At 42.9% G+C, this 144,179-nt stretch overlaps 1 protein-coding gene and 1 long non-coding RNA gene across 2 annotated transcripts; both read right to left on the bottom strand.

Annotated features, from left to right (window-relative positions):
* Nucleotides 1-33,062: 33,062 nt before the first annotated feature.
* Nucleotides 33,063-73,636, bottom strand: LOC138648847 (uncharacterized). The gene is made up of 2 exons (XR_011315199.1): nucleotides 73,573-73,636; nucleotides 33,063-38,763 (listed from the first exon to the last, which is right to left on the bottom strand). It is a non-coding gene; the product is annotated as an uncharacterized lncRNA (long non-coding RNA).
* Nucleotides 73,637-91,689: 18,053 nt separating this feature from the next.
* On the bottom strand, nucleotides 91,690-95,933 carry MAF (MAF bZIP transcription factor). The gene is made up of 2 exons (XM_069738798.1): nucleotides 94,404-95,933; nucleotides 91,690-92,029 (listed from the first exon to the last, which is right to left on the bottom strand). The coding sequence occupies exons 1-2, from the start codon at nucleotides 95,480-95,482 to the stop codon at nucleotides 92,020-92,022; spliced, it is 1,089 nt and encodes a 362-aa protein (XP_069594899.1). The 5' UTR covers nucleotides 95,483-95,933; the 3' UTR covers nucleotides 91,690-92,019.
* Between the last annotated feature and the right edge of the window lie 48,246 nt (nucleotides 95,934-144,179).

Here is a 144,179-nt window from a genome sequence, read left to right as displayed (position 1 = left end):
TGCTCATCATTAATTTCTAAATGTCGACCCTATTGTTCTAAGGCAAAAAAGCTGCTGCCACAGGAGTCTGACAGCGGCTCTTTCATAGAGAACTCAGGAGCGCTGATAACACCTTATCCGAGCACATTCATTCACCACTATTAGGAATCCACCGCGCCAGATCGTTTACTTCCACAAAATCAGCCATCGGGGAAGAATCTAGACGCTCCCATACACATTGAAAGCTCCTGCACGACTTTAGTCCAAGGTGTATAAGAGGCCTTAGGTGATGGCATACTGCTATGGATAGAAAACTGATTAATTAAGATATGGCATTACCAAAGTCTAAAATTAACCCCTATCCATAGGATGGCAACAACTTACTGATGGAAGGGGGTCTGACCACTGGGACCTCTTGTGATCCTAAGAACGGAGCTATGTAAAGTCCTATCTTAACGGAGGGAGATGAACAGAGTAGACCTCTGCCCCATTAATTAACAATGAAATGTCAGAACCCCGGCGACCAGTAAGTTATTCCGTATCCTATGGAAAGGAGATACCTTTGAGAAGAATCCCATTTAATGATCCCTTGGGTGGTCCGACCTCTAGGACCTCATCATATTGGAAGCCACAGTGCTAATACAGCTCTGCTTCCACTTCACACCTTTTTTTGTTTTGCAATGTCAACTCTTAGCCACTGCCGAAAGAACACTAATTTTGGGGAAAACACTAATTTTGCCTCTTTTTTAGTGCAACATGGCTGAAAGAGCGGGATACCTTCATTTCACATAGTTCATTGCAGATCACTATGGGAGGACCAGGAGCGGGCACGCTGATGAGGATCTTGGCATACGGATTATTAAGAGATATAAAGTAGGTTGTGAGACAGAACTTATTAATATGTGTTATTACAGTTCTGGCCAGGAAGGAAAATGGAGAATGTCAGGAGAAAAGAATGCTAGTAAGTGAATAGAAAGCTCAAGCTCCTATAGTGCTGGCAGAATGCTAATAATAAGTAGAAACAGTCCCCTCAAAATTAGTATGAAAATGAGGATGGTTCCTGTACATGTTAGACTGGCAAGTTCACCAAAAACAGTTTTAACTTGTTGTTGGGGGAGGGGCGAGTATCAAGATAATGGTTTTTTTTTACAGGTTTTTGTGTTAACGGGCAGCATACAAAATGACTATAAACCATTCACTGCTGTTCTGCTATTTGTCTTTGCATTCTTTTATGTTGCTCAAAGGTCAAGATGAAGAAAAACATCATCTTCAGACTATTCTCTAAAAGACACACAATCAGGACCAGAATAGCAAACACTCCTATTTAGAATCCTCTGTTGATAAAAGTTCTGTTGTTACTAGTTATGTTCGCAAAACAGGGCCAATTAACAGCTAATTCTGGCTCATACAAGGTCATGAGGAGCAGATAAGGCAGCTGGAAGACCAGACAGCTGACTCATACGGAATAAAATATTTCAGAAAAAAACAATTTTTTCTCCTTCCCCTCCCGAATGTGACTCGGCAAAAAGTTACAGTTTAAAGTTCTGCGAGATATTTTTTTCTGTTCTGTTTTGCAAAATCACTTTGAGTCCTTCAACTGCCAGGAAAATGATTTTTTTTTTTTTTTGGTCCTGTGTCAAGAAAGTTTAGTCACTCGGTTAACCATGATTGTGATAAATGGTGAAAACAAAAAGGATTGCGGAATAACAAGAGAACCGTAACATTGTAGCAAACCAATATTTTTGGCATTACCAATATTTTTGGTATACCTAACAAAGAGGTGGGAACCAACGTTCTCGTAAGCGGGGCTGAATCCTGGATGCGAACCCCTTGAGTCACAATATTACCCCATGAGGGGCTTGCTTGTGGCTCCTTCCAAGGGGTTCAAAAACCCTCCATCCAAAAATTCAAAAATCATAACATCCTGATACCCCAACATCCAGGACATTTGTGGTGGTTGCTAATTTCTGGGGCAAAATCAAAGCATTGAGACCTTGTTTTTTCAGCGTTACTCTGCATGTCTCTGCTTTAACCCTTGCTCCTCTCCCCCTAATGTGCAGGGATACTGTTGTCTGTTACCTGTATGGATGCTGCTCAGTTCCCTGCCACCGCTGCGTAGCTGTACATGTGCTGTGATGTCTTTGCTCTGCTGCATGGCCACTTGCATGTGCGGTTCCTGGCTGCCGCTGTGGAAGCTAGCCACAGCTTGTGAGGTCCTCTGCAGCTGGTGCATGACTTTCCACGTGTGTCCAGGCTGGCAGTCTCTGCCAGGTGCCCTAAGCCACAGTTCCTGTGCTATCTGTGCTGTAATGGTTTCTGTTTGTGCTTAGGGTGCGCGCGGCCACACCTACCCTGCTTTTATTAGGGTTTGAGTGTGCACCTGTGTTGCTTCCTCAGCCTATTGCTGAGGGGCAGCTCCTATATAAACTCCCTCTTTCCTGTTAGGCGGGGCCAGAGCATTGCATTTTGTTTCTGTGTCTTGCCTAGTGAGTTAGGTATGCAGCTCCCGTTCTGTCTGCAGTCTGTTCTGGGAGAGCTGATACCTGTCTACCGCCTGTTCTGGGGGCAGAATACCCAGATCCATTTGTATCTTGTTTTTTCCGCCTGTTCTGGGGGCAGAGTACCCAGATCCGTTTGTATCTTGTTTTTTTCCGCCTGTTCTGGGGGCAGAGTACCCAGATCCACCTGTCCTGGAGGCTGCATGTACAGTACCTGATCCTGTCTGAACTGTGTCCTTTGTGTTATGTTCCTGATGTCCTGCCTATGACCTGATGTCCTGCTTTTGTCGTAATGTCCTTCCTGTGTCCGATGTCCTGATGCCCTGGGCTGCCACGCCAGTGTCCAGCCGATGACCTGAGCTGCCACGCCGGTGTCCCAGATGTCTATCCTGTGTCCTATGACCTAATGTCCTGCTTTTGTCCTGATGTCCTTCCTGTGTCAGATGTCCTGATGCCCAGGGCTTCCATGCCAGTGTCCCAGCCGATGACCTGGGCTGCCACGCCAGTGTCCCAGATGTCTATCCAGTGTCCGATGTCCTGCCTGTATCTAGATTTCCTGCCTGTGGCCTGAGGTCCACCCTGTGATGACTTCCTTCTGGGATCGGTGTCTGATGTTCTCCTGCTGAGCCTGTGCTACACCTGAGGCCTGAGAGTGAGGCCGTTCTAGTAAGCCCGTGCCAGATGACCCTGGACTGCATCAACCCGTCCTAGTATGCCCGTGCCAGATGATCCTGGACTGTATCAACCCGTGATAACTCCTGCCATCGTCTGACGTCTGAGACGTGTACCCTTCCTAGACGTGTGGAATCGGGATCCTGACATCATTATGTTTTGTTTGTACTGTGCTTTCATTTAAGTAAACTTTGTTTCTCATACCTGAAGTTGTGCGGTGTAGTCTAGTTCTGCATATCGACATCTTGTTCACATGCTCAGCTGCCACATACCCTGCTCGCTGCCCTTCCCTAGTCTGGGTAGGTCCAGGTTACAATATGTGGTCCAGTGGGTCCACATTGCGTTCCTTTTTGGGACGCTCGCCCACATCGTCATGGTCAGGCGACGTGGAGGCGTCGGCTCGGCCACGTCTGCGGTCGCAGCTGTAACATCCAGTCATGCCAAAAAAAGGTTTAATCTTCTCCCACTTGCTAATTATTCTTTGTGCCCCTGTCAACTTTTTTATGCCAAATTGTATCCAAGGTCACATATTGAGACAATACTTTGGAAACCATCTTCAATGATTCAAATTCTGCATCTGACCCTTCCGATCCTTGACTTTGAGAAGAGTTTGAGTATGCTCCCATCAGTCAAGCCTAATGAGTAGAGAAGAGCGAACCCGAACTTAAAAATTCAGGGTTCGTACAGGAGCTAAGCCCCGAACATGGACTTCTCCAGGAAGTTGGTATTAATGTTCAGAGTTCCGGGGGAAGTCTGGGAGGAGAGCGAGAGAGTGGGGAATTTTCCAGCTCTAAGATTCAGGTCCCCCTTGTTTCCAATGGGGTTTGTTGAAATTCAGGTTCAGTTCTGGCACCTGAACCAAACTTTGGTCAGGTTTCAGAACCCGAACTACTACGGGAGCGCTCAGCCCTACCAACGAGTCTCTGTTTGACCATGGTATAATGCTATCCCTGATATTTCCTCCACTTCTCCAAAGTACCTCCCCAAATTCAAGAGGTAGCTATGTTCTTCATGTTGCCTTGAACACATGATGGCTATGAAATGTTCTAAAACTATTAGATAAATCTACAAGGAGAGTATTGTAGAGTGCAGAGTAGATGTCATAGATGAGAAGCCAGAATGGAGAGCAGCTCTGGTGCCACCATGTAATACCCCATTTTGCAAATAGTGGCCACTGTTTAATGAAATCGGGTCTGGTGACGATCAGTTGATTTCAGCTGATACTTTGACCTATCTATTTGTCTATAGGCTGGGAAGCCACAAATGGGGTGAAGAATTTTCCATCAGATTTCCATCTACCACACACATGTAATCCATTAAATATTGCATATTTTCAATGTAACCATCATTGTGGTATGCAGATTTGTGTTCTGATCTTGCTAAATCTTTCCTTGTACAGAGAACGTCATTTTCTCAATCTAACCACAGCTTGGAGGAGGATACATGATAAAAAGAAGTCGCGCTAAAAGAGGCGGATAGTGTGCCACCAGGAAACGGAAGGAAGTATTATCTTACCAATCGGAGGTATATTTGTGGAATGTCCTCCAGTAGAGGTGAAACCAGTGCATGGATTCAGTCAATCAGGACTTCTGTACATTCAGTTTCTGCATGTATATAATGAACAGTTTCATTCTCTTTGGAAATGATTTTACGAGGCCAAAACCAAACTAAAAAAATCATATTTTTTTGGTCCATAAAGTGGAAAATCTAAATATATTGATTATTTTTGTTAGGTTATTCCTTTTTAACTGGCAATAATTTACAGAAAATGAGCCAATGGAGAACCTCTCCATTTTAGGTTGAGGTTTAATTTTTTTTCAGGGGTTTTTGGAGCAGAAACTCCAAAAACAACTAGAAGTCGTGAATTCGATTGTAGATTTGGATAGTTTTTGCTCCAAAATCTCCTGAAAAAAAAACCAGTGTGAACACTTCCTTAGGGGGTGTGAACGCAACGTTTTTTTTTAAAGATTTTTGTTCAGATTCTGCTGCAAAGGCGCTTTCTAAAATGAACATAGTCCACAGGAATGTCAATGCGACAAGCAGTTAAAAGAAGCAACCGGGGAAGCAGCCCACACTATATACTGGGATTGTAGAGGAAAAGACACCTGGGGAAAATTCAGCGGTTGTCTAACTGACGCCATGTGCACATGGCCTAAGACAGTTTTAGGTGGTTTCATAATTTTTGACAAAAACGCCAAAAAGTGCCAATATAATAATCACATATACGGAAAACCATGTGACAGGTACTGAAACTCCTTACCACCAATGATCAGAGCATTCAGTCGCCTTGATATAAGTCATTGACCACTAGTAAAGTATTTATCCATTTTTTTATTTTACTATGGGTCTAAAAATTGTCTAACTTGCTAACTACTTTCTTGTGCCCTTCATGTGCACAGAGCAGTCACTAACTGCTCCTGTCGGCGATTCAGCTGCTCCTCATCAACAGAGCAGCTCTTCTTCTTCCAGGCTGCTCTGTTGACGGGGCATAACTGCTGGCATCATGTTGGCTGATAGCCAGCCCCCTGAAGTTAGGCAGCCGGATGTCAATCAGCATTACGTCGGCAGTCACACCCCATCAACAGCAGAGCAGAAGGGAAGCAGCTGGTCTGTCGATGTGACATCAACGGAAGCACCCATCGCCCATGGCATGATTTCAGGGTGCCGATGATTTGCAATGGCAGCTGAGGAGCTGTTGAAGGTCATACACTGGGCAAATTGATTTTCCCAGGTACAATTACAACATTTTTAACCGTGCCCCCAACCTACCAAGTGCGATCTATAGTTCTCGCAATGGCAGACAGACTTTTCATACCTTGAATTCTCCTGTGGGCCCTTTGCAGCCCCAAAATCCATCAAAATGCACAATTCCACCTGCTTTCAAAAAGTGGCCCCATTACATCTTGGAACCCTGTGCAGCTCCACAGATTGCCCCAGTGCTATGTCCGCCCTTGGGTCAATCAGTATAAATGGACCTAATGATTATCATCTTTCAGTAGATAGATTCCCTATGCCAGCACATCAAAATTATCGAAATATCTAACCACGTATGTATAGCGCTACATCGCAGACAACTGATTTCAAATTATATTGTATCCAAGAACATTTCAGTAGAGGTTCATCTCTGAATTAAAGATTTTATTAAACGTTAGTGTCTCTCGACTGACATAGTTGTAGTTTTAGAAAGATAAGAGGAGCTAAGTTTTGGGAATGCAAAGGGGGCTTCAAAGGGGAACTGTAAGTGATGACTGCTCTCCACAAAGGAGTCCATTTGGCACCTGTCTAGAGCCGGTGTAACAGCAGACAAGACCTCCTGACTTCATGTGTCAATCAACTCAAAGTCTATGCAGACCGTAGACCAGAGGTAGACAACCTGCAGCTCTCCAGCTGTTGTTTAAAACCCAGTCCCAACATGTTCCACAAGTCTAGAACGACTCGTTTCTGAAATTTTACAAATGACAGCGGCCTGGGATGATGGTGCTTGTCCATGTGGAAGGCAGAGATAAAAAAAATATAACATGTAAATGGCTGATGTGATAACACTCCTGAGTGGGAACATACAAAGTTCACCACTATCTGGAAGAGCGACTAGCACTGCACCATCATGAAGAAGGGACGATCTTCTGAAGTAATCAGAGAAGATAGCGAGGTCTTCAAAAGGAACTCATAGCTTGATAAGAGGTGGCCTGTTACTTCCCGGGAAGAGATGATCAGCATTGCAGATTTTCGCAGCTGTCTATCAGCACACATGGCTTGTAAGATCATCTTTGCTGAAAATTATCACTGGTCGACACTGGAGACCGAAGATATGATAATTTCATTTTCTGTGGATAGCAGATATCTGGCTAATTAATGTGAAGGACATGGACTGAAATTGTAGGAGCTGAATTGTTAATAATAAATAATAATAAAAATGCCATACCAAGATCCGTAATGATTGTAAGATATTACCTTACAATAATAATACCATTAGACCATACTGATTTTGCCATAAAATGATTGGAAATAATAGTAATAATAATAATAGTGCAATTATATAATAATGATACACATGATGTAATAATCGGAGCACCATACCACAATCTCATTACTGTGCCATAACATACCATTACATAATAATGATCTTACCATAATTAATAATATAATACTATGGTGTCATAACAATAATACCATATCATAAAATAATACTCTGATATAATAATCATAGCGCCATAATGAAAAAAAGTCATACCAAGATCCATAATGAGATAGTACCATATCTGATGCGCTGGCCACTCAAACGCCTTCTAAGTGCCACCTTTTTCACTGTGTGTTTCGCTCAGCTCCACCCGGTGTCTGACCATCGCTCTGTGAGATGCCTTGTTCTGTTTATGAGCTAAACTATACAGGAATTTGTACCTACTCTATCCTGCAGAGATTTGCCTCTCCAGCCTATCACCTGCTAGCAGATAATATATCAGCTGATTCCACCCTCCATTCCTAACCAGAATTTTGGTTCCTAGTCTAGTAGAGCCCATTTATGCATTTCAGAGTATTCTATCTCCCGTTATCGACCCGGCCTGTTTACTCACTCAGTTTAACTTTTCCATCCCCGACTCCAACTTTGTTGTGTGAACCCATGCTGCCTGTCCTGACCTTTGACCGCCTGACTATGCTTTTGACTTGCCCTCCTGTACACCATACCCATGTCTTTGACCCTCCAGTCAGCTGCTACAGTCCCTGGAGAAGCACCTGGTGTCTACCGACGGCTCAGCCTATCCTCATCATCAGAGGCCCTAGGGAAGACACAATAGACACTAATGCCTCTCCAGGGTAAGCAGGGCCCATGGTGCAGTGGGTTCACATCCACCAGCATTACAATATCAAGTTACCCTGCACTAATGATTGTGCCGCACCATGATATAATATAATAACTAGGGATACACGAACCCGTACTTAAAAGTTCAGGATCCATACCTGACAGATAGTGCCTGGTGCTAAACGCTGAACACAGACTTCTCCAGGAAGTCTGTTGTAATCTTTGAAGAGAGAGAGAAATTTCCGGTTCAAAGTTTGTATCCTCAATGTTTTCCATGGGGTTCAGGTTCTGTTAGGGCTAGCGGAACGCACCAAATAATTAAATAGATATAATAAGGTGCGTTCGCAGCCCGGGGTCCACCGTGCAGAGATGGAACCTGCTGCTAAGTAATGACGGACTATATGGCGGTACAATGAGGATACACACACGTGTTAACTTCACCCTGTATGAAGAAAGCGATCCCTGTTAAGTCACAGGGTCGCGGTACCGCACAGAGAGCGCAAGCAAGGAACCACAGAACTCTATCCCAGGACACAGGATTAGAGTTAGTGTAGACCTCTTGCGATCAACACCACAATTGGGGTATCAGAGGTAACTATTATGCACAGAAGTGCATGCTGTGCCACACTAGCGGACGCCACTAACCACCCAGACTTGGGTAAGGTAAGAGCTCTAATAGCGCACGGCGCTTCACTGGCGGTCACAGCAGTTAGACGCTGTTTCATGCGTTAAAGCTGTGAGTTCAGCCAGGCGCTAGATTGCAGCCATACACCTTACGCGAACAGTCATACACAAGGGATGGGTTTTTTAAGGAACGACTTGCACTCATCAATACACACACGATAACAATTGTATACTAGCGCATGGCCATGCGGTCATGCGAAGCTTATATAGCTGCAGCACGTTCAGGACCCTTCAAAGAAGGACCAATGGGAGTCTGCCACAGAAGAAAACACCTTTAGGACCTTCCTAGAGGACCAATGGGATTAGCTGCAGTATCTAAGCATGTGACCCCCGACCTCCAATGGGAGGTCATCCCGTGGGCATGCTCAGAAAGGGAAAATCTGGACATAGTCCCAGAAAGACCTGCTCGCTGCTGAACATTGCTGGCTACAAGAACAGAGCCTGGAAAGGCAGTAGTAACCAGTCGTCCAGTATTAGCCTGAGCTAGACGCTGGGACCGACGTCTCCACTGAGCAGACTCCACTGCGGCTGGAGAAGAATGGGAGACCGCAGCTGAGATGGTTCGAGATTCCCCCTGTGCAGAGGCAGGAACTCGACACCTGGTTCTGGCTGAAGTTCGGGCAAAGTTCTGGTACGAGAACCGAACTTTGTAATCATGTTTGGGTTGGGTACCTGAACCTGAACTTCCATGGTTCAGCTCATCCCTAATAATAACACTACCATGATGCCACCATGGCAGCACCGTATCTGATACAGATTCAATAATTCTGCTTTGATAAATCTAATCCCTAATGTTCTCTTATACACAGATGCATTTCTTTGCCAGATGACTGTTAATTCCAACCTCAAAATATAAAGCCTACATTGTGCCCGCGTTTCCTCTGCATTCATGAGCTACTTAACTATTCCCGAATAGAGTTTTTAGCGAGAGTCAAAAATACTCTATAAATATTATATCCCAGCAGTTAACACTTCTCCAGAGCCTGAAACGAGTAGATCCTGGATTCCATTATTTATCTCAATCCTCTCCCTCTCCTAACTTCCTGTTGTCATGAATTTTTAATCAGGCATTTAAAATAAATAAGTATGCAGAGTCACTGTGCCTCTCTCAGCGCACGCGATGGATGTTTTGGGTAAAGTGATAGTGCAGAGAACTTGAGAGCATTTAATCCCATTCTTACTTGGCAAAGCAACAGAAGAAGAAAACACTAGTGCTGCCCTGGTATAAACTCTGAAGACGTCCGGAGAGACAGTGAGGTCCCAAACGAGCAATGCTGACCCAATATCAGAGGAATCCCATTTAATAGAGGTGGCCATAATCATGGGATAACTCCAGCAGTGGTGCTTGGCTCAGGAGATAAGGAGCCTACCTCAAGTAGAAGATTTGAGCATTTTCTTTCCTTAAAGGGCACCTGTCACCCCGAAAATCGCGGGTGAGGTAAGCCCACCGGCATCAGGGGCTTATCTACAGCATTCTGTAATGCTGTAGATAAGCCCCCGATGTTACCTGAAAAAGGAGAAAAAGACCTTAGATAATACTCACCCAGGGGCGGTCCCGCTGCTGGTCAGGTCAGATGGGCGTCTCCGGTCTGCTGCGGCGCCTCCTATCTTCTTTCCATGACGTCCTCTTCTGATCTTCAGCCACGGCTCCGGCGCAGGCGTACTTTGCTCTGCCCTGTTGAGGGCAGACAAAGTACTGCAGTGCGCAGGCGCCGGGCCTCTGACCTTTCCGGCGCCTGCGCACTGCAGTACTTTGTCTGCCCTCAACAGGGCAGAGCAAAGTACGCCTGCGCTGGAGCCGTGGCTGAAGATCAGAAGAGGACGTCATGGAAAGAAGATAGGAGGCGCCGCAGCGGACCGGAGACGCCCATCTGACCTGACCAGCAGCGGGACCGCCCCTGGGTAAGTATAATCTAACGTCTTTTTCTCCTTTTTCAGGTAACATCGGGGGCTTATCTACAGCATTACAGAATGCTATAGATAAGCCCCTGATGCCGGTGGGCTTACCTCACCCGCGAATTTCGGGGTGACAGGTTCCCTTTAAGGAGACCAGCTGCATATGGAGTCTTATTGGCAATGCACCATGCAATAAATGTGCAAATTAGAGAGAATTGTCTCCCTAACATCACCATTTGGAGGTAGCTACATAATCTACAAGTCAATGAGGGGCAAGTACCCGAAAACAGTCTGAGCATAATCGCCAAGTCATGTTGAAAGACTCTTTGGACACTGACTTGTAGAGTAGGTACTTCCAAAGGCTCCCATCCATATTAGATAAAAGTTAGCCCTCCAATTTCGATGGGGTCAGCCAACATGCATGGGGGCTTCCGGATTGTCGCCCACAGATGAGGTAGAGGGAGAAAAGGACTCAGGTATTGGAATTTAAGTGGTTGATCATTTTGTTCAATTGAGAGCTATGCCACTGACGGATGATTCTGACATCCACTTTCTCCCTTAGAGAACACCGGAACTGCTGGCCAAGTTGGTGCATGGAGGGAGTTAGAAAAATAGCTGTTGACTGAATAATCTAATGCATATGGGGGCCTTAAAACGGTTGTCCAGTGATAACTTTTTGATCTGTGGGGGGGGGGGGGAGGGGTCCAATCACTAGGATCTGCATCAATCAACAGAACTGGGAGCTTATCTCAAATGAATTGGAGCAACACTGTGCATGTCCTGCCAGCGCTCCATTCCCAATGTGGCTGCCTAGTGCTGTACTTGGCTTTTTCCACCAATCCAATAGAGAATTAATAAAGCACTGGTCAGGCATTTTGCAACATGAATAAAAGTGACCCGTTTGGAATAAAAGTATTCTGTTCTGCCTATTGGTGCAAGTCCCCGTAGTTGGTCGCACAAGCACCCATCAATAAGTTATCAATAGGTGATGATTACTTGTTTTCACTGGACAACACCTGTAAGAGAGAGCTTTTTGTATAACTCAACAAGAAAGGGTAGGACAGCAAAAAATCTAATCTTGGCGAATATAAGTTTATCAACTGAAAGTTTTGACCAAGGATCTGCTTTGCACCAAATACATATGTTTTGGGGAAGATCCTTTCAAAATCAGCTTCTGCTGTCACGGGTTTAATGTGACAGAGAGGAGCCAGAAGACTGCAGCATCTGATTTCTCCTACTCCTGCAACAATCATTAGAAGCACTTGCCCTTCATATTAAACAGTGTAAATTTCTTTGAGCAGTTCAGGGGTTAATCTGCTCTTTTGAGAGTTCCTCTAGCCACTCTCATTTCCTATATAATCTGGGCCCTGGCTAGCACTCATTGTCAGAGATACCTTATGCTGCATGGCTGGAGGTTGTTGGTGGTTATTATTGGAGAAGGCATTTGGTGGATTTATCTGTGACGGTTTCTTCTCCTACTTTGGTTTAAACCCATCATTACCTCCCCGGTGCATTCCTCTGTTATATGTAAGAGTATATTTGTATGTTTAGTATTTTCTGTTATCCCTGTTCGTATTACCTTTTTAGTCTGGTTGGTGTATTAAGGTACACTACTACTCCGCTCTTCGCTTGGTGGGCGAAGGGTACCTAATGAGGACCGATTCAGAAGCTAAGGGAAGGTACGTGGCTCCAGCATCTTCACCATCAGAAGTAATCCAGTGAGCAGGGCGAGCTAGGGCGCCCCTAGCGGTAGGGACAGGGAAGGAGCCCCTTGTTCCCGGGACACCCAACAACAGAGTCATGACATCCGATCTCAGTGAATAATCATTCCGGTCTTAATAAATAAACGTTAGTGTTTTGTACTGCAAAAAAAATTTCAATATATTTTCTGTATTAAATATCCATATCAGCCTTTCATGGATGACATGGGAAAAGCTCTATCCAGTTCCAACCACTAGACGAGAACAGCAGTGCCACACTATAGAAAGGAATCCGTGTAACTCTTCACTGTTTTTATCCAAGTTGTAGGAGCCTGGAGTCAATATTCCCATCTGATCCATGAAAAACAGAGATGGGATAACCTTAGCCACAAAAAAAATCTGGGATGGACACAAAGGTTAACAGCTTGTTGCACTTTCAATACAGTTAGCAGAAATATGTATTTGAAGGAGAAGACACTTCTTGGCTACATGACCAGGATCCATGCCACTAGGACCAAGAGTAAATGAACCCAGAATGTAGGCTCAGGACAAGTTTTCCAGGAGCCCAAACAGTGATTTAAGAATTAGCCATTACATCTGACCAATATAAGAAAACCTTTGTGGTTTTTAGCAACCTCTGCTGCAAGCCTAGATGAGTGCAGCAGTAGTTGTGATTGACACTGAAGCCATGACTATGTCATTTCTGCCCAGAACCTTCCAAAAAAAAAAAAAATAATAAATACCTGAGCTGGGAGGCAAAAAGTTCAAAATGGAGTCACATTATAAAATATTAATAGTTGCTGATATTTCATTATAATGGAAAAATAATCATAAAAAACAGACCCAGTTGCATTGTGGTAGCCCAACCTCCTTGTTCCCTGTGTTCAGCATGAATATCTTTTTCATTAAGCGGCCATTGTAGCCATCACTTTTGTGTATAATGGCTTATAGCTAATTAGGTTATTATTAAGTTGGATAAATGGAGGTTCTGTACAGAAGGGTCCTGATCCAACATCACAATATTCCACGTGCAAAGTAATTTTCTCCTCTGACCCATGACTAAGGGCTGCATTGTTTATCTACGAGTCTGTTCCTGGGCTGGAATTCATTAACAGCTGCTTTAATTGGACGCCTACAGATACTGCTTATGTTTTTTTTTGTGCGAAGGGGCTAATAGGGATCATTCGCCTGCCATTATCTGGATGTGGTCTTCTAACCTCAAGCAAAGGTAGCCGGGCTGGTGGCAGCATGTGGAAGGAATCTCAAAACCTAATATCCTGGAAAATCTCAAATAACGACAGATTACTAAGGCCAGTTGCAGAGATGGGCAAATTTATTCGAGTGTAATTGAATTGTACTCGAATTTTACAAAAATCTGCATTCTTCAGATTAAGGATTATTTTGTAATTCTCTCCACGCTGCCCACTATTTTGCTGAAGGTCTGATGTGAAATGTATTATGACGCAGAGGCCCGCTGGCTCCCTGCGCTGCCATACATGTCGCTGACCAATCAAAGGTCTGCAGTGACATGATTTACTGCCCGTGGCTGGCATGGCAAAATCAGCTGCCAGCTTCTTCTCTGGCAATAGAATGAGTTGCCGCATGTCATGAAAGTGGAGGAAGGTAAGAAAAATTGTTTGTTTAAAATATGTTGGAAAGAGAATCAAAAGTGAGGCAGGATGGGGACATTATACCAGGAAGGGGCCCAGAAGTGGGACATTATTACTGGAAGGGTCCAAGGATGAAGACATTATTACAAGAAGGGACACAGGATGGGGAACATTATTAAATAGGGGGGTGAATACGTATGTCCTTATAGGATCTAGAATGATATAAGGGTCCATACATCTGATTAACATGCAAAATGGGGACCCAGGTCCAAATTTTGCAAAAAGGGCCCAATGGACACCACTGCTTCACCGCTCTGTTCTCAGGAAGCCTCCGCAGCTCACTGTTCCCTGTCTGGTCCGCGATACCTTTTATTACTCCCACCGCACACTGAAAACCCGGGATTCTTCACACTAAACCAAAAGTTCTGGCTGCATCCAGTCTTGGGACATCTCTGTGCATGCACGTGATAAGATTGCAATGTCTTGATGACCTTGGCCTGGTTGTGGCTGGAAGTCCTAGCTTACTGTAAAGAGGCCCAGGGTTTCAGAGCGCGGCAGTGGTAAGAAGAGACACCAAGGACCGGGCGAGGTTTAGTGAGCAGTGGAGGTGGCTAGAAAGGTGAGCGATTAAGTATTATTTTGTTTCTGCATCTGACATTTGTTATGCTCTGGAGTCTAGAGAGACGCCGGAATATAATAAAGGAAATAAAACTGGTGGAAAATAACTTTGAATCATATCTCCCAGCATGATTTGACAAATTCAAAAATCGTCAAATCGACTTATCTCCAGCCGGTTGGGGTTCTAGGCAGGGTGAAGGTTCCAGTCTTTAGCTTTGATGCCTTCTAATGCCAACAATCTATGGTTTAGAAAAACTAGACAAGTTCTTTGTCTCTGTGAATGAAAGAACTTTCGGAATCGCTTGGCCAGGGTCATTGGGACCAGAGAGCTTTGATGACTCTTCCGGGCGCCTATTAGATGCTCCGAGAAAGTTGGCGACTATGTGCTAAATTAAGTGCTTCAATATCTTAATTGTCCCTGAGATCAGACCCCAACTAATCATCTTTAAATCATGGGAATACCTCTTTGTTACTCTTTATCAATACTCGTTAATCATTCCTCCACGAGTCTATTTTGGATGAGCCCCTGGAGCTCCGTCCTCGCGAGCCCCGATACTTGTCCATTTCCAGGTCAGACTGAGGAAGAAAGCTATTGATTTGGAACTGCACTGGATTTCCCTGCGGGCCAGGACCAATGCCAAAGACATTTTGCCAAATTTCGATTTTATTAGCAAATGAATTGCGGGTCACGGATGCCAAAATGTGAAATTGATATTCATTAGCAAATTATCTCCAGGTTTCTAATCTCTCTATTCATTGCTACAATGGCCCGGGAACGCTCAATGCTTAAGATGTGTTCATGTGGATTCGGCTGAGATATTTGAGCCCGGCTAAATGGGAATGCTTAGTTTACACAGTCAGATGCATATTCCTTCTAAGCACCACTGCGTTCTATCAGCAGAGAGCATCTGAAAAGACAGCAAGTCTGCCGATTGCTGGCAGGAGTACATTTCTTGTGTGCGCCGAACACATTTCTTCTAAGGAGTTGCAGACAAGCTTTTAACTCCTCAGGTTTTAAATTAATATCACCCCGCAGCAATGGGTTTTAGACAGTGAGTCTAAAATATATGTATGGATGTCTGGGGAGAGTAATGAGGAGAAATTACAGAGGTTGATGGGAACGGCTGAACGTTGGGAACATAGAGATCTTTTCTTCCGCCATTAGTGTAAACAAACAACAAGATGGGTGACCCACGTTACGGAGAGGAGAACCGAGAGAAGAGATTACTCAGCTTCGTGTTTGCGAAACGCGTTAAATATGAATTTGGTAAAAACATAGGAAAGGCTGAAAAGGCATCTAAATTGGTGGGGTGATTTGTATACATTTCCCATAATGGGGGATAATATTTGTATAGTCAGGAACATCGCCCATTTATGAGTAAAGATGGTGGACAATATCAGGGACGATTGGGACTGGGCTGCCAACCGTACAGAAATGATTGGACGCTCTTTAAAAATAGGGCACTTTTTCACCTGTCCATTCTAAAAAATGTTGATTTTTAACCTGTTCAGATTAATATATCTGTAATTTCCACCATTTTATCATTCAGAGTGATGACTTTATATCAGAATTATGGACCGTAGTCATGGTTGGGTTTCCATGATTTTTTGATTACCAGTCCCCAAAATTTAAAGTTGGCAAAATTAGATAGGAATCGGATAGTTTGTTTTAAGCCGACCTATCCCTTGGTTCTTGGGGAGACAAATTTAGCATGTGGGGAGACAGCTGTTGGAAATCATATGGAAATCATTACAACACACTTTATCATCAGATAAAGCTTGACAAAATTTATTCCATTTTTCTAAAACAAAATGTCCTTTTTTATATTTCTTTTCGAAAATATATTTATTTTTTGAACAAATTTAAATTTCTTTTTTTTTCCGGTACTTAGTCTATTAAGGTAAAATTCTGACTGAATTCTGTGAAGGCGGCTATTATGTTTTTGCTCCCTAATTATGCTGAAATGTTCACTTTTATAAATTGCGCGCCATACCTGTATTGAGTCCGGGGGGTAGGTTTTCTCCCCCTGACTCAACCGCCTTGTAGCCGTCCATCATCCCACCAGGCACCGCCTCTTCTCTGTCTTGTGCAGTCACCGGTGCCTGCGCTCTGCAATTATTTCCCGGGCATGCGCCGTGCACGCTGCCCTGGAACTTACATCAATTGATGTAAGTAGATCGTTCCTGTGCACAGCGCCAGATTCCCAGCCCCGCAGTGTGAATAAATCATAACACACTGCGGGGCGGGATCTCTGGCCTCTGTTACATGCAGGCGCGATATCAGTACATCAGCTGATGTAAGTTCCAGGGCAGTGCACGCGGCGCATGCCCGAAAAATGAGAGCACAGCGCAGGCGCCAGTGACGTGAGGAAACACAGAGGCGGCAGCGCCAGGTTCACTGAGGGGATGATGGATGGCTGTGAGGCGGTTGAGTAAGGGAGAGAAAATGTACCCCCCCCCCCCGACTTAATACAGGTATGAGTTTGTAAAAGTGAAAATTTCAGTGTTATTAGGGATCAAAAACATAAGAGCCACCTTCACCTTTATTTCAAAATAAATATCCTCAGAAAATCAACCATGTACCTACTCCTCCTTCTCATTGAAATAGAATGGTCTTAACAGGGAGAAATGCAGAATTCTAAAGCTGAGCAAGAAAAATGAAAGTCAAATCTATAGAATGGGGGGGGGAGAAAGAACTAAGAAACAGCACGTGTGAAAAAGATGGGTATACCAAAAAATCACAGACTGCACATGAGTCAACAGTGTGATGCAGCAGCAAAAAAGGCAAACACAGTTCTAGGATATATTAAGTGAAGCATACAGTATAGATCATGTGAAGCCATTATTCCCCACTACTCCTCCTTGGTCGGACCTCATCTGGAACACTGTGTGCAGTTCTGGGCAACACATCGAAAAACTGGAGCAAGTTCAGAGAAGAGCTACCAGGATGGTAAACGTACTGTGAAGTATGTCCTACAAGGAACGGTTAAAGGATCTGGAATGTTTAGTTGCCAAAAGAAAGGCTAAGAGGAGACTTAATAGCTGTCTACAAATATCTGAAGGGCTGTCACAGTGTAGAGGGATCATCCTTAATCTCATTTGCGCATGGAAACACGAGAAGCTAAGGAATGAAACTGAAAGGGAGAAGATACAGATTAGATATTAGAAAAAACTTGTTGACAGTGAGGGTGATCAGTGAGTGGAACAGGCGGCCATGAGAGGTGGTGAGTTCTCCTTCAATGGAAATCTTCAAAGAGAGGCTGGACAGACATCTGTCTGAGATGGTTCAGTAAGTCCTGCATTGAGCAGGGGGTTGAACGTGATGACCCTTGAGGTTCCATCCAACTCTAACATTCTATGATTATACTGTGTGTGGCTGTAAGATAACTGGCTGCAGCAGAAGCCTCTCCCCCATGCCCTGTTTGTAATTGGACAATGATCCTCAAGCCACACCCCATGTCTAAGGCTGGACATTCATTGTCTACCAGCCTAAGATGGAGCTGATCAGGAGGAAACTAACCTGTGTTCTGTGCACGATATCTACAAGACTGATTGCTTCACGTTCATGCAGAGAATGCTGAAGCCTATCACCCAGTGATGATGACCACATTACAAGTTTGATTTCAATATTTATTCCTAGGTTCACTATTCCTTTAAGTGGTCATATACTTTACAGGTAAGACCCAATGCTTTTTCTTGCCTCCCACCTTACAGCCATATTGCACACACCAGTACTCCATTAAGTCAGCAGCGTGTAAGGTCGCCCCTCATTTGCATGTTTATAGGGTCTTGCGCAGAACACTTTAGCTTCCAGGCAGCTGGATGAAATGCAAACCTGTCAGGTAGATCTATTTCTGTCCCTGCTGCTTGTTTCTGTAGGGAGGCAAAACCCTTGGTAAAATGCCAAACCCATTCCAGCTATTCCTCTCGCATTCCCCTCATCCATATCTGGAGTTTCTATGAAATTGCACAGATGTACTTCCCTTCACTGTCCCAGGACCCCGGCACCATTAGCTGATGTTTACCATGGAAGTGCTGTCAGGTGAAGTACTTTGTAGAAAGTGTAATGCAATTTGCTCAGCTAATTGTTTTTTGCTTTCAGATCACCCATTATTGTCTCTACCGAAAGAACATTAAAACATTAAATGTAAGCCCGATGTATATGTTGTGTGTAGCTCGCTATTAACTGGTATACTGCTGAAAATGACTGTGAAGGAGAACTAAGACTTAAGTGTCCTTCAAGTCCCACGGCTACCAAGACATTTGCATATATTGCACTACATCACTAATATGTTTGGTTACCTGTGGTTGTACCCCAGCTCTTGCCACTGGTCAAGGCTCCAAAGGGAGGAGAACAGATTTGGTTGACCCATTTACATGGACAGAATGAACCAAGAACAGGGTTGGATCCAGGTGTAGGTGGGTTCGTTGCCAACGGAGTTACAGTAGTCCCCAGTTGATGCCATCCTTAGGTTGATTAGCCCAGAGTGTATTTACCATAACGTCCAACTTTTGGTGATGGCCATCCAGGTGAATTTTAAGAAAAGAAAAATATTAAAGATTTTTCATCATTCTAGACCACCATCTTCCCTTCTCCGTCATGCCCTTTTACCTGCCCCTGAAGATGAGTTTTGAGTACAATTGCTCTGCTTTTCAGGTATCCAGTGCCCAAAAGATTGGTCAACTGTCGCGGGAGTCCAGGAGGTCTCCTCTTTTGACAATAATTTCACTGATGTTTCAGTAGAGTTGGCAAATACGGAATTTACCCAGATAACTATGGATCGCTATCCAAATCCAGTGGATGCTTGAAGCTACTGTGACGCTAGTCATTTCGTACGGCCAAGCCGTGAGTCAGAGTGGTCAAGGAGTCCAAGGTCAGAAGCCAGGAGGGTACGTCATAAACAGAAGGAAGGGACAAAAGCATTGTCAGGTAGCATTCCGAGATCAGACTACTGGGAGGATAATGGATCAGAGCTGAAGGGGTTAAACAGGTGGGTAGTCAGAACAAAGTCCAAGGTCAGGCAACAGATCAAACATATAGAACTCAAGGCACAGAGAGCACAGCACAAACCTCACAACATGAATGTATGTCTGGCAGTGTTCTGGGAAACTCAGCTCAGTTAAGAAGCATGGACATTAAGTGGAATAATGAACACCTGAGACAGCCGACGCCTCAGAGTCTCAGATTGGACAGTCGAGCTGTCAATCAACACACTGACAGCTCAGCACGCCCCTGTACCAGATTGGATGGCCAAGCTGTCAATCACAGTACTGGCAGCTTCAGCACACCCCTATACCAGATTGGACGGCCAAGCTGTCAGTAACTTCATCCCAGACACCCTGAGGGGTGGAACCATGACAGCTACCCAGTTTGCCGGCACAGACCAGGGCTTCTTCTGTGTTCACGGCCATCATAATCACATTAGGGAAATTCGTCCAAGGATCAAAACTGATGGGAATGAAAAAAATGGTTGTTACCAAAATATTAGCCCTCTAATGTTATGATATGTGGTTGAAGTAAGATAAACTAGCACTGGAATTGATTTTAGTTATGAGGAGGTACACTTTAAATCTACTATATGGCAACAATGAAGTATATGTACCAGCCCCCTAGGGCAAGGCGGGCAAGGAATAATTTATACTACTAGAAAGAAACCCAAAAAAACCTGACAAGTGTCTCTTAACAGAATGCAGTGTGAACAGATGCAAGCTGCTGTTCACCCAATGGATACATTTGTATCATTTGACACCAACAGAGTTCACATTCGCACTGATCTAGAAGTTCGGGAGATATGCACTGCCACCTGTTCTTCAGCGGCAGCAACATCGCTGCTACTCTTTTGTATACATGCCTCTCAGAATTTTTTGCTCAGGACAACCCCCATGTTATCCTACTGCGGTAACGTCTCCATTTCTAACTGTAAGTGTATTGAAGAATAGTGTACTTCACCTAATAATAAGTGTGCAATAAAATCTTCCCCTGTACATTAATACCTGTCAGGCTCACAAGGTGGATCCTCAAAGCCCAAGGTCCGGATGGGCACACGGGCCACTGACACCAGTACAGTAGGCAGCTGAAGCACGTGGGAAACAGGTATCAGAGTTCCAGGAGACCGCAGAAACGTAGCAGAGGTCGTGGAAGCTGGAGGCGGATAGGACACATCCTGGAAGTAACAGGAGAACAGGAGACTGAGAACAAGTAGTAGAGGTCCTAGAAGAACGAGAACAGGCAGCAGATGTCCTTGAAGACTGAGAAGAGTTCCTGGAAGACCTGGAACAGTGAGCAGAGGTCCTGGAAGCTGCAGGCAGACAGGACACGTTCTGGAAGCCACTGAAAGACACGAGACCGAGAACAGGGAGTAGAGGTCCTGGAAGACCGGGAACAGGTAGCAGATGTCCTGGAGGACTGGGAACCGGTAGAAGAGATCCTGGAAGACTTGGAACAGGTATTAGAGGTTCTGAAAGAATGGGGACAATTATCAGACAAAACACCAGAGCAACTAGAAAGTCTTAATACCAAGACATAGGGGTGAGTCTTTATATAGACCTAGGTAGATGATCTACATGGAAGCATGCTGGGCCATCGGCAAAGCCCAACATGGAGATTTCAGCAGAAAAGAGTGAGGGGAACATAGCCTGGATCTGGAACATGTGGGTAACAACACCATTACTAAATAATTACCATAGTGATATAAATCAGTACACACAGTATGTAAAAAATGTAAAAAAAATGAGACCACCAAGATTTTGGTCTCGATGTGAGAAGTAGAACTGAGCCTACAGCACAAACCTGGACGCGCTCCCATCTACACTACAGCAGGATCCACTAACCAGCTTATAGAGGAACATAATGTATTCAGTGTGAACTAGAAAACCCTGGCGCTGCCTCTCTGCTTCCTAATTTGATTGTAATTGTGTGTTTTCTGATACTTTGTACATCTACCCACATTAATATCCAGACTCATGCATAATAAAATGCCCTATCCAGCCTGGAAAATGTTCTCCTACAGTGAGAGGAAAACAAAGAAGTCATCCGGATATTAGATAAAAATAATAATACTGATTTGATTCCGCACTCCGTACGCTTCATTCCAGCGTATGCACAGAATCTTTATGTAGAGGAGACAGAGCAGGAAGGTGTTTGCTGGCTCTCTGCCCCTTATCTGAAAACTCAGCAAGCTTAAAGGGAACTCGTCACCAGGTCTCATTATTTTATAGATTGGCGTATCTACAATTAGTTTGCACTGGATGCTCCTCCATTGTATCATCCGAAGGCAGAAGACATGAGACCAGTTTCTGGAACAAAGAAGATCTGCATATGATAAGGACCAACGATGCACATAGGAAGTCCCATTGCAAAGATGAAATTCGGACATTATTACTATTTCTAAGGGCATTATTACTTTTTGAAAGACACTCAGGTGGCATTATTACTTTTCTAGTGGGAACAAAGCACAATTTTTTGGTCGTGATTATGTTAATGGCATGAATATTTATGAATACAGTATTTCAGGAAAATGTGCCAAAGCACAGGTGCACTAATAGGGACAAATTATGAAGCAATGGGAACAGAATTAGGGTTGAGAACAGGTGGGAATGGTGCTGGAAATGTGAAAAGTTAAATGTGTCAGTGCGGCAATCTCCATAGATGAGTAATGGCTGGAAGAAGTCATCATAGTGGTCTGGGTCAGGTGGAAAAGTAAAGAAGAGTGAGTGACTCCATCCGAAAGGACATCACTTGTGAGTCACAATATTTAGCTGTACTGTAATTCACTCTACCCTGATCCCCTAGTGACCTCTATGACAATGTGAAAATTTGTCCCATATTTGGAGGTGGTCTTCTCAAAGAGGTGGTCCTTTTGGTTTTCAGGATGCTTGGATGGTTCTGGGCGGGAGGTCACAGTGTCATGATGTCACAACGTGTTCATGATATTCTCGAGCGTATGCGAGAACCCTCCTAGCCCCAAGAAAATCATAAGTCCTGACACAGCTTGAGATGCCCAAAGATTCCAAGTCAAGCGGAATCTTTGAAGATGAGACGAGGACTGGATGGGTGACGGTGAGGAGCCGAGGGGCTGAAGAGGTGAGCAGTAAGGTGAGTGTAAGGATTTTTGTTTTTTCAATTTTTAATTGTCCTCTAGGGTTCAGAAAAATGAAAACCAGCAGCTGCCACTGTGCAGAACCCGCGAATAAGGGAAGAACGAAAAAAATCTAAAATTTTGCAAATGCGGATTTTTAAAAAATTAAGGCAGAATTGAATTGAATTCCACTCGAATGTATTTGCTCACCTCTAATATATACAAATATATATCTATAGCATATATATATATATATATATATATATATATACACACACATAGTTTACAACCCAGAACTCAGGAAGTATTAAGGAAATTCCTCAGGTCCACTCCCCGCGGCCGGCGAGTGGGGCTCTTGTTTTGGTAATGTTCTGAAGATTGAGGGAGTATAATTTAGTCATGCACATGTATTCATCCTCCTTTAAAATTAGGAAACTGATCTATTCTTCACCGAGTGTTGGCTCTGCTGCCAGCCACAGACTGACAGGTTTAACTCAAGAAAAACAAGGCTTAGATTTTTTAATAGCATGTCAACTCCATTATCCATTATCTCAACATTTACTCAGCATTTCGGGGAGTATTTTGACCTTCAGGAGACCCGACATGTGACTAATACTGTTGTAATGAGTCCAAGCCCTAGAATAGAACTCCAATATAATTCAGTATTAACCCTCCAATATCCTCAGTATTGTAACGTGAAATTCCTTTAGTCTGATGTTTATACAATCTAGAAAATGTGATTCTCCCGCACTAGTTTCCAGCACAGATCAGTGGTGCAATATGTGAAATTTCTAAAAGATCGAGCAGATAGAATAGACAAAGAAATTAATCTGACTAAATACTTATAATACAGTATTATTTATTTTGACTTTTTCTTTCTAAATATTCTCTAATCTCCTAACGTGGACTAATCTCAACAATTTTGGCAGAAGCAATCAGCCATATATAGACGATGTCAATGGAGAGAAGGATCATCCAGTGGAAATTTTAGAGCCTGATTCTTTTCTTCTTCCTGGAGATAAAACACAGTTAGGAGAGTCTGATGGCGGTTTACTTTCCTCTCCCCACACAGAACACATGTTCACTTGGTAGAGAGTGTGCATGCATGGCAAATTTTTCTTATAGAGACACTTGTCTTCTATAAAATCTCCATGCATTGGCCAATTTGATATTTTCTTCTCTCCTGCATGAAACAAAAGGGCAATGTGAATTCTTATTTCAATAGGTCGGCGGGGTTGGAAAAGTTTCGGTGAAGGTTAGGTGGCAACGAGGTTATTGCAGGCTGTAGACTTTCCAGAGTTTTCAGGTTCCATCTGAAGATTCCAAAAATGTAAAACAATCAGGCACTGAAGTCCAGAGAACGGGGGAAGCTCGGAATAAATCTTGGAGGTGATTGGGTGAAGAAACGTACGAGAGCAGAGAGAAGTCGGTCTTGTGAGGATCGGAAATTACGTGTGGGTAAGCGTTGAGAGACTAGTTAGGAGATGTATGGTGGAGAAAGATTATGGACGGCTTTGTAGGTCAATGTTAGGTTAAACTGGAAGCGCTGGAGGATCGGAAACCAGTGAAGGAATTGGTAGTGGGTAGAGGGAAGAGGAGGATTAGCGGGGCAGCAGAGTTAAGGACAGATTGGAGAGGTGCACGAGTGAATCAACTCTACACTCTATAAGTCATGTTTGATGTAGTGTTGTGGTGGCAAGACCTGTACGAAGAGTAGAGAAGTCCTTTTTCTTCTCATCAGAACGCTATTGCTTCTAAATATACCAGGAAAGGGAAGGTCAACCGACGGTATACTCTTTGGATATGTTCAAAGTCATGAATGACTCCTCCAATATTTTAACTTGTGCCCCATTTCTTCTCCATACACCATGAAAAACGGAGGTGAACCCGCTCCATACTTTCTGAATTTCTTCGTCTTGGAGGTGGCACTAGCAAACTCTGAAGAGCAGGTCTGTGCTTTGTTTTTTTTGTTATGGGGCTCCATATTTTTTTTACATACGCCAGTAAAGGAAAAGTAAACTTTCACAAAACGCTTTGGATTTGTTCAATATCATGAGCGAAAAAATTGCTTGCTAGCTTGGACAAGTTTCAGCTGGGAAGTCGTATGATTTTTTTTTTCTTACTCTTGCCCCAATTCTTCAACATTTTTTCTTGTGTCCCATTTTTTCTACATATACCAAGTAAGGGAAGATAAATAAGGTCTGCACACCCTTGGATGAGCTCTGCGAGGAATGGAGGTCCCATAGATCCCATCGATGCTTTCTCTGCTCTCCGGCAAGAGACATTAAAGGGAAGTTGAACGAGCTTTACACCTTTTTTTCTTTTTTCTTAAGGGCATGAACCAACCAAAACCTTTTAGGCTCACCTGTTGTTCCACATATACCCCTTCATAGACCACATTGAAGTTTTCCTTCTGCATTAAATTTATATATGAAGTGAAGTTTCCAAAGCTTGTTAAAAGGGAACAATTTTTAATTTATGCACCCTAAATGCATGTATTTGTAGCTAAAAATCATTTTAGCAATTGGGTTTTATTAAACATTTTGCACCATTTGGCTTTTACAAGCTATTTCTTTCCTTCGCACATTCAACCATAATGTAGACTGTGGGCATTAATCAGCTGAGAGGCGCTCAGAAAAAGACAGATGAAAGAGTTAAAAACTCTCCCGTAAGACTTTAAGAGTGTCAGAACAATCTCACTGATGGGTTCTTAGTTAAATCATTCTGCAACCGGCAAAAGAGAGATCAACACAGTGGCTACAGAAGGCAAACGATGATACAGAAGGCAAACGATGATACAGAAGGCAAACGATGCAAATTTTTTAATGAAACCCAACTGCAAAAATTATTTTTAGCTTTAGTTTTTTAACATGAACTTAAGGAGAAAAAAAAAGAGTCCTGAAAAGTGGAAACACATTAAATGCTTGCATGTTCGCGCTGTGATGGCAAGGGCAATCTCTCTGTGTGACTATAACTCGATTAATAAAAGTATCTAATATGACACATTGCCGTCTCCATTTTTTTAAAGATTTGATTTGCCTGTCACTTTTATTTTCATCTTTGATTCATTGGCTCATTCCTATTCAAGATATGATTTATAGATCAATTTGTTTGCAGATATGATTGAAACACAGCGAAAGCAATTTTTAAATACCGTGTTTTCGCTGCGAAGGTGTAAAACCGTTAACAAATGTGCAAAATCAATGATAACAGCAATCTTCGGATGTGTGCTGGTCTAATTCAAAGGAAATATTCATTACATTAAAAAAGAAAAATGTAACACGTAGAGAAACAGAGGTAACTAATAAATGGCTGCAAGACTGAACCCAAAGGAGATTTTAGGACCCTACCATTTCCCATTGTGTCCATTGATTGTATGTGGAAGAATACAGAGGTTTTCAGGAGAGGTGTAATTTTAGAGATAATATGGGATCCCTAAAGCCTAGTACTTAGCTACAGGGATTCCAGGACTGCCATGTGCATTTTTTTCCCTTAGGGTCATAAATGTTCATGTATCTAACTGTAGTTAATTGGGTCATCCAGGAACTACTTTACTTTAAGTACTCAGCAAATAAATTCCTCACATATTAAGTGCTACCAAACTGTAGCCAGCCCTGCAGTGATGACATCACCTAGATCGTTCATGTGACCACTGCAGCCAATCACTTGCCTCGACATGACCAGAATAACACTAAAACCTGTGACTGGCTGCAGCTGTCGTGTGAACAATGTAAATGAGTTAAGTAAATAGGGCAGCACACTGTAGCGCTAAAACATGCAAACTTGAAAACACGAAATTTGAACTGCATTACTGCACTAGAAATATGAAAAATGAGAGCTTTTAGCGCATAAAAATGGCCAATTTTATGTGTACCTGGTAGCCACTTTACGGCATCTCTCTTATACCAGGTCCTACGCTTGCCTTCCTCGCTGAGAATAAACGTCTCCATCTGAAAGGGTACATGTGAAACCTCTTCTTAGACTAAAAATTCTCTCTCTCTGTGGAGGGGTATTGGACCTGCTGTAATTAAAACACCTGAAGCTAGGGGGCGGAGTGCACGATCAGAAGGCTAGAGAATACATTTCAAAAACCTGACCAGCACATCCAAACATAGACTAAGTGTGAACAGGTGCTGAACCTAGAGTCGCCAACTCGTATATAGTTAAGTAAATAAGGCAGCACACTGCAGCGCTAAAACATGCAAACTTGAAAACATGAAATTTGAACTGCATTACTGCACTAGAAATATGAAAAATGAGAGCTTTTAGCGCATAAAAATGGCCAATTTTATGTGTACCTGGTAGCCTCTTTACGGCATCTCTCTTATACCAGGTCCTACGCTTGCCTTCCTCGCTGAGAATAAACGTCTCCATCTGAATGGGTACATGTGAGACCTCTTCTTAGACTAAAATTCTCTCTCTCTGTGGAGGGGCATTGGACCTGCTGTAATTAAAACACCTGAAGCTAGGAGGCGGAGTGCACGATCAGAAGGCTAGAGAATACATTTCAAAAACCTGACCAGCACATCCAAACACAGACTCAGTGTGAACAGGTGCTGAACCCAGAGTCGCCAACTCGCACATAGTTAAGTAAATAAGGCAGCACACTGTAGCGCTAAAACATGCAAACTTGAAAACACGAAATTTGAACTGCATTACTGCACTAGAAATATGAAAAATGAGAGCTTTTAGCGCATAAAAATGGCCAATTTTATGTGTACCTGGTAGCCCCTTTACGGCATCTCTCTTATACCAGGTCCTAAACTTGCCTTACCTCGCTGAGAATAAACGTCTCCATCTGAATGGGTACATGTGAAACCTCTTCTTAGACTAAAATTCTCTCTCTCTGTGGAGGGGTATTGGACCTGCTGTAATTAAAACACCTGAAGCTAGGAGGCAGAGTGCACGATCAGAAGGCTAGCCCCTTCGCGCCATGCGCCATACTAGTACTGCGCAGCCGGCACTGCATTTGTGCCAGCAGCAGTACTAGTACGGCGCACCGATCACCGCGGTCTCGCGCTGAGTGCCGCGGTGATCGGGTGTGGGTGTCAGCTGTATATGACAGCTGACACCCCGCAGCAATGCCCACGATCGGCGCTATCGCCGATCGTGGGCATTTAACCCCTCTGATGCCGCTGTCAGTAGTGACAGCGGCATAGAGGGGGATCGCGCAGGGACGGGGGCTCCCTGCGCTCTCCCACCAGAGCAACGCAATGAGATCGCGTTGCTCCGGTAACCCGGAAGGAGTCCCCGGATCCAAGATGGCCGCCGGACTCCTTCCGGGTCATGAAGTGACCTGGCTAGCCGGCGCCTGCTGAGAGCAGGCGCTGGAAAGCCAGCTAAGCTGCATGTCAGATCGTTGATCTGACAGTGTGCTATGCACAGTGTCAGATCAATGATCTGATCTAATACAGAGATGTCCCACCCTGGGACAATGTTAGAAAGTTAAAAAAAAAAAAAAAATCCCCAAATAAAAAAAAAAAAACATTTCCCAATAAATCCATTTATTTATGTAAAAAAAAAAAAAAACAATAATTGTACACATATTTGGTATCGCCGCGTCCGTAACGACCCGCTCTATAAAACTATCCTACTAGTTAACCCCTTCAGTGAACACCGCAAAAAATAAAAATAAAAAAAAAGGCAAAAAACAACGCTTTATTATCATACAGGCGAACAAAAAGTGGAATAACACGCGATCAAAACGACGGATATAAATAACCATGGTACCGCTGAAAACGGCAGAAAAATAAAAAAGTTATAGCTCTCAGAATAAAGCGATGCAAAAACAATTATTTTTTTATATAAAATAGTTTTTATTGTGTAAAAGCGCCAAAACATAAAAAAAATTACATAAATGAGGTATCGCTGTAATCGTACTGACCTGAAGAATAAAACTGCTTTATCCATTTTACCACACGTGGAACGGTATAAACGCCCCCCCTAAAAGAAATTCAGGAATTGCTGGTTTTTGTTCATTCCGCCTCCCAAAAATCGGAATAAAAAGCGATCAAAAAATGTCATCTGCCCGAAAATGTTACCAATAAAAACGTCAACTCGTCCCGCAAAAAACAAGACCTCATATGACTCTGTGGGCCAAAATATGGATAAATTATAGCTCTCAAAATGTGGTGATGCAAAAACTATTTTTTGCAATAAAAAGCGTCTTTTAGTGTGTGACGGCTGCCAATCATAAAAATCCGCCAAAAAAACACTATAAAAGTAAATCAAACCCCCCTTCATCACCCCCTTAGTTAGGGAAAAATAATAAAATGTAAAAAAATGTATTTATTTCCATTTTCCCATTAGGGCTAGGGTTAGGGCTAGGGTTAGGGTTAGGGCTAGGGTTGGGATTAGGGTTAGGGCTAGGGTTAGGGGTAGGGTTAGGGCTAGGGTTAGGGTTGGGGTTAGGGTTTCAGTTATAATTGGGGGGTTTCCACTGTTTAGGCACATCAGGGGCTCTCCAAACACGACATGGCGTTCGATCTCAATTCCAGCCAATTCTGCTTTGAAAAAGTAAAACAGTGCTCCTTCCCTTCCGAGTTCTCCTGTGTGTCCAAACAGTGGTTCCCCCCAACATATGGGGTATCAGCGTTCTCAGGACAAGTTGGACATCAACTTTTGGGGTCCAATTTGTCCTGTTACCCTTGGGAAAATAAAAACATAGGGGATAAAATATCATTTTCGTGGAAAAAAAAATATTTTTTATTTTCACGGCTCTGCGTTATAAACTGTAGTGAAACACTTGTTGGTTCAAAGCTCTCACAACACATCTAGATAAGTTCCCTGGGGGGTCTAGTTTCCAATATGGGGTCACTTGTGGTGGGTTTCTACTGTTTAGGTACATCAGGGGCTCTGCAAATGCAACATGACACCTGCAGTCCATTCCATCTAAGTCTGCATTTCAGACGGTGCTCCTTCCCTTCCGAGCTCTGCCATGCACTCAAACGGTGGTTCCCACCCACATGTGTGGTATCAGCGTACTCAGGACAAATTGGACAATAACATTTGTGGTCCAATTTCTCCTGTTACCCTTGGGAAAAAAAAAATTGCGGGCTAAATCATCATTTTGTGGAAAGAAAAAATGATTTTTTAATTTTCACAATGCTACATTCTAAACTTTAGTGAAACAATTGGGGGTTAAAAGTGCTCACCACACATCTAGATAAGTTCCAAAATGGGGTCACTTGTGGGGGGTTTCCACTGTTAAGGCACGTCAGGGGCTCTCCAAATGCGACATGGCGTCCGATCTCAATTCCAGCCAATTTTGCATTGAAAAGTCAAATGGCACTCCTTCCCTTCCGAGCTCTGCCATGCGCTCAAACAGTGGTTTATCCCCATATATGAAGTATCGACGTACTCAGGACAAATTGCACAACAACTTTTGGGGTCCAATTTATCCTGTTACCCTTGGGAAAATAAAAAATTTGGGGCAAAAATCATTTTTTGTGAAAATTAATATAAAATTTTTTTTACGGCTCTACATTATAAACTTCTGTGAAGCACTTGGAGGTTCAAAGTGCTCACCACACATCTAGATTAGTTCCTTAGGGGGTCTACTTTCCAAAATGGTGTCACTTGTGGGGGTTTCCACTGTTTAGGCACATCAGGGGCTCTCCAATCGTGACATGGGCTCCGATCTCAATTCCAGCAAATCTTGCATTGAAAAGTCAAATGGCGCTCCTTCCCTTCCACGCTCTGCCATGCGCCCAAACAGTGGTTTACCCCCACATATGGGGTATCAGCGTACTCAGGACAAAATTGTACAACGACTTTTGTGGTCCAATTTCTCCTGTTACCCTTGGTAAAATGAAACAAATTGGACCTGAAGTAAAAATTTTGTGAAAAAAAAGTTAAATGTTCAATTTTTTTAAACATTCAAAAAATTCCTGTGAAGCACCTGAAGGGTTAATAAACTTTTTGAATGTGGTTTTGAGTACCTTGAGGGGTGCAGTTTTTAGAATGGTGTCACTTTTGGGCATTTTCTGTCATATAGATCCCTCAAAGTCACTTCAAGTGTGAGGTGGTCCGTAAAAAAATGGTTTTGCAAATTTTGTTGCAAAAATGAGAAATTGCTGGTCAACTTTTAACCCTTATAACGTCCTAACAAAAAAAAATTATGTTTCAAAAATTGTGCTGATGTAAAGCAGACATGTGGGAAATGTTGTTTATTAACTATATTATGTGATATAACTCTCTAATTTAAGGGCATAAAAACTAAGAGTTTGAAAATTGCTAAATTTTCATAATTTCCGACAAATTTTTGTTTTTTTCACAAATAAATGCAAGTCATATCGAAGAAGTTTTACCACTATCATGAAGTACAATATGTCACGAGAAAACAGTGTCAGAATCACCAGGATCCGTTGAAGCGTTTCAGAGCTATGACCTCATAAAGTGACAGTGGTCAGAATTGTAAAAATTGGCCCTGTCACTTAGGTGAAAACAGGCTTTGGGGTGAAGGGGTTAAAGAATACATTTCAAAAACCTAACCGGCACATCCAAACACAGACTCGCATATAGTTAAGTAAATAGGGCAGCACACTGTAGCGCTAAAACATGCAAACTTGAAAACACGAAATTTGAACTGCATTACTGCACTAGAAATATGAAAAATGAGAGCTGCAGTAATGCAGTTCAAATTTCGTGTTTTCAAGTTTGCATGTTTTGTCGCTGCAGTGTGCTGCCTTATTTACTTAACTATGTGCGAGTTGGCGACTCTGGGTTCAGCACCTGTTCACACTGAGTCTGTGTTTGGATGTGCCGGTCAGGTTTTTGAAACAATGTAAATGAGGTCATTTTTTCAGTAGCAGTGGGAAATGATTATAGGACCATACATTAAAAGTTTTGTCTAAGTTTTTATTTTTAAATCACTATATGGCTGGATTTATGAATGTACATGAGCAGTCTGAGATACAGCTACTCACAGTGTATATATTGTAACACCAACGTCCCTGCATGCTGCTTCCCCCCGTAGCAGGCACGCCAACACACTCACCATCACCCAGCCATTTCCTCTGTGTCCTACGGCCAGTGTCCATCCAGTCTGTAATCCAGAACCCACACTGTCTGAACCAGCACCAATGTCCCTCCTGTTTGTGAGCCAGAACCCGCGTCAGCATCTGTTCCAGCCTTGGACGTCGAGTCTGCTCCTCCATCCCTACTGGAGTGGTACCTGGTGACCACCTGCAGCTCAAGTCTAACCACAACATCAGAGGTTCTAGTGAAGAATCAAGGGGTCACTTAGTAATGACACTGTAGGCCCTCCCGTGTCGGTGGCGCAGTGGGTCCACACCCACCAACGTGACACACATGCTCAGAAAGAGATCATCAGCCTGCCTATATAAAAGATGTCCTTTTTTATGACACAAATATTTGTTAAAAGTCCTAACAAAGGAAATTCACATAATAATAATTTTATTTATATAGCGCCAACATATTCTTCAGCGCTTGCATGAGCTTGTGTGAATCGATTTGTCTCCTTCTTAAAGCCAACCCTGACTCCTCTTTTAATTAGGCAGCCTAGCAAGATGTCATCATTGTGGCATGATGCACATGTCTAATCATAAGAAGAGGTTGGGATGCCGTCAAGTAAGAGGCAGTTCTCAGGGGTTCCTGTCCAGCGATCACAGATTAGCGAATTGGTGGATGGATCGGATCCTACAAGTCAACTCTGGAGGGTGGTGCAGGACTGTAGCTATAAGGAGGTGTCGAGGTACCAGTCTTACCCATCTGTTGTCTCAAGGGCCTAAAGGCCCCTCTGTCTTACCCATTTCATCCATGTCTTACCCATTTGTTGTCTCAAGGTCCTAAAGGCTTCTCTTTCTTACCCATCCACCACATGAGTAAGTGTTACCTATCTGTCATCTCAAGAGCTTAAAGGCCCCTGTGTCTTACTCATCTTTCCCATCTTTTACCCAACTGTTGTCTCAAATGTCTAAAGACCCCTCTGTCTTACCCACCTTACCCATGTCTTACCAATATGTTGTCTCAAGGTCCAAAAGGCTCCTCTGTCACATGAGAAGACACCAGTATTAGAAATGGCATACGGTAAGTGGTGGCTTCTTACAAATTTTACCTTGGGGTCCTTGACATAACTTCAGGCTCCTGGGTCCCAATATAAGAAGCAAGAAGCTCCCACTTCCCATGTGCCAGTTATAACACTGGTTGCCTTCTTATTTGGCAGAGGAGCCTTTATGGCTAATTTTAAAGCTTGTGGTTCGCTAAGGAATTTAGCGGGTGTCTGACATTTTGGGGACATCTAATTCACATTATGGGGGTCGAAATTAATGATATCTAAAGGTTGCTCCTATGTGATGGACAGAACATAAAAAATGATTCATAGAATCTACTTGGTCGTTGGAGAAGATCGTCTTTCCATTTCGTCGTCACTTAGTTTTCGCAATGTTCTTAAGAGCCAAGAAGAATTTTTAGGTTGAGGTACGGAAGAATAAATCAGTGTTTTTCAGGACACGTGTAGGATAATAATCATGTAAAAGAAGACCCGAGAAAAACAGAGACAAGACGAGTGATATTAATAAACGCATTTATGGAGCAAGTGGAACTTTGCTAGACAAAATTTAATAAATAAATGATAAATTAGTAATTATATTTTAACTCATGGTAACATAAGCATAATCCATTTCCTTGTGCCAGACACAGAGATCATTGTATCCATTAATAAATAATATATTACACAAACATAGCCGGTCAGTGATATCTTATAATAAGGAAGACGTGAGAGGTCGATCAGGGGCAAAAAAAAGATGCTTCCCTTGTGTCTCGTAAAATATCTCCTGTAAGAGTGGTATGTACGAGAAGAAGCTAGAAACACAACTTCTGGACATTCACATGACAATCTAGATTCATCCAAATGACCCATGAAATATTGTGGCCAAATTGTACAGATCTTGGACTGGAAGACTAGCTTACTGAAGGAGTTGACTCATTGAGTCTTGACATCATGGTTTCCCTACTTTGCCACAACTTTTAACCATAACCTTTAATTAATGGAAATTATGGAGTTTGGACAAACCATTGAACCACCAAATTGACCATTTTTAACCAATCAAATCGACATGTAAGTGGCGTGAAGCAAAGAGACTGACTGAGAACAATAAGGTTTGCTCCATTATTCGATTTAGGTCCCGTTCATAAAATTTTGGAGAAGCGTTCCATTACTTTTGATGACAAAAATGGCGATAAACAAATTGAAGGAAACCTTGACTGACCATTCTATCTATTTTTTCAGCTTTTCGGAAAAGTGCCAATGGGCAGAGGAAAATTAAGGAAACTTTTTCTAGGCTAAGATCAATGATAGTCTCACCTCTAGGATCATATCTAATGATACATCGCGGGAATCAGGTACTCAGCATCTACATCATTCAGCTGTCAGATTATATAGCAAAAACCTGCTGAGAGATTCCCTTTAAGGTGGATAATTTGGAGACTTAAATTAATCTTTTTAGGAGCTCGGACACATGGTGGAGATCGGGAGGTAGGGGTTGTCAGCAAGGGACCACCAGGGGCTTCATTTTACACTTCTATGCCAGTCCCAGCTTTATACATCGAGCAAGACTAAAAAAAAAAGCTAAAAAGATGGAAGCAATAATCGAAAGAGACAGAAGCAGCAATTAAAGGTTTCCTGGCAGATGTCTGATACATGGGAAAAGTTTAGTCAGCATTAAGTGTACATTTCATTTATGCATTCTCATTTTTTTTTTGCCTGTAGTGCACCTTTAATTTTGGATAAAATCCAAAAATCCTTACATTCCTTCCCTGTCACGTTCCATTGAAGCAAATATAGTGGTGGCAGAAACATTTTTTTTCCCAATTCTTTTTTTTTTTTTTTAAACAATATGCTACTTAGTAAATTCAGCCCTGGCACGAAATGATGACATTTTGTTCTCCGAACCGCGCCACGACCGGTTGTCATCATGAGGTCAGATCGTTTTCCTATGAAAATATTGCACTTTTCTATGTAACGCGGAGGTATGAATTGTTTATGCGCCTCCTAATACTTTTAGGGTACCTTCTACTGGATAGTATCAGAGGTCCTAGTGACTCGGTACATTTAGGAACATATAGTATAGGTATAGATTTCGGATCTACGTTATGCTCTTTGATTTGCATACATTGCATATATTTTAAAGCGACATGACATGCTGAGAATTTATTACACACAGCGTTCCAATCTATTGGATCGTACAATTTAACTTCATGCCAGGGACATAGAAAACATTGGGACGTTCCGTACACGCTGCGTCAGGCACTGTTCTCACTCGTTCCTCCAGAATCCCATGATCTAAGACAAAACAATCTAACGTGAAATTCGGAGATTTTTGCATTGTCAGTATCTTAAAGGGACATCAATCTATTCATCCTTTGTATTTTTCCAGCCCGTTAGGATACATCGGGTAAATCACTATTTTCCAGTTTTGAGATTTTATTTTGCTGAATTTCGGAGAATAGTTATTTAAAGTGCAAGAGTTTTGTTCAGAACTTTAAAAATGATTTTATTAGGGGAATTGTCTTAATTCCTGTTAAAAACAAGTTACATGTAAGTAATTTCCAAGTTTATTTGCTGCCTTTACTCATTTGGAGTACAGATGATGGCAGTGATGGGTCAGATCTGCTCCTGTGTCTCAATGACTGTAAAAATCGGACGAGTGCCATCAGTTATTTTTGCTCATCCCATGTGACCCTATAGGGCTGTTCAATTTCTGTTCCGGACCAAATGGATCCAAGGAAAAAAATTGCAGTTGCGTCCAATAATCAGATGGAACTCACACATTGACGGCTATGAGTCTCGAGTACAATCCAATGTTTTCCACTGAGTGCGATCTGACTTTAACAGATAAACTGAATGATGAAGATGGAGAAACTTTTTTCCCAAAAAATTGGATTACACTCTGATCACACTATGATCAAACTCTGATCAGAGCCTGATTAGCATAATCGGACCGATTTTCTCGAATGGGGAACATAGGGTCATCTGCACCTCTGGGGATAAGCTGGTGCAGGAGATTGTTTTGATAAGCAGAACACTCAGAGGTAGGAGACAGGAACTGACCCATCACTGCCATCATCTGTACTCCACATCAGTACTTTTTGATATCAATGAGGCTTAAGGCAGAAAAAAAGACCGGGGAAAAGCCAGAGTTTGTTTTTTACAGGACTGACGACAAATCCCCCTAATAATTTGCAAAGTTTCCCAACTTTCCATGAGCTGTCCGGCCCCTGGAGTGAGCGCTGCACAACACCTCCCCTTTGTTCTTGATGGATGACTGTAGCAGGCTCCTCGTTGGACGCTACAAGCTTTCACTCAAAAGCAAAGGAGAGGGGGTTTCGTAGAGCGCTCAGAGAGAACTTAAAAGTTATGGACCGCCTTTAGGAAACTTGTGGGAAAGGTCGGTAGCAGAATAAAACTTCATTTTAAGAATTATGCTGAGATTATTCTATGCACACGAGTATCTGTAGGCAACGTCTCCAGGTCTTCTATTCATCCCTGGAGGGTCAAACTGATGATAAGTTCTGGGTTGTCCACTACTCTAGCATTGATGACCTGTTCTTATATTCTTATCCTTTAAATTAATAAGGGGTGGATGTGCAATTCTTGGCCGTGGCCAAAATCAGTAGATGGAGTAACTCCATAACTGAGAACTTCTAGGTGCTGTTGGAATGGAGAACAGATGATTGGCAGGGCGCCAGGTGTAGGACCCCCACCGATTAGACATTGATAACCTACACTAAGGATAGGTTGTTAATGTTAAAGCAGTGGACAACCTCTTTTAGGGGAGTCAGTGAGTACAAAATCACCAAGCACCAGCACCTAGTGCACCCTTGGCGTGGCCAAACATTTCAGTGCACCTTCCTGTCTACTTCATTTGTATCTATTTCCGCATGCTCTTCTTAAACCCCTGTATAAATGGGTGTCAGCCAAACACTGATTTGGCTGATCGTTTGTCGGGCTGCCAACTTGGCCGTCTATCCCATAAGCGCTCCTGTGTTCTCTATGAGAAAGTAGCTGCCAGACATCTATGGCAGCAGCTTATTTAGGGAAACCAAAAGGATCATTAGTCCAAAATCAGACATGCCTGATTCTTAACTCCCCCGTTAATCATCTGTCTGGGGCACCCAAACGCTTTAGACTGTTGCCCAAGGGTTTGGCCAACAAAAGCCTAATGTGTACGGGTGGCTTTAGATGGCCAACTCTTAAGAAAAGTGAGGAGATAGATGGTAGGATGGTACACTAAACTGTTCAGCCACGCCAAGGGTTCCCCTAACGCCTGTACTTGGTTTGAACAGTACTTTTGTGCCGGCAAATTCCCTTTAACAGCTTAACATTTTTATTTTCTCACAATAGGGCCTCAGTGATTGCAAAAAAAATGACTTTTTCGTAGACGGCATGGTCAGTCCATAATAGTCAATTAAACAAGACGAGTGTCTTGGCACATTCCTATGATTGCCACCTCTTCATTCTTGCCGTGAGACCCCCTACTAATTGGACACTACTGGCAAATCCAACTGATGCCGAAACAACCCCCATTCGTTAAATTTAAGCCTCCCGGCAACTCCATCTTTCTAGGATTATAGCCTATGCCACGTTTACGCCATTTACACCTACAGATTTTTTTCCTATAAGAGTCAATTCAATATCACATTAGTCGTTTTAAGTGTTTTTATTGATTGTTTTCTTTCCAACTGGCGTCTAACGGAAATTAATAAGAAAGGTAAGACTAATAAAGTAAAGACAGACGAAATACTTATTCTTATAAGACAGATGAGAGGACGGATATGAAACCAGAGAGCTTGTAACCAGAAGGTAACCAGAGTTTAGGATTGGGTTAATATCGGTTACGACGCTTTTTTTTCGAACACCGGATTTCATATCTGCCCCCTTCCTTGCTATCGATTTCTCAATGGGACAATGGAACGGTGGTACTGACATGTGTCACCTGATGTAATACTCTAATAATAGACTAAATATTTTTGCCCCTACAGGGCTGAATCTATCATATAATCCTATGGAGGCACATGCCTAGGGGCTGCACTGTTTTTGGGGGCAGCCGAACCTTTCCCCGTATTCATTTTTTTTTTTAGGTCTACCAGCCATATTTACCCAATCAAAAAACATGGGGTAGGGTATTGGCCCAAGTAGAATAAACATGCAGGGTACTAATCTGGGGCAATAGACTATGGCAGCACGAAGTGTATACATGTTCTTGTGCATCTAATGTACATGGCGGATAGGGTATCGGTTAAAGAAACTATACTAAATTATACCATTTTATACATTAATGTTCAATGGAAGTCAATGAAATGCTGGTGAGAGCTGAGTTCTATACATTAAACTGTATAAGGATTTCCCCTATCATCACAGATGGATACGTTAGGACCAGCACAGATGTATGCACCATGCGTGGCCCCCTCTTCCTTGCCCTGGGGGGCTTCATTACACTTTCAATCTCCCCCAGCAGGGAAGCTATTTACTTTTACATATATATACAATGATAATTTATACAGAAGTATATACAAAGAATGCTTCATTGCTTTTCACCGTTGAGCGTAGTCACCAAAACTATTTTTTTGCCGTCATTTATCAACCATCGTCTTTTTTTGATAAATTGGAAAAGTATAAAAGATGAATAGTAGAAGTTTGTTGGGAAGATGATTTGTCCATGTCTTGGGCGGAAATCCTGGGAGTGGTTGTGAATTGTAGACTGAAGGAGGTACTAGCAATGTAAAGAAAAGATCCTGAGGGTTAGTTGTGTATATGGAAATATCCTACAGTCAGAAGCTTTGAGTTTACGTCATGTTAAGCTTACGCCACATGGTCACCTGAGGACATTTTGGAACAACGTAGTGAAGTTCTATCCATTCTCAAGACAGAATCCACTGGAATAGTCATTGACCCGAAAGGTGAAGGTGAAGGATGGGTGGCTCCTTTACCGAACCTGTTGCATATCGAGAGTAATGATTGACCAGAAGCACTTCATACATAGGGTGGTCGTCATTAGAAAGCATTAGAAAGATCCTAAGAAAAGCATGCAATCAAAAGTCCCACCAGTGTCAATGGTATTTACAAGTGATGAGGTTCATGATTCTGCATGTCCACTGGAAAGAAGATTAACAGCAGTCCTCTGTGGGAAAGTCTAAAATGAAGAGGGTCTGAAGTCACCGGAGGAGCAGAATGGGCAAGCTCACCGAAGCTCACCGACTTTACTTCACCTGCAAATGGAAGGAAAAAAAAGAACTTTAGTTTTTGGAAACAAAAGTGCTGGTATCATATATTATGATTGTTCACTTGCTAAAACCTTCAACGATCAGCAGAATAGGCAACTTGTGCCCCCAGTTCTACCTTGATTCTCCACTAGATGCAAGACTGCAACAAAGAAGAGTCGAATGGTGGACCAGGTCAAGCATTCGCCTTGCCACTCCATTTGTGACCATGGAAGAACTAAAGGAGAACATGGACACAGGTGCTTTAAGGTGATATGATCACATTGAAAACATTCAACCAAGATGTCCAGTCATCCGATCATTTTTAATTGGATATGTGTGTTATTTTCATATCATTTATCATGAATCAACATTGAAAAGAACAAGGAGAGAACCAGAGCATTTTGGCTTTCAATGATTATTGGCCAAGGGTTGATCAGGTTTAACTGTCCTATCTTCTAGATTCGGTCTTGGACAGTTCTACTTTGGTCTTTATAAAGAATCATACCAATCTGTTGAATCTTGAGAGATTACAGGCATGTACAGATGAGTCCTGCCATACCTTTTCTCTTGGCTTTAGATGTGCCGAGATTCATGGCTTGAGATAGTCAATGACTCGCTATGATGAAACTTGACTACCTTTGATATAATTTTGGTCCATTCTTGTTCAGTTCACTGGGTCACAAGAACAGTGTACTTCAGTCTACTGCATCAATAGATCTAGAACTCATGCTTCTAGGAGGTCTAATAAGATGATCCTTGGCATCTTACGACTGCCACCAAGTACTGGAAACTGAACAATTGGATGACATTGACCATTAACTCAATACTTTCCCCCCTAAACGCTGACATGAGACCTTTCCTTCTAGATACCAAATATAGGATACTATGAAGATGGGTCCTTGGCCAAAGGACACTTTCCTACTTTGAGACGATATATGGTGCTCTTGTATTGGATAGTGAGAAATGGATGGACCATATCTATTTATATCCAGTGGGTTAGTAAAGGTCAACTATTTCACTCCATTAGGAACAGGTTTCGGATCAGTCATAAGTAAACACAAATATCGGAGAACCAAATTCCACTTAGAAAACCAAATTACCTTGTCCCACAAATGACCTTAACCAATATCAATTGCCTCCCTACTGGCTTCATCCCTAAATAGTATTGATTTATCTGCTTCCCTGAGGAATACCAAACAGATATCCTTCCTAAACAATATCCACCACTTACTTCCCTCAATGTTTTTAGCTGACGACCTTCCGAAGCCATATTCTCACTGTAACGTCTACCAGTAGAGAGTCAATATTAATACTGTAGGTCAAAACGCGGTGGTCATCTCCATCATTGGGTCTTGTATCAGGTAGATGTTTTTTTTCCATGTTTTTTTGACCGACGATTGATGGACGAGACCCAATAGGTCTATTACTGGCCAGTCCTAGTCTGCCGAAGGTGTATAGAACAAGCCAGGTGGCCATCTGAGCTGATACGAGAAGGCTGTCCTTCGATTAGACGTTTGGTATTCGCAGATGGCATCATATTGGCACCTCACACATCTGCGAATGAAATCACCTTGAATGTAATTTTGGAAAAAAAAAGCGTAATGAAATTGGAGACAGTTCAGCATCAGGTGATGATATTAGTAAATGGGATTGGATTACGAAAAATCAGTAGCCATTTTGTATGTGTTTACCCTGGGAAAATGAGACAATCTGATGACTCTGTTCTGTAAAAATATACTCAAGGACAGTACAAATATGTTCCTGCTGGGAAACTAGAGTTTCAGATTATGCAAAAAAAAAAAAAATAGAATAGAATAGAACACCAAGTTCCTTGTGCCAGATGAAAAAATAGCTTGGCCAGATATCCCATCCTCCAACTTCTACTTTTAAGGTGTTTCTCGTCGAGTTGGGTTAGCTCATGGCTCCACGACTGCTGTGTTGTAAAAGTAAGGAATCCTAACAGGGACATAGAAAATTTGGGAGTGGGTACAAAAGCTATACCTCAAGGAACAAAGGTTTCCCAAAGTTGTATTTGCACCAATTACAGTAAACACCCCCACTACCACAGAATAAGTGAATTAAAGGGACTCTATCACCAATTTTTTTATGTAATCTGAGACCACCATGATATAGGGGTTGAGATCCCGAATCCAATGATGTGCCACTTACTAGACTGTGTTTTTCTGCTTTAATATAATCAGTGTTTTATAAGCAGGAGATTATCACTACAGGACTAGGTGTCTTGTGCCTCCTGGTCCAACCACGCCCCCACCACTGATTGGTAACTTTCTGCCTAAGCAGAGTATACACAGAAATCAGCCAATCAGAGGTTTGGGCAGGGTTCTACAGTGCTCAGTATTCAAGCTCTACTAGATCTGCAGAAAACTGTGATTGTATGACAACTGCTGCACCCAGTAAACTAAGTGATACATCGCTAAAATCAGGGTCACTGTCTCTACATTGTGCTGCTGTCAGATTGCATAACAAAAATCTGCTGATAGAATCCCTTGAAGGCAGTGTCAGGAATCGGTTAATGAAGGAACCTGATCCCAGTTGTGACTGCTGAGAGCTTGCTACGATCTTAGTGTATCTATTAAATAATTACACATTGGTGGATTAAACATTCGGGAATAGAGTGTAGCCTTAATGTCCATGAGCAGTAAGAGTGCTTCTTAAAGGGCATCTGTTTTGGCCATATAATGGGATGAGGTAGGGGCTGAGACACTGAATTCAGGGATGTGTCACTTATTAGGCTGTGTGCTGTTGTTTCAAAACAATTAATGTTTTATCCCCATGAGATTATCTCTGACCGGACTGATGCTCATGTGAGCCTTGGTCCCACCACGCCCCCTCCTCTGATTAGCAGCTTACTGTCAATAGACAATGTACACAGAAAGCTGATGTGTGATCAGCTAAAATCGCTGATTGTTTCACAACTTCTGCACCCAGTTAACTAAGTGATACACTGCTGGAATCAGGGTCTCTATCCCTGTATTATACTGCACTCAAATTAGCTAACAAAAACCTGGTTGCAGAGTCCCTTTAAGGTGGCCATTAATATTAGACTGAATTTGGCCGAACCTGAATTTTGTTGGCACCAATGTTGCGGGGAAGGGTGGGGGGGAATGATCAAGCATGTTGAATTTGGACATGCCCCATCCTTTATTTGGCAACGGCTTACTCCCTCTGCCCGTAATTGGTGGAAAATGGGAAATTGGGAAAACGAGTATTTGGCCATTTACAATAAAAATGCAAACGATAACGCCTCCTAAAATCCATAACTCAAGCTGGGCCATGACTACGGTTATTGGCTACGGGCCCATGTGCTTAGATCATCCCCTGCTGAAAATATAAAGTAAAACTGCACCAAAAAGGAGACAGTAATGCAAAGTGTCAAAATCAGAAAAGTGGGTTAATTATAATTATTCCAAGTTATAAGAAAGTGAAGGGTCATAAGCTCGGGGTCCCTACAGGTCTGAAGAGGTTAATTCCGTGTTCGGAGGATGGCAACAGATGGTATAGATGGTTCTCAACCATTCTCACCCCTGGGGAAGGTGATACACTGGGTCAGCCGGGAGCACAGCTTGTAAACGTAGTATCCTATCCCAACTCTTCTGCCGCTCCTGACGTACTTCGCACTTTACCTCCCTCTGAAAATGACCTCTCCAAAATAGCATCGCGGTGCGAAGATTCAAGAGCATTACGTAACGGCAACATGAGGAGCAGGAGATCACGGACATGGAGATCTTCCCACTGACAGGGCGAAGCTACCGCTATCATTGGCACGGAGTAAAGAGCATTTCCACCTAAAATAAAAAAATAATCGCCTGGAAACATCATTTGTTGATCTGTTCTCTTTAATCAGCCGCCCCATAGTTACAGTTATAGTTAAATTAGAAATCTTGTAATTTTCACACCGGCTACCGGGGCTCTATTAGACTATATCCTCCAGTTCTTTCAAGAAATTCACATGAACATTAGCAGCAATGCACAGACTCTGACCCTATCTATTGTATCGAAGCATCAGACAGCTGCAGCTCCCAGTCTCCCATGGAGACTATTGAAGCATGCCAAAAGTAAAAAAAAATGTTTTTAAAAATATATATATATTAAAAAAAATATATATATAAAAGTTCAAATCGCCCCCGTTTCGCCCCATTCAAAATAAAACAATAAATTCATATGAACATTAGCAGCAATGCACAGACTCTGACCTTATCTATTGTATCGAAGCATCTAATGAGCGTGCGCAACGGGCATTGTGAAGGGATATGGTTGTCATAGCCGAATTGCAATGAGCGCCTGCTACACACAGGCGATCTGATCATCTCCTGTATGTAGTAGAGGCGATCAGACAGCTGCAGCTTCCAGTCTCCCATGGAGACTATTGAAGCAGGCCAAAAGTAAAAAAAATGTTTAAAAAAAAAAAAATATATATATATATATATATATATATATATACAGTGGGGCAAAAAAGTATTTAGTCAGTCAGCAATAGTGCAAGTTCCACCACTTAAAAAGATGAGAGGCGTCTGTAATTTACATCATAGGTAGACCTCAACTATGGGATACAAACTGAGAAAAAAAAATCCAGAAAATCACATTGTCTGTTTTTTTTAACATTTTATTTGCATATTATGGTGGAAAATAAGTATTTGGTCAGAAACAAAATTTCATCTCAATACTTTGCAATATATCCTTTGTTGGCAATGACAGAGGTCAAACGTTTTCTGTAAGTCTTCACAAGGTTGCCACACACTGTTGTTGGTATGTTGGCCCATTCCTCCATGCAGATCTCCTCTAGAGCAGTGATGTTTTTGGCTTTTCGCTTGGCAACACGGACTTTCAACTCCCTACAAAGGTTTTCTATAGGGTTGAGATCTGGAGACTGGCTAGGCCACTCCAGGACCTTGAAATGCTTCTTACGAAGCCACTCCTTCGTTGCCCTGGCGGTGTGCTTTGGATCATTGTCATGTTGAAAGACCCAGCCACATTTCATCTTCAATGCCCTTGCTGATGGAAGGAGGTTTGCACTCAAAATCTCATGATACATGGCCCCATTCATTCTTTCATGTACCCGGATCAGTCGTCCTGGCCCCTTTGCAGAGAAACAGCCCCAAAGCATGATGTTTCCACCACCATGCTTTACAGTAGGTATGGTGTTTGATGGATGCAACTCAGTATTCTTTTTCCTCCAAACACGACAAGTTGTGTTTCTACCAAACAGTTCCAGTTTGGTTTCATCAGACCATAAGACATTCTCCCAAAACTCCTCTGGATCATCCAAATGCTCTCTAGCAAACTTCAGACGGGCCCGGACATGTACTGGCTTAAGCAGTGGGACACGTCTGTCACTGCATGATCTGAGTCCATGGTGGCGTAGTGTGTTACTTATGGTAGGCCTTGTTACATTGGTCCCAGCTCTCTGCAGTTCATTCACTAGGTCCCCCCGCGTGGTTCTGGGATTTTTGCTCACTGTTCTTGTGATCATTCTGACCTCACGGGGTGGGATTTTGCGTGGAGCCCCAGATCGAGGGAGATTATCAGTGGTCTTGTATGTCTTCCATTTTCTAATTATTGCTCCCACTGTTGATTTCTTCACTCCAAGCTGGTTGGCTATTGCAGATTCAGTCTTCCCAGCCTGGTGCAGGGCTACAATTTTGTTTCTGGTGTCCTTTGACAGCTCTTTGATCTTCACCATAGTGGAGTTTGGAGTCAGACTGTTTGAGGGTGTGCACAGGTGTCTTTTTATACTGATAACAAGTTTAAACAGGTGCCATTACTACAGGTAATGAGTGGAGGAAAGAGGAGACTCTTAAAGAAGAAGTTACAGGTCTGTGAGAGCCAGAAATCTTGATTGTTTGTTTCTGACCAAATACTTATTTTCCACCATAATATGCAAATAAAATGTTAAAAAAACAGACAATGTGATTTTCTGGATTTTTTTTTCTCAGTTTGTCTCCCATAGTTGAGGTCTACCTATGATGTAAATTACAGACGCCTCTCATCTTTTTAAGTGGTGGAACTTGCACTATTGCTGACTGACTAAATACTTTTTTGCCCCACTGTATATATATATATATATAAAATATATATAAAAGTTCAAATCGCCCCCTTTTGCCCCATTCAAAATAAAAAAAAAAAAAATCAAACATACACATATTTGGTATCGACGCATTCAGAATCGCCCGATCTATTGAGCTTTAAAAAGAACTAATCTGATCGGCAAATGGCGTAGCAAAAAAATAAGTCAAAACCCCAGAATTATGTTTTTTTTGGTCGCCACAAAATTTTATTAAAATGCAATAACGGGCGATCAAAAGAACGTATCTGCAAAAATGGTATCATTAAAAACATCAGCTCGGCACGCAAAAAATAAGCCCCCGAGATCACAAAAAATGGAGACGCTGATGGTCTCAGAAAGTGACACCATTTTTTTTTTAACAATCTTTTGATTTTTTTTCACCACTTAGATAAAGTGAACCTAGACATGTTTGGTGTCTATGAACTCGTAACGACCTGGAGAATCATAACATAACCTCTGTACACTTTGTACATCCTCCAAGCACCGCCATTGTGGCTCCATCAGACTCTATGTATAGAGAGAGATATGCTTTCCTAGAAGTACTGTCAGTAATGAGAACACCTCGGTACATAGTGACTATGCCACATGTCAAGCCAAAAAAAAAGTCTCTTACGTATGCCTGTATATGAAATCGGACACACAGGAGAGTCTCATGTACTTCTATGGTCGCCCTATTACCTCTCCATAGAAAACAAGGTTGTAACACAGCCAGGGGCATCCCTAATAACAGGCTCTGGAGCAAATACAAAATTCTCATATTTGGAATCATTCATAAACGTATGAGAATATATGGACAATATTTTAGGCAAAGCAATTGCTATTTATTTATTCATTTGCATTTTTTTTTCATTGTTCCAAAATATTATTTTCACATAGATCAGTTCACATTTATAGCACAAATTCGGGAGGATATCTATGACCTTCAAGGACAAGGTGAACTGCGTGAAATGCCAAATTAGTGAAAAGTATTGATGTAGCACTCATAGTACAATATGCAACATTAAATAAAGAAGTAATGATGTAATGATTATTACAACAAAATTAAAGGGTTATTTCCGAAATAGTAAGTTATCCCCTATCCATAACCTACTGGTCATAGGAAATCTTACCACTGGAACCCCAACAATCCAGATAATGGAGCTCGAGAGCTCCAGTTCTGATCTCTGCACAGCCCCGTCTTGAATAGGGTGGATGTGCACATTCTTGACATTCGCTCCATCTATTGTCTATGGGACTGCTGGAAATAGAGGAGTTACAGACTCTGCAGCATTGCCATAGACAATAGATGGAGAGGAAGTCAAGCAGACACACATACACCCCAATTCTACATGGAGTTCTGCAGAAATCAATTTCCAAGTTACAGAGGATCTTGGGGTCCCAGAGGCTGAACCCCCAGCAATCAGTAAGATATGCCCTATCCTATGTAAATATGGAATGACTTACAATTTTGTTATTTTATTATTACTATTATAGGTATTATTAATATTACTATTGCTGATATTATTAATATTATTTTTACTAAATCAGGAAAAAAAAATCCCAACTTTTAAATGAAAATTGCATGTGTTAGGGTTGGCGGATCGCACTAAATATAAATTATGATGAAGTGCGATCGCAACCCGGGTCCATTGTGCAGACATGGAAAACTGCAGTTAATGTGAACAATGGCGGAACACACAGCGAGCAATTGCTGGCTCGCACTGAGTTAAGCGTCACTCAGTGTATAGAACACGAGGCTGTGTCAGTCGCACAAAGCAACAGAATAGATGCTCTGCAATAGAGCTGTGTCACTCGCACACAGCAACGGAAAAGATGCTCTGCTATAGAGCGGTGTCTGTCACACAAAGCAACAGGATAGATGCTCTGCAATAGAGCTGTGTCACTCGCACACAGTAGTGGAAAAGATGCTCTTCTATAGAGCTGTGTCAGACGCACAAAACAGAATAGATGCTCTGCAATAGAGCTGTGTCACTCGCACACAGTAGTGGAAAAGATGCTCTGCTATAGAACTGTGTCAGTCGCACAAAGCAACAGAATAGATGCTCTGCAATAGAGCTGTGTCACTCGCACACAGTAGTGGAAAAGATGCTCTGCAGTAGGGCTGTGTCACTGGCACACAGTAAAAGAGCAGGTATGGCGCTAAACATGATCCCTGTTAATCTCACAGGAGAACGCAACCCTCACAGGGCAAGGGAACAGGTAGTGGACACAATCACAGCGTGTGCACGCACACAAACTCCTCTCCGGAGGTGCCGGAATTCTAAAGGCTATACGCCTGCCCTGAGCACACACAGACAAGTCCACACTACTGTTATGTTCAACACACACGTTATAAATGATCTTAGCTCACCGACGCACGCTCCAGGAAACCTTTTATACGTTCCTGTTCAAGTCCAGTCAGAAAGGACCTTGCACATGAATCAATTCGGAACTGCCATGTTACCCGAGCAGCTGACAACAGAGCACCAATGAGAGGTTGCCACCTCACGAGCATGCTCAGTAGGGTGATTTCTGAACTTAGCCTCTGAAACGCCTATTTGCCATTGCCTATTTCTAGTTACTATAGCTTTGGCTGGAGGGCCTGCAATAACTACGAGTCTGGGCAAGATTCTGAAACTGACATCTTTGCTGAGCAGCTCCCACTGTGGCTGGAGCAGAATGGGAGGCAGACAAGGCTTGGGATCTACCCGGTTCAGTGGGAGAATCCTGGTGCCTAACAGAATGTCTTATTTTATTTCTTCTTTTTTTAGTGATTTCCTACTCCAAATCACTTACAAATTATATAAATTGAGGATGCCAACAAGTCAATCTACATTTGCCAGGGTATTTAGAAGGACGGCTAGTGCAGAGAGCTGAATCTTGGTCTCTGTTTTCGTCCTTTAATTTTTTTTCTTTCCCTTTTCCAAGTCGTAACTTTTTTATTATTACGTCGAAACAATAGCTGTACAAGGACTTCTTTTTTTGTGGGACTTTTTCTGTTTTGAACGACACCATTCACTTTTTTACCGTATCATGCGCTTAGAAAAAGTTTTCTGATGGTAAAAATGGCCTGGCAATATTATTCTCCAGGTCACAATTACAAGCCACAGCCAACCCATTTCCGACCATTTAACACAGCATCTAAGGGGTTAAACTGCTGCTGGCTTCGATCCCAGTTGTTGTACTCAGGTGCCAACCAATGCCATCTAAGGGATTAAACTGTTAGGTTCGGGTGCCAGCCAATGCCATCTAAGGGGTTAATCTTCAGCGTTTGGAGCTATTTTCCAATTTTAAAGGTTTCTGCTTACAGTCAGTGAATCGGCACAGTTTTGATATCCAGTGGCTAAAAATCCATACGGGACAAATATTTCTCACTGCTGAAGATTTGCTACAATGTATGTAATCTTGAAAATCCTTAGAGAACTAATTATAGCAGCTAAAGACACCAAGAGAACAGAATATCTCGTCTCCATGCTGTGCTACAATGTATCAGAGACTAGTTTACTCTAGGACATCTGTCGTCACCTAATAGTGACTTGAAACACTTAAGACGTTTTATTACGGATAGCAAAGTCGCTGAAGAGAGATAAGCAAAAATTAAAAAATTTAAAGCAGCTAAAGACACCAAGAGAACAGAGTATCTTGTCTCCATTCTGTGCTACAATGTATCAGAGACTAGTTTACTCTAGGATATCTGTCGACACGTAATAGTGACCAAAACACATAAGACGTTTTATTATGGATAGCAAAGTCGCTGAACAGAGATGAGCAAAAATGTAAAAATTCATAGCAGCTAAAGACATCAAGAGAACAGAATATCTCATCTCCATGCTGTGCTACAATGTATTGGAGACTAGTTTACTCTAGGACTTCTGTCGACACCTAATAGTGACCGAAACACATAAGACGTTTTATGATGGATAGAAAAGTCGCTGAAGAGAGATGAGCAAAAATGTAAAAATTCTAATTTGCCGGCCTCCCTGAATTTTTCTAAAACAAATTCTCTTCACCGTATATCGAAAGGACAGCAAAACCACCAACTGACCTGAAAAGGCTGTATTCATTGTCATACTTCAGACTCGAGAACATTAGGCCACCAGAGGACTTGATTCTGAGGGCCCACCTTTCATATACACATAAGACGTTTTAAGATGGATAGAAAAGTCGCTGAAGAGAGATAAGCAAAAATGTAAAAATTCTAATTTGCCGGCCTCCCTGAATTTTTCTAAAAAAAACCCTCGATTTACCGTAAATCGAAAGTACAGCAAAACCGCCAACTGACCTGAAAAGACTGTATTCATTGTCAGACTTCAGACTCGAGAACATTGGGCCACCAGAGGACTTGATTCTGAGGGCCCACCTTTCATATACACAAAACCAATGCATTATCACTAAAGGGGTTTTTCGAACCAGGGCTAATTTTTGTCAGGCGATATTGCCCCAAGATGCGCAATGTTAGGATTCAGCTCTGCTTGCTGGTTCATCACGTGATCCCTCAAATGCAATTTGCATCCCTTTGTTCCCGTGGTGACGAGCTAATCTTCCTGCTTCTCTAAATGCTAATGCTAAAGCATTGAAAGAAGAAGGTAGAGAAGTACAGTAAGTCCGCACATGACCACAAATTTGCACATCGCAAATTAATGATCATGTGATAACTGGCCAAATCAGCAAACAGAGCTAAATCCTAACAGTAAGGATGTTACACGCTACTAGGATTCGGCATGATACAGTGCCTGTCCAGAAATTTTTTTCTAATTATAATGCAAAATGACACATTGGAGAGAACTGAGCAGTGTAGCCCCATAAATATTTAGAGCCTACTACAAATGATTGGCAGGGGTGCTGTGTGTCGGACTCCCACTGATCCAATATCGATGACCTATCCAAGTGATGAGTCATCAAAGTTATTTGAACAGAGAAGCCATTAGTATTTTCACCAACTATGAGACCCCTTTCATGGCTCCCTTTAAGTATGATGCCCCAACCATACAACATGATACCTTGACATTGAATTCTCCTACACAAGCACAGTGTGACGACCGCAAAGTGACATCTTTGCAAGTGCCACAACCAATCTCAGGCACAAAAGCTGAATGGCAGAGAAGGGAGCCATCGGCTCTCTCCTCCGCCACTTTATTCAACTGTATATGTATCCTCAGGATGAAGATACTGCTGAAATCCAAAAGATGGCGGCATCACCGGGCTGCCGATAGTCATTGGTTTCTCCCCTACTCAACAGGCCAATAGCAAGAATGAGTTCTACTGCTATGGACACCCTTGAAGGATAGACTAGGGCCCACTGGAGGATTATCCGATTCTCCAGTTGGCCAGTCCAACCCTGACTGTAGTCAACCTTGTTAATACAAACACAGTGTTATTAATTTCAAAGTGACCTGAACATACTTGGCTATGGGTAAACAAATTGTCTTCTGTAATGTTTCTTTACCATTTTATGACTTTTTCTTCCGATCTCTATGGCTTAGTTGTGAGATGTGACGTTATCTCACTATCCAGATTCACCACAACATGGCTGCTGAATTACCTGCCTTTGTTTTTACACTGGCTCCAACAGTTCCACCTGATTGTCTGTGCTGTACGACATCTATCTATCTATCTATCTATCTATCTATCTATCTATCTATCTATCTATCTATCTATCTATCTATCTAATAGTTATCTATCCCATATTTTTTTTTAGTCAATCTCCTTGGAGGCAGAAAATTACCCAGTGAAATTGAAATTAAATTATGATTGTATTTTTAAAATAATTGGTAATTGACAAAAATGTATCTGAATTTATTTTGGGTATTCTCAGCCATAACGGTACCCTGGCCATTGAGAGAAAGTTAAAAAAAAAAACCTGAAAACTTTGGCAGCGCTGTCCAAAGTGTTTGCCGCCGCTGACTGATCCTAATAATAAAGAATGCTATAATAAAATCTAATATTAAGCATACAAAATAAAATAATATAGAATTATTTATCGGAGCAACCAATCCCGTAGGGTCATGCATCTCTCTAACCATTGATTATGAACAGAACGAAGATCTGACAGAAGAAAAGAAAGAGAGTCTACGGTCCGCGGAAGCCATGAATACTCTCATACACCCTGGTGCATCTACCTTTAGAAGCGGCAATAAAACACAACAAGCAGAAAATGATCCTAGGAATAAAAATGTACATGATAAAACTCTTCATTCAAAACTAATTGTGAAGCATTTGCTGTCTTTTATTAAATTAGAGAGAGAAGATGAAATAAATATTTTATACCGTCGGCTGCAAAGTGGGGAAAATACCGCATGTTTGGGATTTTAGTGCCCTCGGAAGTGAGGAAAATTTATTTGCAGCGAGTGGGAAATAGACAGCGTGCATAAAATCCGGCAGCTTCCCCCTAGTCAAATTATTTATCAAGTTAACAAGGGAGGGACCCTGCTCGTGACAACGGGGCCGGAGAGGAGAAGACAAGCCTTTATATTTTACCTCTGGGTTAGGCAGAGCCTGTAAAACCGCCGCCTGACAACCACCGGGCATAAACATTTCTGTGCAAACGAGCCGTATTGTTAGAGAAAGGATGCATCGTCCCCATTCATGGCCCAAAGGCGGCCAGAAAGTAACTAAGGTGCCACAGCCGGCGCCAAACTCAACGAGGCGTATATTACCGGATCATAAGGATGGTCACAATGTAGCGGCTTATTACTAGCGGCTTCACAGCCGCCCGAGACCATAAAGCATCATACTGAGGACAGAGCTGACAATCATCTACTGATCACGAGATGAGGGGAGACGAATCCGGGAGAAAACATCTATCTGTATCTCACATTCAGTGTTTACATACGTCATAGGTCACACAGTCTATCATCGATCTATATATTATCTATCGATCTATCTATTATCTATCTATCTACCTATTATCTATCATCTGTCTATTATCTATCGATCTATCTATATCTATTGTATCTATCTATCTATTATCTATCTATCTATCATCTATTATATATCTATCTATCATCGATCTATCTATTCTATCAACTATGTATCTACATATTTTCTATCAATCTATTATCTATCTATCTATTATCTATCAACTATGTATCTATATATTTTCTATCATCTATCTATTATCATCTATCTACCTATATATCTATTATCATTTATCTATTATCTATAATCTATCTATCTATCTATCTATTATCTATCTATCTATCCAGGTCCGGCGTCAGCACCCGGTGCACCCGGGTAAGTGCCGGGGCCCTGAGCAGGCAGGGGGCCCACTCGCCGTCGGAGACACTGGCGCGCTATTGTGCCGCCCCCCGCGAGTGGATCCCCTGTCTGCTCCGGGCCCCGGCACTTGCGATACTTACCTCTCCCGGTTCCAGCGCTGCAGCGTCTTCCATTCTCTGACTGTGATGTTCAGGTCAGAGGGCGCGATGACATCACCAGTGCGCGCCCTCTGCCTGAGCAGTCGCAGCACAGAGCAGGAAGACGCCGATGCTGAGGAGTCCAGAACAGAGCAGCATCAAGCAACGAGAGGTGAGTATTTCATTTTTTTTTTAATGCATTATATGAGGCTAATTCTATATGGAGTATCTTATGGGGCCAATAATATAGGGAGCATTATATGGGGCCAATTTAATATGGAGCATCTTATGGGGCAATTCAATGTGAAGCAGTATATGGAGCCAATAATATATTAAGCATCTTATGGGACTAATTATATATGGAGCATTTTATATGGCCAATTATACATGGAGCATCTTATGGGGCCAATTATTTTTTGAGCATTATATGGGACCCATTCTGTAAGGAGTATTATATGGGACTCAGTATACTGTATGGGGCCGATCATATACTGTATGGAGCATTATATGAGGCCCATTATACATGGAGCAATAGATGGGGCCCATCATATACTGTATGGATAATTATATGTGGCTCACTATACTGTATGGAGCATTATATGGGGTAAATTCCGTATGGAGCAATATATGCGGCTCATTCTGTATGGAGCACTCTGTGCTGCCCATTATACTGTATGGAGCATTATATGGGGCTCATTATTCTGTTTGGAGCAATATATGGGGCTCATTATTCTGTATAGAGGACTATACTGTCCGGTTTCTGAGCTAATGTAGAATGTACAATAGATATCACTCATGTAATGTAAGAAGTGAAATCTTTGGCATTGTACAATACCTATATTTCTCTGCCGTATCTGTGCATCATGAATTGTGGTATATGTTAAAGGGGCCCACCGGGACTCTTTCGCTCAGGGACCATGAAAACCTGGAGTCGGCCCTGTATCTATCAATCTAATCTATCTATCTATCTCATATCTATCTATCAATCAAAAAAAATGGAAGCAGCTCTCCTTGGGGTATGTGCAGACGATCAGGAACTGGTATCACTTTGGAAACAGCACATGTCCGCTGCCATCTATTGAACACAGGTGAATCCACTGTGTTCACTGAACTGTGTGGATTCACCACCTCCAATACATTCTATTGGTGAAATTTCTCTTGTGGAGACTTGCAAAATAAATTGACATGCTGTGGTCTGGAAAGACGTGCTGCATGTCCATCTCCGCAGGGAAGCCGCGGGCGCGGTGCACGCATAGTGGGCACGGGATTACTTGAAATCCACTATGCTGTAACATCCGGATCTGCACAAGGACGCAGCGTGCAACCCGCAGCGTTTACCGACCGTGGGCACCTACCCTGGTTGTGTAGAAAAATATGCTATATAATAGCCCATAAGACGTTTCGGCTCAGTGTGAGCCTTTCTCAAGCAATGTATGTAAATTGTGACCAAGCAGAGTATTTAACAACACATCCATGATAAGTTGATAAAGACAATAAAGTGCCAGACAAATTTGTAAAGATGATTGTAATATACATGTATGCAATATTTGATAAGTCACATAATAAAGTGCATATAAGTAGATTGCCTCGGCTATACACAGCGTTGTGCTCCTATTCGCACTTTGATGAAGTGCAGCCAGTAAAAGTTGCATTCATTCTTTGATTATTCTTCCTATTACATCCAGACTCTTCTATACATCAGACATTGATTTATTGGGAGGATTTCAGCATTTCGATGTGTAGATTTTGCTGTCTCATGGGATCGCGTTCCGACGGAAGCCAAAAGAGCAAAGGAGCGTCACTTGCCAAAGAATAATAAAATGCATATTACCAGTTTACTATAATTAAGACTTGTAGTTCTTGTACCAGGCGGGGAGTCGTGCCAAGGTTCAATGTTGTTACTCTTGTGTCATTATCCCAGGACATTGCCGTATGGCCAGTATTACTATGGTCCAGCGAATCTTGGCAGACAACCTATTGTTATTGGAGTTGTGTTTCGAAGCAGGTAGATCAATTATATACACCAACCAAATAAATTTATCAAGACAGCCCCCCATCCAATGGCAATTTGTGCAAGCTCGGCTCCTGGAACTACTGGCAATCAGATGATCCAGCTCCTGGAACCACTGGTGATAAGATAATCATCGCCGATCTGGCTACTGGAACCACTGGTGATCGGATGGATCATCACAGATGTGGCTACTGGAACCACTGGTGATCGGATAAATGTCATTGATCTGGCTACTGGAACCACTGGTAATCAGATGGATCATCACAGATCTGTCAACTGGAACCACTGGTGATCGGATGGATCATCACAGATGTGGCTACTGGAACCACTGGTGATCGGATAAATGTCATTGATCTGGCTACTGGAACCACTGGTAATCAGATGGATCATCACAGATCTGTCAACTGGAACCACTGGTGATCGGATGGATCATCACAGATCTGGCTACTGGAACCACTGGTGATCGGATGGATCATCACAGATCTGGTTACTGAAACCAAAGGAAATCAGCACAAACATAGCTCCCAACCATCCCGGTTTCAGTGGGACTGTCCCGATTTGAGGGCTAAGTCCCTCGTCCAATGACACGTAGAGATACATTATGTATAGCAGTGGCAGTGGATTTCTATGTATTTTAAAAAATACTAGATTTTTTTCATCCTATAAGATTACTAAAAAATAATAATGAAAAACACTTGATAGTGAAAACAATATTGTTATTTCTAATGCATTTTTTAAAAATAATAAAAATCAAAAATCAGCAAATAACATGGACATATTTGGTGCTCCTGTAATAGTAACGACACAATACAGCGATCACATTATTTATGGGGATCGGTAAATTACATAAAAATGGCGTAACTGATATTTCTCTATTAAACCCATAAAAATGTAAAAACCCTGTAATGCTGAGGCTGTGTTCACACGTAGCTTACATGCTGCATTCTTTTTGCATTTTTTCTGCAGTTGTCTGCACCAGACAACCCAATAACAATCTTGTCCAATTATTGTGTGTTGTTAGGGTTGGTGGATTGCACTAAATAAATTTAATGAGGAAGTGCAATTGCAACCCGGAGTCCACCGTGCAGAGATGTAAAACTTCAGCTAATGTGAACAATGGCAGAGAACGCAGTGCTTACACACACTGAGTTAGACGTCACTCAGTGAACAGTACACGCAGTATTGTCACTCGCACTGTCGCACACAGTAACGAAGCTGATGCTCTGCAATAGAGCTGTGTCGCTCGCATAGAGTAATGGAGCAGATGCTCTGCAATAGAGCTGTGTCACTCGCACACAGTAAGGACAGATATGATGCTAGACACGATCCCTGTTAACTTCACAAAGGATCGAAGCTCACTAACGGAGCAGGTAGCAAACAGTGGTCAAACAGTCAGCAACTGCAATCAAACAACTCCTCTCCAGAGGTGCTGGAATTCTAGTGGCATGATGCCAGCCCTAAATCCACTCAAACAAACTCCTCTCCGGAGGTGCCGGAATTCTAGTGCCTATATAGCCGACCCTGAGCACATGCTGTCACAAACCACACAGCTGCAAAGTTCATTCACACAAGGAAAATGGTTGATACTAGCGCACCGGCGTGCGCCTCTGAGAACCTTTTATACGTACAGCTCAAGTCCAGTCACACAGGACCTTTCCGTGGACCAATCCGGAGCTGCACATCACCAGAGCAGCTGACGACTGACAACCAATAAGACATCTCTACATCACGAGCATGCTCAGTAGGGTGATTTCTGGACTTAGTCTCCAGAGTGTTCACTCATCGCTGCCTACCGCTGGTTACCATAGGCTTGGCTGAAGAACCAGCAGTAACCAGACGAATAGAACGAGCCCGAGCAAGATGCTGGGTCCGATGTCTATGATCAGCAACGGTCAAAGCTGGATGGGAGATCGCAGATGCAGACAGGGCTTGGGATCTATCCCGTGCAGTGGGAGAATCCCAGCGCCAAACAGCGTGTTTGCTGCTTTTCTTTTATGTGGTTTCTCCCTTATTGGTGCGATTTTGGGGCAGATATGAAGCAGAGATTCTAACACTTTTTAAATACCACAGAAAAGCTTTCATTCTGTGCTTAAAGATGCAACAGCGTTTTTTTAATGCAGTTTTTTCAGAAGAAGCCTCTTGAGTGAAAATGCACCAGAGTTCAGCAGCGTCTTTAAATCAACAGAGAGCAGAGGTAATTTCAGGACATCACATTTGCTTAACAATTTAGACCATGTTCACATGTAGCATAAATGCTGCGTATTTTCTTCCACTTTTTTGCACCAAAATTCTGCAGTTTAACTGTCCAAGGAAAGTGGATGTGATTTCATGAGAACTACGCCTCCTGTGGTTTAAAGAAGTGGCTGAACTGTGCTGTTTTGGTGCTTTTTTTCTCTCTTGTCTTCTATGTGGAGCCTAAAAAATACATGTAAAAAAACAGAAGATACGGTACTTAATTAAGTGCAGAATCAAAGATTTTCCGTACTATAAAAAGCACATTAAAAACGTGGCTTCACATCTGTACCAAAAATGCATCAAATAAGAGGCAGAAGATTGTTATTGTGTAGTTTGGTGAGGATATGGCAAAAATGTTTGTATTTCTGCATCATGTGAACACGGCTTTACAGACACAAGAAGACAGATGTCGTATAGCAACGCTCCATCAACAGGGTAGAAAGAAATGGTAAATGGGGGTGGATTGGGCAAATTTGTGGTGGTGCATTACGGGATCTTGAAACCAATGGCAATCAGCACAGATCCAACTATTGGAACTGCTACAAATGAGCTGATGTGACCAGATCCAGCTCTTGAAATCACTGTTAATCAGTTGATCAGCACAGATCTTGCTCCTGGAACCACTGATATTCAGCTGATCAGCACAGATCTGGCTCCTGGAACCACTGATAATCAGCTGATTAGCACAGATCCGGCTCCTGGAACCACTGACAATCAGCTGATCAGCACAGATCCGGCTCCTGGAACCACTGACAATCAGCTGATCAGCGCAGATCTGGCTCCTGGAACCACTGACAATCAGCTGATCAGCACAGATCTTGCTCCTGGAACCACTGATATTCAGCTGATCAGCACAGATCTGGCTCCTGGAACCACTGATAATCAGCTGATTAGCACAGATTTGGCTCCTGGAACCACTGACAATCAGCTGATCAGCACAGATCCGGCTCCTGGAACCACTGACAATCAGCTGATCAGCGCAGATCTGGCTCCTGGAACCACTGACAATCAGCTGATCAACACAGATCTGAATCCTCATTCCAGGAGCTGGATCTGTGCTGATCACCTGTTTGCTAATGGTTCCAGGAGCTGGATCTGTGCAAATCAGCTGATTAGCACAGATTCAATTCCTGGAACCACTAGCAATCCGCTGAAAGGCATAAATCCAGCTCCTGGAATAAGTGACGATCCGCTGATGAGCACAGGTCTGGTTTCTGCTACTACTCTAGTAGTTATTACCTGTTATCACCAGATTTCTCCTACAAATACCTGTAAATAGATGACTATGTATACATAGACGTACTGGCTCCACTAGAGCTACAGGTATTTTTACTTAATGCATCCATACACTTTAGATAGCTGTCTAATACTACAGCACTTTACAGACATTGTCATTACTGTCCCTATTGGGGTTTAGAATAGAAATGTTGTCTTATCAAAATCCAAGCAAAACTTGTCCCCACAAGAACATACAAACTCCGTGTGGGATTTGAACCCAGGGTCCCAGACCTCCAAAGCAACAGTGCTAAGTGCTAACCAAATGTTTATGGGGCTCCAGGAACTCTCCCCTGCAAGGTAATGTCAGAGGAAAGAAGGATTAGATCTGTTGGATTTCCAATGGATGATCCGTTGGTTCTCCTTGAGAAAAGCTGCTGCCAGAGGAGGCAGGCAATGGCTTTTTCATACACAACATGGGAAAACTGGGCTGAGCCAAGAGTTCTTGACTATGAGATTGTCAGAGGCGATAGCTCTCTAATGTGCATGGGGTTCTTTAGTAGCTCCTCACTTTGAGGAAGAATTCCAACAGGCACTATCCCATTTATGAGGTCCTATGCCCCAATAAACCATATGAGTTCTAAGAATGAGACCTCCCTCTTAAATTTAAAGGTTACTACATTTTTAAACAATTTTTGAAATGTTGTAGTCCCTATAGTATTGATCTATGTGGGTTTGAACCCTAAGACCCCCATCGATCCTTCAAGAAGAGCGATGATAGTATTCGATTGAAAGGTAATTGGATCATACACTGCTTTGCTCACGAGCAAGAATGAGCTGAAAATTTATTTTTCTTGGTTCGAGAAATTGTTGGGGGTCTCAGGATTCAAATCCTTGTGGATCAATGGTATTGAATACAAGCTATGACATGTCGAATAATTGTGTAATAATTTGGTTACCCTTTAATTAACACAGAATATTTTAGATCAAGAAATGAAGTTCATACAGGAGGGCCTAGGCCACAATGTGAGATCTCTCTGGGGCCTCCAAACCTTTACATGTCATGGGATATCCTATTCATTAATGAAAAGATTGGAGTCAAGAATGGGTCCCTCCTGAATGGGGACAAGACGGTGCAGTAATGCATGAAAGTGCAGAAAGACCAAAAAAGACCAAAAAAGTGATCAAATACTAATTCTAAAGATGTAAAATTCATCCTCGTTACTATTAGTGAGCAATACGGCATCCCCGACTGCAATTTATGAAGCCACGCTCGGGTGTTCTCTGAGTATTTGTTAGTGTTCGGAGATTAAGTTTTCATCGCCTCAGCTGAGTGATTTACAGCTATTAGCCAGGCTAACGTGCGGGTTGCCTGGTTGCTAGGGAATCCCCACATGTAATCAAGCTGGCTAATAGCTGTAAATCATTCAGCTGAGGCGATGAAAACTTAATCTCCGAACACTAACAAACACTCGGAGACCACCCGAGCGTGCTCTGGAAAACCCGAGCAATGAGTACACTCGCTCATCACTAATCCTTAAATCTTAATTGCCATGAAAGTCGTCTCACCGATCAGCACGACACGGAAATTACATTATGATCAGCGATTCTAACTCAAGTTCTGCAACTCCGCTAGCATCATGCTCCAGGTTGTCACCGTAGACAGATCACCTCAACTCTTCTGTCTCAATCCGCCATATATCTAAACTATGAGTTTGCATAAATGTTCTGATGAAAGTGTTCATTTGATCAACAGTATGAATAAATCTGATTTATCTCTCTGGTAAGTGTTTCATCTCAATTCGTGCTTTTAATAAATGTGTCGTCAAGGACCGGCACAGCCGGTCTAAATCACTTTCAGGCACTTTCACTGGCAGTGAGAATACAGTGCAATGTGCAGGTTTCTAAGGAATCACTGGAAAAAAGAAGATCCTGCCATTATTTACCCAAAGGGACGATACAAAACTTGGGCGAGTACAAGGCTGATAGAGACCACTATTTAAATATTTTCCTAGTACAATGTCATATGTGGCTTATGCTGGTCATATACGTGATATAATGAACCTCACATATCATGACAAAATTAGCCAATCATTCAAAATGTCCATGTCTGCTGGAAGTATGAATGGGGCATGTTGACTTTTGACATGCACAATCATTCATTTGGCCAGGAAAACAGCTACAAATGGGGCATCAAAGCTTCAAACTGTCAACATGCAGCTATGACTCTTAAAAGTTATATTAAGGAGTTGTCCAGGCATTGAGCTCAAGTCCATGTGACTGCAGACTTGTGAGTACCGGCCGCGTGCAGTGTGCTCACTATCAGGATTGTCGGTGCTATGCAAATCACATACTTGTGGTCATGCGCCAAACCACTCCCGGTGCCGATGAATCCTGACAGCGCACATAGTGTGCTCTGTGATTATGTTCACATGTCTGTGTATGTTTGCTGACCAAGTGGGCAGCACAAAATCATTAAACCATGTTTGACTTTGATCAATCCCATCAAATCAAGTATATGGATCCCTCCCACGCGTTGTCCATTTTTCACAGATCCCTTGATATGAGGGGCTTGAGAAACCTCTAACAGTTTTTTTTTTCATCCAAGAAACTGGAGTTTTCAAGGAGTTTTTGGAGAGGAACCTGACTGAAGCGGAATCTCTCCAAATCCTCCTTCAAATTACAAAACGCCTAAAAAACTTTGAGTTTAAATTTTTTTTGTAGGACCATAGCCCTTGATAGTAAAAACTGACACACTGACCATACTCGGTTGACACTCTGATCAAAAACACGGATGTAGTAGTCCAGTGGGCGGTGCTACTCAGTGACTGAGAGCCATCCATGTATATAGAGATAGCTGTCAGTCATTAAGGACTGCCCACTGGACTCCTAAGCATAGAAGGAACAGGGATTAATTGTACACTGGTCGCAAGCTCATTTCTCGTAGTAGGAAATAACATAATTCTAATATATATATATTTATATATATATATATATATATATACACATATATATAATTAAAAAAAAGTTCGAATGAAACATGAACATGTTTAGCATCGCCGATTCTATAACATTTCAAATCATTAAAACATGATGCTATATATTCCTCACAGTAATCACTGTAACTACAAAATGTAAATGGCAGGATTTCTGTGTGTTTTTAGGGGGTCACATTGCTTTTCAGAAAATTTAATGAAAAAAAAAATATTCAAAAATCATATGTTCTCCAAAATGATGGGAAAATGTTACTAATAAAAACTACAAGTTATCTATAAATCAATTTTGCAACTGCATTTCATTTTTCACTGCCTTCAATATCCTCTGTGTTGCACTGTCTGTTGCCGGCTGCAAAATGAGTTAACTGTCAGTGAGCTTGTTCTGATGGACTTACCGGCGAGTTTGTAGCACTTTTAATCTGTCTTTTAATTAGCTCCTCCCCCTTCCTCCACCCACTCCGATATTTGACTGACAGGTCACTCTTCGCTCATGTTCTGCCATTCCTGTCTGAGATTCTGCACAGGCACCATCATTGCCCACAGTCGTCTCCTCGGAGGAGCCAGATCGATAGTCGGTATATGACAACAAGAGCGCAAACGCCACTCCGGTGATGAGTCGAAGATTATAGACTTCAGATTACAACAGAGGCGTTTGCTCAGCTCCTAAATCTACTGCCAACTCATTACACACGAAAAACGGGATTTTCAAAATGCCTTAAATGCTTTATTAGATACTATCTAAACACCTGGGACAAAGAAAATGTAGACTAACGGGTCAGATCATATTAGGTTACAAATCACTGCTGACCAATGACAACACATTAGTAGAAATGGGCAACGCCCATGAGGAGCCTGTTGACCAAATATGGATTCTTGTTGTCTGAAGGCAAGACACCCCTTCACATTCATATAACGGCTTGGACAAGAAGATCAGAGAGCATGGAGTCATAGATGTAGCCTCCATTTGTGGTCAGATATCTTTACGTGATATTTCAGGAGTGGATGGAGTAACGTTCAAAGACGCCTCAATCCAAGCTGGCGTTCTCACAAGTGCAATTATACTACGTAAGATGTGATACTGTTTCATTGCATGTCGTGCCTTTACTTGTCACCCGCACTTATTATCCCGGCACATATGGATGACGGTCATTAATAATTCCCTAAGTCTCAGCGCCCTCCAGAATCAACGCATCAGATGATTTCAGGAAACAAAGCCGCCATTTCTGGAGCTTCCACTTCCCCCTAGATTCTAGTCTTCTGAGCAGAGCTTTATCTCCTTCCCCTCACCTTCCTCCACTGATGACATCTGATGTAGAAATTCTACACAGAAAGCTGTGATTGGAAAGATTATTAGGAATGACGACAAAGGGCCAAGGGACAGGTCCATAAGTATGGCTGACAAAAAAAGGGTTAATGGACCCTTTTAGGAAATCAGACTGGCCACAAAGCGTTAAGGGATACCTCTTGTAAGTAAGGCTGACATTAAAGGGTTAATGTATGGTTTTAGTAATACGGTCCGTTAACTTTTTGAGGTCAGCCTTAGTCACTTGCAGTGTCCATTAACGGTTTTTGGGCTGCCTTACTTATTGAAGTGTCCCTTAATAGTGATGAGCGAGTGTACTCGTTGCTCGGGTTTTCCCGAGCACGCTCAGGTGGTCTCCGAGTATTTGTTAGTGCTCGGAGATTTCGTTTTTCTTGACGCAGCTGCATGATTTACAGCTGCTAGCCAGCCTGAGTACATGTGGGGGTTGCCTGGTTGCTAGGGAAACCCCACATGTAATCAAGCTGTCTATCAGCTGTAAACCATGCAGCTGAGGCAAGGAAAACTAAATCTCCGAGCAGTTACAAATACTCGGAGACCACCCGAGCGTGCTCTGGAAAAGTACACTCGCTCATCACTATCCCTTAACTCTTTGCGGTCAGTCTTACTAGAAGTGTCCATTAACCCATTGTGGCTGTTAGGGTTGGCGGATTGGACTAAATAAATTTAATAGTAAAGTGCAATTGCAACCCAGGGTCCACTGTGCAGAGATGTAAAACTGCAGCTAGTGTGAACAATGATGGAAGACACAGCGAGCGATTGCCTGCACACACTGAGTTAAACGCCACTCAGTGAACAGCAAATGAAGCTGTGTCACTCGCACACAGTAACGGAATAGATGCTCTGCAGTAAAGCTGTGTCACTCGCACACAGTAAGGGAATAGATGCTCTGCAACAGAGCTTTGTCACTCGCATACAGAAATAGAACAGATGCTCTGAAACAGAGCTGTGTCACTCGCATACAGAAATGGAACAGATGCTCTGCTATAGAGCTGTATCACTCGCACAAAAAAAACGGAACAGATGCTCTGCAACAGAGCTGTGTCACTCACACACAGAAACGGAATAGGTATGACGCTAGATACAACCCCTTTTAACCTCACAGGACAATGAAGCCTGCTCACGGAGTAAAAAGCAAACAGTGGACACAAAGTCAGCTAAAGCACTCAACCAACTCCTCTCCGGAGGTGCTGAAATTCTAATGGCTAGACGCCAGCTCTTAATTCACACAGACAATCTCCTCTCCGGAGAACCGGAATTCTAACAGCTTTCCGCCGACCCTGAGCACAAGCTGATAATGACCACACTGGTGAAATGTCCCATACACACATAATGAGATTGATATTAGTGCATCCGCGTGCGTCACTGAGACCCTTTTATATGTTCAGCTCATGTCCAGTCAGACAGGACCTTGCTTGTGGACCAACCCAGAGCTGCCACATCATCAGAGCAGCTGAGGACCGACCACCAATTTGACACCGCCACATCACGAGCATGCTCAGTAGGGTGATTTCTGGACTTGGCCTCCAGAGCGTCTGTTCATCGCTGCCCACCGCTGGTTACTAGTGATGAGCGAGTGTACTCGTTGCTCAAGTTTTCCTGAGCATGCTGGGTGGTCTCCGAGTATTTGTGACTGCTTGGAGATTTAGTTTTTGTTGTCGTAACTGCATGATTTACGGCTGCTAGACAGCTTGAATACATGTGAGGACTCCCTAGCAACCAGGCAACCCCCACATGTACTCAGGCTGGCTAGTAGCCGTAAATCATGCAGCTGTGTCAACAAAAACTAAATCTCTGAGCAGTCAGAAATACTCGGAGACCACCCGAGTGTGCTCGGGAAAACCCGAGCAACGAGTATACTCGCTCATCACTACTGGTTACCATAGACTTGGCTGAAGAGCCAGCAGTAACCAGACGAACAGCACGAGCCTGAGCAAGATGCTGGGACAGATGTCTTTGCTCAGCAGCGGCCGAAGCTGAATGGGAGACCGCTGACGCAGGCAATGCTCAGGATCTACCCTGTGCAGCGGGAGAACGTGGGCCCCTAACAGTGGCCAGTCTTACTAGAAGTGTCCATTAACCCAATATGGCCAGCCTTACTTACGAGAAGTGTCACTTAACTCTCCATGAGTAAGTTTAATTTTTAGAAATGTCCATTAACCCTTTGTGTCAGTGTTTACTTCCCAAGTGCCCCTTAACCTTTTGCAGCCAGCTTTATATACTGAAACTTTCCCTTAACCCTCTGTGGCCAAACCAATCAAAAGCACCCTTGAACCCTTCATGGCCCCATCACTAATTAAAAGTATCCCTTAAGCCTTTGTGTATATGTCTGCTTACTAGAGTTTTAGAGAAAACAAACTTTTGAAATCCTGTAGTTAGTCCAAAGCCGACTCCTGGTGTCTTCTCCCTGCCCCATTCCCCATGATTGACAGGCCTCTCCCTATGTAAGTATAAAGTGAGAGGCCTGTAAGTCAAAGAGATCCGGGTGGACAGAAGCCACAGTAGATCAGTCTTGGACTAGAACTTGGAGGTACCCAGTCCCCAGAAGACTTTACAAACCCTTTTTCATGCTTATCTTAACCATTTGTGGCCTGGCTTACACAGAAGAACTTTCTCAGATCTCCACTGTACGACTTACTTAATAGACAAATCATGTAACCCTTTATAGTCTGGCTCACTTTAGTCACTTTTTCTGCTTCATGGCTTAATTTGCTCAGTGTCCCATCTCTCTCGACGGCAGATGTAGCGATAAGCCACCGTGATAATGGTTGATATAAATCATCCTCCCTAGCAGATCTGAGTGTGCGTGTTTATGGGGGAATCAGGAAGAATAGGTAACAGCATAGGCACATTTACTTATTATCAAGAGTGCCGAGGTTTCCTTATATACTAAGTTTTCGCTTCATGGATTACTTACTTCATGGTCTTGCCTGATTTCTGGATGCATCCTATAAGCATTCATGACCCTTCTTGATTTCTAGGCTTATTCTTTATCCTTGCATTACCTGCTTACGGGGCCATGCCCTTAGTAATACAACTGATGACTAGTAGTGTTGAGCATTCCGATACCGCAAGTATCGGGTATCGGCCGATACTTGCGGTATCGGAATTCCGATACCGAGATCCGATACTTTTGTGGTATCGGGTATCGGTATCAGATACATAGAGATGTGTAAAATAAAGAATTAAAATAAAAAATATTGATATATTTACCTCTCCGGCAGCCCCTGGACTCAGCGCGGGTAACCGGCAGGCTTCGTTGTTCAAAATCAGCGCATTTAGGACCTGAGAATCACGTCCCGGCTTCTGATTGGTCGCGGGCCGCCCATGTGACCGCCACGCGACCAATCACAAGCCGCGACGTCACCGCAAGCTATTAACGCGCTCATTTTTAAAAATGAGCGCGTTAATGGCTTTCAAAGACGTAGCGGCTTGTGATTGGTCGCGTGGCCGCGACCAATCACAAGCCGCGACGTCACCGCAAGCTATTAACGCGCTCATTTTTAAAAATGAGCGCGTTAATGGCTTTCAAAGACGTGGCGGCTTGTGATTGGTCGCGTGGCCGCGACCAATCACAAGCCGCGACGTCACCGCAAGCTATTAACGCGCTCATTTTTCAAAATGAGCGCGTTAATGGCTTTCAAAGACGTAGCGGCTTGTGATTGGTCGCGGCCACGCGACCAATCACAAGCCGCGACGTCACCGCAAGCTATTAACGCGCTCATTTTTAAAAATGAGCGCGTTAATGGCTTTCAAAGACGTAGCGGCTTGTGATTGGTCGCGGCCACGCGACCAATCACAAGCCGCGACGTCACCGCAAGCTATTAACGCGCTCATTTTTAAAAATGAGCGCGTTAATGGCTTTCAAAGACGTAGCGGCTTGTGATTGGTCGCGGCCACGCGACCAATCACAAGCCGCGACGTCACCGCAAGCTATTAACGCGCTCATTTTTAAAAATGAGCGCGTTAATGGCTTTCAAAGACGTAGCGGCTTGTGATTGGTCGCGTGGCCGCGACCAATCACAAGCCGCGACGTCACCGCAAGCTATTAACGCGCTCATTTTTAAAAATGAGCGCGTTAATGGCTTTCAAAGACGTGGCGGCTTGTGATTGGTCGCGTGGCCGCGACCAATCACAAGCCGCGACGTCACCGCAAGCTATTAACGCGCTCATTTTTCAAAATGAGCGCGTTAATGGCTTTCAAAGACGTAGCGGCTTGTGATTGGTCGCGGCCACGCGACCAATCACAAGCCGCGACGTCACCGCAAGCTATTAACGCGCTCATTTTTAAAAATGAGCGCGTTAATGGCTTTCAAAGACGTAGCGGCTTGTGATTGGTCGCGGCCACGCGACCAATCACAAGCCGCGACGTCACCGCAAGCTATTAACGCGCTCATTTTTAAAAATGAGCGCGTTAATGGCTTTCAAAGACGTAGCGGCTTGTGATTGGTCGCGGCCACGCGACCAATCACAAGCCGCGACGTCACCGCAAGCTATTAACGCGCTCATTTTTAAAAATGAGCGCGTTAATGGCTTTCAAAGACGTAGCGGCTTGTGATTGGTCGCGGCCACGCGTGGCCGCGACCAATCACAAGCCGCTACGTCTTTGAAAGCCATTAACGCGCTCATTTTTAAAAATGAGCGCGTTAATAGCTTGCGGTGACGTCGCGGCTTGTGATTGGTCGCGTGGCGGTCACATGGGTGGCCCGCGACCAATCAGAAGCCGGGACGTGATTCTCAGGTCCTAAAAGCGCTGATTTTGAACAAAGAAGCCTGCCGGTTACCCGCGCTGAGTTCAGGGGCCGCCGGAGAGGTAAATATATCAATATTTTTTATTTTAATTCTTTATTTTACACATCCCTATGGATCCCAGGGCCTGAAGGAGAGTTTCCTCTCCTTCAGACCCTGGGAACCATGAGAATACCTTCCGATACTTGATGTCCCATTGACTTGTATTGGTATCGGATATCGGTATCGGCGATATCCGATATTTTTCGGGTATCGGCCGATACTATCCGATACCGATACTTTCAAGTATCGGACGGTATCGCTCAACACTAATGACTAGTGATGGGCAAGCATGCTCGGCACTGCTTGAAATTGGGTCGAGCATCGGGGGGCTTAATCGGGTAGAGAGCTGTGCCGAGTATCCCATGGTGCTCAACTGCTCGGATACCCATAAGTGAATTATCTGAGAACATAGAGAAGGTTTCCTTCCTTTGCAAAAATGCTCTAGTTTGCCATTCATTTCCATTATGCTCGCTACTCGAGCACGTACGAGAGTCCGACGTGCTCGAATCCAGTACCGAGAAGACAAGCATTTCACTGCTCGATCAACACTACTGATGACTTAACAAACTGCAAGGTTTTCTTGCATTTAATATCAGTGTCTGACTATCAGCCATCAAAAACGCCCCTCAATAGCTTATCAAATGGCTAAGACTGTAGAAATGTCCCTTGGGCCTTATAGTCCCAAGAGTGCTCTATGGAACCTTCAGTAGTTTAGTTACTATTCAGAATCCAATGCCATCAGTATGTTTTGCAACAATTAGGTTGCAAAGGTCTTGAGACAGCTCTCTGGTTTTACCCATCATGAGATGTTTCTTATGTGGCACCAGCCTTTTAATGTCTAATCTTCTAGGTTGTTCATGTACGGAAGATTCAACAATCAAGTTCAACAATCAAGTTCACAGTTCTTCTCATAATATCATTATAATAATTTACGACCATGAACAGTGAAAAATAACAAGCAGTAGTATGAAGAATGTGAGACATCAATACATTACAAAAAAATAAAAGAAAAAAAATTGCTTTGGTCATGGCTGCCGCGACCAATCAGCGACGGCCACAGTCTGATTAGTCCCTCCCTACTCCCCTGCAGTCAGTGCCCGGCGCCCGCTCCATACTCCTCGCAGCCACAGCTCACACAGGGTTAATGCCAGCGGTAACGGACCACGTTATGCCGCGGGAAACTCACTCCGTTACCGCCGCTATTAACCCTGTGTGACCAAGTTTTTACTATTGATGCTGCCTATGCAGTGTCAATTTAAAGGATCTAATGTTAAAAATAATTTAAAAAATAAAAAATCATTATATACTCACCTTCCGCCGCCTTTCCCGCTCCTCGCGACGCTCCGGTAACCGCTCCATGCAAGCGGCAGGTTCCAGTGGCAAGGATGGTATGCGACAAGGACCTGCCATGACGTCATGGTCATGTGACTGTGACGTCATCACGGGTCCTGCGCTACCAACCCTGGAACCGGAAGCTGCCGAGTGCACCGCACAGAGGCGACATGACTACAAGGGATCCCTCGGAAGGTGAGTATATGTTTTTTTTTAACCTGTGACATACGTGGCTGGGCAATATACTACGTAGCTGGGCAATATACTACGTGACTGGCCAATATACTACGTGGCTGGGCAACATACTATGTGGCTCTGTGCTGTATAATACGTCGCTGTGCAATATACTACGTGGCTCTGTGCTGTATACTACGTGGCTGGGCAATATACTACGTCACTGGGCAATATACTACGTAACTGGGCAATATACTACGTGGCTGGGCAATATACTACGTCACTGGGCAATATACTACGTAACTGGCCAATATACTACGTAACTGGCCAATATACTATGTGGCTGGGCAATATACTACGGGGCTCTGTGGTGTATACTACGTCGCTGTGCAATATACTATGTGGCTTTGTGCTGTATACTACGTCACTGGGCAATATACTATGTAACTGGGCAATATACTATGTGGCTGGGCAATATACTACGTCACTGGGCAATATACTACGTAACTGGCCAATATACTACGTGGCTGGGCAATATACTACGGGGCTCTGTGGTGTATACTACGTCGCTGTGCAATATACTACGTGGCTGGGCAATATACTACGTGGCTGAGCAATATACTACGTCACTGGGCAATATACTATGTGGCTGGGCAATATACTACGTCACTGGGCAATATACTACGTAACTGGGCAATATACTACGTTGCTGGGCAATATACTACGTCACTGGGCAATATACTACGTAACTGGCCAATATACTACGTAACTGGCCAATATACTACGTGGCTGGGCAATATACTACGGGGCTCTGTGGTGTATACTACGTCACTGGGCAATATACTATGTAACTGGGCAATATACTACGTAACTGGGCAATATACTATGTGGCTTTGTGCTGTATACTACGTCACTGGGCAATATACTACGTAACTGGCCAATATACTACGTGGCTGGGCAATATACTACGGGGCTCTGTGGTGTATACTACGTCGCTGTGCAATATACTACGTGGCTGGGCAATATACTACGTGGCTGGGCAATATACTACGTCACTGGGCAATATACTACGTGGCTGGGCAATATACTACGTCACTGGGCAATATACTACGTGGCTGGGCAATATACTACGTCACTGGGCAATATACTACGTGGCTGGGCAATATACTACGTCACTGGGCAATATACTACGTAACTGGGCAATATACTACGTGGCTGGGCAATATACTACGTCACTGGGCAATATACTACGTAACTGGCCAATATACTACGTAACTGGCCAATATACTACGTGGCTGGGCAATATACTATGGGGCTCTGTGGTGTATACTACGTCACTGGGCAATATACTATGTAACTGGGCAATATACTACGTGGCTGGGCAATATACTATGTGGCTTTGTGCTGTATACTACGTCACTGGGCAATATACTATGTAACTGGGCAATATACTACGTAACTGGGCAATATACTACGTGGCTGGGCAATATACTACGTCACTGGGCAATATACTACGTAACTGGCCAATATACTACGTAACTGGCCAATATACTACGTGGCTGGGCAATATACTATGGGGCTCTGTGGTGTATACTACGTCGCTGGGCAATATACTATGTGGCTTTGTGCTGTATACTACGTCACTGGGCAATATACTATGTAACTGGGCAATATACTACGTAACTGGGCAATATACTACGCGGCTGGGCAATATACTACGTCACTGGGCAATATACTACGTAACTGGCCAATATACTACGTAACTGGTCAATATACTACGTGGCTGGGCAATATACTACGTGGCTGGGCAATATACTACGTGGCTGGCCAATATACTACGTGACTGGCCAATATACTACGTGGCTGAGCAATATACTACGTGACTGGGCAATATACTACGTGGCTGGGCAATATACTATGTGGCTGGGCAATATACTACCTGATTGGGCAATATACTATGTGGCTGGGCAATATACTACGTGGCTGGGCAATATACTACGTGGCTGGCCAATATACTACGTGACTGGCCAATATACTACGTGGCTGAGCAATATACTACGTGGCTGGGCAATATACTACGTGATTGGGCAATATACTACGTGGCTGGGCAATATACTACGTGATTGGGCAATATACTACGTGGCTGGCCAATATACTACGTGACTGGGCAATATACTACGTGATTGGGCAATATACTACGTGGCTGGGCAATATACTACGTGACTGGGCAATATACTACGTGATTGGGCAATATACTACGTGGCTGGGCAATATACTACGTGATTGGGCAATATACTATGTGGCTGGGCAATATACTACGTGAGCTGTGCAATATACTACGTGGCTGGGCAATATACTACGTGATTGGGCAATATACTACGTGATTGGGCAATATACTACGTGGCTGGGCAATATACTACGTGGCTGGGCAATATACTACGTGGCTGGGCAATATACTACGTGATTGGGCAATATACTACGTGATTGGGCAATATACTACGTGGCTGGGCAATATACTACGTGGCTGGGCAATATACTACGTGGCTGGGCAATATACTACGTGATTGGGCAATATACTACGTGATTGGGCAATATACTACGTGGCTGGGCAATACACTACGTGGCTGGGCAATATACTACGTGGCTGGGCAATATACTATGTGAGCTGTGCAATATACTACGTGGACATGCATATTCTAGAATACCCGATGCCTTAGAATCGGGCAACCATCTAGTTATATATTTATATACATATCTGGTGCTGTGATTTTTGCCTTTTTCTATCGATTTCTCTATGATCTACTATCATCTGTGTCTATCTTCATAGTGTGAACCTGTCTCAAGCAAATTCACGAGTGTATATACAGCGGGTGAAATAAATATTTAGAAATATATTTTCTTACAAAATTGGTGACACGTTCAATACTTATTTCACCCGCTGTATGTATCTGTCATATGCGAGGTTCACGCTACGGACAAAACCTTGGCCACATAGGTTTTTGGAGTGTGTAGTGTCATTTGCTTGGTTCTTTTACGACTTCAGTTAAATTAATCTTCACCAATTAAATAACTAAGATGCCAAAAAAGGAAACAACATAACATATTCTGCTCTTCTCCAGCTGCATATATGGAAATTCAAGGGTAAAATTGGTGCAGCTGTTTAAAAGGGAATCTGTCAGTGAGTTTTTGTTATGTTCATAATTACTAAGGGGGTCTTTACTAAGTGGGCGTGGATCACAGGATCCTCTGGGGCGTGTCTTTAGGCTGCTTTACATAATTATCCTGTGAGCCACGCCCTTTGCAAATACTAAATAAAACAGTCCACATCTCTGGAACCGTATGGTGCATTTATATAGAAAACTAAAAATGTCATACTTAGGGGAACAGCAGAACTAAAATACTGCGCCTCCACTACAGACTATAAATGGAGACGAGTAAGACGAAAAGACTTCCATTACATGCCAGGAGAATCAGGCAATGGACCATGGAGAACAACCAGTCAGGATGCATACTAAGGTATCACAAGGGGGGCACTGTGATAAAGAAAGGGGAAATATCAACCCCTGTATAAACAGCATTCAGAGACCGACAAAAGCACATTCACTTCAGTTATGATTTACGTCGGGGCCATCAGATGACTGAGACGCGGCCATGATGGCGCAGGGGTTTTTTTTTTTAAAACTGATTGTTAATTGATGTGGTTTGTTAATGACCATGGAGTTCTGTGGCTGAACCTGCAAAGCCACAAGGCCATTCAGAAAGAGGAACCAATTAACAATCAATTTTTAGCAATCAATCTGAAAAAAAACCGCTGACCCGCACCGCGGCCGGCACCTCTATTTGGCAGCGTCCTGGACCGTACAGTGTCTGCGTATGGGGGCGAACCTGGAGTAATGCAGCTGAGGATACAACGAGCAGGACAACCGCTACAGTGGACTCAGACTGATTTATTTTCTATTTATCTATCTATTATCTATATATTATCTATCTATTATCTACCAATCATCTATCTATTATCTTTTTATTATCTATCTAGCTATCTATCTATCTATTATATATCTATCTATTATCTATATATCTATCTATTATCTATTATATATCTATCTATTATCTATATATCTATCTATCTATTATCTATCTATTATATATCTATCTATTATCTATATATCTATCTATTATCTATTATATATCTATCTATTATCTATATATCTATCTATCTATTATCTGTCTATTATCTATCTATCTATCTATTATCTATCTATCTATTATATATCTATCTATTATCTATATATCTATCTATTATCTATTATATATCTATCTATTATCTATCTATTATCTATCTATTATATATCTATCTATTATCTATCTATTATCTATTATCTATCTATTATCTATTATCTATCTATTATCTATCTATTATCTATATATCTATCTATTATCTATTATATATCTATCTATTATCTATCTATCTATCTATCTATCTATCTATCTATCTATTATCTATCTATTTATTATATATCTATCTATTATCTATATATCTATCTATCTATTATCTATCTATCTATTATATATCTATCTATTATCTATATATCTATCTATTATATATCTATCTATTATCTATCTATTATCTATTATATATCTATCTATTATCTATATATCTATCTATCTATTATATATCTATCTATTATCTATCTATCTATTATCTATCTATTATCTATATATCTATCTATCTATCTATTATCTATCTATTATCTATCTATTATATATCTATCTATTATCTATCTATCTATCTATTATCTATCATCGTTCTATCTATCATCTATTTTCTATCTATTATCATCTATCTATCTATCATCATGTAAACACTATAGGCCTCTGATTTTTTCCAACCTATAGATATGTGGCAGACATGGCATAATGGAGGCCTTGATGGGAGAAGATTAGTAATTAATTTACAAAACAAAAAAAAAAGATATTAATGTTCCAGCGTCTGTCCGGACCTTGTGTGTGATGCATCTGGATTTCCCTGCCCGAAATTAAAAAAAAAAAAACCATAAGTGATCACCATCTGCCGGTAAGTCTCTTTTTATCCTTTTAACTCCCAAAATCCAGTAACAAATGCAACACAAAATCTAGAGATAAAAGCCCACGCTGTGTATCGCAGACACTGGCGCACGTTTTGCTCCCGTGACATTGGCGTCCGCGGTGACTCTCGGCACAACACTTTAGTACACTCGATGGCCATTTGTTGAGAGACGTGTGCCGGCCGCCCTCCTCGGTTGTTTCTCTTTCCAGGCTCGCAATATAAAGTGAACACGTACCTTCTGAACTTCAGGCATGAACGATTTTCACATCACCGATGTGGAGGATTCCCGAGTGTACCTGGGCGAGCGGATATATCAAAAGAAACAAGAGTTCATGAATATTCACCACTTAATACAGAGAGATCTCACACTTACAGCAACTAAATACACTGATTGTATCTTGTCTCGTATTATAAAACATTTATACCACGCGCCAGGCACGGAATAAATCTACGTTAACCGCTTCACTGCCTGCCCCAACTGCTGTTACACAGGACTGCACGAGGGACGGCGGCGGCACGATATCTTATCTAATGTGTGATGTATCATGTGTGAGAGTAATGTTATATATGGAGGCAAGAAGGGAGAAACAATGCAACATGGGCTGGTCATATATATATTGCTTCTAGACACAGGTGGTAATAATAATAATAATTTATATCAAGAATTCATTTAATGTACAATAATAGTAATATCGAGACAAAAAAAATAAATAATGACAGCTTATCGCTACATCTGCTGTCGAGAGACGGAAGGAAGGAAGGAAGGAAGGAAGAAAGAAAGAAAGAAAGAAAGAAAGAAAGAAAGAAAGGAAGGAAGGAAGGAAGGAAGGAAGGAAGGAAGGAAAGGAAGGAAGGAAAGGAAGGAAGGAAAGGAAGGAAGGAAAGGAAGGAAGGAAGGAAGGAAGGAAGGAAGGAAGGAAGGAAGGAAGGAAGGAAGGAAAGGAAGGAAGGAAGGAAGGAAAGGAAAGGAAAGGAAAGGAAAGGAAGGAAGGAAGGAAAGGAAAGGAAGGAAGGAAGGAAGGAAAGGAAGGAAGGAAGGAAGGAAAGGAAAGGAAAGGAAGGAAGGAAGGAAAGGAAAGGAAGGAAGGAAGGAAGAAAGAAAGAAAGAATGAAAGAGAAAGAATGAAAGAGAAAAAGAAAGAATGAAAGAGAAAAAGAAAGAATGAAAGAGAAAAAGAAAGAATGAAAGAGAAAGAATGAAAGAGAAAAAGAAAGAATGAAAGAGAAAAAGAAAGAATGAAAGAGAAAAAGAAAGAATGAAAGAGAAAAAGAAAGAATGAAAGAGAAAAAGAAAGAAAGAAAGGAAGGAAGGAAGGAAGGAAGGAAGGAAGGAAGGAAGGAAGGAAGGAAAGGAAGGAAGGAAGGAAGGAAGGAAGAAAGAAAGAAAGAAAGAAAGAAAGAAAGAAAGAAAGAAAGAAAGAAAGAAAGAAAGAAAGAAAGAAAGAAAGAAAGAGAAAGAAATAAAGAAAGAGAGAAAGATGGATAAAAGGGTGGATAGAGAGATAGACAGATAGAGGAAGGAAGGAAGAAATGAAGGATGAGAAAAAAGAGAAAAAAAAAGGAAGATGGAAAGAAAGAAAATGAAAGACATGAAAAGAAAAAAAGAAAATAGAAAGAAAGATGGAAAAAAGGTGGATAGATAGATAGATAGATAGAAGGAAGGGAGAGAAAAGGATATTAAAAAAAGAAAGAAAGAACGAAAGAAAGAGATAAAAGGGTGGAAATATGGATAGCTAGATTATGAGACTTGTACAAATACATCTGCTTAGATGCTGGGGTTGTGGACGTGTGCACCAGACAGCTACAGTACAGTAACCATCTACAGTACAATATTCCTCTTATGCAACGATGGAGGCTCATGGTAACATATACTTGGCGGAGCCATGATCTCGTATGGACCCACATAATAAATATTCGACAGGTCATTCTTCATCAGAAAGATGCTACAGACACTTCATCTTTCATGGTTGGGTTTTACATCAGTCTGATAATTAGTGTTGAACAAGCCCCGCATGTTGGGAGTGCGCCATCCTATGCTGCATTTTGATTAAGACCACAACACCTCCGGTTGATTAAACTAAAGCCATATGAATATGTTTATGGAGAAACGATAGGCTGCAAATGATATCTAGCTCTACCTTAAGGTGTCACTTCAAGATTTCCTCTCTCCAGATCCTAGCGGCTATTATTTTTGGAGCATACGTTCAGGGCTGCCTTAAATGCTACTCTTGGCCCGGTGCCCAGGATCTCTTAAAGTAGATGACATTTTTAGACATTCGGTGTCATTTTCCTCAATATGACCTCTACTTTCATGCCAGGGATGAATCCATCCTGTTATTAATGCATTCAGTTTCATGAGGGAGGGAAAAAAAAAGAGACGCTATTCAATTTTCACACCTGAATAGAGTCCAAAAAAATTCCTAATTTGCTCCTGTTACCGTTATGTTGACGAGGAGCTGAAATTAGTCTCTCACTTTACCAGACCTTCAATCCCCGAAAACCCTACAGAAATCTGTTTAATTCATCTATACTTTCATATTTTCGACAGTATTAGGGAGATGTCAACATTTTACAATAAGTGACTGCAAACAAAGTAGACTTCGAAGTTGCCCAAAGACTCCCCCAAGTCATCCAACTACATGACGATATTTTAAGCTCAATCAACCAAGACCCTAGGACCAAGCTACTCTACGAGTCGTATATGAGACTTCACATACTATAAAAGTGTCTACAATTTCGTAGGACCTCCCAGCTCCGGTTGCCTCATTTCTACTCCTCACTTACGCCATTATACCAAAAGTAAATTTTTACCAGTTTTGCCACTCTTCCTCCTACAAAGACTGGGATTTCTGTTTTCTCTGCCTTTTTCTTGACTTTTTATCCCCTTGGTAAAGCTCTGTTCACATTGTGTTTAAACTTCACTTTTAGAAAACTCTTGACGTGTCAGAAGTTTTTTATTGGTGGGGTTTTGAGTGCTGAGACTCCCCATTGATCATTAAAACGTGACTTTACACTAGCTGGTTATTGTGAGGATTTGTTTCTTAATAATGGAGGAGTATAAGAAGGTCACTTATCTCTCGATGAACGAGCAAAATGCTGATTCATCAGGTGAAATGATTTTTAAGACCATCGATCTTGGAAGCTCGTCGTCTTGGGTAAGGAGGACATGTGCTGCCGAGAACAATGCGCACAGAATGATCTGTTACTGATTGTTCTGTTTGCATTGGGATTGCGATCAACCCGTCTTGACAGATTGCAACAAGTGGTCAATCTACAGTCATTGACGAGAGCAAATGGAGGAGGAGAAGGGGTCAGTCAAGGAGAAGAAGGGTTCAATCAAGGAAAAGAAGGGCTCAGTCAAAAAGGATAAGGGCTCAGTCAAGAAGGAGAAGGGTTCAGCCAAGGAAGAGAGAGGCTCAGTCAAGTAGGAAGAGGGCTCAATCAAGGAGAAGAAGGGCTCAGTCAAGGAGGAGAAGGGTTCAATCAAGGAGAAGAAGGGCTCAGTCAAAAAGGATAAGGGCTCAGTCAAGAAGGAGAAGGGTTCAGTCAAGGAAGAGAAGGGCTCAGTCAAGAAGGAGAAGGGTTCAGTCAAGGAAGAGAAGGGCTCAGTCAGTAGGAAGAGGGTTCAACCAAGGAGAAGAAGGGCTCAGTCAAGAAAGAGAAGGGCTAAGTCAAGGAGGAGAAGGGCTCAGTCAAGGAGGAGAATGGCTCAGTCAAATGTAGCTCTCCTCCCAGATTGGAGGGGGATTCCTAGACTATATCTTAACCCTGTCTTCAGTTTTGTTGGCTGAATGTTTCTGCTCCTTCGTTTCACCACCAGAGCCACTACTAATCAAAACTTTTGAAAAGTTTCTAGGACATATCAAAATCTTTCCAAAAATTCAGTTACAATTCGACAAAGTTCATTGGGCACATATACCAGAATGATCTCCCAATATAAGTACCAAAGCATACGTTATTTTCCAATGGCCATAGTATAGTTAAGGTGTTTTCTCCTACAGTGAACCATATCTGCTCTATTGATATAAAATAACTTTTTTGATACTGGCTGAGCCAAAAGCCAAATGGTTTTATGGATTGTTGGACATGTGTGCCAGGGCATTTGGTGGGGCTCATGCTTATCATACACATAGAAAGGAATGAGTATTCTGGTACACATAGCTTACGTGCTAGGCATCTTATATAATTGTGAAACACATATATGCTTAAGGGGTCATTCAAATGTCAGTTTTTCACATATGAGTTGTATCTGATATTTTCATGGATAGAACTTGTGCCTATTGTAGTCCATGTGGCTGTCCACATGTCCATCTTTTCTCGCAGACTGAATGGTCCTCACCAAAACACAGACATGTCCAATTATGATCCGTCTTACAGGTAACACTCGCAAATGTGCGTCTATGGGTCTGTGCAGCTCCAGGATGACATCCGTGTGCTGTCCATTTTTCCCTGACTGTTTGAGGGGAGAAACTTGAGAAACCTTCAGCATTTTTTTTTGTGGTGTTCAAGAAAAAAAAAGAATGAAAACCGACACTGATCAAAGACTGAAGAAAATCTGATACAAAACATCGATCCATTTTTTGCGTATGAGCAAAATCACTGAATCTGAATGAGCCCTAATGCTTGTGCTGCAAGAGAATGATGAGAAATCAAAAGAGAGAGAGAAAGAAAGAAAGAAAGAAAGAAAGAAAGAAAGAAAGAAAGAAAGAAAGAAAGAAAGAAAGAAAGAAAGAAAGAAAGAAAGAAAGAAAGAAAGAACGAACGATGGACATAGAGATAGCTAGATAGATAGATAGATAGATAGATAGATAGATAGATAGATAGAAGGTTAAAAGAAAGAAAAAAGAAAGGAAGAAAAAGAAAGAAAAAAGGAAATAAAGAAAGAAAGAAAAAGGAGGGAAGAAATGAAGAAAAGAAAGAAAGAATGTGAAAGAAAGAAGGAAGGAAAGAAAGGAAAGAAAGAAACAAAATAAGAAAAGGAAAGAAAGAAAATGGAAAGAAAGAAAGAAAGAAAGAAAGATAGAAAGAAAGAAAGAAAGAAAAAGAGAAAGAAAAAGAAAAAGAAAGAAAGAAATCGGTGAAAGAAATATGAAAAAGAGAGGTGCAGAGGAATGAAAGAGAAGCGAAAGGGGTGTGAGTGATATAAATATACAATTAAAAATGATGTAGCGTGCATAAAATGTTTGCTACCTGTGGACTCAGTAGATCTGAATAATGACGGTCTGGCAGTGATAGATTTATAACATCCCAAATAAACGAATGAATGAATGAATGAATGAATGAATGTGACATGTTCTGTCCCTGATCTTATATTAAAAGATCTGGATTCAAATACACAAATTTGAATTAAGTAGAAATTATTAGGGTCTGCCAGCAAATCTGTTTATTTTCCTTTTTATCGCTAAAATCCACTCAGAAAATGTAAAAAGAGGAGAAAGTGAGAAAAGAAAGAGAGAAAGACGTGAGGGGTAAGAGAAGGAAAGTGTGAGCCCTTTCCAAATGTGCGGACGGAGGATTATCCCATGTGAATACGGGAGTATAGTACGGTATATTTCTGTATGAATCAGATTCATTCTGTTTATCCAGGGTTCAAGATATTTAAAGTGGAAATAATAAAATCAAATAATAATAATAAACATAAAACAGCAAAAAAATAGCAATAAATCGATGTCAGGCAGTAACTCTTAAACTACAGACAAGACTTTCTGGTCTTCTGCCGCACCATAACTTTTTCTGTGGGTTGTCACTGCACTCTGGGACTTGGTGACTCTTATTAATCCTTTTTCTTAAGACATTATTTGCCGTTATATGGGATTATTGTATTATACGGGGAATATTAGCAGTGTAAGATGATCAACAAAGGGATGGAATAAGTTACGCCCCATCGCGTGTCAATCACGAAGCGTCCAAGTAATTTACGCATATGAACAAAAAAATCTAAAACGACAACAAATGTAACAAATTGGCACAGCTGTACTAATTTTACACATTGAGATGATAGTTTGTTTTGACAAAGCTAAATAAAAAAAAAGGGCCTTGAATTAAGGGTGGGGAAAGAGGTGTAAAACATTGCTCACCATTTTTGCAGATGACTGTCATTTAACCCTTTAGATGGACAGTCATAATGTGTTAATTACCGACAAAATGCATTTTTCTCTGCTGTGCTGGATCTAGTAAGCTCTGCTGTCCCTGTAGATCACAGTTTGGTTACTGTATCCATTTCTGCTTTTATTATTTCCACTGTATATACGTTGCAGTCAACACTTGTTAGCGGAGCTGATTTGCCAGCTGCCTTCGCTGCCACCATACATCTGGATTCACATCTGTTCAATACATCAGACCCCTATGATCTCTCAACTGGAGACTGCGAAATTATTAAGAAACTATGAAAAAAATGAAGACATATCCCAGTTTTTCTGGAAGTTCTTTAATGTCAGAAATAAATTTCAAATATTCTACGTTCTTGGTCACAAGTCAGTAAAATGTCCACAGGCAACCCTTTCTAAGTATAGACATGGTTCATGAGTGATGACATATTTCTAGGACAATCTTAAATGCCAGAAATCACTACCACTGGTCTGTTCAGACTAGACTAGCCTAGATTTAGTCTGGACTAACTATTTTACTGGGAAATAATAAACTTTCTTCACTCTCAGATTTTGAAATGGGAACCCAACAACTTTCACGAAAAATCCAGTGTCTGGTTGAACATTGATGTGACTCGTTATCTATCAGTCTTTGAAGAACCTATGATCTAAAAAAAAATGCCATGTTTCCAGAGACTAAATAAAAACATTATACCCAACATTTTGAGACAAGAAAGAACATTTTCCAAGTTGGGTTGAAAAACAAAAGCTTATGAACAAGACAGAAGAAGAATTAACACTTTCGACATGTGGTGCTGGAGATGGATGTTATCAATACCATGGATCACGGCAAGAAGAAGAAACAAATCAATTTTGGAAAAAATCAAGCCAGACATGTCACTCAAATCAAGGATCACCACGCAAAGACTTGCCTACTTTGGACACATCATACGAAAAGAGTAATCACTGGAGAAGGACATCATAGTCAGGAGAATAGAAGGAACCAGGGAAATAGGAAGACCAGCAACTCGATGGCTTGATACAATCAAGAGACCGGTGGGGAAGACCCTGGTGGTGGTAGGTGGTGGACCTACCTAGGCTTGCACAAGATCGATCTTACCACAGAGCATTCATTTATCAAGTCACCATGGCTTGAAACCGAGCCGAAGACCGTTGAAAAAAAAAAACATTCACCAATAGGCAACAATTCGACTAGAGGCATCCTGAAGTAGGTCAAACAACTTATGGGCACCTCCTTCTTACTGACAAAGAGCACATTTTACCAAGTCTTTCAATACCACCTGAAAGGGTTTATCTGTAAAAACAGCTAAAAGACCACTTTTCAGGACCTTCATCCTAATTGGAGTGGAGAGGAGTGTCACTCTGGATGATAGAACAAATATGAACAGTCCACTGATATCAATCGTAACAGTGTAATCCTTCATTTCTCCTTTAGAGGCACTGCAGGGGAATATAACCTCACTGGGTTCCCCACTAGCCGGACATTCTATGCTCAACTTATTGTCAGGAAACCCTTCCAACAAAATGCAATGTGGACATCTCTTTTAAGTTTAGGCTAAAAGGCGGAATCTTGCAGACACCAACAGGTGCCATATGGAGACTAAGCCTAAATTCCCACGATGAGTATTTGCTGAGGTTTTGATGTTGCAGATTTCAGCACCTTTCTGGTAAATTCGGACACTTACGTGTTTTTTTAACATGCATTTTTAACCTTGCGCTTTTTATTTCTTTTTGATGTGTCGTGATTTATATAAAGTTGCTTTGTATATGGCTTTGACTTTGCTTTTTTACCAGTGGATTTTCCGCCTCCAATTTAAATCTATGGGGAATACCTGCACTGAAAACTGAGACTACCTGCAAGAGAAATTTTCATGTTGTGGATTTCAATAAGTCAGAGTTAAAGGAAAAAGCACAGTGGGTATGATACTTCGATAAATCCTACAGCTGTAAGAGGTGGCTTTTTTTTTGCTGCAAAAAAATCATTGTGGGAACATAAAGAAGTTGTCCACTACTTTTACATTGATGAATTATCCTTAGGATAGGTCATCAATGTCTGATCGGCCGGGGACCGACACCCGGCACCCTAGCCGATCAGCTGTTATCAGTGTCGGCGACGGTGGCCACCCACCAGAAGTAATCGCTGGCAGAGCTGGCCATCTTCTGATAGCGGCCAACACAATGTTCTTCACCATCCGCCTCCTATTGCTTTGAAAAAGAGGCGGAGGTCCAGTACCAAACCCTGGCGACTACAAGTAAACAGAGCAGCTCGGCAAGGGAATACTTCCAGATGGTTGCCATCTCCACCAATAACAGCTGATCGGCGGTGGTGCCTGGCCGATCAGACATTGACATCAGTGTTAAAGTAGTGGTCAACCTTTTTAACCTTACAGGCCAGGCAATTCTTCATGGGGAACAGATATGCAAGCTGCCACCAATCAAAGATAGTCACTAAGGATATTTAGCCAAACCGGAGTCTTCTCCAAATCCTTCCCACCCCCTATAGAAGCCTACACTGTAACTAGTCACTTTGGGGTTCTTGCCTCGCTCGTTGGTGAAGAGCAGGGTAATAAGAGGTCTTTTATGAAGTTCTTCTGGGGGCAGCAAGAGTAGGGAGCTGCTCTATGGATCTACTACCAAACATGTTCTTGGCATGGAGATGTCTTCACTGTCCACCTTACGCCCCTTTCCCGCATCCTCCAGATCTAAAATCATCTAATTCTCGGCTTGATACTGCGATGTGGTGCAGATCAGATTACAGGCCTTTGGAGGGGGAGAAAAGAAAATAGGTGGCGTGAAAGACTGAATAGAGACGATTATCTTCCCATCCTATCCAAACACGCTTCCACTCTCTGGAAGATGTTATTTCCTTGAAATGTTCCTCCTGAGATTCGCTATTCCCCAACTGAAGCTACTCAGCATCAGGCATTTAATTAACAAGTCATCATATACCTTTCTCCTCATTTCATGGTGCGCTTTTACTGCCTATGAGGCATCAAGAACCGAATGGTTAAAAGAGGGAACATCCGGGTCTATGTCTCGACCGGATGACGTAGACTAGGTGCAAGAATTAGGCTATAATACGTTATATTTCTTGGGAAGCCACACTTCTCCTAATAAGGGATAGATTCCGAAATCGTTCAAAGGGAACATAATAAGAGAGACGGAAGATACAATTTGCATCTTGTAGACAAAAAAATTCAAAAAAGGTTTTTGAAAGACTTTAAGAGCATGTTCAACTTATACTAATAGGGGTCAAGGTTAATTGAATTCCACCCCTGTCCTTAAAAACAGGTTGTAGGGCCTCCTAGAATTAAATTTGTTCAAATGCCTGACGACTTTGGGACACATGCGGTCAACATCAGATTCAAAGAAACTTAAAGAAAAATTCTAATAATCCGGCATGCAATATTTCCAGATTGTTTCGGAATTCCAACCCCTCGAAAAAAGTTCTGAAGTCATGATTGGGTGGCAAACTAAAAAAAAAAACAATTTTACCATTTCGCAAATATTTGACATTGTAGTTATTATTATTTTTTGTCAGTGCTTAACCGGACAATGATAACAATCAAAAAAACATTAAGAAATAAAATATTTGTAAATATCGACAACTGCCCAACATAATGCACCAATCAGAAGGTCTATATTGCCGTCTATATTCCCATTAAAGACTAATAGGAGTCTTATGCTGATTATTGAGAATCTGCCCCCTTAGCTAGTGTCATTAACTCCTTCACGACCGTGTCCCTGCTTTTGACGCGGGCTCACATGCTGAGCCTGCATGATTCCCGCAGTCTATGGATGATTTATGGGGAGGAAAAAACAAAAGCGAAAAATGGAAAATTGAACTGGGGTGAAGGGGTTAAGGGGGTATAGGCTTGCAAAAAAATAAATAATAAAAATTTTATATCACCATACTGATTATATACCACCTCATCAGCGGGCCAAGAAGTAAAAATATCCCTGTTTTACGCTTTTATTAAAGGCTTTATACCATATGGATAAATCTATATTTCTAACTCAAGTGAAGATATTTTTAAGCTTGCCAGAATTTTACTAGTTAATGCTGATGTAAAATTAAATATTAAATCATTAAATAAATGTAAAAATAAGTAAATATTTTCAAGTTGTTAATAATTACGAGAATATTAAATAATAAACATTAAATCAATTAAAAAAAAAAATATATATATATATATATATATTATATATATATATATATATATATATATATATTAGGTTGTCAATAAATAAATGAAAATAAAACAATAAATATTAAATAATATATATATATAAAGAAATAACTATTTTCATGTTATTATTCATTACGAGAAAATTAAACAATAAATATTAAATAAATAAAAAATAATAAAATCAATATTTTCACATTTCTCCTCCATTGTTGAACAGGGTCACTAATTTGGCTTATTGCAACTCTGAAACTGGATTTGTAGGAAGAAAAAAAAAAAAACACCCATTTCACCGTGTCTGGACTTTTATTTTTCCTGTATAAGTGGTAGGTGATAAAATTCAAAATAATTTCATTAAAATATTCAGGGTAACCTTCTCCGTTTTATTGTCACATGCCAATAAAAGTAAATTTGATGTTCTCCAACTAGCCACCCCCCGTACATAAAACATTGGCGCAATTACATTTTACAAGGATGTATATGGCGCAAAAAGTAAAAGTGATATTGCAAAATGGATGAGAATATAAAATATATATATATAAAAAAAGAAACTTCTGAAGAAGGGATCAGCGGTAAAGACGCCACATTTATTTCTGAAATCATAAGAGAAAGTTGTCTGCAGATGAATAATTAGCAAGAAACATATGTGCTCTTTAGTGTTTGACAGGGCGACCTCGCCAACGTGTGCGCTGCCGGCCTGAGGGTGAGAACGCAATCCAAAGAAAGGGCGCCAAATCTATATACCGTATATATATATGTGCGTATATACTTGAGTATGTGTATATATATATATATATTTGTGTGTATCTCCATATATACATACACACACATATCTCTACATAGTCAACAGCCCTAGACTAAAAGGAAATGTGATTTACTGATTAAGCTTCAGCTATGTGGTCCCCAGGCCCAATGCCGGGGTGTAGTGTCAACCCCCATTTCCTTTTTAGATTAAAATCACGCTAATGGTATGAATAAATACTTGAGATAGCTTGAAGAGAACGCCTGGTACATACAGAACTGTTTAATCACATTGATAATTAAAATATATATATATATTTATACATATTAAATATAAAAAATTATATATATATGTATAAATATTTACGTTTATATTAAATTACAATAAAAAAAATAAATTAAATAAATTATGGTATATATGAACATTATTTCCATACATATATATGTGTATATGTATATGTGGTATTGGTGTTGGTTGGCGATTTATATATATATGTGTGTGTATATATTTATACAAATAAATATTTTTTAGATTTTTTTTTTTCATCATATATATATATATATATATATATATATATATATATATATATACACATATAAGATGAGATAAAAACATTATATATATATCACTAACTCTAGAACTTTGGATTAACAGTGAGGGCTCCATGTAAAATACAGTGCTAGTATATTGTATAGGGTACCGTGACATATATATTGTAGGCTGCGATTCCTCGTGGGCAGGGTCCTCTCTCCTCCTGTTCCAGTTGTGACTTGTATTGTTTAACCCTGCTGTTCTGTTGGTCAAAAATGACCGACTTTGAACTTCAATATTCTTTAAAATATTCAAGATGCGGCTCTGAAACCCGTGGCCGACCGACCCATCCTCATTTAAGTCAATCAACCACAAGTTTCAGAACCGCATCTTGAACACCCCAAAAAATACCAAAGTTCAAAATAGGTCTCCCCAGACCGAAGACAACAGCAGGGTTAAGATGATTGTACTTGTTTTATTATGTATACCCCTCCTCACATGTAAAGCGCCATGGAATAAATGGCGCTATAATAATAAATAATAGATCACACCGGTTTTCACCAATGGAAACCATGAAGGTCACAGCATCAACATCCCCCCCCATCCACTGTACAATCCCTTATCACAATCCAGATCAAACATGGCAGACCTCGTCCCTCTCTCCTCTAAATAAATCAATGTTTAATTTTAAAAAAAAAACCCATGTGCTACGGACACTTGACACACACATTGGAGAAACATCGGAGAAAGCGGAGGGGATCATTTTTTTAAAAAACTTTTAATGGAAATTTTCGGACTTTGGCTGTGGGAAGTTTATGCGTGTAGTAGGCCGAGACGTTGACATGACCCCAATCTTCTGGTTCCCACCGTGGGATTTCTAGGGTAAGATATATTGAAAAAGAACAAAAATGTATAAAAAAATCATAATAATAATACAAGAAAAAAAAGAAAATCTACCCATTGGCTTGTTTAAAAGTCATGACTTAGCCATGGTTTTCGAGAAAACACTCTATACTGACTTGACCCAAGAAATGGGAAATGGACAGTCTGTCTTTATATTTATGACAACTTTTTTTTTTATATTGTAGCATAAAAATAAAATAAATATAACATAAAAAGAATCTAAATAATAATATTACAAATAACTGTAAATATATATATATATATTTATTTTTATTTTTTTATTAATTTTTTTTATATGATGTAGTGGATAATTCACCTGAGTGCAGGTATTCCGATTATCCTCCGCTATGATCCACCGCCAGCTATTATTTCCATGAGATAAGAGGAGCACTTGTTGTAAATCACGCCGAACATACAACGTTAGTTATGTAAATGAGAGCTCCTTATCAGAGGCGGGGGTAGGACACCGTATATGTTTGCTTATCAATTTTTCTAATGGATTAATAAGGGTAATTATACACAAAAAGGAAAAAAAAAAAAAATAGTAAAATAGATAAATAAATGAAAAAATAAATAAATACTAATAGTAATAATTAAAATTTATATATATATATATCAGATAGAGGATTGAGAGTGAGCATTGAATGAAGCATTAAACAACCTGACTGTCTGATTCGGCAGCTACATATTTCTTTGCACATTGCATGTCATCTGATTAATATTAATCTCTGGGTCGACGAGACGCTTCCCTGTATAAAATAAATATTGGATTAATTTACGGCTACTGTAAGTCACACCATCAATAAAAGCCTATGTAAAATAATAAATAAAATAATAAATGATTTAATTTCCTTATACTATGGTGTATTTTATTTATTGGCTTATTTTTTTGTGTCGAAAAGGTAAAGGTACTAATATATATATATATATATATATATATATATATATATATACATATACATACATACATACCTACATACACCGGTATATTATATGGTATTTTGTATTAGATTTCTTCAACGCAAAAAAATAAATTAAAAATATACAATTAATTTTTTAGCAGACTTTAACACAAAAAAGGAATAGATCTAATAAAATATATATAATTTTTTTAAATTTTGCATTAAATTTTCTTAACACAAAAGTTTAAAAAAGTCTAAAAAAATATATAAATATATATCCTGTGTGTATATACTGTATATTTTAATTATATACAGTATATTATTATAAATAATTAAAAATATATATATATATATATATATATATATATATATATATACACACATTATATTTTTTACACTGAAATATATATATATATATATATATATATTTAATAAAAAATATATTTTAAAATTATTTTAAAAAAAGAATATAAAATATTTTTTAAAAAAGTGTATTTTTTTTTTCCTCACTTCAATTTCTTAAGAAGTTGCCCGGCAGCTGCACAGAAATACGTCTATTTGCACAAAATAAATAAGAAATGTTATTTCTGTGGCATAAACTTGGACGCTCTCCAGGCTTTCTCTCTGCAGGTGTTTGCTTCATAGGAGTTAAAATTAACAACTTTAAAGTTACGGTATTTTCTGTAAAAAAAATAAAATAAATATATATATATATATATATATATAAAAAAAATAACTAAAAGGATTTCCTTCCTAATTACGCTTGACTTGGAGGATATCAATCTGTGGCATTTACAAAGATAATTCTAATGTACCCTATACATAATTTACTAACCCGGTACAGGAAACGGGGGGGGGGATTATCTGATACTGCATTTGCGTTCAAGGATATCATTGCTCGAATATTATGAATGATTTGACATCAAAGGATTAAAACGCTACAGACGAAATATTGTGGTAAGTAACAGATGTATTGCGGGATATTTTCGAAAGGCGTTCTCATGTTGATGTTAAACCTATATGTGTCGAATACGTGTGTGAATATTAAACCTTGTTGTTACACCTGCTTGATATCTCCTGTCTAGGAAAGAGAAAAAAAATGCACTTCGGAGCAGAAATCGTAAGGGTGTCTAGGAAAGAGAAAGAAAAGCAATTCGGAGCTGAAATCCTAAAAGTAACTAGGAAAAAGAAAAAAAAAGCACTTCAGAGCTGAAATCGTAAGGGTAACTAGGAAAAAGAAAAAAAAAGCACTTCAGAGCTGAAATCGTAAGGGTAACTAGGAAAAAGAAAAAAAAAAGCACTTCAGAGCTGAAATCATAAGGGTAACTAGGAAAAATAAAAATAAAGAAATTCGGAGCTGAAATTGTAAGGGTATCTAGGAAAGAGAAAGAAAAGCAATTCGGAGCTGAAATCCTAAGGGTAACTAGGAAAGAGAAAAAAAAGCAATTTGGAGCTGAAATCGTAAGGGTATCTAGGAAAGAGAAAGAAAAGCAATTCGGAGCTGAAATCGTAATGGTAACTGGGAAAGAGGAAAAAAAGCAATTCGGAGCTGAAATCGTAATGGTAACTGGGAAAGAGGAAAAAAAGCACTTTGGAGCTGAAATCGTAAGGGTAAAGTCACAAGAGGCATAAAGACACAAGAGGCAGATCCGGTGCTGAAACTTCTACAACAGCTCCATTCATCCGTATGGGGAGGTTTACAAAAAATAAAATCCCTGTGCATGCAGTCCTATGCAAAACTGATTTTCTGCTGCCTGGTAATATATATGAAGACCAGGGCCCCTATGGAGACAGCGGCGCACAGGAAACAGTTAATTGATTGGATCCCTTTCCCTATGTTATTCTATAAACCTTAGGACAAAGTGACAATTCGGAAACAGTTCTGATATTATCACACCGATCCCATTTTTTTTTAGATGATAATCCCGACACTTGAATTAAGTAGGGCACGCCGTTACGTATAACGCAGGACACCGAGCGTCTCCCGTTTTGTCATTGAAGACGCGGTGTCCTCTGCCGGGACGACTGTGCAGATTTCTTTCATCTACGAGGATATAGCAGATACGAGTTGGCGGGCAGTGAATGCTGGCTGCAGATTCCGCATCCTCGGCTCTGCTTCAGATTCCGCATCCTCGGCTCTGCTACAGATTCCGCATCCTCGGCTCTGCTACAGATTCCGCATCCTCGGCTCTGCTACATCTACGTATAACCGAGCCATTTTTTTTTTTTTTTTTTTTTTTTAAGCACAATAGATACTTGGATTCCCCAAAGCTGATTCGTCATAATAAAAGAAGATTTGACTGCAAACCCACTCTACCCAAAAAACTCAGTTGCGGCCCTAGAATTACCCATATGTGCGTATATATATATATATATATATATATATATATATAATGTTATATATCCTATCCAATGCTTAGGCCTATGTCTGTAGATGCTTCGATTAAAGATTTACTATGATATGAGCCCAAATGTACTAGTTGTATGGATTAGTAATCAATATCCAAAAATATTTTGTATCCATACAAAGGGTCAAGTGTCAAAGGGCATCGGCTCCGGGGTCAAATCCCTGGACCAATGGCTACTACTGTGGTTTACAAATCCACAAGGATGACCTAAACCGATCTGGACTGGTCCTAATATCTACACACAGCAAGTATGGAGGCCAAATAATTCTTCAGGAAGCTCTGCGACGTCAGTAGATTGATAGGTGATCATGACACTAATTACTATTGCAATTAAGAGGCTGTCACTGAATATTCTATCTACTGGCAAAAAAAAATAAAAAAAATCGTCACCTACCCTACAGATGCATATGCTTGGCCGATTAGCGGATTCTATTTTTATTTAAAAAAAAAATAAATACATTCAATTAAAAAATATTTTAAAAAAATATGTATCGTACGTCGAGCACCAAGGTAAAGTCAAGGAGAGCGGGTAGAAAACGACAAGACTGGTGCAAAGTGTTAGCAAGACAGCAAGGAGCAAACGTGACCAAGATAAAAGGGATATGGAATAATGAAAAATTAAACAAATAAAATGTGACAGCATAAAAATAAAGACAAATAAAATGTAACTTCCAAATCAGAGTATGAAAAATAAACAAATAAAATGGAAAATTACAAATAAATATATGAAAAAAAATAAAGAAATAAAATGGAAACTTCCAAATCAACATATAAAAAAAAGAAAAATTAAGAAAGAAAATGTAACTTCCAAATCAACATATAAAAATACAAAACAAATAAAATGTAACTTCCAAATCAACACATAAAAATAAATAAAAAATAAACAAATAAAATGTAAATTACCAAATTAACATATAAAAATATAAATAAAAAACAAACAAATAAAATGTAACATCCAAACCATAATATATATTGCATCCTACCTAGGACACTTGATATATTTTTTCTTCACCTCCTGCAGAAAACATACGTCCAAGCCAAGTACAGAATCAAAAACTGCAGTTTATTATTGTAGATTATTTTTTGTATTTTTTTTTTTTTTGTCTTTTGATACGACCATAGAAGTGAAATGACGAGAGCACAAAATACAAACACATGTCGTTAGTAAATCAAAATATAAAACAAATTTTGCACAGCAAAATATAGATAGGAAAAAAAAAAATAACATAATAGCTGACACGTATTTAAAAATCTATTATGGTAACTATATGTAAAAGACATGGTATCTGTCCCTGATAATAATAATAATATTTTTTTTTCTAATTTCCTGGTTATTGCCTTTTAAGACTTGTGGAATTTTGTCAAACTACAGAAAATCCAGTTCTGCACCACAATATTATACTGTAAATTAAAAAAAAAAAACTGCATTGTTTTATAACTGTGCAGTAATGCCGTTTTCTTTTTTCTTCTCGTTTATAACTGCATACATTATGTATTAGCGTTTTTTTTTTTTTGTTTTTTTTTGCATTTGTATTATATGCTTGCAGGTTATATCTTTAGTGCAATTCAGTCCCAAATACTTCAATTCTGAGAAAAAAAAAAATAATAATTAAAAAAAAAAATTTGACTTTTTTTAAGGATGCTTAACCCTTTCAATGCCTTTGGTTTTCTAATACAGTCGGTGGTAAAGCATGGGTTTAAAGTTGCAAGCACATGAGTTAAAAAAAAAATAATAATAAAAAAAAATTTAAAAAAAATGACAAGAACAGACAACTTAGTGCATCAATCATCCCCCAAAATGTTCCATACCTAGAACAGATCTAACTCGTTCCAATAAATCTAGGATATTGCAGAAAGTGTTGGATACATTGTAACTGGGCAATAGACATAGATATTAAAAAAAAGGAACAATGATTACTACAAAACCCATAGCATTCCACATCTGATAGAAACCAAATGCAAAAAAAAAAAAAAAAGGGTGCAATAAAATTGAATTATTAGCTCACAGCATTTAGTCCCAAAACTAGTTACGGAGACATTTCTCATTTTTTTACAATTTTTTTTTTTTTTTTGACACATTTACATAATGAAATTCCATTCTGTCAACCTTGGAAAGGAAAAAAAAGCAATCAGTGCATTGGAAATAATAATATTAATAATAATAATAAAATAATAAAAATTGACGTCTTTTGCATATTTTCGAAAAGCAGTTTTTGCTTCGTTTTTTTTTTTTTTCTTATAGCAGATGCAAACTTTATTAAAAGGGGGGTACGAGGTCGCACTTTTTTGTTGGCAGCTCAAAAAAGTGATGACGAAACATTTAAAAAAATAAAATAAAAATAAAAAAAAAAGGATGAATGTCATGCCATATTTTCCAGAAGTCCGGGGTTTTTTTTTCCAAGCAAAAATTAATAATAAAAAAAAAAATAAACAAAAAATAATAATTATACCGTACATGTCCAGCATGCAAGGCCTTCTTATTAATATAATGTCTCTTTTCCATAAAGTCTTAAAACATTTACAGTTCTTTGTTGCCAAGACACAACAGCAAGCGTAATGCATGAGATGAGTATGGGATTTTTTTTAATGGCGGACCAGTCTCATTCATTTTGGGCCATAAAGTCATATGAAGTTTGATGCAGGCTTCATTTTGGCAGGTTGCTTTATATCATCATCATCATCATCATCATCACAATCTCCTCTTATATATTTTTTTGTTTGTTTTAGTTCAGCAACTCTCCAAAAAAAAATGGATGAATTCAGCGAGATAGTTCTAAAAATTCACATTTTTTTGTGTATTTTTTTGTATTTTTTTTTTTTTATTGCAAGCTCATATGAAGAACTTGGGATGGCAACAATTCTCTGTTTTTCGCTCTGGCTTTGACACAGCAAGCTCATAAACTCATGATGACCTTAAAAACAAAACAAATAGGAAGCGTAAACTGGATGATAAATTTCAAAGTGCAGCCTTCATATGAGTGCGTTTTTTATTTTATGGGTGCAAGGCAAGCGTGGGGCGAACAAAGTGATCGGAGAAGTTCATGCGAGGTCCATATCTCCCATATTAAGTCAAAATTCCTCTAGACGACCCCCCACAATCTTCTAGAACACCTACACAAACCATATAACAATAAAGTAGCAGTATAATATTGGCCACTACTAGTAGAAAAGACTGTAGTGCTATATATAGATGAGTTTTAGATTAAAGTCAAGTTCTTCCAAGGTTCCTCCAAGGTGTAGACCATTTTTTTGCATGGGAGTGATGGAATATAACTTCTCCATATCACTTTGTGCACCAAGGAGCAAAGTAATATAAAATGTAATAGCATAGGGTGCATAATACAAACGCATGGGAAAACTTTTCTACATGCTTAATGGCATAAAATGCATCACATACACAATGTCAACCCAAGAGTATGGGAGATGGAAAATGAAGACCATGGGTGAAAGGATTCTCTAACTTTCCTACAAAAGGAAGGGGTTGTTTGAGGAAAGGATGATCTAACCAGTAAAGTTGGCCATACATGGGATGAAAGGGTCATAGTGGTCAAGTACTAAAGCTTTGAAGGACCATCTGAAGTCTCGGACTTCATTGGAGATGTTTTCGAAACATCACGTCCAATCAATCTCATCATTTGAGACAAATCCTAATAAATGTATGGGTCTATTGGTAAATTGTGGACAGAATCTATTATTTAGATACATGAATGGTAAGAATATCCATTTTTTTTTTAGAAAGCCCAATGTATGGCCAAGCTTACACGTAAGTGCCCTCAACCAGTCCACCAAAGACAGGAGGACAGAACGGATGTATTTTATCACACACATGTATAGGCTACCATACGGCATAGAAATAAAGTCAAAAGTTGGTAAGACTTATCAAAGGGCCCTCAGCCTACTCTCATGGCAAGTATGAGGGCATAGAAAGTTGCAAAAAGTAGAGAAAAAAGTGGTAATGTGGAAACTTGAAACAAGCTAGTGATGTGATTGGTGTAGCATGTCCTATCAAGAATACAGATGTGGTGTAAAAGAGGTGGCATGTGATCCTTCATGACAAAAACATGCCTACTGGAAGATGGTTGTGTTACTTCTGCCATGGTCCCCGTGTCATATAAAGACCATTGTCCCTGAAGAACGTGACCTGTCATCCTAAAAAAGTCCCAAGCTTAATGGGTTTGCTGGAATGTCTATAATTGAGTGGCACGTTTCTCATAGGTCCACGGCCAGTTGGGTGGCATGTTCTTTTCCAAGACCCAAAGTCTAGTGTGAGAAGGGTCGCATATCCTAACTAGTAATGCCTCAGGTAAGGTGACGTCCCTTCTCTCCAAAGAAGGTGACCTGCCTTCCTAATAACTTTCAATGGTTAATGGATTTGCTAGAATGTCTATAATTGGGTGGCATGTTTCTCTACCAAGACCAAAAGGATAGTGTGAGAAGGTTGGCATGATCCAACTACTAGGTAAGTCCCCTTCTCCTCAAATAAGTTGATCAGTCCTACTAAAAACTTCCCACACTCAATGAGTTTGCTGCAATGTCTATAATTGGGTGGCATGTTTCTCTATCAAGACCAAATGATCGTGTGGGAAGGTTGGCATGATCTTGATCTAACTAGTAAAGCCTCAGGTAAGTCCCCTTCTCCTCAAATAAGGTGACCTGTCCTACTAAAAACTTCCCGTACTCAATGGGTTTGCTGGAATGTCTATAATTGGGTGGCATGTTTCTCTACCAAGACCAAATGATCGTGTGGGAAGGTTGGCATGATCTTGATCTAACTAGTAAAGCCTCAGGTAAGTCCCCTTCTCCTCAAATAAGGTGACCTGTCCTACTAAAAACTTCCTGTACTCAATGGGTTTGCTGGAATGCCTATAATTGAGTGACATATTAATCTTAGGTCGTCAAGTCAGTTGGGTGGCACGTTCTCTACCAAGACCAAAAGTCTAGCGTGAAAAGGGTGGCATGTCCTAACTAGTAAATCCTCAGGTAAGTCCTAACAGGCTCAAGTGGAGTGGCCACCAATTCAAGGTTTGAGTTAGATGACAGCTACTTCTATATTCTAGGTCAAAGGCTACTGGGGAACTCCAAGCTCAGGTATGTCTAGAAGTATGTCCACTATCGAAATGACCCTGGAATAACATGGGTTACGTGGCATGTTCCTTAACGAAGTCTACATTTAGTTGGGTAGCAATGTCTGTGAAGGTGGGATAGCGTGTCTCCTAAACTAGAGTAGTTGGGTGGTACAAGTTTGGAGCAGGAAAGACAAAGTGAATGCCAGGAGCTGACACTTACATGAAATACTCCGGAGAGGAAGGGTTGTCACTGTTGGTGGATCCGTTTTCTCTGAAGCCACTTCCCAGAAGCTTCTCGTACTTCTCCTTGTAGGCGTCCCTCTCCCGGAGAAGCCTGGAGATCTCCTGCTTGAGGTGCTCCACCTGCTGCAGCAGCTGGTTCTTCTCGGACTCCAGGACGTGCCTCTGCTGCACCCTCTTGAACCTGCAGGACTGTGCATACCCCCTGTTCTTCAGGGTCCTCCTCTTCTGCTTCAGCCGGATCACCTCCTCCTTGCTCACCCCCCTCAGCTGTCGGTTCAGCTCCCTCACCGACATGGTGACCAGCTGCTCATCCGAGAAGCGATCGTCAAAGTGCAGGTGGTGGTGGTGGTGATGGTGGTGGTGGGGCTGTTGGTGCAGTCCCCCGACCACTGATGATGAAGAAGATGCTGGGGAGCTGCTGCTTCCTCCACCGCCACCACCTCCTCCTCCTGCAGGCTGCACCCCGGGTGCTCCTCCAGGATGGTGGTGGTGGTGATGGTGGTGGTGGCCACCCCCTGCCGCAGCAGCTGCTATGACTGCAGAGACCACCGCAGCCGCAGAGCCCATGTCTTCCCCGGGCATCCCAGCAGAGGATGCATACTGCTGCCCCCTCGCAAAGCCATCGTAGCCCTGGAGCTGCTGCTGGTGCTGCGGGTGCTGCTGCTGGTGCTGGTTCTGGTGCGGTGTAGGACCGCTGCTGCTGATCAGCGCCTCTACAGCGTCCTCAGGGCTGAACCCCAGAGCCTCCGGGTTGATCTGTTGGGGATAGCCGGTCATCCAGTAATAGTCTTCCAGGTGGCTCTTCTGGTCACTCCCGGAGCTGGGGCTGGGGGCTGAGAAACTGGGGGAAGGGGGCACCGAGCTGCAGGGCGTGCTCATCGGGGTGGAAGACAGCGATCCCCCGGCGATCAGGCGTCCGCACTGGCTGATGATGCGATCGGTCTCCACCGGCTCCTTTTTCACTTCAAACTTCATCAGATCGAAGTCATTAACATATTCCATGGCCAGGGGACTGGTGGGCAGGTCGGACGAGCTCATTGCCAGCTCTGATGCCATCCTCCTGCTGCCGGGCACAGTCCTCCACAAGGGCTGCAGAGGGGACACCAGGCTGCTGGGCGGCTGGCTGATGGGGACTGGCACCACTGGGTGAGCCAGCTTGGAAGCTTTGCCCCCAAAATGTCGCTTGGAAGAAGATCAGCGGTGCACCCCAGCGCTAATCCCGGTGCACATCCCCCGGCCGGTCCACAAGTTTGGGGTTTTTTGGTTTTTTTTTTCTTAAAGGGGGATCTCTTTAAAAAATCATCTTGAAAAGTTTTGGGGGTTTTGGAAAAAGAAGTCCCAGAAATAGAAGAAAGTGCGGATCCGGAGCCGGAGAGGGGAGCGCCGCTGTCAGGAGGACCGGAGAGGGGAGCGCCGCTGTCAGGAGGACCGGAGAGGGGAGCGCCGCTGTCAGGAAGACCGGAGAGGGGAGCGCCGCTGTCAGGAAGACCGGGGAGTTTCAAGGATCATTCACTTTAAAAGCAATGCTGCGTTTTATAGCTGCTCTGACGTCACCGGCCCAATGGCGAATGGTCGGGGGACGGCGGGCCAATGGGAGCGCGGATCCCCGGGCCTCATTAGCATAATAGTATAGAAACTTTACAAGCAGGAGAAGGAGGGGGGGGGGGGGGGGGGAGCTGTCAATCACCGGCGATCAGCTGACTGTCAGCTGGGGCGGCCGCGGTTAACTCTTTGCGGGGCGGGGGGCGTTTCGGTTTTTTTTTCCCCTCTGCTCCTCGTGTAAACAAGGCTTCGGTTCAATGTGATTCGGACGGGAGGAAGAGGAGCAGCAGCGAAAGGGTTACCGGCGGGAGCGGACGGGCGGTTAACTCTTCCGCTCCCGGCTGCGGCGAAGAGAAGACTGCGAGGATGGATGAGGAGGGAGGAGGAGCAGCACAACCATCATCCGAGGCCCGGGGGACAGTGCCTGTTGAGGATCACACTCTTGTCATCCCGAGCTGTCACTGGGAACATGGAGGGAGGAGAGTGCGGCCAGGACACAGCCAGCTCTGCTACACCACAATGCCAGCTCTGCTACACCACAATGCCAGCTCTGCTACATCACAATGCCAGCCCTGCTACATCACACAGCCAGCTCTGCTACATCACAATGCCAGCTCTGCTACATCACAATGCCAGCCCTGCTACATCACAATGCCAGCTCTGCTACACCACAATGCCAGCTCTGCTACACCACAATGCCAGCTCTGCTACACCACAATGCCAGCTTTGCTACATCACAATGCCAGCTCTGCTACATCACAATGCCAGCTCTGCTACATCACAATGCCAGCTCTGCTACATCACAATGCCAGCCCTGCTACATCACAATGCCAGCCCTGCTACACCACAATGCCAGCCCTGCTACACCACAATGCCAGCTCTGCTACACCACAATGCCAGCTCTGCTACACCACAATGCCAGCTCTGCTACACCACAATGCCAGCTCTGCTACACCACAATGCCAGCTCTGCTACACCACAATGCCAGCTCTGCTACATCACAATGCCAGCTCTGCTACATCACAATGCCAGCTCAGCTACATCACAATGCCAGCTCTGCTACATCACAATGCCAGCTCTGCTACATCACAATGCCAGCCCTGCTACATCACAATGCCAGCTCTGCTACACCACAATGCCAGCTCTGCTACACCACAATGCCAGCTCTGCTACACCACAATGCCAGCTCTGCTACACCACAATGCCAGCTCTGCTACACCACAATGCCAGCTCTGCTACACCACAATGCCAGCTCTGCTACACCACAATGCCAGCTCTGCTACACCACAATGCCAGCTCTGCTACACCACAATGCCAGCTCTGCTACACCACAATGCCAGCTCTGCTACATCACAATGCCAGCTCTGCTACATCACAATGCCAGCTCTGCTACATCACAATGCCAGCCCTGCTACATCACAATGCCAGCCCTGCTACACCACAATGCCAGCTCTGCTACACCACAATGCCAGCTCTGCTACACCACAATGCCAGCTCTGCTACACCACAATGCCAGCTCTGCTACATCACAATGCCAGCTCTGCTACATCACAATGCCAGCTCTGCTACACCACAATGCCAGCTCTGCTACACCACAATGCCAGCTCTGCTACACCACAATGCCAGCTTTGCTACATCACAATGCCAGCTCTGCTACATCACAATGCCAGCTCTGCTACATCACAATGCCAGCTCTGCTACATCACAATGCCAGCCCTGCTACATCACAATGCCAGCCCTGCTACACCACAATGCCAGCCCTGCTACACCACAATGCCAGCTCTGCTACACCACAATGCCAGCTCTGCTACACCACAATGCCAGCTCTGCTACACCACAATGCCAGCTCTGCTACACCACAATGCCAGCTCTGCTACACCACAATGCCAGCTCTGCTACATCACAATGCCAGCTCAGCTACATCACAATGCCAGCTCTGCTACATCACAATGCCAGCTCTGCTACATCACAATGCCAGCCCTGCTACATCACAATGCCAGCCCTGCTACACCACAATGCCAGCTCTGCTACACCACAATGCCAGCTCTGCTACACCACAATGCCAGCTCTGCTACACCACAATGCCAGCTCTGCTACATCACAATGCCAGCTCTGCTACATCACAATGCCAGCTCTGCTACATCACAATGCCAGCTCTGCTACATCACAATGCCAGCTCTGCTACATCACAATGCCAGCCCTGCTACATCACAATGCCAGCCCTGCTACACCACAATGCCAGCTCTGCTACACCACAATGCCAGCTCTGCTACACCACAATGCCAGCTCTGCTACACCACAATGCCAGCTCTGCTACATCACAATGCCAGCTCTGCTACATCACACGGCCAGCTCTGCTGCATCACACGGCCGGCTCTGCTGCATCACACGGCTGGCTCTGCTGCATCACACGGCCGGCTCTGCTACATCACACTGCCAGCTCTGGTGCATCACAATGCCAGCTCTGCTACATCACACTGCCGGCTCTGCTACATCACACGGCCAGCTCTGCTACATCACACTGCCAGCTCTACTACATCACACAGCCAGCTCTGCTACATCACACGGCCAGCTCTACTACATCACACAGCCAGCTCTGCTACATCACACTGCCAGCTCTACTACATCACACAGCCAGCTCTGCTACATCACACGGCCAGCTCTGCTGCATCACACGGCCGGCTCTGCTACATCACAATGCCGGCTCTGCTACATCACACGGCCGGCTCTGCTACATCACACGGCCGGCTCTGCTGCATCACACGGCCGGCTCTGCTACATCACACGGCCGACTCTGCTACATCACAATGCCGGCTCTGCTGCATCACAGGGCCAGCTCTGCTGCATCACACGGCCGGCTCTGCTGCATCACACGGCTGGCTCTGCTGCATCACACGGCCGGCTCTGCTACATCACACTGCCAGCTCTGGTGCATCACAATGCCAGCTCTGCTACATCACACTGCCGGCTCTGCTGCATCACAATGCCAGCTCTGCTACATCACACGGCCAGCTCTGCTACATCACACAGCCGGCTCTGCTACATCACAATGCCGGCTCTGCTGCATCACACGGCCGGCTCTGCTACATCACACGGCCGGCTCTGCTACATCACATGGCCGGCTCTGATACATCACAATGCCGGCTCTGCTGCATCACAATGCCAGCTCTGCTACATCACACTGCCGGCTCTGCTGCATCACAGGGCCGGCTCTGCTGCATCACAGGACCGGCTCTGCTACATCACACGGCCGGCTCTGCTACATCACAATGCCGGCTCTGCTGCATCACACGGCCGGCTCTGCTGCATCACACTGCCGGCTCTGCTGCATCACACGGCCGGCTCTGCTGCATCACACTGCCGGCTCTGCTCCATCACACGGCCGGCTCTGCTACATCACACTGCCGGTTCTGCTACTTCACACGGCTGGCTCTGCTACATCACACGGCCGGCTCTGTTACATCACACGGCCGGCTCTGCTACACCACAATGCCAGCTCTGCTGCATCACACGGCCGGCTCTGCTACATCACAATGCCGGCTCTGCTGCATCACACGGCCGGCTCTGCTACATCACAATGCCGGCTCTGCTGCATCACACGGCCGGCTCTGCTACATCACACGGCCGGCTCTGCTACATCACACGGCCGGCTCTGCTGCATCACACGGCCGGCTCTGCTACATCACACTGCCAGCTCTGGTGCATCACAATGCCAGCTCTGCTACATCACACTGCCGGCTCTGCTGCATCACAATGCCAGCTCTGCTACATCACACGGCCAGCTCTGCTACGTCACACGGCCGGCTCTGCTACATCACAATGCCGGCTCTGCTGCATCACACGGCCGGCTCTGCTACATCACACGGCCGGCTCTGCTACATCACAATGCCGGCTCTGCTGCATCACACGGCCGGCTCTGCTGCATCACACGGCCGGCTCTGCTACATCACACGGCCGACTCTGCTACATCACACGGCCGGCTCTGCTACATCACACTGCCGGCTCTGCTGCATCACAATGCCAGCTCTGCTACATCACCCGGCCGGCTCTGCTACATCACAATGCCGGCTCTGCTGCATCACACGGCCGGCTCTGCTACATCACACGGCCGCCTCTGCTACATCACAATGCCGGCTCTGCTGCATCACACGGCCGGCACTGCTACATCACACGGCCGGCTCTGCTACATCACACGGCCGGCTCTGCTACATCACAATGCCGGCTCTGCTGCATCACACGGCCGGCTCTGCTGCATCACACGGCCGGCTCTGCTACATCACACTGCCAGCTCTGGGGCATCACAATGCCAGCTCTGCTACATCACAGGGCCAGCTCCGCTGCATCACAGGGCCAGCTCTGCTGCATCACAGGGCCAGCTCTGCTGCATCACAATGCCGGCTCTGCTACATCACACGGCCGGCTCTGCTACATCACAATGCCGGCTCTGCTGCATCACACGGCCGGCTCTGCTGCATCACACTGCCGGCTCTGCTGCATCACACTGCCGGCTCTGCTGCATCACACTGCCGGCTCTGCTGCATCACACTGCCGGCTCTGCTCCATCACACGGCCGGCCCTGCTAAATCACACGGCCGGCTCTGCTACATCACACGGCCGGCTCTGCTACTTCACACGGCTGGCTCTGCTACATCACACGGCCAGCTCTGCTACATCACACGGCCATACATCACACAGCCAGCTCTGCTACATCACATGGCCGGATCTGCTACATCACACGGCCGGCTCTGCTACATCACAATACCAGCTCTGCTGCATCACAATACCGGCAGCAGCAGCATTACAATGCCGGCTCTGCTGCATCACAATGCCGGCTCTGCTGCATCACATGGCCAGCCCTGCTACATCACACGGCCGGCTCTGCTACATCACAATGCCGGCTCTGCTGCATCACACGGCCGGCTCTGCTACATCACACTGCCAGCTCTGGTGCATCACAATGCCAGCTCTGCTACATCACACTGCCGGCTCTGCTGCATCACAATGCCAGCTCTGCTACATCACACGGCCAGCTCTGCTACGTCACACGGCCGGCTCTGCTACATCACAATGCCGGCTCTGCTGCATCACACGGCCGGCTCTGCTACATCACACGGCCGGCTCTGCTACATCACAATGCCGGCTCTGCTGCATCACACGGCCGGCTCTGCTGCATCACACGGCCGGCTCTGCTACATCACACGGCCGACTCTGCTACATCACACGGCCGGCTCTGCTACATCACACTGCCGGCTCTGCTGCATCACAATGCCAGCTCTGCTACATCACCCGGCCGGCTCTGCTACATCACAATGCCGGCTCTGCTGCATCACACGGCCGGCTCTGCTACATCACACGGCCGCCTCTGCTACATCACAATGCCGGCTCTGCTGCATCACACGGCCGGCACTGCTACATCACACGGCCGGCTCTGCTACATCACACGGCCGGCTCTGCTACATCACAATGCCGGCTCTGCTGCATCACACGGCCGGCTCTGCTGCATCACACGGCCGGCTCTGCTACATCACACTGCCAGCTCTGGGGCATCACAATGCCAGCTCTGCTACATCACAGGGCCAGCTCCGCTGCATCACAGGGCCAGCTCTGCTGCATCACAGGGCCAGCTCTGCTGCATCACAATGCCGGCTCTGCTACATCACACGGCCGGCTCTGCTACATCACAATGCCGGCTCTGCTGCATCACACGGCCGGCTCTGCTGCATCACACTGCCGGCTCTGCTGCATCACACTGCCGGCTCTGCTGCATCACACTGCCGGCTCTGCTGCATCACACTGCCGGCTCTGCTCCATCACACGGCCGGCCCTGCTAAATCACACGGCCGGCTCTGCTACATCACACGGCCGGCTCTGCTACTTCACACGGCTGGCTCTGCTACATCACACGGCCAGCTCTGCTACATCACACGGCCATACATCACACAGCCAGCTCTGCTACATCACATGGCCGGATCTGCTACATCACACGGCCGGCTCTGCTACATCACAATACCAGCTCTGCTGCATCACAATACCGGCAGCAGCAGCATTACAATGCCGGCTCTGCTGCATCACAATGCCGGCTCTGCTGCATCACATGGCCAGCCCTGCTACATCACACGGCCGGCTCTGCTACATCACAATGCCGGCTCTGCTACATCACAATGCCGGCTCTGCTACATCACAATGCCGGCTCTGCTACATCACATGGCCGGCTCTGCTACATCACATGGCTAGCTCTGCTACATCACATGGCTGGCTCTGCTACATCACACGGCCGGCTCTGGTACATCACACGAACGGCTCTGCTACATCACATGGCCGGCTCTGCTACATCACACGGCCGGCTCAGCTACATCACATGGCCGGCTCTGCTACATCACATGGCCGAAACCCCTACATCACACGGCCAGCTCCGCTACATCACATGGCCGGCTCTGCTACATCACACGGACGAAACCCCTACATCACAATTCCGGCTCCGCTACATCACACGGCCGGCTTTGCTACATCACACAGGGGCGAGGAGAGCACACAGCACAGCCACAGAAATATCTATCAACCAATGTATCTATCATCTATTATCCATCTATCCATCATTTATTATCTATCTATTATCTTCTGTATGTTGAGTCTATATGGATGACAGACTTCATAGTCATCCTGATATATGCTACATTTTTGGATTCATAAGATATTGATTATTGATATTATTATTGATGGTGAACGGATGCCATTCTATGTACAGCGCTGCAGAGTATGTTGGCGCTATATATGTATATGACACCCAGGTAATTAGCTGGGCAGCCCCCAGTGTCCTGCTGTAGACAGTGGGTGAGGTGCTGTGGATGCTCTGCAGTGTGGGGGCTCCCCTGCCCCTCTCCGCACTGCACACACTGTAACCCGAGCACTCTGGCTGGAGCTCTCCTCTGCCCTTTGCACTTTCACATTTAGTTAACTATTTTGTACTTAATTGTGACAAGAAACAGTAACTGAAGACCTCTCCACACAAGAAGACCCTCCTACCGTCAGCCAGGGGGCAACATGCAAGGGGCAGAGATCAGATGGCTATTATATCCAGAGCTGGGGGCAAAACTAATGGGGGGAGCACAGTCTTACCTAGGACTGCAGGGGATCTACAACAAGTAGCTGGGGGTCATCCTGGTACACAAAGAGTGAGGAGGAAATGTCCAAATATCTATCTGTTATCTATTATCTATCTATAATTATCTATCTATCTATTATCTATAATTATCTATTATCTATCTATTATCTATAATTATCTATCTATTATCTATCTATTATCTATCTATTATCTATAATTATCTATCTATCTAAATATCTGTCTATCTATGTATCTATCATCTATCTATCTATCTATTATTTATCTATCATCTATCTATTATCTATCGTATCTATCTATCATCTATCTATCTATTATCTATCTATTATCTATATACTATTATCTATCTATTATCTATCTATTATTTATCTATCTATCATCTATCTATCTATTATCTATCTATTATCTATATACTATTATCTATCTATCTATCTATCTATCTATTATCTATCTATTATTTATCTATCATCTATCTATTATCTATCGTATCTATCTATCATCTATGTATCTATTATCTATCTATTATCTATATACTATTATCTATCTATTATCTATCTATTATTTATCTATCTATCTATTATCTATCTATTATCTATATACTATTATCTATCTATCTATCTATTATTTATCTATCATCTATCTATTATCTATCTATTATCTATCTATCTATCTATTATCTATATACTATTATCTATCTATCTATCTATTATTTATCTATCTATTATTTATCTATCTATCTATTATCTATCTATCTATTATCTATCTGTCTATCTATCTATCTATCTATCTATCTATCTATCTATCATCTATCTATTATCTATCTGTCTATTATCTATCTATCTATCTATTATTTATCTATCTATCATCTATCTATCTATTATCTATCTATTATCTATCTATTATCTATCTATTATCTATATACTATTATCTATCTATTATCTATCATCTATCTATCCAAATATCTGTCTATCTATTATCTATATACTATTATCTATCTATTATCTATCTATCTATCTATCTATATACTATTATCTATCTATCTATCTATCTATTATTTATCTATCTATTATTTATCTATCATCTATCTATTATCTATCTATCTATTATCTATCTATCTATCTATCTATCTATTATCTATCTATTATCTATCTGTCTATTATCTATCTATCTATCTATCTATCTATCATCTATCTATTATTTATCTATCTATCATCTATCTATCTATTATCTATCTATTATCTATCTATCTATTATCTATCTATTATCTATATACTATTATCTATCTATTATCTATCATCTATCTATCCAAATATCTGTCTATCTATTATCTATATACTATTATCTATCTATCTATTATCTATCTATTATCTATATACTATTATCTATCTATTATCTATCTATCCAAATATCTGTCTATCTATTATCTATATACTATTATCTATCTATCTATCATCTATCTATCATCTATATATTATCTATCTATTATCTATCATCTATCTATCTATCTATCTAAATATCTGTCTATCTATCTACCATCTATCTATCTATTATCTATCTATTATATATCTATCATCTATCTATCATCAATATACTATCTATCTATCTATTATCTATCTATCTATCTATCTATCTATCTATCTATCTATCTATCTATCTATCTATCATCTATCTATTATCTATATACTATTATCTATCTATCTATTATCTATCTATCATCTATCTATTATCTATCTATCATCTATCTATCATCTATCTATCATCTATCTATTATCTATCTATTATCTATATATCTATCTATCTATTATCTATCTATCTATTATCTATATATCTATCTATCTATCATCTATATACTATTATCTATCTATCTATCATCTATCTATCTATTATCTATATATTATCTATCTATTATCTATCTATCTATCTATTATCTATCTATATATTATCTATCTATCATCTATTATCTATCTATCTATCTATTATCTATTATCTATCTATCTATCATCTATCTAATAGAGAAAAAAACCAACCAGCACTCCCAATGTGAACACATGCAAGCTGCATCATATAGATAAAGAACACAGCAGCACATGTACATGAATCAAGGCCATGTGAAAACACAGACAAATATTCAATATGAATTATACTTCTCAAAAATATTTTTCCATAAAAACTTTTTGAAAAACTTTTTTTTCATAAAACTTACAGTTATAGATGAAATGAAGATTCTTAGCGCATAAATTGGCCAATTCGTGTGTGCCCGTCAACCACGGCAAGGTGATCTTCCTCTGATGGGTCCTACACTACCACACATGCCACTTTTTGGGCCACCAGCCTACAACTCTGGACAAACCTCTGTGTTCTTTATCTCTCTCTCTATCTGTATTTCCATCCGTCCATCAGTTCTGTAGACACACTGGGTTAACCCTTAGTCTGCAGGTCCAGCAGCCCACGCCCCTGTGCCCACACTCGCTCCTGTATTAGGGCTGTGTTCTCCCCACGCTCCGGCTCCGCTGTCATTCGCATTATTCGCCCTTATGGCAGAACCAACATCCTCTGACACCATCTTGGATTCGGGATTGACCTTCTTTGTGTCACTAATCGTTTTCTGAGATTTGCCACATCTGGCGTTCTCTTGGTGGCGATCAATAACGTCGCCAATACTCGGCTGTATTGAACGCTGGATTTCCTGTCCTGACATTAATGAAACTCGCGAATATTGTCCATAATCAGTGGGGGAATCTATTAGACTGGGTTTCCTTTTACATGTCATATTTTTATTTTATTTACGCCTTTATTGTCTGTACATGCCCCCGCTTCATTGGAAAGAGCCACGGAATATGTTGGCGCTATAAAAATAAAATAATATTTTTTTATTTTTTATTTTAATTTTTTTTTTAAGTCGGCAGGTGCCTGGTGAATGAGAGGTTAACTGTCCCCTGTATTACACGTGTGCTGACCACCCTTACAGCTTTGGCCCTAAACTCCTCACATTGTCTGTGTATTGTTTGCTGCTGATTTACAAAGTGAATGTGAAGAGGAAAAAAAAGGAGGAAAAAAAATGACTTTACTTCTTTATTGGAAACTCCACAGTGCCACCTATTGGCCAATGCTGGGATCGTTTGATCTTTTTCCAGACTCCACTGTACAGTAATGTGCATGGGAGAAGCAGCTTTTACTGTGGGGGATGGGGGTCCTATAATGTCCATAAAGAACACCTACAAAGAACATTTAAGGGCCCAATTAGTGGAAGTCGGACCACGGGGCCTTTCCTGATCCCAAGAAGTAAGTCTCTAATGCTCATCGTGCAGCCGTCTCTATGGGAGACATGGAAATAACTAGGTGAAAGTGCACCTTTATTCCTAAAAGGGGGTGTTACAATATTTGGGGAGAGACTAAAGACCAAAGGGGGCGACATTTTTAATTAAACCCATCCCTTTAAGATCTGAGTTCAGGAACCCCCTAACAGATGTTCACATGTGCCAGTACAGTGCTTACTCCATCCAGCTTTCCTAGGCTACTGAATGGCAGATCGATATTGGAGCTGGTGATACAGGATCTTGCAGGAAAAGCTGGAGCACTTTTCTTTCCTTCTGTATGAATCTAGATTTCCTTTTTAAAGTAATTCCAAATAATAATAATAATCAGTTATATAACGGCGGAGCTACCGCCTCACCAACACCGGAGCTACCGCCTCACCAACACCGGAGCTACCGCCTCACCAACACCGGAGCTACCGCCTCACCAACTCCGGAGCTACCGTCTCACCAACACCAAAGCTACCGCCTCACCAACACCGGAGCTACCGCCTCACCAACACCGGAGCTACCGTCTCACCAACACCAAAGCTACCGCCTCACCAACACCGGAGCTACCGCCTCACCAACACCGGAGCTACCGCCTCACCAACACCGGAGCTACCGCCTCACCAACACCGGAGCTACCGCCTCACCAACTCCGGAGCTACCGTCTCACCAACACCAAAGCTACCGCCTCACCAACACCGGAGCTACCGCCTCACCAACACCGGAGCTACCGTCTCACCAACACCAAAGCTACCGCCTCACCAACACCGGAGCTACCGCCTCACCAACACCGGAGCTACCGTCTCACCAACACCAAAGCTACCGCCTCACCAACACCGGAGCTACCGCCTCACCAACAGCGGAGCTACCGCCTCACCAACACCGGAGCTACCGCCTCACCAACACCAAAGCTACCGCCTCACCAACACCGGAGCTACCGCCTCACCAACACCGGAGCTACCGCCTCACCAACACCGGAGCTACCGCCTCACCAACACCAAAGCTACCGCCTCACCAACACCGGAGCTACCGCCTCACCAACACCGGAGCTACCGCCTCACCAACACCGGAGCTACCGCCTCACCAACACCGGAGCTACCGCCTCACCAACACCGGAGCTACCGCCTCACCAACACCGGAGCTACCGCCTCAACAACACCGGAGCTACCGCCTCAACAACACCGGAGCTACCGCCTCACCAACACCGGAGCTACCGCCTCACCAACACCGGAGCTACCGCCTCACCAACACCGGAGCTACCCCCTCACCAACACCGGAGCTACCGCCTCACCAACACCGGAGCTACCGCCTCACCAACACCGGAGCTACCGCCTCACCAACACCGGAGCTACCGCCTCAACAACACCGGAGCTACCGCCTCACCAACACCGGAGCTACCGCCTCACCAACACCGGAGCTACCACCTCACCAACACCGGAGCTCCTGCAACCCTCAACCTACTGTCTCCTTCCCCATAATCCTGTAGAATGTAAGCCCGCAAGGGCAGGGTCCTCGCCCCTCTCTGTATCAGTCTGTCATCGTAAATTTGTTTATTGTAAACGTTATCTATAACTCTGTATGCAACCCTTTCTTATGTACAGCACCATGGAATCAATGGTGCTATATAAATAAATAATAATAATAATAAGTGACCCTACTCCTATATACAGTGGGGAAAATAAGTATTTGATACACTGACAATTTACCTACATAGAATGGAGAGGTCTGTAATTTTTATTGTAGGTACACTTCACCTGTGAGAGATGGAATCTAAAAATAATATCCAGAAAATCACATTGTAGGATTTTTACATAATTAATGTGCATTTTATTCCATGAAATAAGTATTTGATCTCCTACCTACCAACCAGCAAGAATTCTGGCTCTCACAAACCTGTTAGTTTTTTTTAAGAAGTCCTATTACTCTGCACTCATTACCTGTATTAATTGCATCTGTTTGAACTCGTTACCTGTATAAAATACACCTGTCCACACATTCCAACCTCTCCACCATGGCCAAGACCAAAGAGCTAAGGACACCAAGGACAAAATTGTAGACCTGCACAAGGCTGGGATGGACTACAGGACAATAGGAAAGCAGCATCGTGAGAAGGCAACAACTGTTGGCACAATTATTAGAAAATGGAAGAAACACAAGATGACTGGCAATCTTCCTCGGTCTGGGGCTCCATGCAAGATCTCGTCTGGGGGGGTAGAATGATTCTGAGAAAGCTCAGGAATCAGCCCAGAACTACACGGGAGGACCTGGTCAATGACCCGAAGAGAGCTGGAACCACGGTCTCAAACATTACTGTTAGTAACACACTACGCCGTCATGGATTAAAATCCTGCAGGTCACACAAGGTCCCCCTGCTCACACCAGCACATGTCCAGGTGAAGTTCACCAATGACTATATGGATGATCCATAGGAGGCATGGGAGAAGGTCATGTGGTCAAATGAGACCAAAATAGAACTTTTTGGTATCAACACCACTTGCTGTATTTGGAGGAAGAAGAAGGATGAGCACAACCCCAAGAACACCATCCCAACTGTGAAGCATGATGGGGGAAACATCATACTTTGAGGGTGCTGTTCTGCAAAGGGGACAGGACGACTGCACCATACTGAAGGGAGGATGGATGAGGTCATGTATTTCAAGATATTGGCTATCATCCTCCTTCCCTTAGAAAGAGCATTGAAGATGGGTTGTGGCTGGATCTTCTAGCATGACAATGACCCGAAACAGAGTCAGGGCAACTAAGCAGTGGCTCCATAAGAAGCATTACAAGGTCTTGCAGAGGCCTAGCCAGTCTCCAGACCTGAACCCAATAGAAAATCTTTGGAGGGAGCTGAAAATCAATGTTGCCCAGCAACAGCCCCCAAACCTGAACGATCTGGAGATGATCTGTATGGAGGAGGGGGCCAAAATCCCTGCTGCAGTGTGTGCAAACCTGGTCAAGAACTACAGGAAACGTCTGACCTCTAACTGCAAACAAAGGTTTCTGCACCAAATATTAAGTTCTGTTTTTCTATTGTATCAAATACTTATTTCATGTCATAAAATGCACATTAATTATGTAAAGATCATACAATGTGATTTTCTGGATTTTATTTTTAGATTCTGTCTCTCACAGGTGAAGTGTACCTACGATAAAAATTACAGACCTCTCCATTCTTTGTAGGTGGGAAAACTTGCAAAATCGGCGGCGTATCAAATACTTATTTTCCCCACTGTAGTAGGTAATTGAAAAAATAAAAATCCCTTAAAATGCAGAAAAATCCCTGCTGATTTTCCAATACATTAATTTCTCACCGTTTTATGACCGCCTGGACCTATTGTGCCCATAGTGGTGCTCTGCAGCAAGGGAGCTGCTATACATGCAATTATGCATTACAAGGAAGCTTATGGAAACGGACGCAAAATCTGCAGCAGGGCCCCCTACTTATGTGCCACGTATACTATGGGCCCCCCGGACCCCTCTTCCCAGGTGCGACTGCTTCCTCTGCACTTCCTATAGTGACGCTCCTTCTTTCTCAGACCCCATACACATTGTGTTCCAGAAATAATAGGCTCGGCGACTCTCGAGCTGCCACCGATGATTTGGAGGTGAATTAATGGCGATATCAATTGCATTAAAGTTAGTTGTAATTCTGTAATAAATGAGATGTCGCCGGTAAGTAAGATTAAGTGCCCCGCCATAAACTTGTTTATCCGAGAAGTAATTCTGAGAAGCCTAACTTCTGTCATTTAGTCATATATTAAACCCACTCCTTGTACATTGCTCCCTCTCGTTGCGCCTTTCACTATTTATATCCAGTCTTCCCATCCCCCACCCGCCAGTATAACGAGCGCTGCTCTTACCGTACTGTAAATTATAGCTCCCATTTGTATTAGCTCCAAGGGGAAAACTTAAGGACGCCCACAGACATTAGAGATTAGTCGGGCGCCTTACGGATATTTGGTCATTGACTACATCATTGCTCTCCAACCCCTGGATCCTGTCCAGCTGTTGGGAAACTACAACTCCCACAATGCCCTCGCTGGCACAGGTGATACATGCCGGCTTTTTTTAAATAAATATATATATATATATATAATTTTTTATTCTTTTTATATATTTTTTAATTTTTTTATAAACAGTGTGTCCGTAAAGTCATGGTGCACTTTTGACCAGTCACTGGAAAGCAGCAAAAAAAACGATAGAAATGTGAAATCTGCTCCAAAAAAAAAAGAACTCTCTCAGTTTCATACCTATTCAGTGCAGTTTGACGTGGGCTCCATTTGTTGCCCTACACACATCCAAACGATAGTGAAGTTCTTGCCACACACGGGTAAGGACGTCTGGGGTAACAGAGTGAATAATGTCTGTGATTCTCTGTTTTAAGTGATTAATGTCGTCGATATGTTCAATGTACTCTTGTTGCTTCACATAACCCCAACAGTATAAGTCTAAGGGCGTCAGATTCGGGGATTATGAGGGCCATGGCTTGACAAAACCCCTGCCTATCCACCGCCGGGGGAATGTTCTATCCAGAAACTCACGAACAATGGTGGCGTAGTGTGGAGTAGTGCCGTCCTGTTGAAAGATGACACCTTCTGGAAATTGTGGCACTGCATATGGGGTACTCAGCATCGGGTCAGGTCTTAAAGGGGATGTCACGGTGGATGCGACCCGGTCCGTGGCCCCGGGTGCCCAACTAAAGGGGAAAGGTCTTTTAAAGGGTATTGTGAATAAAGTCTATTGTTCGTGATGCCACCTGTGGTGTTCGGTCAGTTGGGACCGACGCCGCTTAAAGGGGTCCTCTGGGGAGATAATATGGTGGCTAGATGGTGACGCTTCTGCAGCGCCCCAGAGACCTGGTCGTTGCAGTATGGCACTCTGCCGCTAAGGAGAGTGGCGGTACGTCTGATGGCACTAAGGAGTTCTCCTGACCAGGTATCACCAGAACACATTACACTTCACACTCCGGCCACTAGGGGGAGAAAAAGGCTTTATTTATTGGGCCACTCCTCACACTGGTAAAACTAGGGGCTGGTGAGGAAGTTAGTCAGAAGCTGACTGGGTTGGAACCAGGCAACATCCCGTGGCAGGGGGTGTTGCAGGGAGAAGGCACAGGGGGGTCCCTGTCAGGCGTGGGAACCTGGCAGGTGCCTAGTGAACAGAACAGAACGTAACGGAACCGCGCCTGCACACCCCGCAGCAGTATCCTAAGAGAGAGACACGAAGGGAAGGATATTGTGGAACAGCGTAAACGAGATCAAGCACAAAGGAGAGCCAGTAAGAGTCGTGCCGAGAGAGGCAACATCTTACTGAGGCGCGTAGTCGGTGGCCGAATCACCGTAGGAGTAACTGACTTCAGGCCTTACTTCAAATTCCGCCGGACAGTTAATTATAGGTTGGCTGTCTACCTTACTACACCTACAAAGACATAGGGGGCAACGCGTGGAGAGGGGCGTCTCTAGGGTCCCGGAAGAGCTCCGAGCCTTCCCGTCAAACGGGTGGCGTCCTAGTCATATCATACCTGGGGGACGTTAGAAACTAGTAACATCTGGAACCAAAGAACGAGAGAGAGAGAGAGAGCTGTAGAGAACGAACGAGAACAGCAGTTGTGAAGACTATTCCGAATGCTCAGCAGGGTGGGACTACAACACACAGGCGCTATTGGTAGACAATGATTTCCATCTGCGAAGGAGACTCTGGATGTGCCCATCGGACCGGCCGGTCTCTGACAGCCCGGTTAAACGTGCTCTGGATTGAGGATCCTGAAGTCTTCAGTAAAGAGGTAAAGAGACTGCATCTCTGTGTCCTCGTTATTGCCTGCACCTCACACCATCACCATTCGCTTTACTGGGAAGCCCTGGGGACATACTTCGCCTGTGGGAAGTTATACCATCCAGCTGCCATTCCATCACCCCAGCGGACCCCACAGCAGCGTCGGTCACCCTGACCGAACACCACAGGTGGCGTCACGAACCCCTGACAGACTCTATCACCACCTTTATTGGACGCCCCTTAGCAGGGTCGCGGACCGGGCCTAGCCACCGTGACAGCCTCAGAACCGAACCAGAGAGGTCCGGTACCGAGAACCCGTGGCCCTGTGTCTGGGGGCGATCCACTTCCCACAGGTGAAGCGAGGTCCCCAAGGCTTCCCAGGTGTAAGTCACAGATGGTGTTGTGGATGGTATAGTAAAGAACAAGGACACAGGTTTTCAATGTTTACCTGGTTTACTGATGATAGCAGTCCTCAGTCAAGGGTACCAAGTGCAGGGTAGCGGTGATCCGGCCAGCTTAGAGGCAATAAGAGATCCCTCTCCCAGGTGAGATCTGTAAGCTTTTCCTACTTGCGCTACTTTAGTTGGTGAGGTCCCTGCCGCTTGAAGCTTAGTTGCAAAGTCCCCTATCTCCTGTCCCAAGGCAGATGTCTGTACAATAGGCAGTGCGAGCCCGTTTATAGGATCTCTATCATGACCCGGGCTCTCAAGTTACTGCTTCACATCAGACTTGGTGCAGGCAATTGACATACAGTCATATGCCCTTCGGTTCTGTCGCGTGTCCTGGAGAACAACACGACCTCGGGCTCCCGGTACCCGGCTTCTGGGATCTAGCTCCCAGGGTGTCCTTCTGTTGTTTTCCTGCTGAGCCTCTTCCTCCTCTGTGCTTCTTCCCTCTAAGCTCCTCCACTATTCAACTCCTCACGTTATCTCTCTTTCCAGGGGTCGCAGCTCCCATGTGGCTGCTCGACCCCTACGTTTGCACCAGACATCCTTCACCTCTCCTCTCTCAGACTGGCTGACTCCTCCTCCAGACCAGGATACATAAAGTCTAAGGAAGCTCCCCTGAATCCGGGTCCTGAGCTCCCCCTCCTGGCCTAGATTCAGATGTGTTGAATGTGAGTGCCTTACCTGATAGAAAGCCTCCAAGCGTGACATCACCATCCCTGAAAGGAAGGCAGCATCACTGTAACAACCAGTTACCTGGGGTGTTACACATACAATCACAACTTTTCAAGATATGTCTTTGCCGTCACAGACCGCTCCGTGAAAGAAAATGGGTCTATCATGGGGTTTCTCCGCCAAAAACTGATGGTTTCCTTCAACTGCTTATCCCTATTCCTATGTGGTGGCGCTTCATTATAAACGTGCCGATATTCACGTAGCACTTTGGTCACGGATTCAAATTTAGCAAGCCACAGAACACACTGAACTTTCCTCTGTACCGTCCACATCTTGACTGGCATGGAAAAACCACACAGTTTGTGGTTGCATGATGTCACAGACCGGGCAGTGTATTAATCAGAGTTCAGTTTATTAGGGGTTAATCTGACTGGGGGCTCAGCAACAGCTTAAATGAGTTTGTGCTATTTGATTGGTTCTTGCTATCTCTTCTCATGAACAGGTCTGATATGATTGGGCCAGAGAAAGGGCACCAAAATGTAAACTATAAATAGATCCTGTGACTGGTCAAAAGTGCACCATGACTTTACGGACAAACTGTATATTTTTTTATTCTTTTTATTTTTTTATATAGTTTTATATATATATATATATATATATATATATATATATATATATATCATTTTAATTTTTTTTTATTGCATCTGAACATATACTACACAATATTATTATTATTTTTTTTACAATGGATCCATATGGGAGAGAGATGCAACTGTGTCAATAAATGCATGGGTGCCAAGGGCCCACTAGTAATCAACCCCAGGACCCCACTTTTCAGCTACATGCAAACGTGACATTATCCTCAATCACAAATTTATATAACAATGATCTAGGTAGACTGTTACATGAATAAGATGCCGCATTTGTACCTAGTGATTCTAGTATATTGTACCAAGTATACAAGTGGGGGCCCACTGGAGGATTCTCCTGTTCTTCAGTGGGCTAGAACAAGCCTGAGATAGATCCTGTGAGATGTATGATGGTGAGGGTCCCACTGAGAACAGTTATAAATTATATCTCACAGACCCCTGTTCTGAAGGTAGGTGATGAACCCACAGATATATGACATATTCTGTATATTTTTTTAAAGCTCTCTTCACCCAAGTGCTCTGAAAATGTGACCAGTGCCACAAAAAATAAAAAAACACAAAGATGATGTCTATAGCAGCCAACTCCTTAGGGAGAAGGGCCACCAAAATTGTTCCCCCTTCCCTCTGAGCCAGAAGGTCAGAGCGAGGGCCTCCTCTAGCCGAAACCAAAGGAGACCCAATCTTACTCCCAACACCTGTCTGGGTTGGCCCCTTAGTTCCAGTGAAGGGAAATATTAATGTGTTAACATAACAAGACATTTTTAGACTATTGTAGTTTAAAACTTTATAGTGACAGTTTCAGGAAGGCCATTTTCTTTTCCTCACGACCGTAGACAGTGCACAAAGGTTCACTAAGACATGGTGGTAGTGGTTGGTGAGTTTGGTTTGGAAGAACATGACCAGCTGCACAGAGCCCGGAGCTCAGTCTCATTCAACACCTTTGGAATGAATTAGATCGGAGATTCCTCCAATATCGGTGTCTGACCTCACAAATCCTCTTCTGGATGATGGAGCAAAAATTCACAAACACCTTCAAAATCTTGTTGAAAGTCTTCCCATGTGAGTCTTCCTAGGAGAGTAAAAGCTTTTGTAGCTGTAAAGTGAGGATCAACTTCATATTAATGTCTATGGATTTAGAATACAATCTTCTGTAGGTGTCCCAATAAGTTTGACCGTGTAGTGTATGTTCCCCATGCAAACTGACTCTCGAGAGCAGAAGAGAACTAGACCTCTAGCACCACCTATTAGACGCAACAATCCTAAAAGTCACTATCGATCCTTTAATGAGCCTTGTCACATGAATTAGGATAAAAGCTAAACCAAAATCTCAATTTGCAGACACAGTGTTTCGGGCTACTGCCCCTCGTCAGTGCAAAGTGTGGGATCTGATTTGGTTAGGTGGGAGAATCTGGACTGGTGTCCAAGGGGTAACGTTTCTCCTTGTGGAAAGTGACAAGCAAGGCCTGGCATGTCATAATGAGGAGACTTATAAGAAATGCATGCTCCTCTGGTGAATTAAATATGCAAATTGCCTCTTCAGAGAGGAAGAGGATTAGAACTCTAGCACCACCCATTAGAAGCAGCGATCCTACAAGTCACTATCGACGCCTTGTCACATGACTTAGGATAAAAGCCAAAATCAGAATCTCAATTTGCAAACACAGTGTTTTGGTATGTTGCTCCTCATCAGTGCAAAGTATGACATCTGATTTGGCTAGGTGAGAAGCCGTGGACTGGTGTCTAAGGGGTAACGTTTCTCCTTGTGGAGAGTGACAAACCAAGTCTGGCATGTCAGAGTGAGGAGACTTATAAGCCATGAAGGCTCCTTTTGGGAAATTAAATAAGCAAATTGTCTCTTTAGAGATGAAGAGAACTAGAACTCAACTACAGAGTAGACAACTACTGCTAGAGAGGAGAACAATCTTCTACAACCCCGATTGTCCTTCATACAATACAACATAAACAGAAAAGACATATAGAAATCTGTAGGTACAGACAATGTAAATCCCGTGTGCACGGCCGGGGTAGAATAATCCTTCTGCTTTTTGGTTTCGAGAAAACCGTTACATATTTAAAAACCGCATTTAACCTTCAATTTGAGTGCAGTGAAGAGTAAAATATCCAGCGATGATTGCATGAAAATCCTACCCTAGTACAACATACATTTAAATTACCCATTTCATGTAGAACATGGTAAATTGCTCTTGAGCCTGAAGATGTATTTACTGGAGTAAAAACACTAATCCTAATTGTATCCTAACAAAAACCAGATGCAGCTAAAAGCACCTTAAAAGCACCCTCAGAAATGCACTTGTGACTTCTTCAATATATCAATTTGCATTTTTTTTTTTATGACTAAGGCTCAATTCATCCTCCCTCCTAATCTTGAGGTTTCCGTCGTCACACTCTTTGCCTTAACAAGATCTGTCAGTTCTACCTGCGAGGTTTTCTCATGTCAAATTTCCTAGAATAATTTCGACAGGACTAGGAAAATGACTGGTGGTTTAACAGTGACCTCGGCTTAAATGGATTGCAATCCCGTAGGATGGGCTCGAAACAAATAGGGACTCCTGGTAGTGGGGCCTGTAATGGGACGGGGGATGTTAATAGGTAGGACAGTGTCTTTAAGCTGTGAATATTTATTCCTCCAGGGGAAGGAGGAAGGAACTGAAGTGGGTAGAGAACGTATTGATGTTTTGGGTTATCCTAACCAGTAAATGAATTATTGAAGACCCTCTCAAATGGAGACGTTCTACTCTTACCACCGTGCTGCTGAGATATCCTGCACAATTTATTAACAGGATTGAATGTTTTGTAAGCTACTTCTGGATAATAACAAAAAAATAATATTAACTATATCTAAAACTTGATTGAATATTTTGTATAAAAAAAAAATAACATTAACTATATATAAAACGTGTTTGAATATTTTGTCTACTATCTCCAGATAGTCTCAAATATCTCTAAAAGTGCAATCCCACAGTTGTTTTTTTTTATTTTTTTTTCACCATGTTCACTAAATGCTAAAACTGACCGGCCATTGTGACTCTCCACGTCATTACGAGTTCATAGACACCAAACATGTCTAGGTTCTTTTTTATATAAGTGGTGAAAAGAAATTTCAAAGTTTGTAAAAAAAATAAAAATTGGGCTATTTTCCGTTACCCATAGCGTCTTCATTTTTCGTGATCTCAGGTTGCCGGAAGCACGTTAAATGTCGCTGTCAGAGTTTGATAGTGGCATTTAACTAATTAACAGCCGCGGGTGGATCGCGATTCTTAGAAGCACATGTCAGCTATTTGTTTATTTTATTTATTCAAAACAGCTGACATGTGCCGAAAGAGATGTGGGCTCATCGCCGGAGCCAACATCAAAGGGAGGGAGTCCAACATCGGCGTATTGTTAAACCCGATGTCAGAAAGGGGTTAACTATATACTGTATATAAAACTTGACTGAATATTTTGTAGACTATCTCAAGAAAATAAAAAAATAACATTAATTATATATAAAACGTAATATAGATTAGCAAAATTTTAACCCCTTTCGGGCCTCGGACGGGATAGTACATCCGAGGTCAGAACCCCCGCTTTGATGTGGGCTGCGGCGGTGAGCACGCATCAAAGCCTAGACATGTCAGCTGTTTTGAACAGCTGACATGTGCTCGCAATAGCAGCGGGTGGAATCGCGATCTACCGGCCACTATTAAATAGTTAAATGCCGCTGTCAAACGCTAACAGTGGCATTTAACTACCGCTTCTGGCCATTGGGCCGGAAATGAACGCATCGCTGATCCCCGTCACGTGATCGGGAGTCAGCGATGCATCGGCATGACAACCAGAGGTCTATTGAAGACCTCTATGGTTGTTGATGCCGAATTGCTGTGAGCGCCACCCTGTGGTCGGCGCTCATAGCAATGCAGTAATTGAGCTACATAGGAGCGATCTGAGCATCGCTCCTATGTAGCAGAGCCGATCGAGTTGTGCCAGCTTCTAGTCTCCCATGGAGGCTACTGAAGCATGGTTAAAGTGAAAAAAAATGTTTTTAAAAATATGAAATTTTTTTTAAAAATATAAAAGTTTAAATCACCCCCCTTTCCCCTCATTAAAGATAAAACAAATAAAAAAAAAACCTACCCATATTTGGTGTCGCCGCGTTCACAATCGCCCAATCTATCAATAAAAAAAGGATTAACCTGATCGCTAAACGGCATAGCGAGAAAAAAAATTTGAAACGCCAGAATTACATTTTTTTGGTCGCTGCGACATTGCATTAAAATGCAATAACAGGCAATCAAAAGAACGTATCTGCTCAAATGCGGTATCATTGTAAACGTCAGCTTGGCATGCAAAAAATAAGCCCTCACCTGACCGCAGATCACGAAAAATGGAGACGCTACGGGTATCGGAAAATGTCGCAAGTTTTTTTTTTTAGCAAACTTTGAAATTTTTTTGCAATTTCACCGCACTTGGAATTTTTTTCCCATTTTATAGTACATGACATGCTGAAACCAATGATGTTGTTCAAAAGTACAACTCTTTCCGCAAAAAATAAGCCATCACGTGGCCAAATTGACCGAAAAATAAAAAAGTTATGGCTCTGGGATGGAGGGGAGCGAAAAACGAACACGGGGTTATGAAGGGGTTACTGTATTTAATTAATATGTTTAAATGATGTATTTATTTTTACTTGTGTAATATTATTTCATTTCTTACGCTTGTTTATTTAAGAATGGATTCTTTATTTCATTTGTTTATTTCTTTTTTTTTGTATTTGTTTCATTTTTTGCATTTAAATTATATATTTAAGTTATTTTATAATTTTTTTTAAATTATTTAATTAATTTTGATCACAAATGTGTATTCCTTTTTATATTTTTATATTTATCATATTTTTGTGTTTGACAAAAGAGCTAAAAATGATAAATAAGAATAAGAAATAATAAATGGAGATGGGGGCCACATAGGGGGCAATTTTGCTATATGGGGGGCCACATAGTAAAACATTATTAAAGTATGTAGGCAACATATGCGTTACTATATGGGAGCCACATACAGTAGGGGGACAGTATCACTATATGGGGGGACATATAGGAAGACATTATTACTATATGTGGGCTAAATAGGAGGAAATTAATGTATGGGGAGCCACAGAGGGGACATTATTACCATAATGGGGCTACATTATGGGATATCATTAATGTATGGGGGCCACATAGAGGGACATTATTGCAATATATGGGCTACATAGGAGGAAATTATTGTATGGGGGGCCACATTGGGGACATTATTACTATATTGGGGTTACATTATGGGATATCATTAATGTATGGGGGGCCACATACAGGGACATTATTTCAATATGTGGGTTACATGGGAGGAATTAATGTATGGGGGCCACATAGGGGAACATTATTACTATAATAGGGCCACATAGGGGGATATTATAATTTATGGGGTCACATAGGGGGACATTATTACTTTTTGGGTGCCACATAGGGGGACAATATTGCCATGTTGGTCACATTATTACTGCATGGAGGCCACATAGGAGGATGTTATTACTATATGGGGGACCCATAGGATGACATTATTACTGTATATAGGATACATAGGAGGAAATTAGTAGTGTATGGGGTCAAATAGGGAGACATTATTACCATAACAGGGCCCCACTGGGGGATATAATTAATGTATGGGGCATGGTTATGTGGATGGACCATCTTTGCTATGCATAGGATAACATTTTGGGTGACCTCCAAACTTTTTAAAATTTAGGAACACCCCCTCAATAAAAAAAAAAGAAAGGACACTGCTGTTGGGGTGGGTAAAACAGTCAATCTTTCAGTATTCTGTCTGAGAATTGTTGACTGTTTTTCCTACTTCCATACATTGAGACACAGTCAGTAGAAGGCCCCCGGGGCAAGAACAATATATGGGCCCTTTGCAATTCAATAGCTCATCATAATGCACAATTCCACCAGCATTGGAGATGGAATTGGGCCCGGTGCGGTCGCGCAGGTTGCACCAATGTTATGTCCGCCCCTGAATTGAGCCATATACTGTACAGACGTCCCTACTGTTAAAGGAAAAACAAGTGATTCTGATGTTTTCTCGGAAACTACTGAATAGATTGCAACCAGGGGCGTATCTACAATAGGTGAAATGGTTGCAATCAAACCTGGACCCTGTAGCCTAGGAAGGAGCCAGAAAAGTCAATTTGGCCAGTGCTATTAAAGACTTGCAATAAATGTGGGAGCTTTTGCATTGGGGCCCACTGGTTGACATGACCTTAGGGTTCCATGTTGGAAAACACCAGCTCACGTTCTAGACATGGTGCTTACGAAATGAATAGTACACTGGCACAGTCATAGTAATATCGGTCCGCCATTAATTCTTAGCTACCACTAAGGAGAAACTCCTAATCTTGACATTATCAAAAGCATCTTTTTGCAACATTTTGGACTTTTTATTATGTCACCTATTGCCTCCTCCCCATCTCTGCGGAATGTATCTTGGTCCTTTCTACATTTAATGAGAATAAGCATTGGATGCACTTTAATTGCCAACTCGATTGTGACAGTCTTTGTTACCTTCGTCCCTGGAGTAAAGAGCTGAGCCATAGAGACCCACTCGGGAGACGTCTTATTTAACTAACTGGGGAGAGAGGCAAATGTCATTAATTACAATGTATACAACCATTTACAGAATAACCATCTCCGGCGCACAACACTCTTGATTGAGAAATCTTCAGCTCATTGCACTAAAAGGCAAACCTTCTCCCACGAGGCCGAGCACAGATGCTCCCACTGTAACACTGGATGGATCTATCCGATGAAGCGACTCCCCGAAAGCATTTCGTTTGCTGATTCTGAGTAGAAAATAAATGATATTTTATATTCTAATTTGATTTGGATGTTTGTCTTCTGATATTTTTTGTTTTCCTTAAATATGAGTATTTTTTGTTTGCTAAAATATTTGACATTTTTTTTTTTACATTTACATAATTTACTGCATTTATTTCATTTTTAAATTATTTCATTTTTTGCTTCCCCATCTCGATAATTCAGGTACCTAAATTCCAAAATATTCAAGTTACAGATGTATAACTTCAGACTCTTAGACCTTGGAGATACATTTGGGCTTTTTTTTCACCTGGAAAAAGATTTAGATAATGTCCCTTACCCTGGGCCCCATCCTGGTAATATGTCCCTTATCCTGGTATATTGGTCTATTATCCAGGGCCCCATCCTGGAAAATATATCCCCCATTCTGGTATATGTCCCTTATCCAGGGCCCCATCCTGGTAATATGTCCCTTATCCTGGTATATTGGTCTATTATCCTGGGCCCCATCCTGGATAATATATCCCCCATCCTGGTATATGTCCCTTACCCTGGGCCCCATCCTGGTAATATGTCACAGCTCACCTCCTCCTCCTGTGTAATGACTTATAACACCTCTATATACAGGAGATAAGCTAAAATTTACCATTCACAATAGGTGATGTCACAGCTCACCTCCTCTCCTCCTTCCTTCATAATAACTTTTGTCTGGATTAAGGCATGCCCTGTTTATATTTCTATATAAATAAACAGGATATGAGTTATTTCATTGCTACTAATGTCTATGGTAAGAACAGGAAGTAGGTGAAATTGCTAGTTTAAAAAAAAATAAAAATTTATATATATTCTAGATGGTGGCCCGATTCTAACGCATCGGGTATTCTAGAATATGCATCTCCACGCAGTATATTGTCCAGCCACGTAGTATATTGCCCAGCCACGCAGTATATTGCCCAGCCACTTAGTATATTGCCCAGCTACGTAGTATATTGGCCAGCCACGCAGTATATTGCCCAGCCACTTAGTATATTGCCCAGCTACGTAGTATATTGGCCAGCCACGTAGTATATTGCCCAGCCACGCAGTATATTGCCCAGCCACTTAGTATATTGCCCAGCCACGTAGTATATTGCCCAGCCACGTAGTATATTGCCCAGCCACTTAGTATATTGCCCAGCCACGTAGTATATTGCCCAGCCACGTAGTATATTGCCCAGACACGTAGTATATTGCACAGTCACGTAGTATATTGCCCAGCCACGTAGTATATTGCCAAGTCATGTAGTATATTGCCCAGCCACGTAGTATATTGCACAGTCACATAGTATATTGCCCAGCCACGTAGTATATTGCCCAGTCATATAGTATATTGCCACGTAGTATATTGCCCAGTCACGTAGTATATTGCCCAGCCATGTAGTATATTGCCCAGTCACGTAGTATAATGCCCAGTCACGTAGTATATTGCCCAGTTACGTAGTATATTGCCCAGCCACGTAGTATATTGGCCAGTCATGTAGTATATTGCCCAGTCACGTAGTATAATGCCCAGTCACGTAGTATATTGCCAAGCCACGTAGTATATTGCCCAGCCACATAGTATATTGCCCAGCCACGTAGTATAATGCCCAGCCACTTAGTATATTGCCAAGCCACGTAGTATATTGCCCAGCCACTTAGTATATTGCCCAGCCACGTAGTATAATGCCCAGCCACGTAGTATATTGCCCAGCCACGTAGCATATTGTCCAACCACGTAGTATATTGCCCAGTCACGTAGTGTATTGCCCAGCCACGTAGTATATTGCCCAACCATGTAGCATATTGCCCAGCCACGTAGTATATTGCCCAGCCACGTAGTATATTGCCCAGTGACGTAGTATATTGCACAGTCACGTAGTATATTGCACAGCCACATAGTATATTGCCCAGCCACGTAGTATATTGTCCAATCACGTAGTATATTGCCCAGTGACGTAGTATATTGCCCAATCACGTAGTATATTACCCAGCCAGGTTTGTCACAGGTTAAAAAATAAAAAATAAACATATACTCACCTTTCCGAGGGCCCCTTGTAGTCCACGGCAGCTTCCGGTCCCAGGGTTGGTATGACTATGAGCGCAAGACCTGTGATGACGTCGCGGTCACATGACCGTGACGTCATGGCAGGTCTTTCCAGCGCAGGCGCGCAGGGCCTGTGATGGCGTCGCGGTCACATGACCGTGACGTCATGGCAGGTCTTTCTAGCGCAGGCGCGCAGGGCCTGTGATGGCGTCGCGGTCACATGACCATGACGTCATGGCAGGTCCTTCTCCCATACCATCTTTGCCACCGGAACCTGCAACGGAAGATGGCGGACGGCGTGAGGATGAGTATAGCAGGTTTTTAGTTTTTTTTTAATCATTTTTAACATTACATTTTATTACTATTGATGCCGCATAGGCAACGTCAATAGTAAAAAGTTGAGGACACACAGGGTTAATAGCGGCGGTCCGTTACCGCCAGCATTAACCCTGTGTTAGCGGTGACCGGAGGGGAGTGTACATATAAATAGTGGTATAAAAATATAAAAAAAATTGTTATTTTTAAAAGATACACTTGACATAAAAATCTGAAGCCATAGGTCATTTTCTGTTGACACATTCCCTTTAAATGTCTTTTGTTTCCATGTAATAAAGTGATTTACATCCCTATACCAAATGATATATCTCCTCATGGCAGCTGAAGGGCCCCTCCTTCCCTCCCATACATGGTTAAATTGACAAGCCTCCATAAAGCCGCGCTCATAAGTTGGGGTCACATTTTTTTGCCTTTGTATAGTCATGTAGGCGACTTCAGTTGCCCGACATGAAGGTCATAGTGTGGGACTAACGGCGACAATAAGTCAACAATACACATTGGGCCTCATCAACCTGCCTAAAGTAAACATTGTCCTTTATTGCCCATAGCAACCAATCAGAGTTCAGCTTTCATTTGCCCAGAGCTGTTTAGGAGATGAAATCTGAGCTCTGATTGGTTGCTATCGGATACTCGCCAGCTATACTGAATTTGCCGGGACTCCCTTGAAATTTCAGTAACCGTCCTAAACAGTGGCTGCGGCACCTCGTTACAGAACGATTACTTCATTATTGCACGTCTTGATGTAGAAAGAACACACGTACTGTATCATCATATCACCAACAATTGCACCGACTGACAAACTCAGCACTGCTACACCTGAAATCCGTTGTGCAATATTTCTCTGCTCTTAGAGCTTAGATCAAAACTGTGAAAAGGGCATCTTCTCAGAGCACATTGTACAGTATGGAAATGCGATGCTGAGGCACCGTGACCCAGTCACATATGACACTTTCTGACGTGCCGGGTTATGCTCAGTCACTGCTGTCTCTGGTTACTGTACCAATGTAGCAGAGATGATTTTTGTTTTTATTTAACCCTGCATAGCCTCATCATTGTAAATAGTATCCATGGCTCCCATCTCTCCTGAATTTGGAGGCTGTCCTACTATCCCGGGAGGAAGTCAGCATGTGGGGCACTGTGGGGGCATTGTACTATGTGGGACATTGTGGAGACATCATACTGTGTGGAGGGGTTCAGTGGCGACATCATACTGTGTGGAGGGGTTCTGTGGGGGCATCATACTGTGTGGAGGGGTTCTGTGGGGGCATCATACTGTGGGGGGTATCATACTGTGCAGAGGGCATCATACTATCTGAGGTCATAATTGGGCATTATATAGTGTACTGAGCCTCTTCAGGGGCATGATACTGTGTAGGTGGCATTATTGGTTGGAGAGATAGGCACTGTGAGGGCATCATTTTGTGCAGACTGTGAGCCCTCGCGGGCAGGGTCCTCCCTCCTTATGTACTCGTGTGCCTTGTTATCTGCTCATGTTTAATGTATTTGTCTATATTTGCCCCGTATTCACATGTAAAGCGCCATGGAATAAATGGCGCTATAAAAATGTATAATAATAATAATAATAATAGATGGACTGTAGGGATACTATACAGCTTGGTGGCACTGGGGACATCATATTGTGGGGGGGACACTGGAGAATCATACTTTGTAGAGGGACGGTGTTGGCACTATAATGTGTGGGGACACTGGGGACATCACATTGTGGGGGGGACACTGGGGAATCATACTGTGTGGAGGGATGGTGTTGGCACTATAATGTGTGGGGGCACTGGGAACATCATATTGTGGGGGACACTGGGGAATCATACTGTGTGGAGGGACAGTGTTGGCACTATAATGTGTGGGGGCACTTGGGACATCATATTGTGGGGGGCACTCTGGGGAATCATACTGTATGGAGGGACTGTGTTGATACTATAATGTGTGGGGGCATGGGGGACATCATATTCTGTGGGGACACTGGGGAATCATACTGTGTGGAGGGACAGTGTTGGCACTATAATGTGTGGGGGGCACTTGGGACATCATATTGTGGGGGGGCACTCTGGGGAATCATACTGTATGGAGGGACTGTGTTGATACTATAATGTGTGGGGGCATGGGGGACATCATATTGTGGGGGGGGACACTGGGGAATCATACTGTGTGGAGGGACTGTATTAATACTATAATGTGTGGAGGCACAGGGGACATCATACTGTGTGGGAGCATTAGAGGTATCATAGTGTGAAGGGACTATGGGGGCACCATGCTGTGCAAGAAGGGGCATCATTGTCTGGGAGCATTAGAAATATCATAGCATGAAAGGACTATGTGGGCACCAAGCTGTGCAGAAAGGGGCATCATACTGTGTGAAAGGGGACAAAGTGGATGCATATACAGTACAGACCAAAAGTTTGGACACACCTTCTCATTTAAAGATTTTTCTGTATTTTCATGACTATGAAAATTGTACATTCACACTGAAGGCATCAAAACTATGAATTAACACATGTGGAATTATATATTTAACAAAAAAGTGTGAAACAACTGAAAATATGGCTTATATTCTAGGTTATCCAAAGTAGCCACCTTTTGCTTTGATTACTACTTTGCACATTCTCTTGATGAGCTTCAAGAGGTAGTCACCGGGAATGGTCTTCCAACAATCTTGGAGGAGTTCCCAGAGATGCTTAGCACTTGTTGGCCCTTTTGCCTTCACTATGAGGTCCATCTCACCACAAACCATCTCGATTGGGTTCAGGTCTGGTGACTGTGGAGGCCAGGTCATCTGGCGTAGCACCCCATCACTCTCCTTCTTGGTCAAATAGCCCTTAGACAGCCTGGAGGTGTGTTTGGAGTCATTGTCCTGTTGAAAAATAAATGATGGTCCAACTCAACGCAAACCGGATGTAATAGCATGCCACTGCAAGATGTTGTGGTAGCCATGCTGGGTCAGTATGCCTTCAATTTTGTATAAATCCCCAACAGTGTCACCAGCAAAGCACCCCCACGTCATCACACCTCCTCCATGCTTCACGGTGGGAACAAGGCATGTATAGTCCATCCGTTCACCTTTTCTGTGTCGCACAAAGACACAGTGGTTAAAACCAAAGATCTCAAATTTGGACTCATCAGACCAAAGCACAGATTTCCACTGGTCTAATGTCCATTCCTTGTGTTCTTTAGCCCAAACAAGTCTCTTCTGCTTGTTGCCTGTCCTTAGCAGTGGTTTCCTAGCAGCTATTTTACCATGAAGGCCTGCTGCATAAAGTCTCCTCTTAACATTTGTTGTAGAGATGTGTCTGCTGCTAGAACTCTGTGTGGCATTGACCTGGTCTCTAATCTAAGCTGCTGCTAAACTGTGATTTCTGAGGCTGGTGAATCGGATGAACTTATCCTCAGAAGCAGAGGTGACTCTTGGTCTTCCTTTCCTGAGGCGGTCCTCATGTGAGCCAGTTTCTTTGTAGCGCTTGATGGTTTTTGCAACTGCACTTGGGGTCACTTTCAAGGTTTTCCCAATTTTTTCGGACTGACCTTCATTTCTTAAAGTAATGATGGCCACACATTTTTCTTTACTTAGCTGCTATTTTCTTGCCATAATACAAATTCTTACAGTCTATTTAGTAGGACTATCAGCTGTGTATCCACCAGACTTCTGCTCAACACAACTGATGGTCCCAACCCCATTTATAAGGCAAGAAATCCCACTTATTAAACCTGACAGGGCACACCTGTGAAGTGAAAACCATTCCCGGTGACCACCTCTTGAAGCTCATCAAGAGAATGCCAAGAGTGTGCAAAGCAGTCATCAAAGCAAAAGGTGGCTACTTTGAAGAACCTTGAATATAAGACATAATTTCAGTTGTTTCACACTTTTTTGTTACGTATATAATTCCACATGTGTTAATTCATAGTTTTGATGCCTTCAGTGTGAATTTACAATTTTCATAGTCATGAAACTACAGAAAAATCTTTAAATGAGAAGGTGTGTCCAAACTTTTGGTCTGTACTGTATTTGTGTGGGGACACATATAGGACATCATATTGTGTTGGAGGACATTGTCATACTGAGTGGAAGCCTTAAAAGACTGCTCCAAGTATTCATCCCTTCTGTCCTTCATAGTTGGCAGGAATGAGTTATCTGCAGTCCTGTGCAAAATCACAGATCATTTCTCAGTACGCAACTGACACTCATTCAGTACTGAGATAAGACACCTGTAAGGAGTAAACATGTAGGCCGTCTCCGTACCATTGAATCCACAATTGTGACGTTCCCACATATTATCCCAATGCTGTTTTACAAAGTTAGACAAATGAACCGCAAAGGAGTATGGGCAACCGGCCCGAAGAGAAGACCGATGATTAGGCGTCCCTAAATTATAAGCCATATAACCGGAGCGATAATTGAACCGAAATTAATTGATCGCCTATTTTAAATGTCTTGACGAGTAAAGTTAAAGCCTTGGTGCCTTTGAAGATCCGCACTCTGTATTATTAGTGATAATTTATGGATTTCATTACCTGTATTTACCTCATAAATGAGCATTTTGTATTCATATTTATGTAATGTATTATGCCGGAGAATATATATCGACCCCATTTGCATAAATACTCACTTACCTCATGAATTACTTAAATGTAGTTGGCTTTTTTTTTTAAAGCTTAGCATAAACATAGGCACAATGCGTTTCTAAGCAGAAATCCCTCTCGGAATATGGAGGGGAGCGTGGAGAAGAAACTGTAAATCAGGAAATCCTGACTGTAGCAGTTCACTAATCCCACCGAACCGAGCACATCCCATATCTCAGCCTCGGCATGAGCTGCTGTGGCTTTGATTGTGTGGAAAATGATCTTGCCCCTATGTTTTAACTGATTTCTGCAGACTATAAGGGCCAAGGTGCCACCTGGCGAGATGCCGCACTCTCCGCAGCCATATACTCTAAGCAAAAATACATAATATACCGTATTAATTCCATTACCTCTGCTGTTTGTTAATGCGGGCTTCCACTGTGCACTGATGCAAGGGAAAGCCTCTTGAATATTACGCTGTGGCAGCACTGGGCACAAGCGGAGTACGTGACTGATGCCAAGACAAAGATGCAGAATAGTCAGATCGGAGCATATAAAATACTACGTACTGTAGCAAGCGCTGGCAGGCTGCATTAATCCCATATGACTCGTTAATTATTTACTCTGCCAGATTTGACCACCTTTGGCAAAAGAAACTCGATTTGTTTGCAAGGATTGAGACTCGTGGGGTGATATTAGTAACTAGGGATGAGCAGACCCGTGGAAGTTTGGGTTCTGGTACTTGACCAAACCTTAGTTCAATGTTTGGTCTGGGTTCCAGAACTGTACCCGAACTTCAACCAGAACCCATACCCCATTGAAAAAATGGGGACTGGAACGTTGGAGCTAGAAAAAAATATCTCTTGCTCTTCCCCCGAAACTCAGAACATTGCAATGGACTTCCATATTTGGTGTTTAGCACCGGTACGAACCCCGAACTTTTAACTTCAGGTTCGCTCATCTCTATTAGTAACCTATTCAGTGCCAGTGCCACTAGCTAAACAGAATGTGTGATGGGTCATCAGAACTGAGTCAGCCTGACTGGTGTATCATAGAAGTGTAATGCTCAGAATTAATTCCAGAATTGAACCAGAAGGGAACTGAAGGTAACTGGATACAGTCACTGTGAACAATGTTTCTGTTTGTTTTCACTCTCACCCCTATAATCCTTCACTTTCTACTAACCCCCTTAATCTCTACACCTAGTAAGGAACTGGTCATCTCTTCGTCAATCCTCCCCATCCATCTCACCTCCTCCTCTCAACTGTTCCTCAATATACAATCCTCTGTCTCCAAACACAGACAGCCCCCTCATGCTCTCTCCTGCTCCCACCTGCTAACACTTTCTCTGCTCCTCCTCACTGCCGGTGATATTGCTCCAAATCCTGGTCCTCCTCACCACATTCCCACAGTCATTTCTACCTCCCATCCACGCTCTATCACAACTTTCCGCAACCTCTCTAACCTTATACCCATTCGCCCAGCCCCCGCTTCCCCAGTCCCACTAACAGGAGCACGATGGAACGCTCGCTCTGTCTGCAACAAACTTTCCTACATCCATGATCTTTTCATTACTCACAAACTTTCCTTCCCCATCATCACTGAAACCTGGTATACCCCCTCTGACACAGCCTCTCCTGTTGCAATCTCGTATGGTGGATTCCACCTTTCCCGCACCCTCTGCCCCAGCAGCAAGCATGATGGAGGAGTTGGTTTTCTCCTGTCGAATAACTGCTATTTCACCCAAATCCTACTACCAACCTATGTTACCCTCCCTACCTTTGAGGTGCACTCTGTGCGCATCTATTCCATTTCCAACTGCCAACTGGATGCCAGCCACCACCTTCTTTGACCACTACACCACCTGGCTACTTCATTTCCTTTCCGCGGACATCCCCACTATCATCATGGGCAACTTCAACATTCCCATTGAGACTTCCCTCTCAGCTGCCACGAAGCCTCTATCTCTTAGTTCCTCCTTCGGCCTCTCTCAGTGGTCTTCTGCAGCCACTCACAAAGATGGCCATACATTGGACCTCATCTTCGCCCGCCTCTGCTCCCTATCTAACCTTTCTAACTCGCCTCTCCCTATTTCGGAACACAACCTACTCACATTCTCTTACCTCTCCACTCCTTGTCCACAATCCCCACCCCACAAACTTGCACACCCTTGCAGAAATCTTAAACACCTCAATCTACACTCACTGTCTGAATCCCTTCTCCCTCTTACAGGCATAAGTTCGCTACACTATGTGGATACCAGCCGGAAAAAGGCCTGAGATGAGCTTCCAGGGCTGCTGAGCGGAGATGGAAAAGATCCCACTCCAATGAGCACTTCATTGCATTCAAACAATGCCTCACTATTTTCAAAGCCTCACTCACTACAGCAAAACAAACCTACTTCTCATCACTCATATTCTCCCTGTCTCACACCCCTAAACAGTTATTCAACACTTTCAATTCTCTCCTCCGTCCCCCAGTACCCCCTCCCTCTCCACTCATCTCAGCTGAAGACTTTGCCTCATTTTTCAAGCTGAATGTTGATAACATCAGAGACAGTTTTGGTCAACAACCCCCAGAGCCCTTTCTCCCAATTGCTCAGCCCTCCTCCAAAACAAACTTCTCCACCATTACAGAAGATTACTCTCCACTCTACTTTCAAGATCGCATCTCACCACCTGTGAACTTTACCCGATCCCATCCCACTTCATCCCAAACCTCACCACAGTCTTCATCCCAACCCTAACCCATCTCTTTAACCTATCACTAACAACTGGTGTTTTCCCTTCAATCTTTAAACATGCCTCTATCACACCTATCCTCAAAAAGCCCTCTCTTGTCCCATCCTCTGCATCTAGCTATCGCCCTATATCACTTCTCCCCTATGCCTCAAAAGTACTGGAACAACAAGTCCATCTTGAACTGTCCTCCCACCTCTCTTCTTGCTCCCTCTTCGATTGCTTATAGTCTGGCTTCTGGTCACACCACTCCACTGAAACTGCCCTAACTAAGGTCACCAATGACCTATTAACTGCCAAGGCCAAGCGACACTACTCTGTCCTCTTCCTAGACCTGTCCTTTGCCTTTGACACAGTGGACCATTCCCTATTATTACAGACCCTCTTATCCCTTGGCATCACAGACTTGGCCCTATCCTGGATCTTATCATACCTAACAGACCGGACATTCAGAGTCTCCCACTCACACACCGCCTCCTCACCTCGTCCCCTATCTGTCAGAGTCCTGCAAGGTTCCGTCCTAGGACCCCTGCTATTCTCCATTTACACCTTCAACCTGGGACAGCTCATAGAATCTCATGGCTTTCAGTATCATCTCTATGCCGACGACACACAGATCTACATCTCTGGACCAGATGTCACCACCCTACTAACCAGAATCCCACAATGTCTGTCCACTATTTCATCCTTCTTCTCCATTAGATTCCTAAAACCTAATATGGACAAATCAGAATTCATCATCTTTCCCCCATCTCACTTGACTCCCCCTACAGACCTATCCATTAAAGTAAATGGCTGCCCACTCTCCCGAGTCCCACAAGCCCGCTGCCTCTGTGTAATCCTTGACACTGATCTCTCCTTCAAACCACATATCCAAGCCCTTTCCACTTCCTGCCGACTTCAACTCAAAAATATTTCCCGGATCCGTACATTCCTCAAATAAGAATCTGCAAAAACCCTAGTCCATGCCCTCATCATCTCCCGCCTTTACTACTGCAACCTCCTGCTCTGTGGCCTCCCCTCTAACACTCTCGCACCCCTCCAATCTACCCTAAACTCTGCTGCCCGACTAAACCACCTGTCCCCCAGGTATTCCCCAGCCTCTCCCCTCTGTTAATCGCTGCACTGGCTCCCCATTACCCAAAGACTTCTGTTCAAAACCCTAACCATGGCATACAAAGCCATCCACAACCTTTCTCTTCCATACATCTATGACCTCGTCTCCCGGTACTTACCTGCACGCAACCTCCGATCCCCACAATATCTTCTTCTACACTCCCCTCTTATCTCCTCCTCCCACAATTGCATACAAGATTTCTCCCGCGCATCCCCCATACTCTGGAACTCTCTACCCCAACATATCAGACTCTCGCCTACTGTGGAAACCTTCAAAAAGAACCTGAAGACCTACCTCTTCCGACAAGCCTACAACCTGTAGTAACCACCGATCGACCAAACCGCTGCACGACCATCTCTACCCTCGCCTACTGTATTCTCACCCATCCCTTGTAGATTGTGAGCCCTCATGGGCAGGGTCCTCTCTCCTTATGTACCAGTTGTGACTTGTATTGATTAAGATTATTGTGCTTGTTTTTTATTATGTATACCCCTCCTCACATGTAGAGCGCTATGGAATAAATGGCGCTATAATAATAAATAATAATAATAATAATAACTGTGACAAGGAGAGGTGTGTGAATCCATGCAAATCGAATTTGTGTTAAAGTTTGAGGAATTTGGATAATTCAAACAATTTGACATTCGATTTGTGCAATTTGCTAAATGGCCACTGAATTCGATGGACTTAAGTCTACATTCAACCTTAAAAACTATGGATCTTTGTTACACATCTGCCAGAGAAAAGTCCCTCCAATCAGTAGGAATTATCAGAGTCTGTATAAAAGCAGAGGCTAGAAATGCAGCAGCCAATTTGTGATTAGGCAAAGATAAGAAGAAGAAGAAGCCATAAAACGGTGATGAAAGTGTACATATAGGCCCCGATTCATCAAGAGCAACATTGTTCATGCCAGTCTTGTTGAGATCTTGTTATGGGTAGGGTTGAGCGAAACGGGTCGAACATTTTCAAAAGTCGCCGACTTTTGGCTAAGTCGGGGTTTCATGAAACCCGATCCGACCCCTGTGCGGGGTCGGCCATGCGGTACGCGACTTTCGCGCCAAAGTCGCGTTTCAATGACGCAAAAAGCGCCATTTCTCAGCCAATGAAGGTAAACGCAGAGTGTGGGCAGCGTGATGACATAGGTCCTGGTCCCCACCATCTTAGAGAAGGGCATTGCAGTGATTGGCTTGCTGTCTGCGACGTCACAGGGGCTATAAAGAGGCGTTCCCGCCGACCGCCATCTTACTGCTGCTGATCTGAGCTTAGGGAGAGGTTGCTGCCGCTTTGTCAGAAGCAGGGATAGCGTTAGGCAGGGTCCATTAACCACAAAACCGCTTGTGCTGCAGCGATTTGCACTGTCCAACACCACCCTCGGTGTGCAGGGACAGTGGAAGTTTTTTTTTTTTTTTTTTTCCCCTCAGCGCTGTAGCTCATTGGGCTGCCCTAGAAGGCTCCCTGATAGCTGCATTGCTGTGTGTACGCCGCTGTGCAAACCAACTGCTTTTTTCAAAGCACAAATCCTCTTGTTCCTTCCTTTCTGCACAGCTATCTTTTTTGTTTGTCCACACTTTTTATTTCATTTGTGCATCAGTCCACTCCTTATTGCTGCCTGCCATACCTGGCTGAGATTACTGCAGGCAGGGAGATAGTAATTGTAGGACATTCCCTGTTTTTTTTTTTTTTTTTTTTTTGGTGGGAGATTAAGATTGGCAATTTGGCATTTCTGCTAGAGTGCCATCCCTGTGTGTGCCATCTCTCTCACATAGTGGGCCATAGAAAGCCTTTTCATTTTTCTGTATTTTTTTTTGTGGGGTGTATAAATTCTCCCTGATAAAAATACAGTGGGAGATTAATATTGGCCTTTGGGCTTGTGTGCCAGTCCTGAGTGTGCCATCTCTCTCACAAATAGTGGGCCATAGAAAGCCTATTTTATTTTTTTTGGGGTTTTATAAATTCTCCCTGAAAAAAAGGGAGATTAATATTGGCCTCTGGGCTTGTGTGCCAGTCCTGAGCGTGCCATCTGTGCCAGCCCTAGGCGTGCCATCTCTCTCACAAATAGTGGGCCATAGAAAGCCTATTTATTTATTTTTTTGGTTTTATAAATTCTCCCTGAAAAAAAGGGAGATTAATATTGGCCTCTGGGCTTGTGTGCCAGTCCTGAGCGTGCCATCTGTGCCAGCCCTGAGCGTGCCATCTCTCTCACAAATAGTGGGCCATAGAAAGCCTATTTAATTTTTTTTTTTGTTTTATCAATTTTCCCTGAAAAAAGGGAGATTAATATTGGCCTCTGGGCTTGTGTGCCAGTTGTGAGCGTGCCATCTGTGCCAGTCCTGAGCGTGCCATCTCTCTCACAAATAGTGGGCCATAGAAAGCCTATTTAAATATTTTTTTGGTTTTATAAATTCTCCCAGAAAAAAAGGGAGATTAATATTGGCCTCTGGGCTTGTGTGCCAGTCCTGAGCGTGCCATCTGTGCCAGCCCTGAGCGTGCCATCTCTCTCACAAATAGTGGGCCATAGAAAGCCTATTTAATTTTTTTTTTTGTTTTATCAATTTTCCCTGAAAAAAGGGAGATTAATATTGGCCTCTGGGCTTGTGTGCCAGTTGTGAGCGTGCCATCTGTGCCAGTCCTGAGCGTGCCATCTCTCTCACAAATAGTGGGCCATAGAAAGCCTATTTAAATATTTTTTTGGTTTTATAAATTCTCCCAGAAAAAAAGGGAGATTAATATTGGCCTCTGGGCTTCTGTGCCAGTCCTGAGCGTGCCATCTGTGCCAGTCCTGAGCGTCCCATCTCTCTCACAAATAGTGGGCCATAGAAAGCCTATTTTATTTTTTTTTTGGGTTTTAGAAATTCTCCCTGAAAAAAGGGAGATTAATATTGGCCTCTGGGCTTGTGTGCCAGTTGTGAGCGTGCCATCTGTGCCAGTCCTGAGCGTGCCATCTCTCTCACAAATAGTGGGCCATAGAAAGCCTATTTAAATATTTTTTTGGTTTTATAAATTCTCCCAGAAAAAAAGGGAGATTAATATTGGCCTCTGGGCTTCTGTGCCAGTCCTGAGCGTGCCATCTGTGCCAGTCCTGAGCGTCCCATCTCTCTCACAAATAGTGGGCCATAGAAAGCCTATTTTATTTTTTTTGGGGGTTTTATAAATTCTCCCTGAAAAAAAGGGAGATTAATATTGGCCTCTGGGCTTGTGTGCCAGTCCTGAGCGTGCCATCTGTGCCAGCCCTGAGCGTGCCATCTCTCTCACAAATAGTGGGCCATAGAAAGCCTATTTAATTTTTTTTTTTGTTTTATAAATTTTCCCTGAAAAAAGGGAGATTAATATTGGCCTCTGGGCTTGTGTGCCAGTTGTGAGCGTGCCATCTGTGCCAGTCCTGAGCGTGCCATCTCTCTCACAAATAGTGGGCCATAGAAAGCCTATTTAAATATTTTTTTGGTTTTATAAATTCTCCCAGAAAAAAAGGGAGATTAATATTGGCCTCTGGGCTTCTGTGCCAGTCCTGAGCGTGCCATCTGTGCCAGTCCTGAGCGTCCCATCTCTCTCACAAATAGTGGGCCATAGAAAGCCTATTTTATTTTTTTTTTGGGTTTTAGAAATTCTCCCTGGAAAAAAAAAGGGAGATTAATATTGCCCTTTGGGCTTGTGTGCCAGTACTAAGCGTTCCATCTCTCTCTCTCTCTCAGTCAGTGGGCCATAGAACGCCTATTTTTGGTTTTATTTGTTTTCTAAATTCTCCCTGAAAAAATCATTTTATTTTATTTGGTTTCTAAATTCTTCCTGATAAAATCATATTTTTTTTATTATTTTTATTTCTAAAGTCTCCCTGAAAAAAAAAAAAAAAAAACAACCAAAAAAACAGTGGGAGATTAATATTGGCCTTTCTGCTTGTGTGCCAGTCTTGACTCCTGGGTGTGCCATCTCTCTCTCTCTCTCTCTCTCTCTCTCTCTCTCTCCAATTGTGGTCCATAGAAAGCCTATATTTTTTTTCCTTGATTTGGGTTCTAAAATCTACCAGAGAAAATAACTACATCAATCATTGGTAGAAAAATATTGGCCTCTGGGTTTGTGTGCCACTCCTGACTCCTGTGTGCGTCATCTCTCAGTCAGTGGGCCATAGAACGCCTATTTTTGGTTTTATTTGTTTTCTAAATTCTCCCTGAAAAAATCATTTTATTTTATTTGGTTTCTAAATTCTTCCTGATAAAATCATATTTTTTTTATTATTTTTTTTTCTAAAGTCTCCCTGAAAAAAAAAAAAAAAAACAGTGGGAGATTAATATTGGCCTTTCTGCTTGTGTGCCAGTCTTGACTCCTGGGTGCGTCATCTCTCAGTCAGTGGGCCATAGAACGCCTATTTTTGGTTTTATTTGTTTTATAAATTCTCCCTGAAAAAATCATTTTATTTTATTTGGTTTCTAAATTCTTCCTGATAAAATCATATTTTTTTTATTATTTTTTTTTCTAAAGTCTCCCTGAAAAAAAAAAAAAAAAAACAACCAAAAAAAACAGTGGGAGATTAATATTGGCCTTTCTGCTTGTGTGCCAGTCTTGACTCCTGGGTGTGCCATCTCTCTCTCTCTCTCTCTCTCTCTCTCTCTCTCTCTCTCTCTCTCTCTCTCCAATTGTGGTCCATAGAAAGCCTATATTTTTTTTCCTTGATTTGGGTTCTAAAATCTACCAGAGAAAATAACTACATCAATCATTGGTAGAAAAATATTGGCCTCTGGGTTTGTGTGCCACTCCTGACTCCTGTGTGCGTCATCTCTCAGTCAGTGGGCCATAGAACGCCTATTTTTGTTTTTATTTGTTTTATAAATTCTCCCTGAAAAAATCATTTTATTTTATTTGGTTTCTAAATTCTTCCTGATAAAATCATATTTTTTTTATTATTTTTTTTTCTAAAGTCTCCCTGAAAAAAAAAAAAAAAAAAAAAAACAGTGGGAGATTAATATTGGCCTTTCTGCTTGTGTGCCAGTCTTGACTCCTGGGTGTGCCATCTCTCTCTCTCTCTCTCTCCAATTGTGGTCCATAGAAAGCCTACATTTTTTTTCCTTGATTTGGGTTCCAAAATCTACCAGAGAAAATAACTCCATCAATCATTGGTAGAAAAATATTGGCCTCTGGGCTTGTGTGCCACTCCTGATTCCTGTGTGCGTCATCTCTCACTCAGTGGCCCATAGAAAGCATATAGTTTGTTACATTTGTTTTCTAAATTCTCCCTGCAAAAATCTATTTTTTTTTTTTTGGGGGGTTTCTAAAGTGTTCCTGAAAAAAATAAAAATAAAAAAAAAATAATAGTGTGACATTAATATTAACATTTGTGCTTCAGTGACAGTCCTGCGTGTGGGGCATCTCTCTAATTTGCAGCCACCAAAAAAAGAGTGTGTAACATTGGGCCTGATTTTCGCTGTGGTCTCACCAACCTGTAAAGGGGTAGCTAAATCATACTGAAGTTATAGCTCACCGTGTAAGTTGTGTGACTGCAACAAATAACGTTAGTTTGGTTACGTTTTTAAAACAATGAGGAAGTCTAGTGGAAGAGGTCGTGGCCGGGGGCGTTCATTGTCAGCTGGTAATGAGGGTAGTGGTAGTGGTGGAGCATCAGGTGGTCGTGGGGGAAAAAATATTGCACCTAAGTCTGGAGCTGTGGAGCCAGGTTCGTCGTCCGGCTACACAAGGCCTCGAACGCTCCCTTTTCTGGGATTAGGAAAACCGCTTTTAAAGCCGGAGCAGCAAGAGCAAGTTTTGGCTTATCTTGCTGACTCAGCCTCTAGCTCTTTTGCCTCATCTCGTGAAACTGGTAAAAGTAAAAGCAGCGCGTCGTTAGTGGATGTTCACGGTCAGGGACAAGTCACTTCCTTGTCCTCTTCAGCAAAAACAACAACAGAGAAGAATGCAGCAGGCGACACAACGGGTTACTCCATGGAGCTCTTTACACATACCGTCCCTGGCTTAGAAAGTGAAGCAGTTAACAGTCCATGCCCATTACAAATTGAATCTGACATGGAGTGCACTGACGCACAGCCACAGCCAGACTACTATGCTGGTCCTTTGACTCAGACCACAACATTGCCCTCGCAGGGTGCTGATCAAGAATCAGACCCTGATGAGACTATGTTGCCCCATCACGAACGCTATACCACCGAACGACACGGTGACACAGACGAAATTGCGCAGGAGGTACAAGAAGAGTTATTAGATGACCCAGTTCTTGACCCCGATTGGCAGCCATTGGGGGAACAGGGTGCAGGCGGCAGCAGTTCTGAAGCAGAGGAGGAGGAGGGGCCGCAGCAGGCATCAACATCGCCACAGGTTCCATCTGCCGGGCCCGTATCTTGCCCAAAACGCGTGGCAAAGCCAAAACCTGGTGGAGGACAGCGTGGCCATCCGGTTAAAGCTCAGTCTGCAATGCCTGAAAAGGTATCCGATGCTAGAAAGAGTGCAGTCTGGCATTTTTTTAAACAACATCCAATTGATCAGCGCAAAGTCATCTGTCAAAAATGTTCTACTTCCTTAAGCAGAGGTCAGAATCTGAAAAGTCTCAATACTAGTTGCATGCATAGACATTTAACCACCATGCATTTGAAAGCTTGGACTAACTACCAAACGTCCCTTAAGGTTGTTGCACCCTCGGCCAATGAAGCTAGTCATCAACGCAACATCCCTTCCGGCAGTGTAGGACCACCATTTAGCGCACCACCTGCTGTATCTGTGCAGGTATCTTTGCCAGGCCAAAGCAGTCAGGGTCAGGGAATCACCAGTTTCGTAGTAGGAAACACTGCATCTAGGGCACCGGCGGCAACAATACCATCTCCCACCGTCTCTCAGTCTGCCATGTCCACCGGCACCCCCGCTAGTTCCACGATCTCCAGCTCTCCAGTCCAGCTCACCCTACATGAGACTATGGTTAGAAAAAGGAAATACTTAGCCTCGCATCCGCGTACACAGGGTTTGAACGCCCACATAGCTAGACTAATCTCGTTAGAGATGATGCCCTACCGGTTAGTTGAAAGCGAAGCTTTCAAAGACCTGATGGACTACGCTGTACCACGCTACGAGCTACCCAGTCGACACTTTTTTTCCAGAAAAGCCATCCCAGCCCTCCACCAGCATGTTAAAGAGCGCATCGTCCATGCACTCAGGCAATCTGTGAGCACAAAGGTGCACCTGACAACAGATGCATGGACCAGTAGGCATGGCCAGGGACGTTACGTGTCCATCACGGCACACTGGGTAAATGTGGTGGATTCAGGGTCCACAGGGGACAGCAAGTTTGGGACAGTTCTGCCTAGCCCACGGTCTAGTAAACAGTTGTCTGTAGCCGTTCGCACCCCCTCCTCCTCCTCCTCCTCGTCCTCCTGCAGAAGCAAGAGCTCGTCCACAGACCGCAGTCGCACAAACACTCCATCCGCACCTGCCACTGTTGCACACCAGGTCTCCCATTATGGGGCAGCTACTGGCATACGTCAGCAGGCTGTATTGGCTATGAAGTGTTTGGGCGACAATAGACACACCGCGGAAGTTCTGTCCGAGTTCTTGCAGCAAGAAACGCAGTCGTGGCTGGGCACTGTAGATCTTGAGGCAGGCAAGGTAGTGAGTGATAACGGAAGGAATTTCATGGCTGCCATCTCCCTTTCCCAACTGAAACACATTCCTTGCCTGGCTCACACCTTAAACCTGGTGGTGCAGTGCTTCCTGAAAAGTTATCCGGGGTTATCCGACCTGCTCCTCAAAGTGCGTGGACTTTGCGCACATATCCGCCGTTCGCCTGTACACTCCAGCCGTATGCAGACCTATCAGCGTTCTTTGAACCTTCCCCAGCATCGCCTAATCATAGACGTTGCAACAAGGTGGAACTCAACACTGCACATGCTTCAGAGACTGTGCGAACAGAGGCGGGCTGTTATGTTTTTGTGGGAGGATACACATACACGGGCAGGCAGTAGGATGGCAGACATGGAGTTGTCAGGTGTGCAGTGGTCGAAGATTCAAGACATGTGTCAAGTCCTTCAGTGTTTTGAGGAATGCACACGGCTGGTTAGTGCAGACAACGCCATAATAAGCATGAGCATCCCCCTAATGCGTCTGCTGATGCAAAGTTTGACGCACATAAAGGATCAGGCGTCTGCACCAGAGGAAGAGGAAAGCCTTGATGACAGTCAGCGATTGTCTGGTCAGGGCAGTGTACATGACGAGGTACCGGGCGAAGAGGAGGTGGAGGATGAGGAGGATGATGGGGATGAGTATATTTTTAATGAGGAAGCTTTCCCGGGGGCACGGGAAATTGGTGGCGTGGCAAGGCCGGGTTCTGGTTTTTTGAGGGACACAAGTGACGTAGATTTGCCTGCAACTGCCCCTCAACCAAGCACAACCGCAGATTTGACAACGGGAACTTTGGCCCACATGGCGGATTATGCCTTGCGTATCCTCAAAAGGGACACACGCATTACAAAAATGATGAACGATGACGATTACTGGTTGGCCTGCCTCCTTGATCCTCGCTATAAAGGCAAATTGCAAAATATTATGCCACATGAGAACTTGGAACTAATATTAGCAACAAAACAATCAACTCTTGTTGACCGTTTGCTTCTGGCATTCCCTGCACACAGCGCCCGTGATCGTTCTCACACGAGCTCCAGGGGCCAGCAGACCAGAGGTGTTAGAGGGGCAGAAATCAGAAGTGGCGTTGGACAGAGGGGTTTTCTGACCAGGTTGTGGAGTGATTTTTCTATGACCGCAGACAGGACAGGTACTGCAGCATCAATTCAAAGTGACAGGAGACAACATTTGTCCAGTATGGTTACAAACTATTTTTCATCCCTTATCGACGTTCTCCCTCAACCGTCATTCCCATTTGATTACTGGGCATCCAAATTAGACACCTGGCCAGAATTGGCAGAATATGCATTGCAGGAGCTTGCTTGCCCGGCAGCTAGTGTCCTATCAGAAAGAGTATTCAGTGCTGCAGGTTCAATACTAACAGAAAAAAGGACTCGTCTGGCTACCCAAAATGTAGATGATCTAACCTTCATTAAAATGAACCACAACTGGATTTCAAAATCTTTTGCCCCACCCTGCCCGGCTGACACCTAGCTTTCCTATGAAAAGGTCTTGCCTGTGGACTATTCTGAATGACTTTTCCAATCTCGTAATTTTCTTCACCTGATTGTCCAGCATACGACATGTTTCCACCTCACGAAATGGCCAAACTCCCCACACGGGGCCGTGCTATCGCCACTTTGCGCTTGGACCCTTGAGAGTGCTGTTTGTCTGAAGAGGTGGGTGTGGCCGCTTTTGGTCGACGGCACTGCCACTGGGTCCCTCATAGTACAATAAAGTGTCTCTGGCGGTGGTGGTGCACACCCAACGTCAGACACACCGTTGTAATATGAGGGGCCCTGTGCCTGTACCGCCGGCCACAAGACAGTTCCCCCCCCCAGCTCAAACAGTGCTCTACCACTAGCAAAATTATCTCTCACAGCTTCACCAATGTGTAGTCTAGCCGCTGACATCCTTCAATGCCTGGCACTGACAATACCATTGTTTTGACATTTTTGTTATGTTAGGCCTTCGAAGCCTGTCTGCGGTCCCTTCTTTCTACAACTACTACACTGACCAGGCCACTGCTGCCCGTGTACCCCTGGAACCAATTTAAAATTGCCTACAGCCATGTGTTATTATTTTAGGCCTTCGATGCCTGTCTTCGGTCACTCCTTCCACTAGGCCTCCACTGACCACACCACTGCTGTCCGTGTACCCCTGGAACCAATTTAAAATTGCCTACAGCCAGCCCAATTTTGTTATGTTAGGCCTTCGAAGACTGTCTGCCGTCACTCCTTCCACTAGACTTCCACTGACCATACACTGCTGCCCATGTACCCCTGGAACCAATTTAAAGTGCCTACAGCCAGCCCAAGTTTGTTATGTTAGGCCTTCGAAGCCTGTCTGCGGTCACTCCTTCCACTAGACTTCCACTGACCAGACCACTGCTGCCCGTGTACCCCTGGAACCAATTTAAAAGTGCCTACAGCCAGCCCAAGTTTGTTATGTTAGGCCTTCTAAGCCTGTCTGCGGTCCATTCTTTCAACTACTACTACACTGACCAGGTCACTGCTGCCCGTGTACCCCTGGAACCAATTTAAAATTGCCTACAGCCATGTGTTATTATTTTAGGCATTCGATGCCTGTCTGCGGTCCATTTTTTCAACTACTACTACACTGACCAGGTCACTGCTGCCCGTGTACCCCTGGAACCAATTTAAAATTGCCTACAGCCATGTGTTATTATTTTAGGCCTTCGATGCCTGTCTGCGGTCACTCCTTCCACTAGGCCTCCACTGACCACACCACTGCTGCCCGTGTACCCCTGGAAGCAATTTAAAATTGCCTACAGCCAGCCCAATTTTTTTATTTTAGGCCTTCGATGCCTGTCTGCGGTCCATTCTTTCAACTACTACTACACTGACCAGGTCACTGCTGCCCGTGTACCCCTGGAACCAATTTAAAATTGCCTACAGCCATGTGTTATTATTTTAGGCCTTCGATGCCTGTCTGCGGTCACTCCTTCCACTAGGCCTCCACTGACCACACCACTGCTGTCCGTGTACCCCTGGAACCAATTTAAAATTGCCTACAGCCATGTGTTATTATTTTAGGCCTTCGATGCCTGTCTGCGGTCCATTCTTTCAACTACTACTACACTGACCAGGGCACTGCTGGCCGTGTACCCCTGGAACCAACATCAGAAAATATAAAAATAAGTATTTTGCTTATAAAAAAGAAAATACTGGTGAGATATCAAATGCAGACATTTTAACATTAAAAACAAACACACAACTAAAATCTGGTACAGTACTAAAAATGGCCACCAGCTACAATTACTTTCTCCTGCAAGTAGTTAACTGAAAGTTTTTTTAAATTGAAAACACACATATGGCATCCACCGAGTGTTGTCCTGTCGCGTCTTCTTTATATTATTGCCGAGAAGATGCAAAATAATGAAAATAATAAAATCATTAATTACCAAAATAATAGAGAAAGTCAACACCACATTGCAAATAAACATTCATTCCAAATAAAGAAGCAGGGCGCGTCCGAGGGTGAGTATATACCTAATAAGAATATAATCACCCTCGGACGCGCAATGCTTATTTCCAACAGCCTTCCTTCCTAAGAATCAGCCCTTCCGTCGTGTAGAGAGACGTTGTGTTACACTCCAAGGTGTTCCCCAGGTTGCCTTTCCTGAGCTTCGATCTTCCGGCTCTCGTTTAGTAGTTCTTGGAAACTACTCTGCATTAGGCCTTCAAATTGGGTATGGGGTGTAGAGAGATGGTGTGTTCCACTCCAAGGTGTTCCCCAGGTTGCCTTTCCTGAGCTTCGATCTTCCGGCTCTCGTTTAGTAGTTGTTGGAAACTACGCTGCATTAGGCCTTCAAATTGGGTATGGGGTGTAGCGAGAGGGTGTGTTACACTCCAAGGTGTTCCCCAGGTTGCCTTTCCTGAGCTTCGATCTTCCGGCTCTCGTTTAGTAGTTCTTGGAAACTACACTGCATTAGGCCTTCAAATTGGGTATGGGGTGTAGAGAGAGGGTGTGTTACACTCCAAGGTGTTCCCCAGGTTGCCTTTCCTGAGCTTCGATATTCCGGCTCTCGTTTAGTAGTTGTCGGAAACTACGCTGCATTAGGCCTACAAATTGGGTATGGGGCGTAGAGAGAGGGTGTGTTACACTCCAAGGTGTTCCCCAGGTTGCCTTTCCTGAGCTTCGATATTCCGGCTCTCGTTTAGTAGTTGTCGGAAACTACGCTGCATTAGGCCTACAAATTGGGTATGGGGTGTAGAGAGAGGGTGTGTTACACTCCAAGGTGTTCCCCAGGTTGCCTTTCCTGAGCTTCGATCTTCATGCTCTCGTTTAGTAGTTGTCGGAAACTACGCTGCATTAGGCCTACAAATTGGGTATGGGGTGTAGAGAGAGGGTTTGTTACACTCCAAGGTGTTCCCCAGGTTGCCTTTCCTGAGCTTCGATCTTCCGGCTCTCGTTTAGTAGTTGTTGGAAACTACGCTGCATTAGGCCTTCAAATTGGGTATGGGGTGTAGCGAGAGGGTGTGTTACACTCCAAGGTGTTCCCCAGGTTGCCTTTCCTGAGCTTCGATCTTCCGGCTCTCGTTTAGTAGTTCTTGGAAACTACACTGCATTAGGCCTTCAAATTGGGTATGGGGTGTAGAGAGAGGGTGTGTTACACTCCAAGGTGTTCCCCAGGTTGCCTTTCCTGAGCTTCGATATTCCGGCTCTCGTTTAGTAGTTGTCGGAAACTACGCTGCATTAGGCCTACAAATTGGGTATGGGGTGTAGAGAGAGGGTGTGTTACACTCCAAGGTGTTCCCCAGGTTGCCTTTCCTGAGCTTCGATATTCCGGCTCTTGTTTAGTAGTTGTCGGAAACTACGCTGCATTAGGCCTACAAATTGGGTATGGGGTGTAGAGAGAGGGTGTGTTACACTCCAAGGTGTTCCCCAGGTTGCCTTTCCTGAGCTTCGATCTTCATGCTCTCGTTTAGTAGTTGTCGGAAA

This window comes from Ranitomeya imitator, chromosome 9, assembly GCF_032444005.1.
Source record: "Ranitomeya imitator isolate aRanImi1 chromosome 9, aRanImi1.pri, whole genome shotgun sequence".
Lineage (NCBI taxonomy): Eukaryota > Metazoa > Chordata > Amphibia > Anura > Dendrobatidae > Ranitomeya > Ranitomeya imitator.
The sequence above is the reverse complement of the archived record's forward strand: the minus strand, read 5'-3'. Positions and strand labels throughout refer to the sequence as shown.

Coding starts and splice junctions, on each gene's coding strand:
- MAF (XM_069738798.1), bottom strand. CDS start 95,482: ATGGCATCAGAGCTGGCAATGAGCTCGTCCGACCTGCCCACCAGTCCC.